At 35.8% G+C, this 144,179-nt stretch overlaps 1 protein-coding gene across 1 annotated transcript; it reads left to right on the top strand.

The window, feature by feature from the left end:
* The first annotated feature begins 42,918 nt into the window (after positions 1-42,918).
* On the top strand, positions 42,919-109,907 carry LOC145693100 (GPN-loop GTPase 1). The gene is made up of 6 exons (XM_081768797.1): positions 42,919-43,118; positions 59,579-59,802; positions 62,520-62,884; positions 88,887-89,116; positions 95,192-95,427; positions 107,019-109,907. The coding sequence occupies exons 2-6, from the start codon at positions 59,586-59,588 to the stop codon at positions 107,165-107,167; spliced, it is 1,197 nt and encodes a 398-aa protein (XP_081624923.1). The 5' UTR covers positions 42,919-43,118; positions 59,579-59,585; the 3' UTR covers positions 107,168-109,907.
* The last annotated feature ends 34,272 nt before the right edge of the window (positions 109,908-144,179 follow it).

Raw genomic sequence — 144,179 nt, 5'->3', positions numbered from 1 at the left:
ACATTAATTGACTTTGAACTAAAACTTTGTATTTTCATTAAAGCTTGTGTACTATTGTGATTGATCGTCGACTGAATATAAACGCAAGATCACATATCTTTAAGCAGCTAGGAAGTTAACCACGATGAACTCAAACATAGCTGAGATACACGTACCTTTATACAACTGATGACTGGAACTGCTATCGATGTTCTGGACGATCTTTATATTGCTGCCAATAGTCTAGAATGGTCGACTATTGTGTACCATTATCCACTATAATGGTCTGCTGAACTATTAGATCTCCTGATCTAATACTGGACTTCGAATCACAGAGAATTAACTACTGTGACATGAGTAACTATGTGAATACTCAATGTACGATGATCTCTGAGACTGAACTCCTGAGACTGATGCTCTAAGACTGGTCTCCTGAGACTGATCCCAATCTCTAAAAACTATAAGGTTTTATACGAATATTCCAGACATCTTGGAATCCATTGTCGTCGACTTTCTGTATATCTCAGCTATTGGTAAAACGTTGGTTTCACCCGAATTACATCGTGATCAAATTCTCAGACTTACAAATTTCTGCGAACTCAACGATTATATCACAGTCAAAGTGTGTCAATGTTACAATGTGACAATCTGATGACAATTCAAAAACATTACAAATACAAATTACAATATCTTACGAATTGACGACCAAGCGTCTAGCCGTAGAACATTCATTACATACACACAACATTGATGTCAACACATAAACACACACACGTGTTTACGTTACATGATAACACTTAGTTTCTTAACATTTCAATTTATTAAATATACTTCCTTCACCAAAAATAATCTCTTTCTGAATAAAATCAATGACATGCCTCAACATGCCCCTCCTTCAAAATGAGAGAACTCCGTTCTCGACTCAATTTCTTCCCTGAAATTGACCGAAAACTAATTACATATATTACATAAAATAATCATATATATTCAACCATCACCCTGTATATATCTTTATATTCATTTTTCACATTCGAAAGAAATCATCAAAACATTATTTATTTACAATCATTGTTTCCTTTTTTTTAAAAAAAAAATACTTGTCAAGAGTCCTCATAAAAATATGAGCTCCTGCCATCTATTGAGTTACATATATAACTACTTGAAGTTGTGTTGCATTTCCTGTGCTCGGAACTGCTCATATATATATTTTTCCGTTCTCGTTCTTGAAAAGTTTCCACTGAATTCAGTCGCAAAGTTCAACTCAGTGTTTATTGTCTCCGCATAGTTTCCACTAATATCAGTGTCCATATCACTGATGCTTTCCATAAATATAATGCACTTCAATATACACTAGATATGTTGATATAAACCACTAATACACTAATCAAGAACGTCTCTTGTCGTTGCATGATTTTAGAACACAAAAATAAAATTTGAAAATATTATTCACTTCACTTATGGTAAGTTTACTATCTGTACAGTTAGCAACTCTGATGCACTTCCTTCCGCAAACTGTTAAGTCAGCAACGTTTTTGACACTGATCTTGAAACCTCCACGTCTCATCCTGTTTGTCGCGTTGCTTGGATGGTTAAAGTTAACTTTAAATACGTGCTCCGCACTTTTCGTGAAAATTTCGGCAAAATGTTCACAGGACCACTACGTCGCATGGACGAATGTACAGTTTTTCGTGTTTCAAGTTTGTGACAAAATGTTTATCCGTTTTTTCTGCTTCAAAACCGGATAATTCGTGATTTGTGATACATCCCTCTTTGGTTTTGGTGCAGTGCATACCAACAATGTTCAAGTTACCTTGTGGTTCCTCTTTGTGCTTGAGATAGTGATCTGCATTTTGTTTTGTGCAAATAGTGTGCTTTTTAGTGTGGTTTTTATTTATCTCTGCATAGATTGGAAATAATCCGCAGTTTTCTACGTTACTAATATCGTCATATACCTTTTTATTCTCTACTCTTCCTTCCTGTTTTTTCTTTCTACTAAATCTACGTAATTTAATAATCAAATAAATGATAATTATAGACGTTGCTAGTACTAAGGTTGTTAACGATGTTAAAGCAATAGCTAGTACGGTAAACTTCTTTTCCATAATACCTGTAAATATAGATAATCTAAGTGTGAAATCGCGTTCTTATTTTCCTTAAAACTAATATAACTATATCGCGGTCTATGTCTCTCTTCTGAACAATATATTCATACTTTTAGCATAGGCCTAATGTTAATGTTCATTAATCGTTCATTATTCTCTATAAAATGCATAATCGATGCATATTCTAAATAATGACTAGTGTTCTAATCACTATGTAACCTATTCGGATACAAAATGCTATCCTTGTTACATTTTCATTCGTTTGACGCTGTTATTGTCTTTTTTTTAAGTCGTAAAATCCTACATTTTCGTGCATATTTCAGCTCTTAAATACACTTTATTACTAGTTTTAACGTTGTTTGTAGGTACAATTATCTTTATTAATGTTCAATCTATCTTATTTTAACATTCCAACACTCTCTGTACTTAGAAATCATTCATAAAGCATCAAAAACAATGTAAATAAGCGACACTCATCCTCAGTGGAAGTGGTTTCGTTGCCAAGACGGCGGCCATCTTCTCGTAAGTCACGCCCCCTAGCAACGCATCTTCTCTCGTCCTCACGAGCTGCGAGCAACAGGCTTCCGTCGGACCTTCCGCAAGTAGTATGTTTTAGAAAACAGAAAACTACTAAACGGACTATTGTATCCTCATGAATATCGAAAATATCCATCAACTGAATACAATAACTTATTATTATACAAATAATCTATATACCAATTGATCATTTGATAATAATAATAAATCAATAATTCCTCTCTCATTTTAAAAAAAACGTGAATTTAGAAAATGAATTTTGATAAAAATAATGTGTTTTCATACAACTTAACAATGATTATAGACATGATGCATTATGATTGTATTCTATTTCCGACTATTTCTCGTCTATTATCTATGATTTTCCTACTTTTCTATTCAAACTATTTACTTCTTTTAACGACTTTTTCATACTTTTTTCGTACTTTTAACGACTTATTATTGTAGATTTGTAAGCTTACTTGAACTAGTTTATAACACTAGCATCTACTTTATCTATGATTTGTCTATTTATCTAGCTTTACTAATAGACAACTTTTCTATTTTTCTTCTTTTCGCTTTTGTTTTCTATAGCTTGAAGCTACTGATTTCACTAATATTCTGATGTTATTTAACTTAGCTATTATCTATTTACATGCTTTTACTATGCTTATCTATGATGATCTATTATCTATGCTTATTTTCTGTTGCTTCTTTTCAACCAAAACAAAGAGTTTTGCCGTTTTAGTACTACGTAACCATTTTTTTCAACGATTTAATCGTTTTTCACCGACTCAACTAGACCAATCCTAGTTTTACCTAGGATGACATAACCAAAGGCTTTTCAACTCACGACTACTTCCTGCTGTAGGTAAGTATGTCTACATATTACCAATTGTCTTAAATATTAATCCGATATTCCTTTTCAGATTTTTATTGCAACTTAGATTTTTTTTAAAAAAAACTCCATTCTTCTTCATATCCATAAATGTAAAACTTTTTTTTTCATAACCCAAGGCACATACGATATTGATTTACATACTACGCTTACTTTATTATTACTTTTTGATGATGATGATGATGATGATTATTATTATTATTATTATTATTATTATTATTATTATTATTATTATTATTCTGGATTTTGAATTTTATACTTCCGTATTGCTCTATAAAGCCTACAATACAGTACTAGTAACAATATTGTTGTCAAAATTAATGATATTATTACTCCACAAATTACATACATGATATAGTCTGTTTTTAAATGTAGTTCTGGGATCGAAGTATCGACTTTCAATTTTAACAATTTTTCAGTTAAACTATTTAGCTCTTGCGTATGCAAGGTGAAATTTATTTGTCTCTCAGTCCAATTACCGATCAATTTAATGTGTTTATTTTGAATCTGAATTATCCGTTTAGATGGAATGACCAGCTCTCCAATTATTATGTTATCAAATTTATCATAGTTTATGAAATTTGATTTAGCTTTTGTTTGATCAAGTTTTGTTGAAGTAACTTCTTGATGTACACCCACTTTTGTCATGTACGCTTCTTCAATAGAAGAATACATCACACCAGCGTGTGTGTATCTGAATATCACATTCCCCAAAAATTTTTCCGAATTTTGCTGGCATCCTTCTAGAGATTTATTTAAAATAATATTATTCAAACATTTCGATTCATGGTCCATAGTTATGCTCTCACAAAAATATAGAAAACTTTTAAATTCGCATTTACTTTTATCCAATGAGTGAAATCTACCTTCAGCCAAATAGACTGCTTCCGGTAATTGATAAAATATTCTTGTGTTATTTATTAAGTAGCCCATTGATGTAACGTCATACATTATTGAAATGCTAGTATCATATATTATCGGAGTCTTTATTATTAAATCAACATTATTATCTTCGTAATGGTATTTTACTAGATATACGCTAGACATTTGGTAAAACATTCCAATGTCTGACCTATAAATAGTATTTTTCAAAACATCATGAAAATTAATTAACTTTTTAACATCAGCATTAGATAATATATGATATGTTAACTCATTATTTAAAATGCTATTTACTATTTTATTTACTCTCTCCTGTACAAGATGAACAAACAAGTTTGCCATTATCCTGCGTTGGGATTGATGCAAATAACAGTATAGCTCCTGAATTTTATTTTTAAAATCTTGCAACACCTGTTGTACTTTTACGACTATCCCGTGGACTACTGTTATCTCATTATTAAATGATTCTTTTAGATTTTTAATTTCATTAGTTAATACATTCTCATGTTTACTTAACTTATCAATAGACTGAGACAATTGTTTATTATGGATTAAATTATACGTCGATAAACCAATGGACGACAATCCCAGTAACCACGAAAATATAAATCTTTTATTTCTGTGATTATTATTACATCTCGTTCTACCATTTTCATAAACAAAATGGCATGGCAATAAATTTACTATATTCTGTCTAAACTCTCTCACTTTTACTGCATAATCATTTAAAATCTCGTATGCGTCAGTACATTTGTCGTGTACTGGCACTGATTCTTGAAAATTTAAATGCATTTTAACGGTCGTAAACACCATGTTCGTCGCATGAACAGCATAAGCATTCTGTGTCAATGCTAGTCCAATATCTGATAACGTAATTTGTTGATGTTCTTCTTCAGCTACCCCAATACTAATCAATAGTACTAGACAAACGACAATCTTGAACATGATGATAACTGTAACAATTAAAACTTAGAATTACTATTCTGAATTTACTTATTTATTTTAATTATTTCTATATCTCTTATTTATTTAATACTTATGTTTTCATTTATTTAGTTTACTGTGTATGTGTACCTTGGATTATTTTACCAATTTAAATATATTTACTAGATATCTCTCTAATTTAAACAAAAAAATTTCTCTAATTTCCTAGTCACTTTACGCTCTGTAAACAATATACTTTTACCAGTTAAGGGATTTTAGATGGAAATCAACATTTACTTTGATTTCGGGACACGGACTTTTGTTGATAAACAGCGGTCCACCTCGCTGTTTCACTGACAAAAACATATTGTTTACAGATACCTAAAAAAAATATTAAACTTGTCTACTAAAAACTTATTCGTGTTTTCATAGTTGCAAAAACTTTTTTTTTCTGTGATGTAGTCCTTTTGAAAAAAACTTTTTGGTTTTTCCCACGCGTTGTTTTTTTTTTCATTAGCCATCACTGTCTAAATCCGATTCTTCTTCTGGTCTATCCGAATCTTCCTCATTTGCACTTACAAATGGTTTCAAACGTCTTATGTCAACAGAATCTGTCTTCTCTTGTCCTTTCTTAGTCTCGTATCTCACTTTATATGAGTTATTATTCAACTTTTGCACTATTACTCCTCGAATGTTATATCGCTTTCCAAAACAAGCTGGAATGCCTGCTCTTGGCATTTCACGAATCCAAACTTTTTGTCCCACGTCGAAGTTTGGTTGAGAGAACTTCTTCTCAATTTGTTTCTTTTGGGATTTGAACCGCTTCTGCAAATTCTGATACGCGATCTTCCTGGCTTCCTTTACATTTCGTATTCGCTCTTCGTTTTCCACATACTCACAAGGTATGTCCAGATCCTGTTCCAAGAACGTTCTGGGTTCACGCCCTGTAAGCAAATAGTAAGGCGAGTGTTTTGTCCCGTCATGAATCTGTGTATTCATGGTAAACACAATTGAAGGTAAGATCTCGTCCCAGTTTGTAAACTCACGGTCTATATAGTGCTTCATAATTTGTTGAATTGACCCGATGGCTCTCTCCGATGTTCCAATATTATAATGGGCATCTGTATTGGCAAAATTTAACCGCATACCAAACCGTTCAGCCATCTCTTCCATCACTCGGCTCCGGTGTGTGCTATGCCGGTCCATCGCAAGAATTTCAGGAATCCCATGTTTTGTAATTATTTCTTCAAAAATTGCTTCTGCTATAATTTCAGAAGTTATAGCAGGAACTGCTCTTGCAATTACGTATCGAGTAGCGCTGTCAACAAATACAATAACATATTTATTCCTGTGATTCTTCGATCTTTTAAACGGCCCAATCTCATCCATAGTTACATGCTGGAATGGCATATAACTCGGGTATGTTTGCGGATGCAGTGGTGTCCTACCAGCTTTACGTTTCTGGATTTGGCAACTGATGCACTGGCTGACCTTCTCTTGGAAAAATCTTTTCATGTTTGGGAAATAGATGGATTTCAATGCTCGATTATAACACTTCGTGTAGGAATAATGTCCTCCTCCGTATATCGAACAATGCAAGTTTTTGAAAACTTGTTCCCGCAAAGAAAAAGGAATGCATAATAGGAATTTCTTCCCATTAGCCATCTTTTGAGTTCTAAAAAGTTTTCCGTCCTTAATTTCATACCAGCGTGCCTGTTTTTCTGCTTTTTCATCTGCTTCTTCCGGATGTTCTATAGCCTTCATTATTGAACCGAAGAAAGGGTCTTTCCGTTGCAACTCTGCCACATCCACATCTTCGTCAAACGTGATGTTGACTTCAAGGTCTTCTGTCTTGACTGGTAATGCATCTAAATCGATGTCTTCATCAGTTGGTTGGATGTTCGTGTTTCTTGATAATACATCGCTAGGATTTTTCTCTCCTGGACAATGTACTGGCGTGTACTGATACTGCGCCATCTCTAGACTATACCGTAACAGTTTCGGCGATAATTTTGGCGTTGTTTGAAGGTATTTTATACACCTGCAATCAGTGTATAGCTCAAATTCTTTATTGTACAAATAATAGTTAAATGCTTTGAAAGCACTAACCACGGCCAAAATTTCTAGTTCCACTATATGTCTTCGTGTTTCGTTTGGTCTCAATACTCTGCTATAATACGCTATAGGTGTCCACTCTCGATTCAATTGTTTCTGCATTAGTACAGCCCCTATTGATTTTGTAGATGCATCCGTATACACTCTAGTTTCCAGCTTTTCACGGAAAGGTGCCAATAAAGGTGCACTCATTAACGCTTCCTTTAGTTTTTCAAAACTAAGTTGGTGTTCTTCCGTCCACACAAATTTATGGTTTTTCCTTAATAATTGTTGGAAATTAGATGTCATTTCCGCGTAGTTTTTACAAAACTTCCTCACATAATTAGTCAACCCAAGGAATGATTTCAACTCTTTCGCGCTTGTAGGTGGCTTACAAGCTTTTATTGCTTGAATCACTTTAGGACTGATTTCGTAACCAGCTTCGCTCACGATGTGACCTAAAGCCATTACTTTCTCTTCCATGAAGTGACATTTCTCTACTGATAACTTTAAACCATATTTCCTTAACCTTTGAAAAACTGAGTGTAACACAGATACCATTTTCTCCTGATTGTTTACATATAAAAATATATCATCCATGTAAAATGACACCGCCTCCGGATGAACGTTAGCTAATGTCATTGCCATGATTTTTGTATATATAGCGGGCGATTGGATGTATCCCATCGGTAATTTCGAGTATTGATACGCTCCTACGCCTGGAATATTGAATGCTGTATACTTCCTAGAATCCTTAGAAATTGATACCGTATGATAGGCACTCTTAATGTCCAACACACTAAAGAATTTGTGACCACCCATACTTGTAAGAATTTGATGGATAGGCGGCAACGCCACGGAATGGAACCGTACGTGCCGATTCAGCAATCTACAATCCAAGCAGGCCCTAATCGATCCGTTTGGCTTCTTTACGAACAACATAGGTGAGTTATACGAGCTATTACTTTCCTCGATGATATTTTGTTCGAGTAAAATGTTTATCTGTTCTTTAACTTTGTCTTTCATAGCTATAGGTATTGGATACTGTTGACGTCGAAACGGAACTTCCGATTCCAACTCTATCTTATGTTCTACTCCCTTGACTCTTCCTAATTCATTTTCTCGCCACGCAAAAACATCTGCGTAATCGTAGCACAATTTCTCTAATTTCTTTTTGATTTCTGGTTTGGTATTATTGCCAAATTTTAACCGTGATTTATCGTAGTTTTTTCTCGCCTCTAACACTTCTTCAATTTCATCCTCTGATAATCCTTCTTTTCTTAATTCCGATTCATTCATGCATGCTTCTGCATCTCCAATTTTTAAATTTTTCGTCAACATGATCGTCTTATTTGACGGATTGATTACTTCTAAACACTTATTTTCATTCGACAATATTACTCTAGGTACAAATATGTTATATTGAGATTCTAACAATTTATCTGGCTCTAATAGAAATTCATTGTTCGCCCAAGAATTAACTAGGTTAACTTCGACAGTTGTCCTAGTTCTTGGTAACAACTTCACCCTATGACCAAGAACCCATTTTGGCTTTAAACTTGATTTTATACTAATTGCAACATTATCAGAAACTGTTCTGGTTTCCTGATCGTTTCTACAACGTTTAATTGGTTTCCCAAATCTTTGAACAATAATTTTACTAGTTCCATAATCAATTCTACAATTTTGCGTTTGCAAAAAATCATTCCCAATCAACATTTGATATGGGAAGTCTTTTATTATCCTAAAAGCCTGATGAAACGTTTGATTTAAAATTTTGAACTTAATTATGGCTAATTTGTTAATTACCAGCGTGTTCTGCGTGATCCCTTTGATCTTAGTTTGTTGTGGGATTATTTTTTGCACTCGGTGGCACTAATTTCTCGTTAATTATTGAAATTTGCGACCCACTATCGAGTAACGCTTTAATCTGTCTATCATCGATTTCTAATGGTAAATATACCATGTTGTTGTCTAAATTAACTGAGGCAATTATTTCTCTTATTCGTCCATTTCGATTGCCTGTAAATGCGCCTCTCCCATTTACAGATGTGTTCCGTTTAAATTACTCGTACCTGGTGTTTTATAGTAAGTAGTACCATTTACTTGTGCTGGTACCACTTGCACAAATCTCTGCTGATTCGGATTTTCGAAATTATAAGATTGGTGACAACACGAATTCTGACAATTTCCTTGCCAGTTTCCTTGTTGACCACGTCCTCTATTATTTCTCCAATAATTACCTCGATTACCACGCTTATTGTAATATCCATTATTTCCTCTATTGTTATTTTGACTTCTGTTACTATTACTATACCAATTCTTATTCTTATTTCCACGGTAATTATTTCGGTTACTATCTCTATTTTGCCTATTATTTCTATAATACTGATTTTTCCCTTGTTTTCTAGCGTTATTCTCTTGTTTCTCCTCGTCTTGTGTTTTTGCCGATAATGCAAGCTGTAATTTGTCTATCTTCTTTTCTAATTCCGCGATTTGTGTAATACTCTGAGGTTCTTGTTTGATCTTACTCTCTTCTTTATGTTTTCTTACAACTACGTGATCTGAATCAGATCCACTCTCGTCATCTTCTACTTGCTCCCTAATTTTCTTAACAAGATCTTTGATTGTGACTTTACCGGATTCTTTTTTCACACGCTTTGCTATTTTACACTTATTCTTTTCTATCTTTTGCAAATCCTCAACGAATTTGTCTAAGCTAGAGTATTCTCGCGTTCCGACCTTTTCCATATAGTATGGATGTAGACCTCCAACTATAATACCTATCTTCTTAATATCATTCATTTTTGAATCTAGTCGTTCACAAAGAACGAGCATGTCATATACGTAATTGATGACAGCCTCGTCTTCATGCTGTAACCGTTCCTTAATCTTATCTTCGATATCTATTGTTACATTAGATTTCGTAAACTCTTCTACTATTTCAGACTGCAACTCTTTATACTGTATTTCTGCCGTGTTTTTCCGTTTCAGGAACAATTTAATCCATTGCCTCCCTACTCCTTTGAAAATATTGGGCAGTAATTCCTTTCGTTTGCTTTCGGCGATGCCTGCCATTTGACAAGCATCGTCAAATTCATCGAAAAACGACACGATGTCATTATCGTTCTTGAGATCGAATTTAGGCAATTTATTAATATCTGCGTAAAACGTAATGTTAGACGCCATCGTAAAATTCTTATTTTCACTATTTACTAATCTCGGATCTAAAGTTATGATTGACGGAAAGTCTTCCGATACAGATTTCGTCACCGGACTACTTGGGAAATTAAAAACTGGTTCTTTACTCAAAACAATTTTAGGACTCGCGACTTTATCGTGACTACAATAAGTATTTTGTCTTTCTGGTGTCCTCACACCAAATAAATTCACATCAATATTTATTCCCTTACTCGCTTTCTGTGCTCTAGTCAACACAGTTCTTTCATTCATTTAACTTAATACTTAATTCAACTTTAATTACGAAGTGAGGGTGGGTGGTGAGGGTTAACGTATTACTTATTCTACTTGAGTCAATTGCCTTAGTTATTCGAGATCCGAACCAAATCTCATCTTTGAGTGGTGAACGATTATAATACAAACTCTTAACATACTAAATAACTTAAATATAAACCAAACTTAACCATAACCTATTAAAATATATTCTTAACACTAAAATTATTCCATTTCGGGATTCGAGTCATAGCTAATTTCACCATAAGATTGGTGCGACCTACTTTTAGCACTGTTCGGGAATCGAACCAAAATATCTCCACCATAAAACTGACCTGGAATCGCTACAAAAACCAGCATCTCTACCATAACAACCTTCCACCGTCGTGCCTATATAGCATGGGGATGAAATGTAAAATGACGGTCGAAGATCGCTGCTACTCACCATCTAGAATGAGTAGGTACAGGATGACGGAAAGAAACCACATTAATTGACTTTGAACTAAAACTTTGTATTTTCATTAAAGCTTGTGTACTATTGTGATTGATCGTCGACTGAATATAAACGCAAGATCACATATCTTTAAGCAGCTAGGAAGTTAACCACGATGAACTCAAACATAGCTGAGATACGCGTACCTTTATACAACTGATGACTGGAACTGCTATCGATGTTCTGGACGATCTTTATATTGCTGCCAATAGTCTAGAATGGTCGACTATTGTGTACCATTATCCACTATAATGGTCTGCTGAACTATTAGATCTCCTGATCTAATACTGGACTTCGAATCACAGAGAATTAACTACTGTGACATGAGTAACTATGTGAATACTCAATGTACGATGATCTCTGAGACTGAACTCCTGAGACTGATGCTCTAAGACTGGTCTCCTGAGACTGATCCCAATCTCTAAAAACTATAAGGTTTTATACGAATATTCCAGACATCTTGGAATCCATTGTCGTCGACTTTCTGTATATCTCAGCTATTGGTAAAACGTTGGTTTCACCCGAATTACATCGTGATCAAATTCTCAGACTTACAAATTTCTGCGAACTCAACGATTATATCACAGTCAAAGTGTGTCAATGTTACAATGTGACAATCTGATGACAATTCAAAAACATTACAAATACAAATTACAATATCTTACGAATTGACGACCAAGCGTCTAGCCGTAGAACATTCATTACATACACACAACATTGATGTCAACACATAAACACACACACGTGTTTACGTTACATGATAACACTTAGTTTCTTAACATTTCAATTTATTAAATATACTTCCTTCACCAAAAATAATCTCTTTCTGAATAAAATCAATGACATGCCTCAACAATATATATTTTTTGTCGAGTTTCAATTTTTATTGTACTAAATTGAAATTTATAAGTAATTAAATTATTTTTTCTTATTTTTTTTCTTTTAGAATCTTTCTGTCGGAGGAATTGTTCGGTCAATTGTTGGATTTCAGGTAAGAATTAGCTTATTTATTTGTTTTGTTTACTTTGTTATAGAGATTTTTTCGTTTTAAAGCGAACTGTGTTGGTTTAAAAAATATTTGCTGTAGTATATGGTTGGGAAATATAATCCAATATTTTGAAGACAAGTAGATTTCAGGAAAAGTTATTAAATTTTGATATCACCCTCAAGTGTAAGAATCTTGTTTCATTCTTTGACATGTAAATGAAAGAAAGTAGGAATGTTTTTAAGACTTAATTGAAAACATATATCAGGAAGATGTAAAGTGTGTATATATTTAGTTGGATATAGTAGAAACCGATACAATGAAATGAAATGAAATCTTTGAGTTTAATTTCCCTTTGAGCGGCGAGTCTATATCAGACGGGACTTAGTGATTACCGTAACATGGAATTTGAATCACTAGCTTGTGACGGGAATGAAACCCGGGTGTTCCACGCTAAAGGCACATACGCTAATCTTTGAGTTTTATGTCTTACAGGGGCGCGACTCTTTCTTTCTTGTAAACTTTACTTGAAGTTTGAAGGAAAAAAATCAATATCATTAAGAATACTAAGATCGTTGCAATGAATTTGAGCTTGATCTTTACTTAGCATCGTGAGCTATAGCTTGTGAGTCGTTAAATTTTATAGAGGTAGGATAACACAGTGCTTTGACCATATGTTTGTTATTCCAGTAAATACTTTACATTTTTAAAAATACAGGGTTCAATCAAATGATATGATAAACATTTACGGTTTTAAAAATACAGGGTTCAATCAAATGATATGATGAACAATAATCGAAAGCAAGTGAGTGATAAGTATGCCACTGAAGAATCAGTGAAGCTTTGTTACTTCAAATTATTTCGTTCTTTCTAAAAAAAAACCGTCTTTTAACGGTCGAATCTATTCATTTGAATAAATGTGGGTGTAAAGAAGAATGCGGATTTCTGAAACAAACTAGAATTTTTTAATGACAAAATTAAAAATATAGCGTATGTTGAACAATAAGTTGAGATACTATCACTACTTTTAGTGATTCCATAATTTTGACAGGTTGTGAGGGTGTATAATATTGCGCAAATGTATATTACAGATAGAACATAGTCTAGATGAGAACTAACAGTTGATATCAGTAGTAGTTAACAAGAAAATTAGATCATGTCATATAATTATAGTGACTAGGTTAACAATTCCTGGAACAAATATTTGGACCCGAGAGGAACGAAAATGAGGAATGGCGGAAACTTCGTAACGAGAAACTATATAATTTATACGGTTTATAAAACATTATTAGGGTCATCAAGTCTAGGAGGCTCCGGTGGGCAGATCATGTAGCTAGGATGGAAGAAAGTAGATGGGAAGACAAGTCTTGATGGGAAGACAACCGAAAAACGACCATTAGGAAGACCTAGGAGCAGATGGGAGGATAATATTAACCCTTAGTCGGTAATATCCGTCTCCCAGGCGGATGTACGATACTTTTTTCTTCAGAGTTGGTACTCATATTGGAGGTATGATCTGATACTTCACCTATGCTTCAGTTGTGGGTTGAGTGTGCAGTTTTCAGCATTGTTGCAAACTTCGAAGTGCAGAAATTTATTCCACCCCGTCTCGCAAGCGGATATTACTGTAAAGGAAATATATTTTATCCGTTTAAGGGACAAATATTACTTTATACTGACAACTATTAATATTTGGTTGTTTCTTTCGTTTCGAAAATCTGAATATTTTGAGATGTCAAATAGCAAAGGTATACCACAAAGAAGTAAGGCTATACTACAAATGGCTATAGAACAGTTACAGATGGCTATAGATCGGAAACTGATTATGATTACGGATCCGATGACTCGTATGTTCCTGAACAAGATAATTTATCCAAAAGTTCATAAAAGCAATCCAGAAATAGATTTTAATGATGCCAATAACATATCTGATAAGGGATACAGCAATGATCAGAATAATATGAAAGTACAACAGAAACTGATTGTGTTTATTGCAAAAATAGTTCAATCAGATTGAGTTGCAAGAAGAAAAAATTGGGTACTAAAACATCTAAGTAAAACGTGATAAAAAAAAAAATAAATTGTCATCATGGGTAGGAACCGCGAATTAGTTACAGAATTTTCCAAATCCAGAGGACATCTGACATTTATTCCTTACTGATGACACTTTGAATGAAACTGTGAACTGCATTAGTGTACAATGGAAGTGATGAGAAGAAAGTTACATAACTCCTTCTCAAGTTATAAGAATACTGATAAGACTAAAATTGAAGGGCTTATTGGTTTGATGACTTTGTGATCCATTTTCAAGTCGGGGCGTGAGAGCTTGGTGTCACCTTTATCAACTGACTGCACTGGACTTCATGCTTTTCATGCAACCATGTCTCAAAAAGGTGTGAAGTTTTGGTTTGATGATTCATCTATTCGTGAACGAAGGAATGGAAAGAATCCTCCAGCAGCAGTGGTTAATGTTTTCAATAAGTTCATTTCTAATTGCCAAACGGCATATTCTATTGGGGTGCATATACGTGTTGATAAAACTCTACAAGGTATATACAGTAGAGCGTCGATTATCCGAACGTCGGTCAACCGAACGACCGCTTAACCGAACTGTGTACTCGCTCGCACCTCGCAAGTGAAGATGAAAGTATACCAACAGCTTTTGAGGCGTTCACTTGTTTAGATACTGCCTTGCGATGGTTTGAAGCCGAAGATGAAAGTGACCACTTTCAGATATCTGTAATGAAAAAAGTACGTGACTTAGCTGCTCGTAAGCGTGTAGGCTTGCTTAGACAGACAAAAATAAAGGATTTTTTTAAAACGTTAATTTTGTGTATTGTGTGTATTGTTCATGCAAAATGCGTATGTAATATGTACATATTTTTGTTTAATAAACTGTACCACATACTATATATTCCTACTAAAGTTGCCTTTGTACGTTACTTTGTAATACTTAAAGAGATGCCTGTTTTTATGAATAAATTCACTGTACAGTACTTCTTTTTGGCAAATAAACATGTACAGTTCGATTATCCGAACAAACAAGTTTTCCGAACACCCATGTCCCCCAATTGCTTCGGATAATCGACGCTCTACTGTATTTAAAAATTACTTCTCAACGGCGAAGCATGTCGCATTGAGCTCATGGGTACATTTACAAGAGAACTACGACGTGCTTCTTATCCAGTTTATTAATTTTGTTACGTAGAATCAATTCTTTAGGTGTAACTAAATCTTATTGAAAACTTACTTACACCACTTTGGCTTCAAGCGTCTCAATTGTGCGTGTCCGTCTCTCAGGCGGATGTTACTGTTATAGCTTATTTTTTGGATGTTGCCAACTAAGGGTTAAGGTGTATCTCGCAGAGATAGGATTACAAAATAGAAACTGGATCCAGTTGGCTAAGGATAGAAGTCAGTGAAAAGCTTTTGTGAACGCGGCATTGAACCTCCGGGTTCCATAAGCAATATAGTTACTTAGTTAGTTTAATTAGGTTAGCAATTCACTGTTTAAGACAAATTATTGGTGATGAAAGATAAATAAAGTGGAAAATCCGCGGAAATATTGATTATCGATGACATTATCTATGAAATTGAAATAATTTTTTATTTTGGTCATAAAATGTTATGATTGAGAACATACCGGAGGGAATCACTCTACCACTAAGTCACCGCTGTAGAAATTAAATGAGGTACCCCAAATACAACAAGTAAGCAGTCTACCTGTGAGTGACACCGTTGCAGATTGAATTAGGTACCCCAAGCACCAGAATGAATTTTTGCGGTGGAGATTAAATAAAGTCCCAAGTAGCACAAGGGAGCACTCTATCACTGAGTCGATCTGGTGAACATTAAATGAGGGATCCCAAGTACCATAAGTAAGCACTCTGCCACTGAGTCAGTAGTTCGAAATTCAATCAGGGACCTCAACTAGCAGAAGTAACCACTCTATCACAGAGGCACCGCGCTGGAGATAGATGGACCCCTAAATAGCAGAAATAAACTCTACCACTGATTCATTGCACTCCTGCATCAAAAGATAAGCATTAATGAAATAATAATGATATAAAGATATGTGGTTGGTGATATACGCAAATAAAAGTTTTAGGTTTAATATCTTAGTGTCTCGATAGTAACGAACAGAAAAAGTAATATAAGTATTTGTAGGGAAATTATGGAGACGTTAAAGTTTACGGTTTCAAACCAACAACCTATATTAACAGAGCAAAAACAAATCCACGAAGAAATTAACTAAAAAAAGCAGAGATTTTCAGTTATTATCCGGTTGAAAATCTGTTCTCAAGGAATTTCAAGCTTAAAACGCTGCGTGTTTTTTTAAAAATATGCTCCCTTACTTTGAGGTAATATATACGCAAAGCAACAGGGAACTATATAATGTATATATATATATATATATATATATATATATATATATATATATATATATATATATATATATATATATATATGGGTTACTAATCATTCTTAGGGTCTATGCGTGTTAGGTAAGCAAGTCATGTAAGCAAAAAATAGAAGACTACTTAGTAAAACGATCACTAAGAAGACCTAGGCATAGAAGCGAGTACAATATTCACAGAAATACCGATACAAAGTAGAAAATTGTGTAGAATAGAAGTCAATCAAGAAAATTTGTGAATCTCTGGGTCCTATAAGTCAAAGACCATTCTATCGTGAACTATTAAAACCATTCTATCATGAATAGCAATTTATTTTGAATAAAATATGATGCATTCAATCAGAGATTGAATAATTCAACTGTAGTAAGCATGAAGTATAATTCTTGGGTGTTACACCAAACTGGTTGCCACCTCAAAAAATGTAGTGGGTGTTCCAACCATATTATAGTTCATTTGGGAGCCTACCGTAAAAATTTCAGGGGACAGTGGGGCCCCCTTGGATACGAACCTGTGTTACACAGAAGAGAATGCAAGCGCCATGCCTATTGAGATTATCATATTGAAGACTGTGATCGTGCTTAGCGCAAAAAAATTAGTTTATAAGATCTTCATTGTACACTAAGAGCGAAAAAAGTAACATTACAACGGAAAATAAGGAAGAGAGAAGTGAATATGTCCTCAATGCAAAGTGAGCTTTGCATTTTTATAATATTTTAGAGCAAGGGCAAGTACGTAGAAGAACTGAAAGCATAGACTTTTTTCTCGTATATTCGGGCTAACGATAGCTGAATAAATATATTCTTTGCTTGTTAAGGTAAAGCGTTAAAAGGTGACACTTAATGTTTGAAGTAAGTTTTCTAAGCGTGCTTCATCTTGTTGGTAACAGATGTTATGTTTAGAGTAGCAAACACAGAAATTTATATCGGGAGGGGTCCCAAACTTAATATCACCGTATTTAATATTAAAATTCCTCCCTAAGATTAGGGCAAATTTATACACAAGTCAAAATTTCGGGGAATCCGGATCCCATGCGTACGTCCCTATATGTTTGAACTACTTAGTTAATCAGTTGATTGATATAAAGGAAATAAGTGATACTAATAACGAATTAGTTTGAGAGACATGTGAAGGTTTATTATAAAACTTAGATAGCAAAAATGATATCCATATTATAAAATTAAAAGTGACTAAATTTATGTTTGTGACTCTAATCTCTTGAACAACGCGACAGATCTCGATCAAATTTTCAACGCAGATGCGATTCTGGCCTGGGAGTGTTTTTAGTTATTCACTTTGAAAGTAGAACTTAAGGGCAGGGGTGGAGGGGGACATAGAAAAAATTAAATAAAACTTAATAACTCTTGAACCACCAGACCGATCTTGATGATCAAATTTTCAATGTAGGTAAGGTTTACAACTGGGATGATTTTAACATTTGACTTTGACGGAGCAACGTCGGGAAGGGGTGGAGGGGGAAATATACAAAAATCAATAAATATAAAAATAGAAGTGACTATGTTTGTGAATTAATAACTCTTGAACCACACGATCGATGACAATCATATTTTCAACATATATGAAGTTGAAACCTGGAACTTTTTATCATTTCATTTTGACAGTAGATCTTAGGAGAGGGGGAGGAGAGGAGGGGAAATATGTCAAAATGAATAAAATTAACAACTCTTGAACCACTCGACCGATCTCAATCAAACTTTCAATATAGATAAGGTTCGGGTCTTGAATGTTTCCTTCACTTCACTTTTACAGTGTAACGAAGGGAAAGATATATATGTAAAAAAAAAAGTAAAAATAAAAGTGACTATCTTTGTGACGTCATCACGCTTAAACCACCCGACCGATCTTTAAAAAAATTTCAACATAGCTGAGGTTCGGACGTGAGGTGGTTTTTATCATATCACTTTAACTGTAGAACTTGGAAGAGGGGGAGGGGAAGGGATATATCTATAAAAATAAATGAAATCTAATAACTCTTGAGCCACAAGACCTATCTTGATCAAACTTTCAAAATAGATAAGGTACCGGCCTGGGATGTTTTCCTCATTTCACTTTCATGGTACAATCTACGGGAGGAAGAGAGGGGAGATATATATAAAAAGAATAAAAATAAAAGTGACTGTATTTGTGGCTTGATCACGCATTAACCACTTGACCGATCTTAATCAGATTTTCAATATGGATCATGTTCGGGCCTGGGGTGGTTTTTATCATATCACTTTAACTGTAGAACTTAGGGGAGGGGTAAATTTATAAAAATAAACGAAACTTAATAATTCTTGACCTACCAGATCTATCTTGATCAAACTTTAATCATAGATAAGGTTCGGGCCTGGGATGATTTCGTTATTTAACTTTTACGGTGCAATCTAGGGGAGGGGGAGATATATATGTAAAACAAACAAAAGTGATCGTCTTTGTGATTTCATCACGCTTAAACCACCAGACCGATCTTTGAAAAAAATCAATATGGATGAAGTTCGGACCTGGAGTGGTTCTTATCATATCACTTTGACGGTAGACCTTAGGAGAGGGGAGGACAGGGGACAGATATATAAAAATATATAAAAGCTAATAACTCTTAGATGATCCAACCGATCTCAATCAAATTTTCAACATAGATGAGGGTCCGGCTTGGGTGCTTTTTATCGTTTCACTTTGACAAGCTAACGTAGAGGAGGGGGAGGGGTGAGATATATATAAAAAATCAAAATAAAAATGACTGTCTTTGTGACTTCATGACTTCTGAACCACCAGACCGATCTCAGTCAAATTTTCAACATACATGAGTTTAGGGGCAGGGATTACTTTAGGCTATTCACTTTGACAATGCAACGTAGGGGAGAGGAGGGGGAGAGAAATTTTAAAAATTATGAAAAATGACCAATATTAGTGTTGAATCTATAGTTTTCGGGCTCGATGAGAGAAACAGTGACACTTCTGATGCTGTTTCAATCCAAGTTCGGGTCTGATAGTTTGGGAGGTAGAGGGTACAAAGTAGGGGAGGGGGATGAACATTTAAAAATGATGGAAAATGACTAAATTATTGTCTAATTCATAGTTTTAGGAGTCGCTGACATTAACAGTGACGACTCTGATGCAGTGTGACGCAGCACGGAGGTGGGGGTGGGGGACATATATAATAATGGTCCAATTAGTATCTAATATATTAGTATCTAATCCAATATTAGTATCTAATCCAATATTGGTGTCTAATCCGTAGTTTTCGGAATCATTCAGATGAACAGTGATATTTCCGATCCAGTGTAAATACATATATAAAAATGATCAAAATGGCCACTATCAGTGTCGAATTTATAGTTTTTGGGTCCCTTAGATGTACAGTGATACTTTTTACCCCATTTAAATTCAAATTCAAACCCGCAATTTGGGGGAGGAGCGGAAGAGATGTTTAAAAATAATAGAAAATGATCCTTATTAGTGCTGAATCCACATTTTTTGGTGTCGCTCGGATGTTCGCTGACATTTCCGATGCCATGAGATACAACATGGGAAGGGGGAACTATATATATATATATATATATATATATATATATATATATATATATATATATATATATATATATATATATATATATGGTCAAACTGACAGATATTAGAGTTGAATTTATAGTTCTTGCTGATGAGGAGGGGTGACATACATTAAAATGATCGAAGATTAGCAATTCCAATGTGCATTTAAATGATTTATTTCAACCCAGCGAAGCGGATAATATATGTTAGTAGTAAATATTGGAACATAACTGATATATAGTGATAATGAGTTCTACGTATATGCAATACTAATAAAAAGAGGAAAAATCAAAATGGTTAAAGATTGCAAAGTGGAAATTTTCTTTTCAGTATTAAACCAACATAACTGAAGGCAGTTCACATAAAGAAACTAATTCAGGAGAGTCGTAGAACTTACGCCTGTATATAGAAATCTTCGTTGAAAGAAATCAATAATACATTTCATATTGGTAATAGTACAGAAAATTAATCTCAGTAGAATGACGAAAAACTCGTTTGACATAATTAATAAACAAAAGTAGTAACCGTTCGTAAATGTCGGACAATATCTAAAAATAGCAATTATATAAGGTACTCTAAAAGCATTCATGTACCTAATGTGAAATCATAAGAGCTATATTCGAATACCTTCACCAAACATCTAGATTTATATTCGTAAGAGATATAACTAATATATTTGTTCTGAAAAACAAGTATGGCGACTTTTAACATGACAAACAAATGGAAATTATGAATACCGCCGCCATTTTGCCCGCCATTTTGCCCGCCATTTTTCTCACCGGCGCGGGGAGGCGAGAAATAACCGTAGGCGCGGAGTGGGCCGGGTCGCGTGGACCATCCGGCAGACAGCTATAACTACGCGCGCGCAAGATCGGGATGGTGCGGATACGCAGCAAAGCACACTAATGCTAATGCGTAGAGTGGAAAACAGATGGCGCTGATTACAAAATAAAAATGATGGATATTATTTGCTTTTCTGCATAAAAGAAATGCTCTGATGAGTACTATTACATGATGTCTTTTATATAGTATACAATACCGCGTATGGATGTATAAGGGATAGTAAACGTTTGATATGATGCACAAAGCATATATTACTGTTTTAAAATGAATGTATTAGTTACACTGAGGGTTGAAATTGACTGATATGTTGCATATAACATACATTACTGTTTTAGGATGCTTAAAGAACGACATAACATCGTCGGGAAGACATAATTTTGTATATAGTATACATTACTATTATACGATGACAGCGTCAGCTGCAAGGGATAGTAGTTTGTAGAGAGAATATAATATTGCGTATACTCAGGTAAAAGAAATGTGCTGTGGATAGTAAACGGATAGGATACGTAGTAAGCATTGGAGTGCAATCTTCAAAAATAGAATATGGCTACCTTCCACATCATGTGTATTGCCGTACAGTGGTTAGAATATATGACAGCTAGTAGTTACGATAAGGCGTGGCAAAATAGTTTACAAGGTTATAATGGCTGTACAAGAAATATGTACGGTGGACGGTGGCTAAAAGTTAGTAAACCTGAAATTTTCATCTTACATATGTGGCACATGTATTATAATTGATTACTTGATTTACGATACACAATTGATAATGCCTGTAAATGTTTTAGGGGAACTCAAAATAAAATGTTGACGGAAGTATTATTGCCGTTATCTGATAAACTAAAATGATAAGTTCACCCCACTAGTATTAAAATTTTATCGATTATTAATATTAGAACATTTTTTGTTTTTCTGGAATACCTATGTTGATTTTCAGTATAGTCTTTTAGTATTCTTATTATTGATGTCCAAATGAATGTTATACATGTGCGGTTTTCTTTTGTTTTTCTATTACTTTTCCGATTTTCTGAAATTCCAATGATGATTTTCAGTGTACTATCTTAGTATTCTTATTATTGACTTTCAGATGAATGTTGTCTATGTGCGGTTTTTCTCCCACTTATAATTTTTTACTGCAGGTGGTATAACTTTAAATTCCTCTCCCATTGAATCGGCATAACTTTGAATTCCTCTCCCACTGAAGCGGTATGACTGAATTACTGTCCTTGCGTTTTAACCTTCCTTGAATTTGTGCCGACAGGAAATTCTTTTTCTTTCACATCACCGGAAAACTTGTTTGAGGTATTCTTTTGATTACTTCAAACAGTCTTAAAATAAAGAGAATGAGTTTCTACAAGAAGCGTATCAACTAAAATTGCCATTCAATTTAAATATCATCACGACCTTTAGTGTTTTCGAAACATTTTTAAGAAGGAGTGCTATTAGAAATAACACGAAAGAATAAATAAACGGAGTTTGTGTAACAATTATTTGACTGATCGCACTCTACGAGTGTTCTGATGGGATTCCAACAGGAATCGTACGAACTAAATTTAACAAGGAGCTTATGCAAGAAGCGATCCGCCAAAGTTAAGAAACGAACCAACAAAAAGGGTCATGCAATTTAAATATCCTCACGAATTTTAGTATTTTCGGAATATTTTTAAAAGAAGTGTTATTATAAATAACACGAAAGAATAAATAAGCGTAGTTTTCTTTAAAAACAAATAAATAATTAGAGCGAGTTTCTATAGGAAACGATCCAATAAATAAACAGAGCTTGCTATGGAAGCGAAACAACTAATATTGGTATGCAATTACTTACTATATTGAATGTTTTTTCTCTCTTACGTGTAGAACAATATTATGATTCGTTCAGTGTTGCAACATATTGTATAAATTATGTAATGTTCTGCAAAATTTTTTAAATTTGTATATGATTGTGTAATTTTCATAGCATCTGGGTATGAGATTACAAACTAAAGCATCTGGGTACTAGATTACAAACTAAATAATTTTAAAGAAACAAACCAACAAAGGTAAAATACGTGTTAGCAAATAATAACAGAAAATAATTTTAAGCGAATAATATTTTATTTACAAAAATTTTTCAGATATTATATAAAATTAATCTTATCTTACGTGAATAGATAAGTTAAAAGTGATTGCTAATATCATTAATAAAAATCCTAATATAGTATATGATATGAAGAGATATACAATGTTATATTCTATTTTATTTTGAATTCACACAAATGTTATCGATTCTTTCATAAAAATTTTATGCTTGAAATTAAGATAAGCATTATACAATATACAATGTATTTTCAATTTTTAGCTTTTACTTGAGGTTTTATATTTCTTGCATTGGTTTGTAAATGTTTCACTAACAAAAACAAATTAAAAATTATAAAAGAAATCCTTTTCTGAGAATAACTCCATATTTATTTGAACGTATTCATTGTTTAATAAAATATTATATAAAGCATAAGTAAAAGTCCAATCATCTATTTCAGTATCGTGATATGACAAAAATATTTCATACAGTTCATCAAATGTTTGTATATTAACCATAGCACAGCATGCGTTATAACATAACATTTCATAATCTAAAGTAATGCATTCATGTTAATCTAAAATACTACGATTTTCAAAACAACCATAAAACAGAAGTTTATGCTCTGGATTCCATCTTGAAATACATTCCAACACGCAGTGTTCGTTCGCAGAGAAGAAGTACAGTCATACACACACTGGGTGTTTTCCATACACATTTTTATCTATCTTTAAAAACAGTTCCACTAAATCGTAAATATAGGAGTCTGAAAATGTAAGTGATTCATATGATAAATTAAATCTATTTAAAAGCGTTTTAATTTCATATAATCCTTATCCAAAGATTTAAAGTGTTTCTGTAAGTAAAGTTCAAACATTATGTCACGAGTTTTCTTCTTAATGAGAAATTCCTACCCACTTTGTTTCAAAGTATTATTATTAAATATTAACAAACATTCATGTAGATTTCCATCTGGAATTCGTAAAGCGCAAGAGTCACAAAGTAAAGGTTCACTCAGTTTATAATTCTCGAAAACTTCTTTCACATATAACTCACTTATTTTCAAAGGATTGCACTTACAATTCACATTGCCCAATTCAGGAATTTTAATATGTGTATTACGATGTACTTTTTCAAAAAGGATTTCATCATCATATCGATAACATCTTCCAAACGGTTTGACTATTTAATGCCTAGGATATAATATTTTCGCTTTATCTTGTTTTTTCCAGGAACATCTGGATCACATGGATGTTCAAAGTAACTTTTTTACGATTTTCGTGCCTTATATCCTTTTTTCTTGGTGAAATATACTGATAAGCAGAATATACACGTCTACTACACATTTTCACGGTTACTGTGCTACTTAAGTAAAGTTGCTACGAATATACAAACGACTGCGCATGCGCAGAAACTTTTAACGAATTCGCATATGTATGTTTCCTACAAAGTTAAAATTATTTACCCTTATTCATGTACACTCCATGTAAAAAATCTTTATGTAAAAATATTTGTCTTGGAAAATCATAATCGTGCAGTAGAAAATGAAATAGAATGCTTTTATAAACTTTATTAAAATTATATTTATTAAGAATATGATCTTTCTTACTATGAATATTATGTGATTCCATATAAACAATTTCGTAATTTCCCTGCATGTATATTATTTTGTTAAACTACTAAATCTCCCAAGTCCAGCGCATCTTTACTTTTCAAGATACAGCTATGAATATTGTTATTTTTAAACTGAAGTAACATGCAGGACAAAGTAAAATTCTGTTCAGTATCCATTTAATTATAGCAATTCATACTTTTACTAATGTACAAAATAAACTTAACACCGCCAAAGAACAACGTCTTCTAACAAGAAATTATTCTCAACAACTGAAACAAAGTATCAAATCAGTGTTCTTTTTCTCTACAGCTGTCGTGCTCTAGCGGTCAATTATGTATTTACGTTCTGAAACATTTACTTATACAATTCTTTATACACTCTTTACACAAAATAATGTTTGAATACAATACTTATACAGTTTTTTAACTGTTAAACTCAGTAAATGAAATATTAATGTACAAATAAAAATGTGTTTGTAAACTAAAATGTAATTTTCAATGCTTTATATGATCATTTCATTACATAAAACTCCATATTTCAAATGTAACTTTATAAAATTAAAAATGAATGTTGCAAAATTATAAAATGTGATTTCAAAATAAAAATCTAAGTTGCATACAAACATGTAATTTTCAATACTTTGTATGATCCTTTCATTGCACGAAACTCAATATTACAATCTAAGTTTATAAAATCAAGAAATGCAAGTTGTAGAAAAAAACAAAAATGTAATTTCAAAATTAGAAATGTAATTTGCAAACAAAATGTAATTATCAAAACTTTTTATGATCTTACATTACATCAAACTCCATATTTCAAAGGTAGCTTTATAAAATTAAAAAATCCGTCTTGCAAAAGAAAAATATAATTCTTAATATGTTGTAAAATTAAACAATTTTAAAGTAAAATTTTCGATCATTCATAACAAATTATTCGCTGTGAATAAATTTTATTTATACATTTCTTCAAATATGTAAATCTCATAAAGTAAAATATCAAAGTCGAAAAAGTGTTACTTATTTTACAATTGTTTTCCATGTAATTGTTTTCTTTAACTGATTTCTTAAGATGAAATAAACTGTAATGAAAATTTAATATCATACAAAGATGTGAAATAATACTATACAACAAATAATATATGAAAATCAAAGAAAATAAGTATTAAACACATATTAGTTTCCAGAATTTTTTCTTTAAATATTTGATAATATGAATACCAAATATCAAATTTTGTAAAAAAATTTCTTCTGTAATTTTAGTTTCTTGGTCTTCTGCAATATATTTACAACATTTTTTCACGAACACCAAAACTTTTTATGTACATGTAATGTTTTTATTCAACACCTGTTCTATCTTTATCAAGAAGAATATCCACAACATCGTTTAAAAACATCGCTTTTCAGTAATTTAAAGTAAGTCCTATAAAATGATTCTTTTGTAACCAGACCGGCAAAATGTGATTTTGCGTACGTGGAAAATATATTTTCTTCCACACCTGGTTTTCCATAATACCTTTTACTCGGGATTTCATGATGTTTTCATCCAAAAATAGGCATTCGTGTCCCATTTCGTTAAAATATCTTTAACTGCAAGTGAGGCATAGTAAAATATCTTCTATTTTGCACTCATGAATTATCCTCTTTATACTATTCAAGTCTACATTATTTACACCACATTTACACGATATATCCTTCTTCAATATTTGTCTATAATCCATATATGATGTTATCATCTTATAAACTCATTCACACGCTATTTCACGTATCTGTACTAAATTTTCCATACTTATTCTTAGTTTACATTACCAATAAAAGACTCCTATTCCTATATGTCTTATCTAAACAAATGTTCGTTTGAAACAGCACAAATACTATTCCATCACTAAACCAAACTAAATGATCTTTATAAAACATTGTTCGTGTATCTTCGGCAATACTTGGGAAACTTCATATAAAATTCTTAGAATTACATAGAATTCTTGGAATTATATAACATTCTTGGAATTACATAAATTCTAATTAATATAGGATCATTCACCTTTCTCAATAATTTAATATATCTTTATACAATAAACAAAATATTTAAGCGCTGTTTACGTGCATACGGTCATGTAAACATTCAATAAAATATTACGCACCTCCGCTCCCTAAACAATTTTCTTCTGCGTACATGACCTTTCAAGGACGAACGCCATTCTTGAATACAATAGAAAACAACATTGCACACCTGCATTCTACCTCTTCCCTAAACAATCATACCCTTTTCTTGAACAAAAGAAGCGGACATGTCAATTAACTTAATTTATTACACATACAATCGTCTGTTAAATTCAAAACGTTCCTACACATCCGGTCATGTAAACATCCAAACGTTATTCCTGTCAACAATGAAAGAAAAGTAACACACACCTGCGCTTCCTAAACAATTTTCTCATGTGTACGTGACCATTCAAGGTTAAACGACATTTTTGAATACAATGGAAAAAAAGCAACGCACGCCTGCATTCTACCTGTCCCCTAAACAATCATACGCTTTGCATAGAAATTCAAAACAATCTTCTGTGTACGTGACCATTCAAGGTTAAAAGACATTCTTGAACACATTAGAGCTATTGTAAACAATAACTTTACCCCGCCCATTTGTTTCAAACAGCAGACGCATGGTACAAATATCAATGTACAGCTGTGTACGTTCACAGGATGCTACACAATTGAATTTTCTCTCTTTTATTACGAAAATTCGACTTCAAAAGATACTCATTCAAGAACACATCACAAAAATTTATCAATTTGACATTTTCGTGTATTCATATCCTATTATTTTCTGTTATATAGAATGTGAAGCTGCGTACCTTGGCCGGAAGTTAGAGAATAGTCCTTTATCTTCAGTTTCCTGTTCCAATTGTGGAAAATTCGACTACAAAGCATACAGATGTTCAAAGAACAGACGCGTTTTACGAATATCTACTACTGGTCTCTTCTTAAATGTTGGTAGGGTAACAATGACACACCTCTAAAATTTGGGAACTATCATAAAATCGTAAATGTTTTCTAAGACTCGAATATATATATCTTTGTAAATTTTACTAGTCCTCCTTGTAGGATTTTATGGCTAAAAATATCAAAAATTCAAAATTTGTAGTATTGGCCTGTTGTCTTCTCTTTGATTAGACTTAATTCTATTATATGGTTGTATGCTTTAGTGGAGAGGTTTTGAATATTGACAACCCGCTCAATTCGTGCCCGAATTTGGGGATGCAAGAGTGAATTGAGCAGATCACCCTCCACTCACCATCTAGAATGAGTGGGCAAGTGTTCGTTTCATAAACGAGAAGTTTCAAATTAAGCACGTCAATACTGGGGATTAAATCGTAATGATAACACATCAATTCAATTATTAAAACAACTGTATTTCTTATTAAAAGAATGTAGCTAGTGTAAATGTTGTGACTTATGACGGATATTTAGAAACTTTGCCAGACGAGTAACACGTATCGAGCATTGAGCATTTGTACCCTGAATTGGAGTAACACATACCTTTACTGTTGTCTTCAGTTGACGTTCTCTGTTGACCTCCGGGGTTGCTACGTTGATTTCGGTATCGCCAGGTTGATACCGTTATGGACAGATGTCGCTGGTCAGTAAAAAAAATTGCATTGGATATTGGCCTCTCCAACCAATGCTCCAGATGAACTAACGTTGGCTGTTAGTCGTTATAGGATCGGGCTTCCGATGTTGCAATTGGATTCTTACATTGAATCACATTCGATCTTTATCACGATGAACTCAAAGTACTTCGACGAAAACGTAGAACTTCTCTCACTAAAAGGTTGGACTTCTCTCAAAGCCGTAGCACTTCTATCTCCTATAGCCGTAGAACTTCTCTCCCAAAGACCTCCTGTCCCCTGGTTTTGTTCGGATCTTGATTTCCGGAATTCTGCGGAGTCGTCTGCTGTCAGGCACGTGTGACATCCTTTCATTCGGAAAACAAATTCTTTCCTCGTGTCAAGAACAAAAACTGCAAAACTCGACACGCTCTGATTTCCCGATTCTAGGCAATTTCCACATATCCGTGAATGTGTTTGATGTTCACAAACATGTTACAACTGCGATTCATGATTTTTACAGAATGTTATAAATGTTATAGCTAACGCATTTCATAAATTTTCTTCCTGCTTTCGCAGACTATCAATTATGCTTTTGTTTACTTTATCTGCTGACAACAAAATAATGCAATTCTACCAACTTGCATTAACCTCAATTTTAACAGATGTTTTCCTTCACCACATAATTTTTAATATTTCACAAAACCCAATATCAAAAATAAATAAAGTTGATCATTAAAATAAAATTCTGATACATAAAATACGGGCTCTGCCACATGGCCCTCCTTAAAAATTGGGAGCTACGCTATCCAAATTAGATCTCGTTGGAGATCGTGAACTAACAAAACACCCAGTAGATATATATACAACAACATATATGAAATAAATGAAACTGAAACATAAAACTTGAAAATAAATAAATAAAGCATATATCCATATAAATAAATATCTTTAAATCAATAAATCGTTTCCGACACCCCAACATTTACTTAATATATATATTTAATAATCCTTTAATCATCTCATTAAATTACAATATAACATGGAAAATATACATTCAAAAAGTGTACACTCACTCCATCTCGTGAGTTGTACTAAAACTATAAGAAAAGCAGAATCACTCTGTCATTTGTTAATTGCAAAACTTTTAGTCTCGCAATTCAGCTTGGTATCATTACTGGAATTTTCCATTACTTCATTGTCCATACTTGCCAACTTGGACACTTGTTGACAGTATTAGCAAAGGTAATTTTTTGTCCTTTCCAGACGTTTTTACTCTTCATTTCTAAAAAAATATGAAACTTTTCACTAGTAATTATAGCATAATCACTTATTGTGATACTTTAGTAATTGAAATATATCACACCATATCATCACTTTTTATTTTTAAAAAAACTAAACACTGAATTTTCACTATAGAAGAATAAAATTCTTCTGTAGGCGATTTGCAACACTGGAAATGATTTTGAGCGGGATCTGCAAATTCAGCAGTTTCCAATCAAGGTTAATCTGCTTACGCGTTGGCACTCCCATTCTGCGCGTCACCTTGGTTCAATGTTAACTCGTTGTCGAAAACGCACTTCAAAATTTTCACTAAATTCACTAAAATTCCGTGTTTTTACAGTATTACGACGTCACAGGGGTAGAAATATTCCCTGTTGATGTCTGTCGGGCATTCGGTTTTTCCGTGTTTTCCGGAATTGATCACGAAAACATTAGATTCCGTGGTTTTAATATGTCCCTTCTGCGTTTTGTGACATGCATCTTCTTCTTTAGTGGTATATTACTCAATAGTGTTACCCAAATTTCAGTGTTAATGCTATTGTCTGAGTACGTACTGCTCAATCTGGCTTTTATTATTTATTTAGTGAAGTGTAACTGTGATGTTTTAATGACAATAATCAAACTAATGGACGTAAACAATGGGATAAAAATATCTACTCTGGTGAGTACATTTATTTAAATTATAAATACGTATATATATATGTGTATTAAAATGACTATAACTACCTAACTTATTCAAACTTATCCTACAATAAACTATATTATATCTACTGCTAAATAACTGAAGACAAAACTCGGTTAAGATTCAGGGAAAATTGATGGAATCTCACATTTTCCTTAAGATCCGGAAGAGCCTTGGTTGTTAAACGGCTGCTCGACTAGCCGTCCATCCTAATCGAGAATTGGTTCCAGCTATCACATTTACAAAAATGAAAATGCTTACAAAATTATAAAAATCGGACTAATTAATATTAATTTCGAAAATTCAATTCTTCTCTATACTCTCTTTTTTTCAATAAAATGACTCGTTACGCACCTATTCTAAATTTATAAACGTAATCAATAATTTATTATTCCAATGAACATAGACGTATCATAATAACCTGTGTATTGCTTATTTACCTAACTTCATTGTTCCGGTTGGCCATTCCCAAAAACAATTTCATTAGTTAACAATATTTATATTAATTATACTTTTATCATGCGCATTCATTATCTATTATTTTTATATTATTACTATTATTATATTACTATTTATTCGTTCTTATTCACTATTATTATTATTTATATAATTATTATTATTTAAATAATATATTATATTATTATTATTATTTATATTACTATATACCGACAGGGCCTAGCTTGTGAGAAGGATCCTCATAATTAGTCGTCTGACTCTGTTATACTTGTCCCACTCTAAAAGTTCTAGCTTGTTCAGGGCTACTTCTTGCAGAATATCTACGTCTGCTTGTCTCCAAATCTGTTTTCTTATTTCTTCGTTTGCGCTCATTTATTAACATATTCTATGTTCTTCATATACTTATAGTATCTCTTAGTATCGTAACGCTCGTAATACTTATACATATATCTATATCTCTCGACGTTGCATGCACTTATTTTCTATAATTCTTATTACTACTAATATTCTTCTTCTATTATTCTTTAATAACTATTTATCTATTTATCCATTTATTTATCTTTTATTATTACATAACTCTATTCTTCTCCACATTCACATTTTTCTTACATTTATGTCTATGTCATACTTCTATTTATTTATTAATTTTCATTACGTCTATCATCCTGTTTTTATCTACTAATGCACTATGTCTTCTATAATCTATTTATACTAATATTTCCTTCTTCTTACTACTCACATTCCTTCCAACACTTCTCTATTTCTCTCTTCCTTCAACCCAATACAAATGTTTTTAAAATTAAACTAGACTATTTTCTCAAGTTAAGTAACAGCACTTAAAATAATAAACTATTCTATTGTCTACTATTCTCGTTGCACTAAATGCTTCTTAAAATTTTGTAATCACATTCACTATCCTACTCTTACTTACTAGGATACGGGATTACTTAATTACTATTCTAATTCTAACTTAATTTAGTTATCACTAAGATCTAATCTAAAAACGAAGGATATCTCCACCAAAAAAAATTCACTGCTTTACGCGTGATGTACGAGTCAACCTTTGTGTCTCTTTTCAACTATCACGGAAGACTAATGTGATTCAATAAATAAAATATTCTCATCGAAGTTTGGTAAACGCCCAATTCAACTCGAAGAGAATGGGATTTCCTTCCTGATTAGAGTTTCCCCTAATGAAAGGTTCGCCTAATTGCCTGTTTCCTAATTTTGAACTTACTTGTCTAACTTAATTCTATGTCATTTGCATCATTCATTGTCTTCTGTTTTTTTTTCATTCTTGCCTCTCTTAAATCTACGTTTCCCTAATTCGTTTTCTAATTTCAAAAATCATTCAAATTTTGTTAATTCTTCTCCATAGTCATTTTCCTCAAATTAATCTTATCTTAAAATTAGTTACGTCACTAAATTCTAATTACTAAAATATATGCCATAAAGACATAGTTAAATTACTAAAACATACGTCAGATTTTTATTTGCTTATCCTTAACACCATAATTATATCTCTATATACGCGTATAATGCTTACTTCTAAAATTAAATTACTAATTTAACTAATTACTACACTGAAAGAAACTGAATATTCATAAATACTAAAATTCTTATCCTATATCTCTATATATCCTATATCTATAAATACTAATAATAATACTATATACAAGACTTTTCTACTTTCTTGGTCATCTCTAACCTGACAACCAGGGTGTCCGTTTCTTAAATAATGACGCGAAGGCCACTAAGTCTAATAACGACTTATCGCTAGCTACTATTATTCCCGCTTGTTTCTCAAACTGAGCTAGAGTTGTAATAAAGTCGGAAATTCTGACTGCCTGAGTACAGATAAATCTATTTCGGAACCTTTCTAGCCATTGATTAACCACTTCCTGGCTAGCACCACTAGAAAATAATGCGCAAACCTTATATCTTAATTTTATCATCCTTAACTGCGAAAAATACAGCGTTACGTATTAGAGTATTTGTTTCAGCTATCCCTGTTAGTATAGACAAATAGTGTCTTCTAAAGCCTAACTCCACAAGATCTTCTACACTGAAATTCCTTTCAGAGAATTCGATCAAGTAATAGTTCTTATATTTACGTCCCAGAACGTTACATCTGAAGGTCTGTTCTTTCGTGTCATTATATGTCGGGTTATATTCACTGAAATGTTTTAATACACCAAGGTCCAAGCAATAATATCTCGACTTGCTAAATATAGTCGCCGGCTTGCCGTTATCTTTTAAAACTGGGTAATGCACCCTATGATTATTTTTAAGGGATAACATGCTGTGATTCTTAAAATTACTGTACTTAATCACTATGAGCTAAAAACTTTACTACTTTTTAATTATAACTTCTACGTTCTCATTCCACTAGAACTACTCATATGACTCTCTGCTGTTTACTGTTGTATGCACGACCTTGAGTACCAGAGATAAATTCCCCTCATACAGAGAGCTTCGTCTACCGTCGTGAATGATCGGTAAAGTTCGTTCCAGTCGCTTTGGCATGTAGCTTGCGCGACTCTCATGCGTTCACTACAAATCTTGCTTGTTATACTCATGAATTTAATTTCTTAAAAACTATTTCTCTTTAATTAATATTACGTTTATTACTATAATAAATGACTCCCAACATTAACTAAATGTCCTACTACTATAAATATTATAATCCACTCCATAAATTAGTTACTTAAAACACTGGAAGATTAAAAATATTGCTATAATAAAAATATTATCGCTACCACTCAACACTATGTTACCGCCGAGAATCGAACTCGGGACTGTACTCGCACTTCTTTAAACTGTTTTCCCATAACACTCGTTAGGGTGGGTGGGTGAGATTTTACTTATTATCACAGTTATTATCAAAGTTACTATTATGCACACCACAGTTAATTATTCTTTAAACATAATATTAGCATGAGTGGGTGGGTGGGAATTAGTTTTACTGAATTTAATTATCCACATGCTTTTCTCGCGTTAAACTGAGATCTCTACAAAGGCGTAAGCCAACCAGCATCTTCAACATGCCAAGGTGGTAGTTAATGGTGACACCATAATTGTATTTCTTATTAAATATGTTGATACTGTGGTAATACCAATCTTAGGCTTTATTTTCAAGTTAAATGTGATTCTCATTTTCAGTTTATGAAATAAGAAAATACGGAAATAATTTCACTTGTAAACAATTGTATCTGAGGAATTAGATCACTACGTAAACTCTATTATACAATCATGTGTGTGAATTTGTTTTATGCGCTAATGACATCTATACTTACATAAATGAACTCATTACGAAAAGCTAGCACGGACATACTTCTTTCTTTTTAAATTCCGAAATTTGTTCAAGAACTTCTGGAACCCGGACTCGGAATACTTTTGTTACTGCACGTGTATTTACGTCACGTCCACAAGCTTTCAGATTATCAACCTCAGCAGAGATCCTGATATAAAATATTCGGTAATTTCAAGAAAGAGGAGTTCCGACAGATCTGGGAGTTCATGGAGTTTGTTCAGCATCTCTGTCTATCGTCATCATGGTCATAACGAAAAGTTCTACTCCTTTTATGTTTAACACCGCCGAAACAGTGGGTGTTAGTCATAACCACTATATGACTAGTAAAGGACTACTAGTCATCAATACTCTGTCTCCGAGGTAATAATTCACCACCAACAAAACCTATATCAGGGTCGGAGCTGAGCAGTAATTAAAAGCATGGAATTGGAAGTTTCATCCTTACCAGAACTTATCAGGTATGTGTCAGAGAAATATGTTTATGCTAGGCTTCCAAGTGCATAAAACAATCCATTATCAGATACATACATACATCGGAGGTTGTTCAGTCTACATTTGGCCAATTTCTACTTACCTAAAAATTTAGAAGAATCCATGGTGTCAGGTCTGTAAGTGTACGATGTGTTTCCCTTGGTTCCTAACAATACAGCGTAATTTCTACTGTAATAGGCTTTTCTGAAGAACTGGGAGGGGAATCTTGTCCCATTCCCTTTGCACATCTTTCCAAAGTCCTTCCACAGTTGTCTCACGCCGTTTTCCCAAAGCCCGCTTCAGCAATCCAAGTCCACAATAGTCCATAGAACTTGCATCTGGAGATTTAACAGGTACCTCATTGAAAGGTATCACCTGTATACCACTTGCCTCCTCCATCTCCCTGTAGAATGCAAGGGACGATCGTGAGGTATGTGATGAGACCTTGTCCATGTGAATGCGCACCACATTGGCGTCATTTCCGTACATTGTTGGAATCTCATGCTCGTTGATCGGACGTATGATCTGCTCCTGAAAATACTGCGAATTTATTTTGCAGTTCTTCGACACTCTACGAATCTTCAGTTTACCTCGGTAACAGTAGCCAGTAACGACCATGAACCCTTTTGGGAAGGATTCTTTATAGACACGTACCCACCTTCTGAAGTTCTTGGCGCCCTTCTTGGTATATGATGGCTCTTGGTTTGCCGCATTCGGAAAGGTAAATCCATGCTTTATCGAGCGTTACGACGTACATCCACCTTTGTTTTGCCAGATGCCGTTCGTACAGCTTCCGGGCGTTACACTTTCATTCCTTTGGGTGGGCACCCGTGAGAAGATGGCCGCGAGCTTTCATGACTTTTTCCAGCTTGAATTAATGGTGTAACATCCGGCTCACAGTCCCCAAAGACACGTCAAGACGATTAGCCATACACCATTGTGTTGGCTGATTTTCTTGCATTGTCGTTTTGCGAAGTTTCCTCTGCATGGTGGAGGTGGCCTTGGTGCATTCTCGCTACCTAGGCAACTTCGTTGGTGATCCAAATGGTGGAGCTTCGTTGCCCTTGTACTTTTTAATAACATTTTTTATTCCACTTAAACTGATGTTGCAACCATTCTTGTTGCACTGTTTTCTAATGACAGAAACACTAATGTGGGCGTCATAAAGAGCCGCAACATAGTTTTCCCAAAATCGGCTTAGTTTGTGCAGCATTTTGGTCATAGAGCGGAAACCCACATACTTGGAAACAAATTTAACACAACACTCACAACAATGGTCCTGTTTTGTGCTTTATTGTCGTCCGCACGGAAAAACAACTCCGTTCCCAGGAAGCCACTGCACAGCACTGCAGGACACCACGAGCCAGGTCGGGTGAGTCCATTTTGCCCAGGAGGGGAAAGGAACGAAATCGGCCAAACGTAGGCTGAACAACCTCTGTACATGTCTCTTGAATTGCGGATTGTGTACATTGGCGCACCCCTTTAATTTGGGAATTATCAGAAAAATTGGTAAATGTTCTTTAATATTTGGGTATGTTCTCTTATACACATACAGAAATTTATTTGTTCTTGCTTGTCTCCTTCTGTGGGTAAAAATATCAAATATATACATATTTTATGTATTATTACGTGATGGGGTATTGGCCTAAATTATGCTTTTTGATTAGGCTTTATTGCATAATATCCTTATATGAATGAGTACAGGAGGAGTTCATTCTCTTGAATGAAACTCAGGTATCATGGTGTAAATCTCCTGAACTTTGGAAGAGTGCTTAGGATCATCCGTTAAATTTTGGAATTACCAAAAAGTTATCTTCAAATAAAACTTTAAAACAACAACTCAACACCATTATACTTAGGATTTGTAGACGTAATTCATGTTTTAAACTCGTTAATAGCTATCTGATTGTTTGATCGTCTAACCATGAAATGTTTTACTTGCTACTACAAATTTCCTTTCCGAAATTTTAGTTTGAAACTTTTTGAAATTTTTTAGTGTGAAAATCTTTCAAAAAATTTTAGATTGAAATTTTAAACTTACTTTTCTTCAGTTTGAAAATTTTTACACTCATTGAATGTTTTACGTAAGATAAAGTATATTTAAAATAAAATGTTCCGCGGGCCCCCATTTCAATATTTCACAGCAGGTCTGTAGGCAGCCGAAAAATGTAGGGGGGAAAAAGGGTTGAAGTTAGGGGGCCCGATGCAACCATATTATAGTTCGTCACCATATTAATGTTATACTTCATTTGCCAGTCTACCGTGAAAATTTTAGGGGGGCAGCCAAAATTTAGGGGGGCCGAGACCCCCCGGGATACGGACCTGTCTCACAGCTTCCCGGGTATCACGGAATACAGACTACGATATACTGGTACTGGTTTAGAGTACAAATATTACGAAATAGAGTAATATTCAAAACCTGATTAAGACTTGAACCTTATGCACTCGGACCTAGAACGATAAACTATTATTTATGTATTTTGATGGTTAGAAGCACTTTCAACTTAATCTTAGTAACGCCACGCATTTACGTAATTGTGCTTGCTATTAAACATGAGTTCATCAGGAAGCTGAAAATGGAATGAAATTTTTGAGTTTTACGTCCCACGTTTATGCCTGCTAGGCTGAAGGAGACAATGATGATGAGAAATGAATGAAATAGTGAATTGAAGAAAGTAGGGGAGAAACGGGAAACCACGAGGAAACCCACACACACGGTGTTTGTGTGTGGTGTTTCTCCACCACAAAGTTCACTTGACACCAGCTGGGATTGAACAAGGGACCCCACGCATCAGAGGTGAACGCTCCACCACTGGGCCACCGCGGTCTCTCATCAAAAAGTGGAATTAAATATACTAGACAAATCTGCAAATCACTAAGATGTGTCAAACCGAATCACAACTTACTTGTCAGGTGGCTTCTCAAAGTCTGTTCAACAGAAATGTGAATCACAATTAATGTATGTTTAATATGATTTGTTTTTAATAATAGTCTTAAGTGGAATACATAATAGAAATATATTCTATAATGCTTAACTGAATTTCTAAGGAGGGACGCAATATTTTGATTAGACCCATGGGCACAGAAACTGGAAATTCGGCGTTCTGATATGAATTTAGGACACAGTACTTTCATTTGAGAAATATGGAATGATAATGTTAAGACATAAATTTATCATGTTATACTTCGCACCTAAAAACAATATATCAAAACACTTACTATTCCATTTCTTAGTCTTCCTTGTTTTAGATTGCAATGTTCTATAACGCTTAATAGTGCCTTTCGCGTGTCTTACATTTACAGTAGAGCGTCGATTATCCGAACGTCGGTCAACCGAACTACCGCTTAACCGAACTGTGTACTCGCTCGCACCTTTTACTCTCCCACCCTACCGTCCATCATGCCCCTCACTCCCAAACCAAGTTTCCCACAGTAGTCGCCGCACTGAGCCACCGCTGGCGGAACATTGCTTCTAATGGGGCCTTCATAAGGCGCTGCTGACCGGCCAAGCCGCCAGTCACTGTGTTTCAACAATCAGCACACTTCTTTTTATGAATAAATTTACTGTACAGTACTTCTTTTTGGCAAATAAACATGTACAGTTCGATTATCCGAACAAACCAGTTTTCCGAACACCCATGTTCCCCAATTACTTCGGATAATCGACGCTCTACTGTATTTAGAAAATTATAGAACGAGGTCAATTCTACGCCGAATGGTTTAAAAAGAGCATTGGTAATCTCATTAGAATTTTCATGTTTTCATGTTTCCTTGGTGTTTGTTAGAGGTAGGAAGTGTTGACGACGCTGTGGACTTATTTACATCTGTTGTCCACTCAGCCATAAAGGACTTTGTGCCGGTGAAAGCATCAAAATCGAACAGGTTTCCGGTCTGGTACGACAATGAACTTCGTGAACTTCTTAAAAACAAAAAGCTTGCCTGGACTCTATGGAAATCACATCCGAGTGACTACACATACAAAAACTTTGCTAGAATTAGAAGTCTTGCCAAGAAGGTACAGCGGCGTAAATATTTTGAATATATGGACTCAATTGGTGATTTTACTGTTAGTAACCCTAAAGTCTTTTGGTCTGTAATTAAATCTAGAACAAAATCTCCGGGCATACCGGCAACAGTTCAAGATGAAAATACTGAAGCGAGTGATGATCAAAGACCAGACCTCTTCAATAACTACTTCTGCAAAACATTTACTTCCCTTCCCTCTACGACCCATCTCCCCCCTCTCCACCCCATCTGTTCGGACACCTTATCCATTCTCTCTACCACCCCGGGCGAAGTTCTGGCTCTCTTACTATCGTTATCTCCACATAGATCACTTGGACCTGATAAAATTAGTCCTCTCTTTCTCAACAAAACTGCTTCAGTTATTGTGGTTCCTCTATCTATCTTATTCAATAGATGCTTCAAGGAAGGGTATTATCCCACCAGTTGGAAACTAGCTCACGTGACCCCAATATATAAATCAGGACTTAAAGATCATGTATCCTCCTATAGGCCAATATCTCTTCTTTCTGTAATATCAATTATCTGTGAAAAAATAATCAAAGACAGGCTACTTAAATTCACCTCACCTTACATCCATAGTTCTCAGCACGGCTTTCTACCGAAAAGCTCAAGTCTCTCAAACTTAAGTACTCTTCTTTCCTGTGCAGTCAAATGTATGAATAACAATACTCAATTAGATGTTATCTACTTTGATCTCTCGAAGGCCTTTGATTCTGTCAGTCACATTCATCTTCTTCATAAACTCTCCAATAGATTTAATGTACATGGCAAATTTCTCTCTCTAATCACAAGCTACTTGAAGGACCGTAAACAGAGAGTTGTTATTTCAGGGGCGACTTCTAACCCCCAACCCGTGATCTCAGGGGTGCCTCAGGGGAGTGTACTTGGGCCTCTGCTGTTTGTCCTGTATATGGATGATCTCTACACGCACTTATCAGCTCAACCTAGTGGCCTTCTCCTTTTTGCTGACGATTGTAAGTTATACAGAGAAATATCGTGTCTCCATGACACAATTGCTCTACAGGAAGACATAAATTACCTTACAGGCTGGTGTGAAATGTGGCACTTGAAACTCAACAGTAAGAAATGTGACAGTATTACTATTACTTTGAAAAAGTCTCCTGTTCCCTCCACATACCACATCAACGATTCCCCTATCACACATTCTGCTAGTCATAACGATCTTGGTGTCATCTTTGATTCAAAACTCACCTTCTCTGACCACATCTCCTCAATACTAAAGAATTCAATGCGCATGTTGGGACTTCTTTATCGATTCACCGAACTACGCACTGTTTCTTCATTAGCAACTTTTTATAAGACTTTAATAGCGCCCAAGATCGAATACTGCTCTCCCATATGGGCCATGGCAGCACCTACACATCTCTCCAGACTTGATTCTGTTCTCAATTTCTTCATCGCTATAGTCCGTTTTCGTGTTCCTGCACTTCGAATATTATCTAAGAAGGAGCTCTTGCGACATCTTAATATTCAGACTCCTGAAGTACGCAGAATTATCTCTGACCTGAAATATCTACAGAAAATAGTTAATGGAAGCTTAAGATCGGAAATATTACTTCAGGAACTATCCTTACGTGTCCCTTCCCGCATCACCCGGAATACCCACCTATTCCATCTTTCCCGTCCTAGGTTGGCTGTTATACAGAGGTCTCTTTTTTATAGAATACCAAACTGTTATAATCAAGTAACAACTGATGTGGACATTTTTTCGAGCTACCCAGTGTTTGAAAGAGCAATTAAACGAGCTTTGACGGAATAGTTTTACTTTTACACTCTTTTTTTTTTCTATGTTGTTGTTATTGTTGTCTTGTTTTTTTTTCTTTCTTTTGTTAGCATGTCCCTGTGTAAAATGGCAAAGTTATGCTGTATCTGGGAATTTGTTTAATAAATAAAAATAAATAAATAAATAATGAAAAACCTTCTTCTTGTTAACCTCAACCATAGATTGATGGTTGACATGGAAATTTTAAAACTTTTCTCTCGCTTGGGAGAGCTGTTTTATACTTTGATAAGGTCTCTGCTTCATAACTGCATCTAGATATTTTATCCTTGGTCTTCCTCTTCCTGGTTTTCTTTCTGCCTAGGTATTATGGAACTTGTTTCAAGGTACGAGATAGTTGTGAGTTCCTCACAGTTACAGCTTCCAATGTGTTTCAAATTATGACGAGAGAAGTGAATATAATGATAGTATTAACGTTTCTTTCAGGTGCAAGGTCTTAAAGCACTCAAGCAAACTTATTTACATCCAGTTTTGTATATAACCGGATTTTTCTTTGAAAGATTAACAAGCAAAATAAAATTTGGAAGAAAGTTCATCAGGGAAATGTCATTTTGAAATTATATATTGAAAGCACCATTTTTTTTTATTAATCTGATAGGAGTGACAAAATGAGATGGCCTAATCAAGATGTACGGACTTGGGATTTGAACCAAAGATCTCATAATTGCAAATAGTAGCGCAAACTATTTACATCACAATCTTTTAAGCTTGTATTTTCTTCTTCTTAATTAAGAAAGATGGAAGTATTTGATAGATCTACTAGTAACACATGTGTGAACTATATAAATTAATAACAGAACATTTGACCAACGAACTAAACTTTGAATTAAAATGGAACATTTCTTTCAAAAGCAATAGTCAGTGGCGTATTTACGATTTTGTTTCGGGAGGGGCTTTGCTAACTTTCGGGGCGGCCTTGCCTGGAAATGTGAAAATTCTGCAAGATATTTCATTTACTTTACTATACTAAGTAAGATTTCGGGGGGGGGGCTTAAGCCCGGAAGCCACCTCCCAAAATACGCCACTGGCAATAGTAATATATATCGAACTTATTCAATATTTATATATTTCAGAAACAGTTCCAACAAAATCAACGGAAACTCGACAATTGATCAATGTAACTTCTCGTTGTCCGTGTAACTTGTCCCACCTCGCAATACTTCACTCAGCACTATTAGGTTTTAAGGGTTTATGTATCAGTGTAGTATTTCTGCCCTGGGATTTTTTCTAAAGAACAGTTCAGTGAACTGGTGGCAAACCACACATTTCATACTATGCAGCCATAGCTTAATTCATTTTGAGGTGGATTAATGGAAAACATGCAATGTTATTTATAATTTTATTCAATAAAGTACAATTGTATTTGAAACCGTGCAACCAGGGGCGTAAATAAGGGCCCGGCAGACCCCGCATTGCGGGTGTGCTCGAAGCCATCACGGGGCCCCAAATCGTGATGTAGGACGTAGAGAAGGGGCCTCATTCCACGTTGTCTGCGGGGTGGCCACCAAGCCCTTAGTTACGTCACGGCGTGCAACTCAAATGGCATGCAACGAGGCATCACATCTCTTCTTTCTTGTATTAGTTAAGAATTTCAGCAGTTGTTTTTCTTGTTTTTGTTAATGATCATCAGATTAAGAAGAAAAATACGTACAGTTGGAAACGATCCTATTTTGAACATTTGTTGAAATAACCCTATTTCAAATTTGGTCACTTCCCAACCACTGCGCGCTTGGAGGTATCCGAACCACATGAGCTTCAACTGGGAATCGAACTCAGGTGTCCCGCATCGAAGACGCGTACGCTAACCATATAGCCACAATAGAACTTACTATTCAGTAACATATGAATTAAGTTGTAAAACTGAATTTTTATAATAAAAATCAGTTCTTTCTACTAATATAATTTTCGTCATATAGAGCCTTATGCAGAGCCATATTGACGAGTGATTAGTGCAATAGTAAAGCGTTCGGCTAACACATGTTGCCTGCAGTAGTCAGGCATTTAGTATGACGCTAATTATACGTAAAAATGACTGCATAAAGCCCATAAAGTCTGAGCTGGGTGCCCGATATTATTGAAAAAGAGAATTCCCCTTTCAAAGGAAAATGCTATAGTTTAGTCCCGAGTTCGATTGTTGGATTCATTCATTTTTTTTATCCTACTTCTTAACTTCAGTGTTTGATAACAATATAAACTACAAAGGGACAAACGGAAATTTAAGTCAAATCCGAATGTATTTAAATTGCAATTGAATAGACATAATGTGCTCTATATCAATTTACTTCATTATTATTCGTGACAGATTCATGTTAAGTCTTTAGTACATTAATATAATTAGATAATGAATACAGCATTAAAATAATTAAGATAGGTGGGGGCTGGTCATTAAAATTAGTGTGGAAAAATAATTTGAAAGTAAAGCACAATTCAGACGCGCGTTTGGCATAATCTCGAATCTCTAGTATGGCAACTCTGTTGTTTACGAACAATGAAAGGTGCACATGGCGTAGATTAAAGTATTCGAGTCGGGCTCTGGAAACTCGAGTGTTGTGAAGTTGTGTAGTGTATAAAGAAAATAATTGGAAACCTGCGAAGACAACGTAGTAATTTTATTAATATATGAGAAAGAAATCCGATGACGTGTTGAAAATACGTATTAAACTCATATAAAAGTGTAAGTATTGTGTGTGTGTGTGTGTGTGTGTGTAAAGCGCAAAAGGATTGGAATAGATTAAGAATACGAGGACATTTATATAATAGCGAAAATCATATTTCTTTGTGGGTATAGGATCGTAATGTCTTGTGCACTTTTTGTTGGTACATGCCAGGGAGTATGTTTAGTACAAGGGGCCAGAAGCACGTAAAAAACACAAAATTTACAGGAGAAATGAATGATGCGAGTACATAAACGTAACATAACGTAACCAAATCTAACCTAACCTAAGCTTACCTGAACTAACGCAAACTTAACTAATATTATAGAAATAACCGAAATTCTATCATTTTTTGGAAAATTATGCGGGACCCCTACATTAATTTAACATAATCTAACCTAACCTAAACTAAAACTAAACTAACCTAACCTACTTTAAACTAACCGAATGTGAACAGAAATTAACAAAATTGTTACGGTTTTTAGAGAAAAGAGTTGGACCCCATCTGCTAAACATAGGCCCATGCCAGTATGTCGTTTGAAACAGAGTTGAAGCGCGCCATAAAAAATTGTTTAACAATCACTATTTCATTCGTTTAGGTAAAGTTTAGATACATCACTCGAAATAACTGTTGAAAGTGAAGTTAAAGGGGGGCTACTAGAATTAATTGTCAAAAAATTTGAATATTTATACAACGTCGAGACGAAATTATAATTATAGTACAGAAAAACATAAATAAAACAGAATTAGAGTAGGTCGAAGATCATATGCCAGTGCGGTGGTGCGTCCAAAAGGACCAGGACCGTCACCAATGGTAAGTATACACGTGTGAGGGTAGTGGAAACGTGAGTTTTCGCGTGGGGGGAGCGCGGTGACTCAGTGGTAGGGCGTTCACCTATGGTGCTTGGGGTCCCGGGTTCGATCCCAGCCCCCGCCAAGTGAACTTTGTGGTGGACAAACACCGTGCTCATGGGTTTTCTCGGGGTACTCCCGTTTCCTCCCACTTTCTTCATTCCACCATTTCACTCATCCCTCATCATCACCGTCTCCTTTAGCCTAACCGGCATAACCGTGGGACGTAAAACTCAGAGATTTCATTTTTTCATTTTCAGATGTGAGTTCTCGCAGTGATATTATTTCCTGTAGCACTTGTAGTGGTTTAACAATACTAACGCAACACTTGTAAATATAAAATGCATCTTTGTTCACTGTGCAGAAATACTCCGCCGGAAGAAAATAGTAAATAATACAGTCATCTTTCATATTTTAACCGTCATATAGCACTTGTAATGATTTTGCACTAGTGTTGAACGGGGTGAAAGGACAGACCTTATTATAATTTAAGAAGAAAAACAATTGTTTAATAATTCGGTACGTTTCGAGCTCATCTATGGAGGTTTTTTTTTTTTTTTTTTTTCTCAAGTTACCAAGGCAAACTAAGCTTTTAAGTGAGTCTAATTATTGAATAGCAGAAAATCGAAATTAATACATAAATTCAGAAACTTAGTCAACAATTTAGTTACTGAGACCTTTTTATTGTAACATAGGAACCTTGCTTAAACCGTGATGCTGGTAGAATTTCCAAGGAACTTGTTCAGACCATTAAAAAGTATGTCACAAAATCTGTAAAATGAGGTTGTTAACAGTTGAATAGGGAAATAATACGTATTCCAAATTGAGTTGAACATGGAATTGTATTAAAAAAAAAGTTATAATATTTGGACTAGGTAATCTGTGTAAATATAGTATTCAATGTGTTATTTATTATGAGATTGTGTTGATAGGTTAAAAAAGAGCTCCATGGATGAGCTCGAAACGTACTGATTTCCACTGAGTGGTGTAAAATCACACCAATGTTCATAGATTGGAACTCACAAACAACCGTCGATTTGTTACTAGTTCAAAAATTTGAATACATGGAAAGCATCAGGTTACCAGCCACCAGGACAGATGTTGTTCTTGAAACACTAAAAAATATCGTAGCAACTTGCTTCTGAATGCTGGCAATCATTTGTGCTTGTTCACTGTGATCTAGCGATAGTAAAACTGGCTCTTTAAATACAAACCGATGAGAGTCCTCGTTTCGATGACATCTTCATGTGCTTTGATTGGCTCATATTGAATTAGCGTTCTTTGGTGCGCTCGACTATTTCCTTGACGAATAGTACATATTTTGATTGAAAGTGGAGTTCTGATCTGGCTCACTCCAAGGGTTCATGAAGGGAAAGCATTACACATGATGCAAACGCCTTCACATATTACTATCATTAGCTATGCAATGAAGTCACTTCAGCAAGTTCTTACAAACAAGTGATGAAGGCATGCTTTTGAATTTAGAAGAGATAAAAGAGCAAGTAATAATTTGTAACGAAAATTTGACAGAGGATACCTTAAAAACAATTTTGAGTGATCACGATGTAACGCAACTGTATGACGAATACAAAACTTTCGCAGACAAGACAAGAAAAGGTTTGCATGGTAAAACTGCACAATTATTTCAAAAGTGCATAGATTTCGTGGAAATTTACAAATGTTTCTGTAGATCATACATACCCTGCAATGTACGGTTATATGAACAAAACTGAGAAGACCAAACTAATGCATGAAATAGAGAAATATCAAAAATCAAACGACGAAAATCCCCATCAAGTGCATACTGTCATGTATGATGCAATGTTTGTCATTCATTGTTTGAAATTTCCTAACACTTACGGTGAACTTGCACATAAACTATGAGAAACAATTTGTCATAGATGCACAAATGAGGTTCATGTAATTTGTGATGTTTACAAGACGCCAAGCATCATGGATCCTGAGGATGACCATCAATATGGAACACCGTTTTGTGGTGACACAATAGTGATAGGACCAGAACAGAAAACTGCAAAGAAGTCACATGAGTCCGTAAGAAGCAGTTCATTTAAGACATCTCTTCTTGCCTTCATTTGTAATGAATGGAAGAAGGATAAATACTTGTGCATCTTTGGTGAAAAGGTATTGTATGCACTGAAAGCACATGCTACAGTAGAGTAAGTAAAATAATGTTATAAATTGCAAACAGCTTCTTGAACTGAAATGTAACCATGAAGAAGCAAATAAACGCATAATTTGGCACATTCAATACCTAATGCAGAACCCAAACAACAATATTATTGTTCAAGCTAATGACACGGATATATTTGAGTTGAGTTGATTTTGAGTTTAACGTCCCGTTCAGCAGCGAGGCTATATGAGACGTGGACCTACTGATTAACGTGGAATCCGAACCACATGAGCTCCCGCCGGGAATCGAACCCGGGCCTCCCACGCCAAAGGCGCGTACGCTAACCGCTTAGCCACGGAGGAGCTCGCGGATATATTTATTTTGCTGGTCTATCATCAAGGACACTTCCAGAATTGCAAAGTATGGATGGATATAGGATTAGCCTCCAATAATACTAGACGGTTAATTGACGTTACTAATATTGCGGAAGAACTAGGTGATGATTTAGCTCTAACATTACCCGGATTTCACGCATTTACTGGACCAGACTTTGCAGCAACATTTGCTAGACAAGGAAAAGTTAAGCCGTTCAAGACGATGTTGAACGGTGTAATATACAAGAATTTTTTCACAAGTTTGATAGAATCAGTACATCTCGAAAATAGCTTGTTTACTAACGCCCAGCAATATGTGTGTTCCCTATACTGACTGACTCTTTACACATCAGTCACACAAGCAAGGTACACCTTTTAAAAACCAAATGTGCTCCTAAATCGGCATAACAACCTTTGAAGAATATACAAAGTATTGATCGCACTCTTCTTCCTCCATCTAGAGCTGCTATTCGTGAAAAGTTAAAAAGAAGTAATGCTGTTGCATTAATATGGAAAAAAGCCAATCAACAGAATCCTCACAAAGATATTGACCCTTTACAACAAGGATGGTATTTGCATAATGCGAAGTACAAGATTCAATGGTTTGAAGGACCTGTGTGCCCAGAAAAGCTAGAATTAAAAATGATGAATATTCAGAAAATGAAGAGGATGAATACAGTGATGACAGTGATGAAAGCGATAACTGAAATAAAGAGAAGACTTCTATTCTTCTTCATATTCAACGATTTCAATTATTATCGAGAGCATTTATTAATGTTAACAGTCCATAGTATAAGTATTTAAATACATACAATTATTATGCTGTTAAGTGATGTGTTATTATTATTATAAGTAGTAGTAAATTATTTATCAACTATAAATCCACAGATTTAAAAGATGTTGGTGTATCTCGAATACTTCATTTCTACGAATTATTATAATTCAGTATTTACAATTATTTCTGAAATGGAACCAAATACAGTGGTTTGCGTTGTATGTTATTGAAGGTCGAGAACTGCACTATGACCAACGTAAAACTAAATATCTCAGTCAATTTTTAAGATACAATAATGATATTGGTACCGTTGGTTGGAAAGGTCAGATTCTGCTCCATCTCGTTTATTTCAGGCTGTTTTCTCCTATGTCTAGCGGTTTCATAGATATTTGCCATGAAAGGAATACAGTGAAGCAAGAGAAACTAAATTCTAAACAAATTATGCGCCATATTTAAAAAATGCGCCAATATATGTAAACAGCAATGACTTGTAATACTTAGCACATCCATTACTATTAGTTTAGCACAAGAACGAAATTTCTAGTTTCATTGATTGGAAAGTTACCCTCATTTAAAGATTGTGCTGTGAATTCTGACGGCGACCATATTGATGACGTCATATTTCGTGCCCCCACCACTGATTTTTAGTAAGACTTCCATATTTTGATTGTGTATGTGGAAGGCTTTCAGAAGAACACTGTGGCGCCTTTGGGTTTACTAAGGTAAATAAATCGGTCCTAGCTCTTGGACTAGTAGCCATTGAAAGCCAGATTTCCATGTTCTATCTATTCAGGTTAGGGCAGAGGAAAGTTGGTAGGCCTGCGCGGGGCAGGTACGAAATGAAGATGAATATACGCATAGAAGACAAGTGAACGAAACAATCACTAACTTGTGCTAAGTGGACATACAAGCCTCAGTTGCTTCTTAAGGAACGACATTACTGTAGTGTCTCATTATAGTTTATTACAGATTTAGTTGCTGTTTATTATTTTTTCATGTTATTTATTAGTTAGATTTTGTTACTAATTATGTTCTGAGACTAATTCCGTAACTACCTTACGGAATTTCATGGGTTTAGTATGTTGACGGTTTTGACGGTTGCATATTTATGTGATGCTCTGAAACACTGAATAACATATTCGATGTCTGCACGATAGGTTACATTTGAATTGTAGGCGTTGTGAACTTGTGATCGCACCACATAATTATATATATAATATAAAGTATAATATCCATTGATATGAAAATTTCACGATATACTTTCAGTTTTTCTGGAGATAAATACTTTGTTTTCAATTTTTGTTTTAATGAGATTAGATTTATTAATCATTCTCTGGACCATGTTACATGTACATTTGTACAAAATGGTATAGAACTCGTACATAATTTCGATACAATATTTAAAACAAATACAATGCTCTTGTGTTCAACAACTTGTGAAAATATGGTATATAGGCTAAACCAATTCTACAATCTATATAATATATATATATATATATATATATATATATATATATATATATATATATATATGGACTTAATTACTATTTTAATTACTGTATATTTGTATTTACCATCTTAACTATATATAAAACTACATGAACTGCCATAAATCTAATATATACAATTGGAATTTAATTACTTTTGGAAGTTTAAAAATTTTCTGCTAAGATATTCATTTACAGTACAAAATGTGTTTTCTAATAGTAGTTTGCGCACTGAGTTCACAAAGAAACTCTTTCCGGTAATAGTATACATGAGAACCCCCTGTCTTCCGTGCGCGAGGATACTTCATATTATATATTTATACGTTACCAAATTAAATCACTGCGTTGTCTTCATTATATGTGCTTAACATTCTATTTTTACTTTCTAGAATAAATTTTGTTGATTTCGATTCGAAAAATGTTAAATATTTTTAAATTTATATCATGATGCAGACCAAAATCCTTGTTGCATATAATGTAATGCGCTATAGCATATAAAGTACAAGGGCAAATAGGTACGCTCTTTTTTATTTTCGTATCAGTGGATAAGTAAATGAAAGTGGGTTTGTTACCCCCTTTCTAAGTTCGTAGATACTCAATGAATAATCCCTAAAAGTATGAGCGTCCAGCTTCTTCTGGAACTCAGACGGTTTTACGTATACTATATCCCTCTTTCCATAACTATTTTATATGTACCCAGGTAGTTTATTATACAACTTTACACCCATATAGATATGTGATTTTCCGTAAGCAGATGTTCTGTGTGATACACAGTGGATAAGTTATCTTTTCCACGTGTAAGGTAGTTGTGAGTATCACTATGTCTTTTAATATTATCTATATGGTCCCAGGTAATTTTCAGAAATTCAAATATGTATAAAGAAGGAACTGTCATCATATTCAATGATTCAAATAGTTTCTTACAGCTGGTGCGTTTCGGTGATTAGTAATGATTCTTAAAGACACATTTTTGTTGTTTAAATATATTCTGAAGCTTCGGCGAAGACCCCCAGAACGCAATTTCGTATTTAATATGAGAAAAGAATATGGCATAGTACACGGACAAAATTGATTGCAGATTAAGTATTGGGACCTGAGTTCGTATTATGTACATAGCTTGGGCTTATTCTTTGCTTAGTTTATCTACGTGTTCTTGCCATGAAAAATTATCCAGAAACATACCTAAAAATTTTACTGTTCGAAGTGAAATGGAAATTAACATGACGCAGAATTAAGGTAATTGTGTTTCGAGAAGCTTCTACTTTCCTTAGTTAACATCATGCCACCTAACAGCAATATGCTTTTACAGGTTGTCTATCGGTCACGAAAGTCCGAAAAAGTCACGTAATCAGAAAAGGGTCGTGAAAGTCAAGAAAAAGTTTCAAAATTTAGGGCTCAAGTTTAGAGTTACCCCTCCAGTATATATATATATATATATATATATATATATATATATATATATATATATATATATATAAACTTAAAACATTGAACATTGTTAGGTTAGGATAGGTCAGTTTAGGTTAGGTTCGGTTAATTTAGGTTAGGTTACCCGGCAAGACTTTAGTTAGACTAGAACAGTGACTGAAACCGGTTCTCTTAAAAGCTTCAATTATCACTTAAATTCAGTAATTCGCGGTTCTCATAAAAATTTAGTAGATTCTCTTCATTATTCTTATATAGTTCTGTAAAACTCAATGCGGAAATATCATATTCAACGCACCGATTCGCCATCCTGTACGATTACCATGCTGCTGAATCAGCGAAATAGTACCCACTTCTACCTATCTTTTCCCGTATTAAATATAACTTTACTACCAAACTTGCACACCTAAACATCACATAAGAACCCCGAACCATTTCTCCTGTAAATTTTCCTAATTTTTTATAAAAAACGGAGGAGCAACTTTAAACTTAACCCAAATTTAGCTTTGGAGTCGCGATTTTTTTGTCTGTACAAATATAAGTACAAACTGGAAAATTTTGTTCTATCAAACGTCAAAATTATCCACCAAAAATATCTATGGTCACCTTTAAACGCTGCCAAATCGCATGCATGCAAATTCGGCCTAATTTGCTCTTCAGAATGTTAGGAAATTTTATGGTTTGGGAAAGGAAAGGTCACGAAATTTCATTTTGGAATTTTTGTAGATACTCTGCTTTATAATGAAGTATTACATATTTCGAGTTCCAAATTCCTTGTATTCCTTTTAGTCGAAAAACTTGTTGATCATGGGATCTAGCACTGTTTGTACCAACTTCATACTTATCGTAATGAACTATGATTTTTAAGTACTCTAAGTTAAAGAAACTAACCAAATTACATTCCTGTAGCAACAATACATACAAAATGGTTGATTATTTTTAAGTAATTGTAACGCATAATTATGACGTACATAGTAAACTATCCATCAGTTTCTTTGCGACGGCATTCTGGATTCACCGGCAAAGAAAAGTGATAAGAGTTATTTGAGTTACATATACATAAAATATTCTACCAAGATATAGTAGTGCTATAATTCAATATACTGTAATAATGGTAAATGACAGTATTAACATTAAGAAATGTTTGAAGAGAATACAAGTAATGATAATAAATACACGAATATTAATTAAATATACTTATTGCATAATGCAAGTTAGTTGCTTTTCTTTACGGTATTTGCCAAAATATATATTATGCACATTATATAAAGGCGTATGTAAGTTAACTCGTTATATGTAGCAAATGCACACTTTCTAACTTGTTCGATTTGGACTAAAGCTAACCTAAACAGCAGTTATATAAAAGGTAATGATACTACTTTTTAAGTGTATCTTTTAAATTCTAAATACACACCAAAGCTAATGTTCTGGACTACTGTTGAATCTATAATTCTTCTAAGCTCAGCTTCTTTCTACTACTACTACTTAGCAAGGGTCTAGAACGCAGATCCACGACCCAGAGGCCAAGTTAGCTGTATTATGACAAAGTAAACTATTTAAAACTTTTAACTAACCAAAATACCACTTACATTCAAGGAATTCTTCCAATAATATGCATTATAAAATAACAGTGGGGGCAGAGCCCCCCACACCCCGTAAGCCTATATTGTTTTAGAATATATGTTATTAGAAAAAAACTTTCAATTGCAAGTGTAATTTTGATTAATTAACAATTTCAAATAATTTTTGTCATAATTTACCCAACTTACCCTAAAAATCAAAACTAACCAGGAACATTAATAACATCAGACAATGGTAAACAATATACCCATTGCGAACAAATGAATTTCAAAGAACATACACTTGTACGCCAGAAGAAACATTTTATAAACCCATAAAACCCAAACACATATGAAAAAAAGCTAAAATGTACACAGAACACACGAGGTGTAAAGCAATATATTGCCATACTTTGACATATTCACACAATACAATCGGATACTATGTCTACCACCAAAGAACAAGACTCCGAATACGAAAACGAAGCTGAATGGAATTTCGAATAAAATAAAAAGCAAACTAAAATAAAATTTATGCACATAAAATCAAAGAAATTACAAAAATCTTCATTCATCTAAAATTATAATTAATTAAAACATTATTATTGCTTTATGTAAAAAAAAAAAAAAAAAAGACCTACATATGACTAATGTGATTAAGTAAAGAAACATGGTAATGTCTATTCAAAAATTGAAGTTCAGTGTTCTTAGTTTTGGTAATAATATATTTGAACGATAAATAAAAAGTCCAAAAACTGGAAGAAAAGAACACAGAATAGAATAAGGAACGAAAAGGAACCAAAACAAGGTAGTAAAGTACAGGGTGTCCGAGAAGTCCTTCCCTGATTACAGCAAAAACTGGAAGAAAAGAACACAGAATAGAATAAGGAACGAAAAGGAACCAAAACAAGGTAGTAAAGTACAGGGTGTCCGAGAAGTCCTTCCCTGATTACAGAAATTGATAACTCAGGCTAGAAATATGAAACTTGTGTTGAATTGTTTACAAACTATAAAAGTTTTGGTCACATCAGTACATTTCCACATGAGCACCCTTGGTAGCACGTAGCACATGTAGGTGATATTCAATTTCCATCCACACATTAGCCAACATCACTGGAGGGATCGATGCAATGACTGTGGTTATTCGTTGCTGCAGGGTTTCAAGATCTGGTACACGTGTTCGGTAGACCTCATCCTTGACATAACCCCATAAAAAGAAGTCTAATGGGGTTATGTCAGGAGAGCATTTCGACGTGATAGCATTTCGACCGCAAAGTCATATCGACGTGTACCGTCGTCGGGCAACAAGGCCTGAACGAGTTGCACTTTGTAAGCACGAAACAATAAACGTTTGTGTAAAATGTCATGGATAGAGCTTTTTGGCATCTGTAATTCACGTGAGGCCCTGCGCACCGATTTCTTAGGACTTCTCAGAAAAGACTGCCGCACAGCCTCCACCGTGTCTGCTGAGGTTCTTGGTCGAACAGACCTCGGAAGGTCAGCAACCGACCATGTGTTCTTGAACTTCTCATACCAGGCTTTAATGCTCTTGACATCAGGTGGAGTCCTCCCAAATGTTGTCTGGAACTGTCTCTGCACCGTGGTTGGTGATCGTGTCTCATGGTACCACAGGACACACTGTGCCTTCTCCTGGTTGGTTGGCATGGCTTCTTGGGCTTCTTACTTACGTACTACAAACCTAAAAAAAAAAAAAAAAAAAAAAAAAAAAAAAAAAAAAAAAAAAAAAAAAAAAAGAGAGACTTGGTAAAACAGAACAAACCTAACACAGACAAAAACTTTTATATTTTGTAAACAATTCAACGCCAGTTTCATATTTCTATCTTATTTCTAGCCTGAGTTATCAATTTCTGTAATCAGGGAAGGACTTCTCGGACACCCTGTATATTTCATTAATTTTATAAAGGGGAACCTTGTTCTAGAACCTTCCCCTACTGGTTCAAACATCTATAGGATTTTTTCTTTTCCACATCAAAAATTAGATACTTAGCCTCTTTAAAACAATTTAATATTACTGGAATATACCTTGAATCTTGCCTCGTTTTAAACACTTATCTACTTCATGGAATACTTGGAATATCATATTAACGAAGTAGGCCTATACGTTCTGACACACCTAGCATGAAGACTTACCTGTTGTATTTCACCGCTTGCCATGTTTTTGGCGTACTTATTTGTAATTTGAATCGTTGAATTTTAATGTTATATAAATGCGTTCTTTGAAATTAGTGCTGAATCTCATTTTCTTCTTCGTTATATTAATTATATGGATATTCGAGAGCATCTCAGAAAGGCTTACCAAATGACATATCTTTTGTATATTTGTTCACAAAGTCAGACACTGTGTCAATATCTTCCCCGTGCGATGTGAGCCTTGTACTTCTCGTGTATACCTTCTTATGTATCACCAAATCGGACTGCGTTATTGGATTTTCTACGTTTTCCATGTGTGAAGGGTGACTCGTTTTGAAGTTCCCCCGCCAAGTGAACTTTGTGGTGGACAAACACCGTGTGCGTGGGTTTTCTCGAGGTTCTCCCGTTTCCTCTCACTTTCTTCATTCAACCATTTCATTCATTACTCATCATCACCGCCTCCTTTAGCCTAACCGGCATAACCGTGGGACGTAAAACCCAAAGATTATTTTCGTTTTGAAGTTCACCTCGGCCGACGAATGGATGGCTGCGCCGAGAATTTTATTACTGTTGCGTTCAATTTTTCCACCGACTCTATCTTCCTTGGAAATAAATTCGCCACAGTAACATTTTAGATGTCGAAATCAGTAGACCTTCCGGTAGACTCCAGAGATAGCGGAGGGATAACGGCCGATTTCGTCCAACCCGAGCCAAGATTTGTATTGTTAACATCGATTGTTTTTATCCATGATAACGGTCTTCAAACGTTGAAGTTGTCGGACCAGAAGACAAAATTTGTATGGTTTCAAGTATTCTGTTATAAAATGATGGAATAAATTTTGGGAAGTTATTTAGTAAAAGCTATTGCAAATAACAATAAATATTATGAAACGTCAACAACCACAAAGAAATACTTCATATTTGGATTTGATTTTGATAGCAAGTTGTATAGCAGAGAATATACACCAATGAAGGTGAAAGAAATATTTGTTGAAAGATAGTACTAGTTTCGCATGAAAAGTGTTGTTAAAGTGTTACTCTATGAACAAGTAAAATGTCAGGCGAAAGGTGCTATTGTCTTTATTTGACCAACGTGGAAATATTGTATATATTATCTTTGTATTATAAAATATAGTTGAATCACAGGAGCTCGGGAAGTTTCTCGGATTACATTTAAGTTGAAAGAGAAATGGTTAAAGGCAATATAGACACTGAAACCATGACGAAAACACTGATGTTTATAAATGTTGTGGGAAGACTGTTGTAATCACACAACAGGGTAGAAAGAAAAATACTGTTGTGCCAGACACATATATTCCATGGAATATCTGCAATCAGGGTTCCATACAAGTTGCATAGGAATTGCTGATAAACTTCATGAATCCCTAAGTAATAAAGAAGTCAGTCACTTATGTGACTCATGTACAAGGGCATTAAGTATTAACTCCGAAAAGGGACACGCAGGTGACAAATCGCTACAAAATGACGATGGAAAAGAAGAAAATAGAGCAACAAGAATGAAGCAGCTGGAAGTTCAGAAGAAGAAGAATCTCTGCTGAAAGAAGACGACGTAAAAGGAAGGGTATTAAACTTAAGAGCTGACAACCCCCTCAAAAATAAGAATAGAAAAAACTGGAGATATGCGACCAAAGTTAAAGGTATATGTATATTGATGGAGTCAATAAACGTATCAGACCAAAAGAAACTACAACCAAACACTTCCAAGAACATGACCAATCAGGAATTGTTTAGTATGATGCAACAACTAACGTTGTTCCCCATGGATATAAACTCGAATATCACTCAGGAAGTAATATGAAAACTTTAAAAAAAGACACGACAGGAAACATGACAGTTGCGGATATCAAGAAAGAGGAAGGAAGAGAAAAATGACGTGTTAATTGTAAAACTGGGAAATTTGTTGACAAGCATCTTAAAACGACAGTATAGTGAGAGGACAGAGACACTTCTAATTTAAATTGTAATGAGGGAGTTGAAAAGTGAAAGTCCCATAAAGGGTGGTAACCAAAGGAATTCCGTGAAAGACTAAGTAAATAACCCGTCAAAAGAAGTAAAGAAAATTGTAAGAGAAAAGGAAGAAATGGAACAAGTCCTGAAGTTAGACGAAAAGATATGTAAACGGTGTTATTGTAGAGTTTGCCACCAGAAAAGAAGATATAAATGTTCTCGGCAGTGTGAACGAACAAAGAAATCTAATCGAGAAAGAAGAAGACAGAAAAGTTACCTTTCGGTAAATAAATGGAGCAGCAGAAACAAGGCTGATAGGTTGAAAAGAACAGGAAACTTATGACATTTGGGATCACGAACTCTAACCTTGAGACATCGAGAGGAAAATGTAAAATAATAATAAACTGGGATAGAAGCTAATTGATTTTCGAGTAGAGGACTCAGAAGAAATGGACGAGAAAATCATTACGAAATAAGAGACTCGAAAGGATGAACACAAGAAATGAAGCTCAGAGAAGAAAAGTTAGAAAGAAAACGAAGTGGAAAATCAACGATGTATTCTATGAAGAAAAAGAAAGAAAGTGACAAGACGAAACCCTAACTGGAAAGACGTATGTTGGAAGGAAACAAAAGAGCAAACCGATCAATTTACAAACAAGAAATTTCATGGAAAAAGAAAAAAAAAGTGTGTGTGTGTGGGGGGGGGGGGGGGGAGTTTACTCGGAAGATTATCCGAAACTAAGAATTCTTGCCATTTTTTTCGTTCAGTATTCGTATTTGGTATAAGTGGAAGATTAGCACAGAAATTTGAATCGCCCAAATATTTAAATTATTTTGTCGGACCGTATTATCATCAAAGTATTGCGAAACAATGTTGTATTGAATACTTTAACAACAAACAGAATGTACGGAATCTAAACTATTGTAGATGTTCACCTGCGGAAAGAAACACAGTTACTGAAAAAGTATGAACAACTGACATCAATCCACTGAGAATGGAGAAATTACTGATAATGACAATATGTAACTATAAGAAATGAAATTTTTATGGGAGGCGGTAAAAATAATAATGCCCATTACGGTGGATTACACTGTATCTGCTTTTATACTCATGGGTAACTTGCATATTCTCCGCCTAAGTAAAATCCTTCGTGCTTTTTAAGTTGACAGATTAATGTGTAAACTTTCAAAATTAACCCTGTATTTTCAATCTGTATCAAAATAAATATGTAATAATCGAAGATGATGATAAGAAATATGGGGCTACACCTCAAGTATTTATGGAAGGTATATATTAATTCGCAAACAAATAATATAGGCTTATGTAAACAGCGTACTTATCCAAGCGAGTTATAATAATAAACATACACAGGAAGTAATTTCTCTTTAGTTGCGTGATAGTGACTGCAAATAGCTCACTACCTGAATTATTCACTGTTGTTCTCGCATTTCATAGGAGTTACAGGACAAATCTCCCAGTATGGGTGTTTATATGTTTGTAAAGTCGCTAATAGAATGAATCTTTACGGCATGCAAATAGAGAATATGCAGACCTTGCAGATTGACGAGCTATCGACCACAAGAAAATATGAATGCACAGTACGTGTTTTCTTGGCAGATCACACAAATGTAGAATGTGTATGTGTATAATTGTATCAAAATTACTTTTGAGCTATTATAGTTTATAGCAAATACGATTCAATGTATCATTATTATTGATTTGAATATGTAAAGTGTTAGCATAAACAGCTTACATTAATCAGAGAAGTGAACCGGAACATCGAAAAGAAATAACTTCATCTGTTTATGTACTATCTATCCATGAGCAGAAATCTATTTTAATCTAATCTAACTTATTCTAATTTACCCTACTCTGCTTGTGTAAATATTTGGATACCACATACGAACTAGACCATAATAGAAGCAAATTAATAAAGATGAAAGAAACACATAAATCAAATAAACAAAGTCAGTTATTTCCGTTACTTACACAGTACTAACCTTTATGTATTCCTATAGAAATGATAAATTTATTCAAATTTTCATCAATATTTCCGGCGTAATGCACGAGTATCCTTCACCAAGATGTGTGTAAACTACATTGTGAAGATGTTAGGTTTTCCACATTCTGGGGTGTGGCACTTCAGAGACAATAACCAATATGTGAGTCGATGTATTTTAGTATTTCACCAAATGACGAAAGTAAGTAACCGACCGTTATGTATCCGTTACAGTTGTATATAATTTTCGTTATTTTTGTACATAATTTGTAATTTTGGTGCCTTCATTCTTAATCTGTGCGTAATTTTTGTCTTAACATTACTTGTTTGTATTATAGTTAATTACTTATTGAATTTGTGATTGTTTAGAGTTTAGGAAATTTTAAATGTGGTAACTTGTTACTAATCTGAACATAAAATAATAAGTTGGAAATATTGACTTTACTCATAGTGACATTTCTTTTTCTTATATACACAAACTTGTTTGTTTAATAGCATTGAACCCTGTTTTTTCCCTTAGAATATGCATTTCCATAAAAGTGGAATCATAAAATCCCATGAGATATCTGATTGTAAGCACATATTTTGAATCGCCTTCCCTCTTAGGATACGCCTTCAATCAGAGTGACATGTTAAAAACCTAGTTTAATTTAGGTACCATGTTCCAAAAGTAATTTCAAGTGGGTTAGCCGTTTTCTCGACACCGAAAACTGGAGGTTCGACACGCTTCTCGATTATTTTCAACATCTAGTTTTTCACCCATTCTCGCCCATAGGGCTAACTTGGAGTGTTACTATTCATCTCAGCGACCCCAAAAACTATAGATTTTACACTAATATCGATCTTTTTTTTTTTTTTGTTTGTTGCTGTTGTTGTTATTTTTATTTTATTTTTATTTTTTAATTTTTTTGACTACTTTTACACGTTTTCCCTCACCTTTTAGGGCTGCTAAAAGTGTCTTACCTCATAGATTTTTTTTCTTTTCTTCCAGATAGAAGTTTGGTTGAAATTACTCTGTGCGTTCCGGACTTATGGTGGAATATACACAGAAAGATACACACGTACATGTTTTCTTATATACATTTCCTCTTGTCCTCCCCCCTTTAAAACGGTAATTTTCAAAAACGCTGGTACAGGAGCCCTCTTATTTTAAATGAACATTATACTCGTATATACCAAATATCTTCCTCCTAAGTTGACAAGATCGTGAGATAATTCAATTTTTCCCATGAATTTTGAGCTCCAATCCTACCATAGGATTCGCATTTTAATCAACGTAACATGATAAGAACCAAAATTAGGCCAGGGCCCACTCGTTTGAAAAAAAAAAAAAAAGAAAGAAAAAAAAGAAAAAAAGAAAAAAAAGGAAAAAGAAGTGCATTGGTCTAGGAAGTGTTTGCGGACAAAGATCGTTACGTTCATTTTTATATGATTAAAGTGACACATTTCTAATTATAGTCATGGTGTTGAAAGGTAAAGATACTAAGAAATTACGATTATATCATTCACTAATAAAATAATCTAAGCGTAAACGCTTTCATGTTTACTTATGAACATTATAGGATACACGTTAAACAATTGAATAGAAGTGTACTAACCTCAGTACTTGTTTGAAAGTACTTTAAATCATTTCGGCACTTACTGCTATCTTCTTCGGTAACACATCGCGTAATGCTGAGTTTCGAACGGATACTGAGGTTAGTACATTTCTAAACAATTATTTTGATGTCTTGTTTACTTTCATTTTCATGTTTTTAGACATTGAATGAATATGGCGTGCAGTCTGCCTGAAAGTAACGCAGAAGCGAAGATGGAGATAAAGGACAAGAAACCTGTGTGTTTAATAGTTCTTGGTATGGCTGGTTCCGGGAAAACTACTTTTGTTCAGATGTTAACAGCACAATTGTATACCAAGAAAATGACACCCTATGTCATAAATTTGGATCCTGCTTGTCATGAAGTACCATATCCGGCTAATGTAGGTAAGCAGATAATTGAAAGAACTGAAATTTTTTACTGATGATACAAAAAATAGCATTTCGTCTTTCTTTATAAGTGTGTTCTTTTTATTACTTCAGTGTCGTTGATACTAGATTAAAAATACTAACTTGTGGAGAGATTGTATTTTGTAAGGAAATGTTACTGAAGTAATTCAAAACAAATGCGAAATAGGCCAAACAAAACTATTTCGAGTTAATATATAAAAACCTGATACGTAAGTATTGAACTTCTGCTATAATTTCGACAAGTAATGTCATTGTTTTAAAACCCGGAGCATTTGAAGGAAGGGTAGTATCAAATCACCCACCATTTTCAGGCTTTAAACTTTTTATGTGGATCATCCTTGTATTTGGTCTATTATGAATTAATAATGAATCATTCATTTCTTTTTACAAGGGAGTCACGCCCCTTATTATCACTTTCAATTACAGTATTTTGGAAATTTATTAGGGTGTTTTTCAGGGTTGGCAGGTTTAACCCAAGGTGATTTAAACCATGGTTTTATTTAAAAAAAGCTTTAAATTGTGTGAATTCATGTAACGCTTCTACATATAGTCCTCTGAATTAGTTCTGTCTCCTTTTCCGCTTTTAATCAAGGCGTACCATGTTCAATTCTTGGTCGAACCACAACCTTTTTTTTCAAGTATAAACCAAATAGCGGTTTGGATGTCACTTTAAGCGAATCCTCTTGATAATCTTGGTATTATATAAGGATGTGAAGCCTAAACATACGAAACGAAACCAATTAGTATATTTCTGCTTGACTGAATGCCCGTTGTTTTATAAAGAAGCCAAGGTTGCATAAATATATTGATAGAAATTGGCTAAATTTGTCGACTGCCTACGTAGCTTCCAAAATTAGCTTGGATTGGACTTTCAGTTATAATTTTATTGAATGATATCTACATATTAAATTTGTAATTTAATACCTCAGTTTTAGCGTACTGATTATGATAGTTAACCTTAAAATTTTACATGCAAAGCAATAACGGGAAACGGTTTACATTTGAAGCAATAACAGAATTTTCCCGGTGGCTAAGGTGGGAGTTTCCCGATTTATATATAATTCTGTATAATGGTTTCATAACTCACGTTTATCTATTCATAATAACATGCAACTTACGTTAAATGAAAGTTTTTTTTTTCTTTTCTTTTAATACGTACATGTTATGTTCCAAGTCAAAGATATTAAATATGAGAGCCTTTTGTAATTCGGCAGACATCAGCCTGATAGTATAATTTTTTTCACACACTTTCCAACATTTCAGAGTTAATAGATACAACTACTTCTTGAATGCGTACTCGGAAGTTCAGTTAAATTGTTATGTGGGGTGGCTGATACACTTGGTTTTCAACGTAACTATATACGGTATATCAATCACTTACTCTCTCTCTCACACACACACATACACTCTTTCTCTCGCTCTCAAGGTAATATCTGGCGACGGGAGAGAGGGAACAAAGAAACAAAACCTGATCCTTGTGATTAATATGAACTATACATTGACGTGGTAACCTTCTGCTGAGTTCCTTCCTGACATTCGGTTTCAATGTGGGTTCCTTCGTCTGCTGGAAAATAAAATTTTTCATGTCCTCTCTCCAGGTGCGAGAAAGCCACGTCTGCAGCATGTGAAGGTAGGAAAGTCTTTCACAGTGTCTTCGTTGAAAAACATAAGGCCATACACTTTTTTTTACGGATAACTGCACAAAGCATGTTTACCTCGGAGAAGTCATGGATATGTTCTTCATAACCATGGAAATTTTCCAAAGCCCAGATCCTTACTCTTCCCCGAGAGGTAGAAAGTAACCTCATCAGTAAACACAACTGACTCAATGAAACCATCTCTTTCCATAAAGTTTTTCTTCGCAACGCAGAACTCAAGTCTCTTATCCTTGTCTGTAGATTTTTAAGCGCTTGCAGTGATTTCCATCGGTATGAGTGAAATTTCAAACGTTTTCGTAGAATCTTCTACACTGTTGTTTGATTCAAGTTCAATTCTTTGTTTGCCTGAACCATTGATTTTTGTGGACTTCTGGTGAGTCACACGCACAGTCAACTGTTTCCTTATCAACTCTTTGCCAATTCATCCACTTTTGAATTGTCTGTACCACTTCCGAATTGAGTGCCTGCTTTATGTATCTAACCTGGACTTTGTTCTGAAACATCATTGAACACTAACTATAGCTGTTTCACATGCAATTCGAGCGCACAAATTGCTCTTCTATCTGTGTTTCGTGGCACCTTGATTTACTATCGCCCTAACGGTGGAATGCTTAACTAAACATCAGCTTTGCGAGCCTCTAAAACTTCAGAGTTTTCCTTTCATTCAACGTAAGTTGCATATCATTGTGAATTATTAAACTTTGAAATCGGGAAAATCATCGTCAATATAGTATTTCTTAATGACCGAGATCATTTTGTGCAGTTCTATCTAGAGATGTTAATTTATGGTATATGGCTGTTAGATCAGAATTATAATATATGGTGTTCGGTTATGTATATGAACTATCGAAATCAATACTGCTGTAGTTTAACGACCTTATTTTCAAATTTTTTCTGCTTGATCATTGCATATTGTTCTTTGAGCGAATTGTATCAATTCTTTGAGCAAAGTGTATCGTTGTAATTAATTTTTGATTATTATTGAAAAATATGAAACTCTACAAACTGCAACTCTCTTATTTTCTTTATTTACAGACATTCGTGATACAGTAAAATACAAAGAAGTGATGAAACAATATGGTCTTGGTCCAAACGGAGGAATCGTGACATCGTTGAATCTGTTTTCTACAAGGTTTGACCAAGTAATTGAGTTAATGTCGAAAAGAACTTCAGAGTGCGAATACTTTATATTCGATACCCCAGGACAGATTGAAGTGTTTACGTGGTCTGCTTCAGGGAATATTATTACCGAGACATTAGCGTCCCAGTTTCCAACGATTGTTGTGTATGTGATGGACACTGTGAGAAGTGTGAATCCTGTCACGTTTATGTCCAACATGCTCTACGCGTGTTCAATTCTTTATAAGACGAAATTGCCATTTATTGTTGTTATGAATAAGGTAATTCAGTTTCAAGTTACATAGTCGGTAAACGGAAATGGATATGTATAAATACTTCTCATAAAAAGTTTGGAATATTGTTACATCAGTCAAATTATACGGTGTCACCTCCATGAAATCACGGGAAGGCCCAGCAGACAGGCAGATATAATATGTTCAGGGCTATAGATGTTGCTGCTTGCGATGTTGTTATTGACTTAATAGCTAACGATGTGTCTCTAGAGCAGTGCAAGTGTTAAATTACGAACGACCGTTCACAGTGTCTTTCGCATTTTGATCGAAGTGGAATAATAGAATTGCTGAAAGGTACAGGCGGAGGTCGCGCACCTTGTTGGGATTACGCAAGGGCCTGTCTCTGAAACGCTAAAAATTCTGAGATCTATAGTGTACAGGGTTTTCATAAAGTATGGACGGATTTAATTCGTTTATAATTTACATAAAAATGCTCATATTGAAATCAAATAAAGTGCAAACGGTAGCGGAAGGATTAAATTTTTACCTGTAATCTGCACCAGCTCAGTTCATTCACCGCCACACCTCCAACTGGGCGCCATTTACGTCCACACGTTCGCGTGAATTTACGTCCACACACACACACACCCTGCTCACTGTTGCAAGCGATGTTGGCGGCCTCCCACTTCAAGGACGGTCCAGGACGCTTCCTGTCTCCAAGAACTTAGCATGCCACTTTCGGATTGCACTCAGTCGGTGCCGGCTTATTGAACTCTTTGATGAACTTTCGACACACCAGAATTGGTGATTTTAGCTCTGCGTACCACACAACACATTGCGCTTTCTCTTTCACCGACGCCATCTTTGATACGGTAAAAAAAAATAGTTTTCTCAGAGGAGTTTTTCATTTATTTATTTCTTTAAAAGACACACACACCAATACAGCTTACAACTTACTTTTAACAGTCAACATTGAAACAACAATGAAAACAACAATGGATGGAATTTGGTAAGAAACTGACCCTTGCCCTCCCTCTCCCTCTCTCAACGTGTTCAGAGTTGCCGCTTATGTAACAGTGTTGCCAACTAAAAATTTAATCCTTCCGCTACCGTTTGCACTTTATTTGATTTCATTATGAGCATTTTTATGAAAATTATAAGCAAATTAAATCCGTCCAGACTTTATGAAAACCCTGTATGTTACGACGAAGAAATAGTCTCCACTACGATGACCAATATATCCACTGAATGGTACGTAGATGACTCACGACTACCGCCCGCGATTTACGAATGAATTGATGCAAGGTTGGTGATGAAAATTACTAGCTGTTTAATGAGGACGTCAGCAGAGAGGCTATGTCTCCGTCACGATAAGGTCAATGATCAAAACATTCTGTGCACTGACACAAAATAAAACAAAAAAGCGATGTTCAGGTATAAATATGTCAATAATAAGACACTAAAATGAAACTTGACGGAACGGTTAAAAAGGTTAAAAAAAATAAATAACAAAATACACCTAGAAGTAAGTAAAAAAAATAGCAATAATATTAACACATAATAGGAAAAATAATAAAAAAAATATAAAAAGAAAAACCTCAGAGTATGTTAACTATTCTAGTCTCACAATTAAAAGTGAGAACACTGTCATTAGATACCGTGTTACCTTTAACACTTGATTAAGCTTTTAGGTATCCCCAAACATTCTCTGAGGTCTGAATATTCTGGACATTCTACAAGAATATGCCGAATACTTAGTAGAACGATTTATTCTTCACAACACGGATGGTTAGCGCCACGCACTAAATACGAATGAGTGAGATGAGAATGTCCGATTAAGATTTAGAGGTCACCTCATCTTGGCAACTAGTACGCGACGATGTCTGCCAATTGCCCGAAATAAGTTTTACTAAATGAAGTTTATTTTCGTTGGCTGTCAGTGAAAGCGCATCTGCTGGACGAAATAGCTTTGGAGATCCGAGCATGCGAAAGAGTGCCCCAGTGCAACACCTATCAATGCAGCATTCTTGGCAGCTGTGTCGTCACGCACGTTGTCCCAAATGCCGATGTGTGTCGGCACCAAACAGACAACAACACACAGTTTCGATGCTGTAGCTGATATCGTATCTCAAAAATTTCTTACACTAGAGTGTATTTAGTAAAGACATACGCAAGCTTATAATAACGCTTTGTTAATCAGTGGAGACAAACACACAACAAAGCGAAAGCTGAAGTGCGTAATGGAGAGCAAAGCGTAACTGCTGTTATTTCAGCAGTAAACATTGAACACAGGTGATGCGGTCTAAATTCCGAACTGTCGTCTGTGACGAAAGCACAGCCTACAGAGTTCTCGCTTTTTGAAGCAACCGTAATTAAAAAAAAAAAAAAAAAAAAAAAAAAAAAAAAAAAAAAAATGGAAGTACTATTCCAGCAACCTGAACTCTTGCTGGTCTACTCCTGTGAACACTTGTGTGCTGTTTGGTATTTGATGATAATCGAAGGTCGAGTCAGTGGAGTCAACAATCATGGTGAAGAGTATATGTATGCAAGAAACAAAGAGATGGCCACGAAAACAATTCTTTTGCGATAAAACTTGTAAGTACAAATGTACCAAGGACGAGTAACCTGGGGACGTCTTACGTGTCGGTCGTAAATGTGGTCACCACAGAGCGGAAAGCTGCAAGGGTGGTCAGAAATACAACGCACGTGGGCTGTATAATTTCTGAAAAATCTCGTGACGATAGGGTAACGGTGGATCATTTGCTTCTGCATAAGGGCTAACAACAAAAATAATATGAAATGCTTCAGTAGATGGCCGAATGCCCAAGTGATGAATAGTGTCAAGTCAACTGATGCAGTAATCTGGCGTCAGTGCACCGACCAAAGCAGTTCTTGATCGGATCCATAGTGAAAAGTCACGAAATCAGAAAACGGCCATGAAAGTCAAGAAAAAGTCACGAAATATAGCTTTTTTGTCACGATTTTTTTATTTGTTAAATATAAGTAGAGACTGGAAAATTTTCTTCTATAAAACGTCAAAATTCACCACCAGAAATATCTATTGTCGGCTTTCGACGCTACCAAATCGCAAGCGAAGCACCTTCTATAACTGTATGTTTTCCGATGAAACACGGATAGCACTTCTCTCCGATATACAACAATAAGGTGTGGTGACAAAAACAATGTGGCGGAAGAAGTCCACCAAATAGATACGAACTGCATTGAATATATGTTGAAGATGTTGAAAATTGCTGTGTTTAGTCGTTCCAGAAACACTACGGATCTCACTTACACCGCTTAGACGAATTGGAACAACCTTTCCCAGAATGTTTCAATGTATCAGAGAACTGCCTAATTGCATAATTTTCCAGGGTTTAATATGCGTGGTATAATAAAGGTTGCAGTGCTATATTTCCTTGTCTTATCCACAATATTCCAAACTTTCTGTGAGGAGTATATAAATATACTCAAATAGTTATTGATAGTACGCAAGGAGTAAGTCATAATAGCATAGAATTCCTTTCTAGAGCTTTTTAGTATTGAATTTCGGTAGTTAATTTTCTGCTAGGTCAGTTACCGGAATATGGTTGATTTCAATACTATAAAACAACAGTAAATTCTCTGTGCTTTCTTTTCGTATTATCAGCTACTCTTTTCCGATAACTGACCAGGTAGAATGCGACAAGTGGACAATGTATAGTACATACTAAAAACCATACAAAGGAGTTAGAATATTTGCATTCTACTACTGTTCTGTACTATACTGTAACATAATAGTACATGCATACTATTATGTTGAATACTTCTGTTAATTTCGAACTTAATAACAGAAAGGGATTTTATAATTGATTATCCTCTTTGTTGGCGTTGTCCTTATAACATTGTATCTAACTCGAGCAGAAATTTGAATCTTGGACTTGCGCGCATAGTAGGGCGGCCGGAAGTTGAAATTTCTCTACCATTTTTCCCGGTCGCTTTAAGTTTTGGTGATGTTCACTACTTAGAGTTTACTTAATAGTTAGGGTTTCGTAGTATATTCATCGGTAAATATTTCAGCATTAATTGTTCTATTCGACTATTTTGAGAAAACTAAAACATTAAACGTTTTTCTTCTCGTGGATTACGGAGATAAGAGCTCCGAAATTCAACGTTCACAGGATAAAACTTGCTACATTTTCAGGATTTCAGGTGAAATAAGGAAACAATAATTTTTTACACTTTTTGTTTTCTGTTTCAGTACAAATAAACATTTAATTATTTTTTGTATCTGAAGGAAAAAGGCGAAAGACCGAGAATGTAAGAGAATTGATCGTCTCTAAATAAAATTAAAGAAAAGAGAAAAGTTGGGATCGTGGACGCGATGAATTCTTCAGCTTGAATTAATGCTAATATAGGTTTGTAATTTGCAAAACTATCAATCGTTTAATCGAATAAATAATAGTGTTAATAATCAAAAGATGAATAACACCAATAATGTTTTTTTTTTTTTTTTTTTTTTTTTTTAAGTAATATATTGTTCCACAGAATTATAATTGACAATTTTAGTAGGGCTTCCTCGTAGCTATGTGGATAACATAGGCGGCTTTGGCGTGGGAGACCCGGATCCGATTCCCCGCGGATCCCACGTTAAGCTGTAGGTCCACGTCTCATATACCCTCACTGCTCAGTGACGCTAAACTCAAAAAGTAAAACCACTTAGTTACATGAATCAGTGCTTATAAATGTTTTTGAAATTCGAGAAGAAAGAAATTATTTTCGTTATCATGAATATTTTTGTTTCAAATATATTGATAGTTATGCGAATATAAAGCCTTTCTATTTCAAGTGTGCCCTCGGAAAATATGTGAAACACACTTCTGCCCCACCGCTGCCCTCCTCTTACGGAGGAACCATCCCTTTGCTTTGAGGAAAGAAGTGAATGACCTCGGCTGTGTTGCCAACTTGTTATTCAGTCGTTTGGTCTTGGCGAGTGAAGATCGTAGGCTAATTAGAATGGCTAACAAGATAGTACACAGCGAATCCCATCAATGTGGACATTCCATCGAAAGCAGCGCCAACAGAAGCATACTTGAAATAGAAAGAATCTTTTTAACTTTTACTCAATGTAGCAGTTCACTCCCTATTTTGCAAACAAAACCCACATTACGCTTTTCAAATCAAATGTTTGAAAGCGCGTAGAAAACTGTGCTTGAACTGAAATATGATGTGAGTTCATTTTAATAGGGAAAAAATTAAAGAAAGAACAAAGAAGAAAAGGAAAAACAGTGAGTCTGATATTGTTATGTCTATTCCTTCGTCTACTTTTCTTGCATACAATTTGAAGGTAGATAAGTCTAGAAAACCAAGTGTGTATGTAACTTTAGGATTGATAACTTTAGGCTAGGTAAACATTATAAATGGCAAGTTGAATTGAATAACTATCGTTACGAGAGGGAGAAAGAAAAAGGCGATGAAGCAATGGCTTTTTGAAAACAAATCAATATAACTGTTGCGGATCGAGTCCTACCAGGCAAATGCCGGGTTGGCACCTACTAAAAAGGCCCTGGCCAATACCTTCCCAAATCCTTTCCATTGTTAATGTTGTTGGATATCCAATGTAAAATGGCCTCTAAGCTGTATCTGGTGATGGTTAAATAAATAAATAAATATCGGTCATTTTCTACTACTTTTACATGTCCCGGTAAACGTCCCCCTGAGACCCCCCTGATTCGAATTTCGACAAAAACGTTTAACTCTGGTCTGGAGCCTGGACCAAGGTATTCGTGACTAAAATTTGATAACTCTCGGTCAATTTGTCTGGTTCCCAAGCCGGTTCCGATAAACGCCCCCTCCCCCCTCCTTGAGATCCCACTGTTTCGAAATTTGAAAAAAACGCTTCGTCTTGATCTGGGGCCTGGGCTAAGGTACCCCCGACCAAAATTTGGTAACTCTCGGTCCACTCGTCTGGTCCCCAGGCCGCACACAGACAGACAGACAAACACACAAACAAACTCTATATTTTATTTATATTAGAAGGTAGTTTACAAGACAGTTTTCATTATGTACTTTTTATAATAATTGAGGTCATAACGAAAGGGAAATTGTTATATTTGAATAAACAGGAGAAGGACGTAAATATTGCAGAATCTTTTTCAATACTTTTTTTAAAATTATTTTGCTCGAAATTTCTTCATAGTTTGTTATTAAAATACTTGCCAACATATCCTCATTTTGTACTATCAAACCAATATATGTTGATAGTAAGGTAGTTTAGATTAATCGAGCTCCTGGGCCTTCAGAATTTCATGTCACTCCCCCCCCCCTCCCTACGAAATCCTGGCTAAACGAACAAATATATATTCCAATAAAATAGTTTAGAGTGATCGAGCCCCTTTTGTGGTGACCACAGTATTTCATGTCACGGACCCCCCCCCCTCTTCACGAAATCCTGGCTACGTGCCTGCACAATATTAATAATGCAAAACACTAACCAAAGCACCAAACATATTTTAGTAACATTTTTGTAACATCGTCTTCATCAGACACATCATGAAAGATCAGTCCAAGAATAACAACTTCAATATACACAGAAAATGAGAGAAGGACATGCCCACACTTCCAGAGACAATTAATTATTCCCTTCTTCAATTTTTACATCCATCTGTACAAATCGTAAATTTTTGATTAGGTACAAAATGTAAATGTTTAATTAGATGCTTGTCACATACTTTTCCCAACAATTCGTACACTTGTTCTCACATGTGGAACTGTGGACGTGTTCTTCTGTCACTTTCTATGTCCGAAACTATTACACAAGTATTATTAAAATATACAAGATGCATGTTGAATTATCTGTTTAAAAGCAAAAGAAAAATGAAGAAATTATTCGAAGCTAGAAAATTGAAAGTTTCCGTTATTTTTCCCGAAAGCTTGCGTTTGATGGAGAGAAAAACTACTATCCTCAAAAAATTTGATCTTTTACAACTCTAATAGAATATCGTGACATTAGAACAACGAAACCTGTATAAAAAGAGAAAAGAAGAGCTAAGGAATGAAGGAGAAAAAAGTGTTGATATCTCTAATCAATTATACACAAATCTAGTTCTTATATCGGAAAAAAATAGAAGAAAGTGAAAACTCCAGTCGTACTTAAAATCTGTACAATCCACCGACAAGAAATCTGCGTAGGCATTACCATTTCAGCCAACAGTTATCCCAAGAAACACTCAAAAGAGCCCGTTAGTTGAGGCGGTCATTATCAAATTTGAGATTAGCTAATTACAGTCGGTGTACCGGAGCTGTATTAGATCTTTTCTGCAGAAAATAGTCAATGAAGTCATAGATAAAAATAAAATCCGACGAGAAGTAAAGAAGGTGGTAGATTGTGTTCGAAGCGATTGTGTTCGTATTCATAAAATATCAAGCAAGAGCTCTTGAGATAACGAGCAACATAATTGCATCATTTAAGTGTTGATGTATTTCTGTCTTTAAATTTGCGTCTGGAGAATCTCCGTGATGAACTTCTGGTGACATATTTGATGGAATTTGTTGATACTCAAACATATCAAAGTAGATCAAATTCGCGATTTTGCCTCTTTGGTAAACAATTAGAACTGAGTGAAAGGCTTCCCGTTGTTTCTCTGCAATAATTTCTCGTAGAATATTAACTGGGTGTCTGTTGGTCAGAAAGTCATGAAAAAATCACGAAATCAGAAAACGGTCATGAAAGTCAAGAAAAAGTCACGTAATTTAGCTTTTGGGTCACGAATTTTTTTATCTGTACAAATATAATTGCAAACCGGAAAATTTTGTTCTATAAAACGTCAAAATTCACCACGAAAAATGTCTATGGTCGGCTTTAGACGCTACCAAATCGCAACCAAAGTATGCTTCTGTCGCATGTATGAAAATTCGGCTTACTTCGCATCCAAATTCGTACTTGAGAATGTTACGAAATTTTATGGTTTGGTAAAGAAAAGGTCACGAAAAAGTCACGAAATTTCATTTTGAAAGTTTAATAGACACCCTGATTAAGTATCAGTGAAGACATAACTATTTACCTAAAGTATTCCTTAATATTCCTGGAGTTGTTTCGAAGTCATTGTCTCTAAGTCTTTAAGAAATAGAGAGAGAGAGAGAAAGAAAGGAAGAACTCAGATTCAGTTTCGATAATAATGGCAACATTGGTAAGTTGAATTGTTTGCGTCTGGAATTATTTGGAGTTAATGTTTTAGCTATATTCGTCATGAAGGTATATGCAGACAAATACTCTTAATTACGGAAGTAGGTTTTCTGGTGTCTTATCCAATTGTCACGGCATAGACTACAATCGTCGAAGTTATTCAGACCAATTATTTCTTAAAGAACAGGAAAATACTTTATTTTATTATCCGTAGTGCATGGTCTCATAGAATACAAAGAGAAAGCATTTCATAATAGGAAAAGAAATAAAACTGATATTTTCAAAACAAATTGATTGTATTAGTTCTGGCTCTGAATACTTAATGATATGTGAAATGAATTTGAGCTCAGCAAACAGCCACTGACTACGAGCAGGTGGAAGAAAGGTGCATCAATTAACGCAACAGGAAGACAGTTTCTACTTTGAGACTAATGGTGTTTCACATTCAAATGAAACTAATGCGATAGGTAAATTATGTAGTAGCGAGGAGAGATGGATATCTGATGCCAAAAGGCCTTCCAATTTCTTTCGAAGTAGAGCAAATAACGGTATATATTTTTCGAGAAACTTAAGAAGCACTGAGCAATTAAATTGAATTACTCTTGATTCTAGAGACAGGCGGATAAGATAAAACTCGAAATTGAGCAATGTCTATGTGGTAACTTCTATGTTAATTAGATAATACTAGGGAGCTTCTTTCATCTGTTATATATAGAAGTGTTAGTTTTCAAAATTAAACTGTCTACCAACAATGAATTAAACAGTTGCATTTAATAACTTCATGCAATTTTCCACAAACTATGATAATGTTCAGATGAAGATGAGGGTGCTTCGGCTACAACATTTTCCATTGAAATGCCTTAAAATAGGTCTCTCACACAGTGACAAGTTTTTACCACTGGAGACTGGAAAAAAAAAAAAAAAAAAAAAAAAACAGATCCTTTCAAATCTTGATACCCGTTTTCGACCCACTGTAATCTATTGTTGTTGGCAAAAGTGCGTACCTCTATGTGTCAGTAACTTAAGTAAGAAAAAAATAAAATAAAATAAAATAAAAACTGTCGACTGTACGTGTTAAAAATATGAACATATTTCCGTTTTTTTGTAAGCGTTCAGAAATTCAAGGAAATTTTGGACAATTTCCACGAATTTTTGTACGTGCGCTTTTGATACATGGGGTTCTGGATTGGATTTCCAGTAGAAGAACCGCAAAGTTTGAACATATTACAATGGTTCGGATTTCGCCGTATACTGTAGGTCCATGTCTTTTATAGACTCGGTGTTGAAAAGAACACTGAACTCCAATCCAGTCCGACTTACCAATTGCGCATAACATATCAAATGTAATACACTATGATTAAAATTGCGTGGATCCGGGTTCGATTCCCGATCAGAGTACTTGGCGTTGATACAAACTTGGGTAATGGTTCGGATCCTACTTTATAAAGTAGGTCCTGACTCATGTATTCCCAATCCTAAAACAGAACGTTAAATCAATCCAATTCAATCCAGTTTTATTTTTAAACCCAAAGAAAACCAGGAGAATCCTATACAAGTCATTTCCAACTTGAATCTGTAACATTATACTTTGCTGCACCCATTCTCTATAAACTATATGAACAGATAGACAAGACAGGGAACAGAGAAAAATCTATCTCGAGGCGTTGGTAATAGCCAAACAAAAACATAATAAGGCCAATTCAATGATCTCGCAGATATAACACTTGTGGATATATGACTATTCGTACAACACAAACCCGTCTTTGGTGCATTGTCCTTTTTATTTATTTATTTATTTATTTATTTACTGAGAAGATCAAGGGGACTTTTACACCGAATGCGTAGTTAAATTTTTATGCGACATAGCATGTGAACCTACAGTTTAACGTGGGATGTGTAGCATGTGAAGTCTCAACGGGACATACGTTTTTCTCGGTGGGAGCTCTTGTGGTTCGAATCCAACGCTAAACTATATGTCCATCTTCTCATGTAGCCTCGGTACTAAAAGAGACATTAAACTTTAAACCCACCGAAAACGTTTGCATATATATATTTGTCTATTATGTAATTTATTTAGAGAAATATTATTCAGTAATGAAAAGATGTTGACAATATTTTGTATTTTACAGTATTAATAAAACAAAAGTGACCAAAGCACCAAATATATATTAATAATACTTGTGTAACAATTTCGGCTATATAATATCGTCTTCATCATACACGTTATGAAAGATTAGTACAAGAATAACAACTTAAATATACACATAAAGTTGTTATTGTTGGATTAATCTTTTTTGTAACGTGTCTGATGAAGATTATATTATACTGCCGAAACCATTACACAAGTATTAATAATATCTATTCGGTGCTTTGGTTAGTTTTGTTTTATTAATACTGTGGAATACTTCCAAGGCTATAATGAACAAGATACAAGTTGGTATTTTAGAGCATAACATTTTGTATGTGTGCCAAATTACAGAACTCACTCATGTCTATATGGTAAGCATATTATTCTCGGCGTGAGAGACTATGGGTTCGACTCCCGGTGGTAGCTCGTGTGGTGCGAATCCCTCGTTAAACTGTAAGTCCACATCTGATATGGGTTTTATGTTCAAAAGGAGGCTTTGCAAAACGTCCAACCAAATCAATAAAACACGTTCCAAGATTTTAGTATTATAGTTCAATTTTCGCGATATTTTTCACAATTTTGAGAATATAGAAAAAATAAATAAAAATAACACTACAATTTTACCAACAGAGTTCTAAAGTCATATTTTTATAAACGCATTTCCACAACAATATATAGAATAAAATGTTTACTGAATTACTGCAACAACAATACGTAGATAACGATTTACCAATATAAATCTCTAAGCAACAGATGAGCGCCGGAAGCTTTTAAGGTGAACGTAAAAAATTTTTTGAGCGCGATCCGAATGGCTTCATGCACATCTAACTTTTTCACACACGTGAAAATAAGATCACCGAAGACCATGGTGGTCTCTTCTTCATCTGCTACTACGTGTTTGCCACGAAATCCGCCTGCAACACGGTTAAAATACGTTGAAACTGTCGCCTCTACTTACCCGCTGAATACGACCAGAACTGAGCATACAGCACGACTTTTATCTTGTCGTCGCTGGGTACCACGGTGCATAGCATGGATGCGAAGAATGACTTCTCGCCTACGAATGAGAAATACTATTGAACCTGCTATTGTGATAGTAAGAGATGAGCATGAAAAGGTGGTAGCTAATTCATCATCACAGTGCCATCTTTCACTGAAGAACAGCTCCAGGAGAAGAAAAAGGGTTGTCCTGTATTTAAGTTATTCATTTGTCCGAAGATCTCTAGCAACAACCAATCATTTGATGACTATTCGTGGTGGAACGTTGTTACATGGAATGGGAAGGCTTTCTGTTTTGCCTACATTCACACCACATCAATTTGAAGACCAAGGCCTTCCATGTATATTTTGTGATGAGCTGCAGGTTTTTTACGACGCGAGCAGACATTATGTTACAGTAATTGGTAGTGACTGGCGTGGAACTGTGTCCTTTTTTTCTGTTCAAGATTTTAAAGTTACTGTTGGATGCTGCATCATCGACTACGGACCAGTAGCATTGTGTACTTTCGTCGAATGGTCTATAAGGAATCATGTGCTGGGAATCAAAATCCACCCAATAACGAGAGATAATGAAGATATTTGTCACTGGGCTGCTGCTGTTATTATTCTCGATTTAAGAACCAGAAGACTGCTGCGATGTGGTATAGTAAAGAAACCGACATTATTTAGGAATTGGGTGAGCTTGTTGTCTGAGGGTGAATCATCGAAAGCACGTGAAGAAAAAACACCAAAAACTGAAGAACAAAACAGTTCTGTGTGTTCAGTTAGAAAATCTGTGAACTGGCATCAGAATAGATTGTTTGTAAGAATATTGCGTCCTCGATGCAGCAAATGGATAACCAGATGGCGAAAACTGTTTTCGGCACGAATTGAAAGAAACCTTCAGGAAGACGGAACATTGAAACTGAACGATATCTCGAAAGACTTTTCTGTGGACAGAAGGAAGAGGATACTGTTCCGAAAGATTATCAATAACATGCGCTGGACATTTCCGTATAGGTTTGTTTCTTCGATCTATACGCTCTTCACTATAAGAGGAGAAACATTGTTAAATGGCATGGGTCAGCTTTCCGTCTTGCCTTCTTTTTCAGAAGAGCAATTCGACGATCAGGGACTGCCTTATGTCTTCTCTGACCAAATACATATTTTGTTAGACTTATCCAACAACGATGTCATTGTTGTTGGAAGCGATTGGAGAGGAGTAATATGTCTTCCCACAGCTGTTGATTACAGAGTAATTGTTGGTTCGACTATTCTTAACTATGGCCCAGTTGAATTGTTTTCCTTTGTTCAGTGGAGTGTACAGAATCACTTACTTGGACTTAAAATTCACCCGATAACCAGGGAGTCAAATGACATTTGTCACTGGAGTGCTGTACTTATTTTATTCGATCTGAGAACCAACAGATTGTTAAAATGTGGGTTATCAAAAAAGCCGAAATTATTTAAACATTGGGCAACTTCGTTGTTTGAAAACGAAGCGTTGAAGACATCTACAGAGAAGACGACTGTAGCTGACGAACAAGAAGAAAAAGATTCCAAGGATTTGAAAAGCAGTTCTGATTTAAGTGCAAGAGAGCATCGACATAGATTTTCAGTGACAAAATATATTCCTCGCTGCAGAGGATGGATTAGTAAAAGATGTCGGAGACTTTTCCGCCGTCGCGTCAGATGCTGTTGAAGTATAAGAATCAAGAGCCAACTAGGTACATCGAACGCTCTGTTCATGTTTGAAATAATCTTCAGCGGGTACCAAAGAGAAAAAGAGCAGTTTGTCCGAATGTTGTAATACATCTAGAATCCATGGTGTATTTGAAGCGTAATCTGCATTTATACGAGCAGGAATTCTAAAGATGAAAAGTAAAAGTTGTATCGCAGTTTTTTAAAGTCAAATTACAACTTGAAGATCTGTAGGATATTGAGAAGCAAACACGTACGACAATAAATGTGTACAAGCTGATGTTCTTAGCCTCACTACAAGGATTTGCTGCAATGGACTATCTTAGGCACTGACTCTGTGGTGAGAGCACTTTTATCTGGTAATACTCAGTGCCAACTTATATTACGTCCCTGTTTATTAGCAGCATGATGGTTTCCATCTTTTACCATAAAGGGATATGTTTTCTTTTTCCTATTCTTAATTTGTTGAGTTGATATGATTTCTTGATTACTTTCTGACATTTCCACCATGTATTTCACCAAGTGAAAATTATTTTGGATCATCTCTAAAGATTAAAATTTTACAATGTTCATGTAGCATCAAGTAGAAGAAAAATAATATTAATATTAGTAGTGATAGCAGTAATAGACAGATGGTAAATAAGTATTAATTACACCACATGAATCAATCTAAATTCAACTGAAAATTAAGTGTGTTAATTGCTAACTGTTGTATGTACTGTAGTTGTATTGGTACTATTGCATGTTAATAAATTAAAGAGTACATAATCTTGCTTTGTGTTTATTACTATTGTTAATAAAGGTAATTTCAGGTTTGTAACGAGAATTATAGCAAACTTAATAAATAAATAAATAAATAAATAAATAAAAACTGATGCAACAGCCCTTAGGGAGCCAGGGCCTACTTGCAGAGCTATTGCACGCATGCTTTTGGGTGGATATGTGGTCTTGTTGGCTTTCAAGACAGTAATTCGCTGCTTGTTTCTTTAATATAGCTCCTTAATTGTTCTGACGACTCTGGGTGGATGCTGAAATGCCAACACCATCTAATGTGTATGAACGCTCATTTCTTCTCTTTGGCCAGACCCAGCGAAACTTCGCGTTTTCACGAGAAACAGTATTTCAGTATGGTTAGGGCATTGCCAGCCATTGTTATTATAAACTAAGTATCTATATTACGCTACTTTTTTACCCTCATATTTTCTGAGAATGTGATCCTTATACCACTGACTGCACAATACGATTTTGCTCCTAATTGCCATACGGTAAGATCCACCCAGTTTGCTGTTAATCTATTTGTAAAAGTATTTTTCTATTTCACAAACACATTTTATAGTTTTTTTCTTCTTCTTTTTCAAACGGAATGTCTGTCTGAAGAATTTTGTTTGTCAGAACTCAACACGTTTTGTATATCAGGAGAGAAACACATATCCTAACCCACACAGTCACTGTATGAGGACACCACATCAATCGCTATCAGTACCATTCCAATATAAATAGAAATTAAATAACTATTTTTCGTTAATTCGTTTTCATTTAATTTCCAGTCGCAAGAAAAGAATGGATACGTTTGACTTAGATACTTCAGAAAAGAGGCTTCTTGAATCATTAATATATTTGTTGTGTTTCTTTCGTAAATAAGAGCTTAATTTCTTTTCTTTTTTTTTTTTGTTTTTTTTTTTTAAATATTTTAGTTATTTACAAGCAGAATCACCGTTTTTCGCTGTGGAAGAATAAGATTTATTGAAAATATTTGAAAGATATCCAATTATTTTTTCTAGTTTTAAAGTATTTGTTGTTGCAAGTTCTGTTTCACTGTAAATGAATAAATGCTCACCCTTGTTTCAACAATTCGTAAAGCTACATTTTATTGTCAGCTTTAAGTATATGGAGAATATTTTATACAAAATTTTAAGGTTTCTGTTTCGGAGATCTATTGAAAACCTTTCAAGCATCTTTCCGTAGGAATTGTATTTCACAAAATCCCGTCTTCTATACTGTCTAAAGTATAAGGATATTATTTATGGAAAATAATTTTAATGCTATACGTCTAATAATTATTTTCTGAGATCTAGCGAATGGAAGAGATTCAAGCGACCTCTCATCCCTTCGCGCGCTCTTAGGATTCGCATTGTTGGCGTCTTATTTAAAGCTTAGGGTGCAAGGATAATACAGGTTCTACGCGTAATAATTTCGTAGATCGGGTGATGAATGGATCGTGAGCGAGTCGGTGGATGTTCCTCTTTTTAATGAGGATGAGCGTTCCTCTTTTGTAATGAGGAACAAACTTCATTATAGATGCTTCTCCTGTAACAGCGTGTAAGGGTCTGTCTTTGATGCATGTAATCCAGAGAATATAGAATTTTCTTAGTATTGACTTTGTATTGTAATAAAGATATTTCAATTAAGAAGATCAAGAATCGATGTCCCTACCCGCACATCATCCACCTAAAAGTCATGTTATCGGTCATAGCCCTTCGTGAACTGTGAATCCGGTGAAGTTTCAAATAAATACTAAGTGGCGAAATAGTGAGAATGTGGCCATTTACTCCAGTGGAAGCAAAAGCTTTACAGTTGCGCCACATGATGTCGCTGCTGTCGACTAAACTTAAATAATCTAAAGGTACAATTCCCATTTTATTCCATTTCGTAGAGCCGCTATTGTATGTCCTAATAACATTAAATAGTGACGTACACAGATCATACGAAAGTTAACATGAATTTGAGAAGTATATTTGAAACTGAAGGATTTGCAACTTGAGCTTCATTGAAGGATTGGATTCTTTATAGATTCGTGGCTTTACTCTTAAGATCTAAAGTACATGGCTCACACTAACCTTGAAAGTCAGGGAAATTAAAATGAGTTAGAAAGTCCGGGAAATGCTTTAAAATATGACAAGAGTCAGGAAAATTGCTATATATTCCCATAAGAGTAAGAGCGGTTAATTTTACGAAAGTATTCAGAATGTTCGTTTCACTGAAGCGATGTTAACAAGCATTATTATTCCAGAGGTGTAACCAAGTGGGGCACGTGGGGGCCTGCCCACCCTAACGGAGTTGGACTATTAGCTGTTTATTGTTTATTACAGCAAATAACGAATGCTTGTAATAGAACAAATATAAATGCCCATTCGTTACACAGAAAAAAATAAGATTTAACGACATAAAATCGAAATTCTGAATTAAAAATTGCCTCTCTTTTCTCTTTTAGAATCAGAATTTTCATCATCAAACACTGCATTACATGTTCATTTATTTGTAGTTTTATTTCATAAATCGAATTTCACGCCTCCAAGTAAGCGAATACCCATACTAAACATCATGTGAATAATTAAAGAATAGAATATTTCAATGCTAGAAATTTTCCCCTTTGGGAGCCGAATTTTTGAGAAGGCTTAAACACGTTTTCGGTTAATTTCAGGTAGGAGTTCATGTACCAGATTTCAACTAAACGAATACTCACATTGAGTTCTTCTGTTTAAAGAATCGGAAATCTAAATGTTGTAGATATCCATATTCTGCATTAGAAGCGGAATCATAGAAAAAGTATCATCTTATTTTTTAAGTGAAAGAGTTAAAATACCGAATTCCACACCTCTAAATTGAGTGAATTCTCAACATTTGGCAGTTTCACGATAAAGAATGGAAATTTGTAAGATAAAAATTTCCCCCTTTTCTCCATTTCAGAGCGGAATTTTCGAAAAATATTTGGTCTAGGAATTAATTCGTGCGGGTGGACAAGAGATGGCGCAACGAACGGAGCGTCCCACAGTTCCGTGTATCCACACATGTGTTGCAAACCCCTGTCATCGCGTATCGTTCGTAGTATAGGGCAGTGGATTAAAGCGTCAACAACACCAGTTTGTAGTTAAGTGAACATGGCGCAATTTGTGCCTGATAAAGTGTTTTTGCGGGGTGTCCTGCTGCATTACTTTAACATGCAGAAAAGTGCGACTGAAAGTCATCGTATTTTGGTGGAAGTGTATAGTGACCATGCTCTAGCTGAGCGAACGTGTCAGAAGTGGTTTGCACGGTTTAGAAGTGGTGATTTCGGCTTGGCAGACCAAGAGCGAGCTGGACAGCCAAAAAATTTTCAAGACGAAGAATTGACAGCATTGCTCGAGCAGGATTCGTGTCAAACGCAGGAACAACTTGCAGCAGCATTAGGCGTTGATCAAACAACAGTCTCCAAACGCTTGAAAGCCATGGGAATGATTCAAAAGATGTCACATTGGGTTCCACATGAATTGAAAGACAGAGACGTTGAAAGACGAAAAACCATTTGCGAATTGCTGCTTCAACGACAGAGCAGAAAGGGGTTTCTGCATCGAATTATTACGGGTGATGAGAAGTGGATCCATTACGAGAACCCTAAACGAAAAAAGGCCTGGGTGAAACCAGGTGAACCAGGTCCATCACAACCAAAACGAGATATTCACTGTGCAAAGGTTATGCTGTGCATATGGTGGGATATGAAAGGTGTGGTGTACTATGAGCTGCTGCAACCGGGCGAAACTATGAATGGAGAACGTTATCGACGACAATTAATGCGTTTGAAGCAAGCTCTGGCCAGAACACGACCAGAATGGGAGAACAGACATGATAAACTTATTGTTCAACATGATAACGCTCGCCCACATGTCGCAAAACCGGTCAAAACCTATTTAGAAAATGTCGGATGGGAAGTTTTACCCCACCCGCCGTATTCACCAGACGTTGCTCCTTCGGACTACTACTTGTTCGATTGTATGAACAACGATTTGATTGGACAGCGGTTTACTTCTTCAGAAGATATCGAAACATGGGTCTCTGACTGGATCGCTTCCAAGGATGAGGACTTCTTTCGCCACGGAATCCGTACATTGCCTGACAGATGGGCGAAAGTGGTGGCTAGCGATGGACAATATTTTTCTTAAGGTATTTATGTATTTTGTGTTTGTACTACAGCTTCAATGTGTGCGTACCAACCGCACGAATTAATTCCTAGACCAAATACTAAATCATGCGTACAGTTATTTTTAATGGGGACCTTATATGTCAAGCTTTAACTTTCTAATGCGACATACTTCATTCTTGGAAAGAGTATTTGAGCGTTTCTTTAACCTCTCTTAGGATATATATAAAACTTTATCCCTTGTTTTCATGGCAAAATGATTACTCTGTCCAAATTTTGTTTGTATCTACAGTAGTATGTCCATTATGTTGATGAGTGGGTTACTTTTATTCTTTTATATAATAGTATAGGTATGAAAGGAAGAAAATCTAATCACATTATAATAATTACGAACTTCCCAAAGGCAAATAATCAGTGTAATACTGATCAGTAGCATAGCCAGAAACATATCATGGAGGACATTATTAATTGCCGTAACGAAGTGCGAAGCACTATGTGACGTCAGCGTCTAAAATGTGGGTTGTATGCTCGGCCAGAGTACTTCATGGGCTCTTGCGACATGAAGTTTACTATTTTCTATCAGTATACAGAGGCGAGGCGAATTGCAGGAGAAGCTGATAAGAAAGAAGTTACATTGAGTTTCCTTTAGTTATAAGTGTTGAATTGATGCCTTACCTTCAATTCTGTGATGAGTAGCTAGTACACCTGTTCCCAGTTGCCATTATTTCTGACTTTCTGGATCTGAGTTCGATACCTCGTAATTCAGGGTGACTTCTCAGTTACGTGATGATGCTGAGTCAATACGAGAAAAAAATGTAGTGCTTTCAGCGAGAATAGAACCAGAACCATAACTTTTTAATGCTTTCTATTTGCACCCGCAGATGGTAAATTTTGATGCATGTGGTAACGAAAAAGGGTTGAAAAAGATGAAGAATACAGTATGTAACTGATCTGCTGAAATCTTTAGTAACGTTAATCATAGAGCTTATGGGAAGTAAATTTTTCTTCAAACATGCTTTTGTAATGCTTACTTTTCATGAGAAGTTTTATATATCGCTTAGCTACAAAAAAGCTCATATACATAAAAGAGTCGTGACATGAGAGTCACAAATGGAACATAAGTACATGAAAGCAAAATCTATTTTAGTATCACTGTACAAAAGGGGGAAAATCTAGAGCCGAGTCCAGACTTTGCCTACGCGATTGTTACTAATCATTATCAGTTGTATTACTCTCATTTATCTAATTGGATGCAATTAGTTGCTATTTTATTAGCCTACTATATTATTCCATAACAATGTCTGAGAGTGATCTTATTTTTTCTTCGATTTTTCTCCATTTTTATAATTTTTATCATGTAAAGGTGATGTCAAACAAATAGTTCCTAAAACCATTTTTCCTATGAATAGTTTATTGGCACAACTTGTGATTTCTGTGATTCTGTAACCTGTGATCCTAATTTTGCACAGTGTGAAAACCCATGTTTCAACTGCAAACAATAATAATACATGTAATATATGTGTAGTCTACGCATGGTGAGTTATTAATACTTTGAAATTCTAAAACAAGAGTTTCAATTCCCTTTTAGCATGTAAAAGTCCACCACTCCCTCCTGAAAAAAGTCATAAGCCTCTTCAAGAAATAACTTGTTAGTTACACCCCGTAATTACTTACGGAAGATACGAACAACATCTCAAAGACTACATGCCAGTGCAGGATGATATATATATATATATATATATATATATATATATATATATATATATATATATATATATATATATATATATATATATATATATATATATATATATATATATATATATATATATATATATATATAAGATATTTGTTTATGAGTGTATTCAGAATGGCGAGATATTCAATCATTGTATAATTGGATGGTTCCATGCGAAAACGGACTAACTACATTTTTGATAAAATTTATATAGAGTGGTATTTGTGCTTAGAACTAAAAAGTTCATCACTCGCTGTAGAAGTTCACCACAGTCATCACAACAGCTTACTTCCTCTCTTGGCAAACTAAAGAAGCTACAGACGTGGTTCGCTTGGTTCGTTCTGGTATGATAAAACTCTCAATTCACAAAATGTCATTCTATTTTGATTTCAGCAAAAATGTAGTTAGTCCGTTTTGGCATGGGACCACCCAATTATTGTTTGGTACTAATGTTGTATTGTGTTCCAAATACAGAAAGTTTTACTCAGAATAAGTATTTACAATAAAAAAATAAGCTTATGCTATAGTTAAAAAATAAAAGGGAGGGCGTTGTATGGTTTGAGAATTGTGGAGGCTGTTGATTTTTTCCCCTAAACTTCTCCATAAATTATAGTATCCTGTGTCTTTTTTTTTTTTTTTTTTTTTTAACTTAATCGTGGAAATTTGAGGAAAGTAAGAGAAATCTATATTAAAATTTCAATGTGAACCATGAAAGAGCAAGTTTCTTATCATTGAATTTGCTTATATATCAAGTAACAATGAAAAATTTCTCAGTACGATTGTAAATTTGTAGTGCTCTTTGGTTCTAAATGTCATTGTTCATTCATGTGTACAGGTTTATAAAATAAAATTAAAAAAAAAAAAAGTTGTAAAATTCATGCATAATCGTTAAGTGCAGTATGAAAATTTCAGTCTAAAGGGTGATCTTCGCTTTTTGGTTTCAAGTTTTCATATAATAATATTCAAATAAAACTTATTGTATCTCTCAGCTTAGAACAAGATATTCTGCATTGAAACCACATTTTTCTATTTTCTAAAAATAATACGAAGGTCAAAAAATAATACTGAAATGTGCCTGCCTACTTTAATTGATTGTTTAGTTTAACGTTCCTTTTAGTAGCGAGGCTATATGAGACGTGGACCTACAGTTTTAACATGAAATCCGAACCACATGAGCTCCCGCCAGGAATCATACCCGGATTTCCCCCGCCAAAGGCACGTACACTAACCACTTAACCACGAAGATCCTGCGTAGTTTAAAAATTACTAGTTAGTTAATTCGTTTTGCTAATACATTTCTTATTGGCAAAGAATATATTTCCAAATCGTTTAATGGTGAGAAAGGAGAAACGAAGAGTGATGAACATTGACCAGTTTATTCAAGTAGTATGAAATTTCTTCAATAGTTCTTTAAAAAAGGGAAAACTTTTCAAAATCTCAGTATCGTGTGGAAATGTAAAGCTAATTCACCAAGCGATAATAATTTTATTTTATTTCTTTGGATTTTTATTTAGGTATGCAATCTTAAGTATAGTAAGATACATAGTTTACATATTTCTACATGTTTCTAATAACTTAAAATTTATTTTTACTAATATATAACTTCAACTTATATCTGCTCCTTTATTTTTATATACTTCGGAAACTATAAAATGCATAGGAGTTAAATGCATCTGCTTTCACGTTATAAAAAACTTACGTCAGCATTCTACAAAACCAGTGTCACTAGAAATAAGAAAATTATCTTGGCTATATCTGCTTCGGCTGCGCTGACTTCTCGACGTCTATGAGTCTCGATTATAATTTTTTGACTAGCTAATAAATGTATCTGCCAGGAATCAAACTGACAGGTTCTAGCCTCTACAGAGAACTCTCAAATGGCTTCTCAGCTCGATAGTAGACGAGGATATTTAAAAGATCCGTTTTGGCTCGATGGACAGGTCGGGAAATGGCCAAGGTGTGAGCATAAAGTGGGTGAGGAAGGTGGAGTTATGGCTGGTCTCTCAGTTTATTCATGATTATGATGCTATGTTACATAGAAGCAAGAAAAGAAAGAAAAATGAAAATGAAATCGTTGAGTTTTACGTCCCACGGTTATGCCGGTTAGGCTAAAGGAGACGGTGATGATGAGTAATGAATGAAATGGTGGAATGAAGAAAGTGGGAGGAAACGGAAGAACCCCGAGAAAACCCACGCACACGGTGTTTGTACACCACAAAGTTCACTTGGCGGGGGCTGGAATCGAACCCGGGACCCCAAGCACCAGAGGTGAACGCTCTACCACTGAGCCACCGCGGCCCCAAGAAAAGAAAGAAAAATGGATGAATTTGCATAAAAAACATATGTTGATTCTAGCTCTCAAATGAAGAAAGTTCGTTGTTTACTTCAATGTTCGTGTACGCAAGAATTAACACAAAGAGAAAAATAATGAGAGTTGTTTGAGTTCTGCGTCCCACTTTCATTTCTAGGTCAAGTAAGTTCGTTTTGGGAGAATATCATGCAAGTGTTTCTCGCACTTCGTCATTGCGCTAATTCTTTTAAAATCATTAATTATCATAAATACATTTTTCCTTTAGCACAGGATATGAGCGTGAGACATTAGGGTGAAGATTAATTGATTTCAATTTATCAATTGCAGTAGTTCCCTTCTGTAATTAAGCAACCACGCACTATATACCAGAAACCTTCGCCGTGTTAATTCTGATCAAGATATCGATAATGTTCTGTAAAGGAATTTCTGTTACTTGCTGGGACGTCGTTCCATGTGTCGTGTATAAGACTTCTCTCTCCTAACGGAACATTCGGTAATTCCTCAGTTTCTGTGGGGGTATTAGAGCAGGGCACAAGTCTAAGACGATAACATGCCGTCTCAGCCCGTTGGCTAGTACTTTTGGAGATATTCACCTTCAAAGTTCATTTTCTCACGTTTTCGGCAGTCTGTAACGCTGAAACTAAGCGATTGCGAGAAAATGTATACTGACCAATGCCTGATGTATAAACCGCAAGATCCCGCGGTGCGGGGGGCCCAAGGGCTTTTAAAGGCCCCCCTGCACCTTGCCTGTAAATATTAATTTTTAAAACACTTGATAAAGAATGTTTTCACAGTAGTTTAACTAGAACCAAGTAATGAGCTACCAGGACTAACAACGACGCACGAGATGTCTCTTACTTTCTAGGGGTTTAAAAATAAACTTATTCATATATTGTGTCTCTTGCAAGAGTTGCAACGCTGCTGAAGTGTTTTTAGGGTTTTTACATCCAACTGCATCCAGACTTGCAACTCTGGTGTTAAGTCATTTAGAGAAATTGGGATTGTCTTTGAAAAATTGCAGAGGGCAGGGATATAAAGGTGCTGCTGTGATGAGTCTGCTTACTCAGATGTTCAGAAGAGACTTCAAGAAATTGAAGAACGAACTATATATAAACCTATTCACTGCGAGGTACATCATTTAAACTTTGTCATTAATGTTACCGTCAAAGATGTAAAAGAAGTTGCCAGTTACTTCACAACACTCCAAGATTTGTGTATATTTTTTGGCCAAAATATAAATATGTGGGATATTCTGTCATCATTGACAGGAGAATCAGATGTCACTTTGATAAAGCTCAATGCAATCAGATAGGCTCTGCGGTATCAGTCCATTGTAGCTATCAGGTTGAGGTATGCTGATGTAATGAAGACACTTCGAAAACTTTCACTGACAAGTAAGAAGGCTAACGAGGTATCAGAAGCAGAGCATTTGGCGAAAATCATGTTCCTTCGAATTTGTGTTTCTGACTGTGGTGCTGTCAAAAATATTTTCACAACTGAACATCGCATCGCAACTTCTCCAAACTTAAAAAAAAAAAAGATCTGAAAAACCTTTATGCACTCTTGAAGACAGCGAAGAGAAATTGAAGAATATCATCAAATAAAACAAGAGGCCACATCTGTTGCTACAAAGTGGAGTCAACCCTGAGTTCGTAACAAAAAGGCAGACGATAGAATTTACCCGTAACTGTGCCTTGTGAAAGGTCATTCTCAAATCTTAAAAAGGATTAAGAGCTATTTAAGGTGTTCCATAACACAGGAGAGAATGGCGACTTGGGAATGTTGACAATCAACCATGAGAGGGCTTCGACCATTGAAGAGAGAGATCTTATACGGGAGTTTGCGGAGATGAAGTCGAGGAGGAAGGATTTCTTCTAAAACCTACGTATTTGAATCTCTATTGCATAGCAAATAGAACACCAGGAATGTACTATTTAAAAAAAGTATTGAATTTAGAGGGAGCCTTTTCCAATTTTCTTGCGGGGGGAGGGAGAGGCGAAATTTCTAGATTGGTACTGGTACTGGCCTTTTTTTTGCTTGTGTCTATGATTAGATCCACCTCTCAAGCGTTGTCAACCATGCACATTAACACCCGATATATATATATATATATATATATATATATATACGGAAAGATAGGTTTATGTAAAAGTTTCAGCCCCTTCCCCTTAGGCTACACATTCCAATGAAAGTGTATTGACAAAAATCCGCATTGTCTCCAAATCCTCACTCCCTATGCCCCATGAGGCTGAACTTGCACTCAAGTGACATCGGAAGTGCCACCATTCATCTCAGCAACCCCGAAAATTATGGATTAAACATTAATATCGGTAGTTATCAATTATTTCCCAACCCCTGACCTTCCTGGTGAAAATTGTCACTGTAATATAATAAGATCCTTGTGAGGCCTAAGGTTGATAATCATGCAAAGAAACATTTTAATTGGTTCAGTAGTTATTGCGTGATATATATATATAATATAGTTTCTGAATATTTTACTGTTTTTAGAATATGACGTGAGAAAATACGTTCGAACTTAGTCCAAATTACTACTTTGTAACTTCTGTCCTAATTTCTAGTGGGTGTGGCATATGCTTTTCAATATCAATAAAACAAATTCGTACGTAACATTCAAATATAATTACTATAAAGTGTGTATATCCAAATTGGAAACAAAAAATAGAATGGAATACTTACAAAAAAATTATCTCTCACACAAAGATAAATATTTCTTATGAAATCCCTTATTCTTTATTAAGTTTTTTATCCTTTGTGGCATCCTATGTACGAGTTTAGCACATTTTGCCTTCAATTCAGTATCGTGATACCACAAATTGTGGATCTTCTTGATCAATTGAAGTTTGGTTCTAATGTGCTTCTTCTCTAGCTTTTCTTTCATGAAGTTCCAAAAGTTTTCAATCGGGCTCATATCAGGACTAGTGCCTGGCCACGGAAAAACACTAATTTCGTTGTCTCCCGGTGGCATGGGGCTCCATCACGCATAAAGATGAATTGTACGTCATCAAACCAGAGTGCAGTCTGGGAGAGCAGTTCTTCTTGAAGAACTTGTAGGTATTGGTCGTGCTTGTAGCTGTCTACTATATACAGTCTTCCAGGCACGAAGACAGAGATCACACCCTAGATCATGAGTGAAGTAGGATGCTTCACGGTTTATTAAAGACATTCCAACTTGAATTCCTCCCAGGTCAACGTCGCACATATTGTGAACATTCATCAGACACAAAGATACATGATTCATCACTGAAACAACTATGCTCCAATCGTCAGCAGTCCAATATTCTAGGCCTCGTGCCCATTCGAGGCGCTTCTTTGCCATAATTAGAGTAGACTCTAATTTTTGTTTTCTTTCTTGACCGTGTGCTTTTATTCTCTCGGCACAAAGAATCCTTCGAACACTTTCAGGCCAAACGTCTGCGCCATACTCAGCCATTTTTATGCTTAAATCTATTAGAAGTTGCACTTCTGTTTCTTAGAGCCAATCTTTTTAGTTTTCTGATACCTCTTAGCGATAGCTTTGGTTTTCGCCCACACTTCCCAATCCTATTTTGGCTCTTGCTCATTTCAACAGAGATTCTACTCACAGGTTTTTGTTCTATCCCTACTCTACTAGCAATGTATTGCCGTGTAAATCTTATTTCCACCAGAAGTATTTTGTTAACTTCCATTTTACGCGGAGAATGTCTTTTGCCTTTCCCATTATGCTGCAATTACAGGACTACACAGAATAAAAGATTGATACACGAAACACGTGACGATCATTTTAAACTGGCCCATTCGAACTGTTGAATGCTTTGAATGTCGTTAACTTCTTACGACAGCAACCACAACACTTCATACTGCAACTAGTTGATAGGAACCACAATAGCTATCTACAACTGAAACACCACTTTCAGAATTACCCCCCCCCCTCTCACTAATACCATCTGCTGTTCAACGGTGATATCACCCCTTCAACTGTACAGTAAACAAATGAAGGATCCTATATTGATGGTTTAACCAGTAAATTAAATGTTCTAGAACTCTGAAATTAGGACTCCTACATCAATTTTGCATTTTTCGAGCGTGAGTCTAATATCTGGCCATTTTTCTAAATCCTAACATTTCAATTTTTGTTGTAGATTGATGTGGTTGATAACGCTTATGCTGTTGAATGGATGAAAGATTTTGAGGCTTTCCAAGAAGCGCTTGAAGCAGAAACGTCCTACATTTCTAACCTGACACGATCCATGTCACTGGCGCTGGACGAGTTTTACAGTACACTAAAGAGCGTTGGTGTTTCGGCGGTGACCGGAGCAGGCTTCGGGGAGTTTATGACACTTGTTAAGGAAGCAGTGGAAGAATATGAAAGGTAGACATTTGCATATTTTCACAAGCATTACTTTTACTGTTTTCATATGAAAAAATTTTAGAATTCTGGTCGAAACAAATTTAATGAAAAGTGGATATTTGTTTGACAAATTCGTGATACATGAGTATAATGCTTTAACATAAGTCATGTATTTGAAAATCTATTGTAATATACACAGTTCTTAGTCTGTGGGTAATGCTAATTTCTAATAGTTAATTGCCGCTCCGCTATGTTCGCTAGGACAGAGCAATATTTAACAAGCTTTACGGGCAACCCATATGAAGCGTACTTCCATTAATACTTTTTATTAAATCCATAAAAGGTCATAATTACATATATAAAATCTATAAGTATTTTCCATATCAAACAGAATATAGTTTATTAACTAACAATATGAACAGAGTACGTAAACCGCAGGCAGTTGTTACCGTTTACCTTTAGGACAGTGCAATATTTTACAAATTTTAACGTTAACCCACATGGATCACTACCATTAAACGAATTTAGATTTGAACAATAATATTTATGTAATCACAGGTTAGTTGGTGGGCAAACTTACGGTATAAAAACAAGAAGAAAAAGAAAACAAAAGAATAGAAAGAAAGAAAGAAGTTAAATAAAAGCAATTAGAAGTAAGAACAATTTTATCATATAGTAGCAGGAACAGCTGGGATGTCAAAACATATGTAAGATATAATTTTCTCAGTAGAAAGCAGATAACATTGCGATGTGGCTACATCAGTTTCGGGTGAAAAGTTGTTTGATACGTACATATTTTAAACATGATTTATTACAGAGAGAAATAAGAATTATTATTCGCCTTTTATTCAACACAGCTCACTTCTAAGCCCACTTAATCTACAATTAATTGTATTCTAGGGCGCTGATTTACTGTACGGACCCACATATTAGTAAACTTTACAGAACAGATTCGTAACAATATTTTAATAGACCAGTGTGTAGATAATCGAAATATATTGTGTTCTTACCTGTGAGATCCGTATCTACGTAGAAATACATTAATGAAAGTCTAATTTGTTGAGCACGGATTCGCCCATAAAGTAGCCATTAACCACAGTATACAAATTGAAATGAAGTGTCTGAAGTCAGTGACTAATTCATGACGCTCAACTATAGAAATGTCCACGAGTCAAAAGGATCCACATATTTGTGCAATTTACGTTAGTAATGTATTACCTTAATTTGGAGCACAAGTATGCAAGCAATGAAAACTTATCGACATATTACTTATAACGTTCATTGTAACTTACAGATACATAATCCAAGACGTAAGGTAAATGTTTTTATGTCATACAGTCTTTTAGCGCTATTCTCATTTATGTACATACCCACCATCACTGATGCGCCTGTTTGTGCGGACAGCTCCTGCCTGGACTCGGCTTGATAGTATTAGCACTTTTTAGTGTCCACCTAGCACTGGTTGGTGGTGTTTTTGTACAAGCCCTCCTAAAATGAATCTGCACCGAGAAATGTAAGTACGCACCCCAGAAATGATTGTTTAAGGTACACACAGTTGATTCAATGAAAAAAAGATACATTCCTTGATTTTATGTTTGGATCTGTACATATGCACCATGTATGGATCTGCACCGTATTCTAGAATCAAAAGTGATTATACTCTCGAAACATTATACAATTATCTTCAACTAGATACCTGTACAAGGTAGATTAAGAATGGGTCTGTTGATAAAAATAATTACATATATCCCGCCTTTTGGAAAAAATAGACTCTTAGTATAAGTGACGTAGTTATATAGCTCGGTGCAGGTTTACTGTATGGGGGCCTTAAGGTATAACTATAAATTTCAGATGGCTGTAAACACAACATTTTCTGGGCAGTAATGAGGAAATTCAGGTGCTTGTGATCAATACTTCAGGAACATGCAGGAATAGAAGATGTAAGCAGCAGAATTAGCAGCGATTGGACAAAATGGAGAGAAGATGTAGGAGTATTGTGTGACTGAAGGGTACCAATACGCCTTAAAGGAAAAGTTTACAAAACAGTACGGAGGGAATGTTGGACGTCGAAAGAGAGAGAAACAAAAGTTGCATGGTGCGGAGATGAAAATACGTGCTGCGGATGTATTGAGTGACGCAGAAGGACAAAATTAAGAATGAAGTGATCCGGAGCAATAAAGATGAGACCAGTAGTAGAAAAACTGCAAAAAAGTAGATTGAGATGGTTTTGGACATGTAAGAAGAACTTTGGAATACGTAACTCACCGAGTGGATGCTATAGAACTGAATGGGAAACGAGCCCGAGGCTGACCAAAGAAGAAGTGGGGAGATTGTTTTAAGAACAATATGATACAGTGTGGTGTCACAGCGGATAGACACAAGATAGAAACAGGTGGAGGACGGCAATCCGAAAATTACAAATTTAAAATTATAACAATAAGCTATAATAATTTTAAATGGTTTGTCTTATTGTTGTAATTTGCATATTTCAATGCTAAATAATTAAGTATTGTTATAAATTACAACTTGATTCATTTTTCTTATAATCTCCCTGTCTCTGTCTTGTTTCAAACAAAAATTGTGTTCACAGCTATTACGTGTAAGAAAATAACTGCATCAATTGCTTTTGTCGATACACGCGATAAACGTCGTCTGTAACTTTTGTGATACATTAACATAATTTCAAGTAGGCAATATGCAGCTAACCAGAATAATTTGTGTTCGCCTGCGCGGAGAGTTGAAGTGGATCAGTGGCTGTGGGTCACGTAAGACACGTTTGAGTAGAGATCGGTGGGTTGTGAGTCATTTCGATGACCCACGAAAACATAAGCCCTTCTATGGCCCACGAATTACAACGGACTAACACTAACCAGAGAAATGACGCAACCCACAATGACCCATGGTCCACTACGACAACTGACCCACTCGTACAATATTAAATTCGTGAATCAGACTGGGTCAGTCGATTTATATGACATGGTGGGTCATAGCGGATCGTGGGTCATGATGTGTGGTGGGTCACGTTTTTGTTGACCCACTCCATCTCTGTGAGGTACATTTACTGCCGTCCTGCTACGGCTTTCTTTCACACTCCTACCCTATAATTATTATACTGTCGCATGTACTAGTAGTAGTTCCTCACCTCAGATTCCTTCTTTTGTGATTGACCACCCTCCTCTCCATCTTTCTCACGTGCACAGTCACCATCACGTACGTATTTCTTTCACGGCATACTACTGTGTGCAGCTCATAATTAAGCTAGTGGCATCATGACTATCCGAAACATCTGTAATGAACACAGTTACCAATTTCTCGTCTCATTTTTGTTGCAGATGTTCGAAATATCCTATATTTCCGTGGGCCCTTGCGCCGCTCCTGCTTTCAATCCATTCCAACATTAATAAAATCTGCAGGTAAAAATAATCACACTGCCTTTGACCGGACCTTAATCCGACATTTCCTTCTCGAGTTATGGCCATTTTTGTACCATTGCGACAAATTGTCAGCAGCCTGTATCTCCAAAACGACCCATTTCCGGACTCTTGTTCCCATCCTTAAATTGCTTCTTTTGGCATCATCTTTCATCCCTCTGAGTCTTGTACAGCATCACGGAAACACCCTATATATATATATATATATATATATATATATATATATATATATATATATATATATTACCCCAGACAGAAAATACAGGCGGTTTACAGGCGCCTGTGAAACATTCATAAACAGGAATATTTTTACAGGCGTCTGTACATGCGCCTGAAACTGGAACACTTTTAAACGCATGAGACAGGCATCGATTTTTTTCACGATCATTGCATGTTCATTTCATGGAAACAGGTAGTTTTCATGTTGATAGGGTTGCGACCTTGCAACGTGAAATGCGTGTAAACAACATGTAGAGAGTGGAAAGACATGTACGTAACCGGCATATTCCATGTAGTTGACATATACGTTACCTCATGAGGATCTGACGACAGCTGCTTTTCATTTGATAAGAATGTAATTGACATGTTAAATATATGTGAAATACAGGTGTTAGCGAATTAATAGGCGTGTTAGCGGAATATACATGTAAAGTACATCGCATTAAGTACTATACATGTGTCAGGACCTTGCATATGTAAATGACAAACTGGAGACTTGTTGTCTGAATATTGCATGTCTCCTATGCCTATAACGTGAATGTTTAGCTCCAATCCACCTTGTTCACCACACGTATCTGTTTAATTCATTTATTAGCAATCATAATCATTTCATGTACATTGCCTTTACACTGCACGTACGGGAGTTACACACTTCGCATGTACACGAAAATGATAAATGTAAAATAACATATTCTACATCATGCGTTTCCCATGCTATACGCTAATACATAATATTTACATGTAATGCGAACGTCACATATGTATATTACATGTTGATAAACAGGCACCTTCTTTGTACTTTTCATTTTTACTGTATTGCGAATGTTATCAACAATACATTCAAGGTACTTTACGTGCACATATTCCCTCCATTTACTTGCATGTGAGTGACTATGTGTACATTGCATGTTCTCATTTTAATGTACAGGCTCTGTACAACGCGTGTTTCCGTGCAAAATTTCCAACAGAAGTTTAATACTTTTTCGACATGGATATCACCTGAAGACAATGTGCCTGTAATATTTTCTTTACATGTGTTTTCGCCGAAACAGGCGCCTGTATTATGCCTGTCAAAATCTGACAGGCTTTTACAGGCAGTTCTATGTACAGAACATTGCATGTTTTCTCAAAAATTTTCATAATATACATTATATGGATGTTTAAGATATTCTCATCTTTCATATACAAGTCTATTAGGTGATAAATTGACTCTCCACAATTAGTTATAAAAGAAAAACCTCTTCTAGTAATTTGCTAGAAGGTACTGTACTTAAAATGGAAGCAATATTACTTCGCTGAACTGTTATTCTGATACGTTGTTTAAGAAAATCAGTAGCTCCAGTGTCACCAGTAACCTGTGCAATACATTGGCTTATTTCTTTGTTGAAATTGAGACCTTCAGGGCTCCAGGTGCCACTCGATTCAATGGGTATGGTCACGAACATGTATCTATCCAGTAGATTATAATATTTTCTTCTTTTCTCTTATTCTGTGCAGGCTGCAATAGCTCTTTCTCGTGATGAAGAAAGAGTAAGGTTAGATGATGCGAAAATTATTCAAATTATATTAACCGTTTTCTTAATTATTATTGCTTTCGTTGTACTCTTTTCAAAATTAAACTATAATTTGTAACAATATTTAATAGTTAAGTATTGAAATATAAAATTAAAACAATGTAACAATTAAAATTGTTTCACAATAATTGAAGGGGTGTATTCCAAAAGAACCTAAGTCAATTTTTGTCAATTTTGAGATACTGGTTCTATTAAGTGCCATTTCAGCATCCTCGTGTATTGAACAGGATTTGATACCCAAACACTACAAATCAAATTAATGGCAGGCAAAAGAAAACAGCATTGTTTTCCAAAATGTCCTTAGGAAATAGTATTATCTGAAGCTATTTTCTGACTCGTGCCTAAAAACACTTATAAAGCTCTTGCTGTAGATGATAATTTCACCGTAATGTTACGAAAAGTAGGCAATTAAAATTTTCTTTTATGTAGATTGCTTTTCTTTCACAGAAATAGAATGATGGAAACACACAAAAAATATTTTCCTGAAAAACTTATTTTAGGGTCTTTTGGAATTGAGCTCTTCAATTGTACAATAATTCCCTGGCTTAAACAATTCTAGTTATAAACAGTGTGTTTGAAACATTGTGTTTGACACATCAGTCAAATAAAATGAACTCAGATGGAATATCAGAAGTCCTGTTTATTGAATTACAAACATCTTTTTGAAAGTTATGTGAAATATACTCCTCTTTTCTGTTTTACTTCTTTATTTCTTTAACGTATGACATTAGATTTATTCTAACACTTTTTCAGCTCGATACTATATGAAAGAAATCGCTTGAGATAAAACTTGAACTTACAACTCTATGCTGTAGAAGTGATGTTTATTTCCATACATAAAAGCATTATTAAGATATTCTTTGTTTTTTTAGAGACTATAAACCTGAATATGAGCGTTTGAAAGTGGAGAAAGAAGAGGCAGAAAAAAAGAAGAAAAAGGAGGAGCTGAAGAGATTGGAGAAGGATTTAGGAGAAGGAGAAGATGTTCCCTTAATCACTTCGATGGGAAAAGGAGCAGAATTAGCTGATGTTTACTTGAAACATCCAGGCAACGAGAGCAGCGATGATGATGAAGGCGAAGAGTACAAGAATGAGATCAAAGAAGAAGGTAAAGATAAACCATTTAATTTACCATTCATTAAGTGCTTTCTTCTTATTTATTTATAGTGTACACTGCTTCAGTGACTTACTAGATTATTTTTTTTTCCCACAGGCAGTAAGTTATAGAGTATAAACTAGCAAAAACCCACGTGTTCCTGCTGGCAATATTTTATGTTCTTCTTCCTGCTTCTTTCATATAGATCGCTAACGCTCTCGCCTTTGGTGCGAGCGGTCCCAGGTTCGATTCCCTATGGGGACACTTGGTCGAAAAAGTGTAACAGCTTTAAAGGCCAGCCATCTTGAATGAAGTTTTCCCTGGGATTCCCTCATTCACACCAGGCAAATTCCGGGATGGTACCTAACATAATGTCCTAAACCGCTTCCTTCCTTCCTCAATCCGTTCTTCCTTCTCTTTCATCGGATAGTGTGCTCGCCGAAAAACGCCATCTGTCATCTACGTGACGAGCTAAAAATGGCCTTAGATGCCGACTCTAAACTTTCGTATAGAGTTCATGTGAACTCACGTCTAGTACAAATTCGAATGCCTCTTATTGGTATAATTAATCACTCCACCCTTTTTTCTTCCTTTCTTCTAGATCACGTTAAAAAAAAAAAAAAAAAAAAAAAAAACGAAACAATTGTTTAATTATTTTAAATGAAAAGTCGAATTTCATATCTCTAGCCTTACGGAATCCCGAAATATGGACATCTGAATATAATCAGTTCAACTTCCACTTTTTTTTCACCTGTTGTCTTTTCTTCTCGATTAAATGTCAAAAAACACTGAAACGCGTGTTTAATTATTTTAAATTAAAAAAAAAATCAAACTACCAAATTTTGTGTGTCTAATCTTAAGGGATCCGAAATATGGACATCTTATTTCAGCCTTCATCTCTTAGGGCCGCGGTGGCTCACTGGTAGAGCGTTCACCTCTGGTGCATGGGGTCCCGGGTTCAAACCCTGCTCCCGCCAAGTGAACGTTGTGGTGGACAAATACCGTGTGCGTGGGTTTTCTCGGGGTTCTCCCGTTTCCTCCCACTTTCTTCATTCCACCATTTCATTCATTTCTCATAATCACCGTCTCCTTTAGCCTAACCGGCATAACCGTGGGACATAAAACTCAAAGATTTCATTTTTTTTCAACCTTCATCTCCTCGCTCTTGCTCCCCTACTTTGAATTTCCAAAATTCCTTCTTTAGTGGCACGAAACCTTAAGTACTGTCCATATTTCACGCTCATAGCTTAAGCAGTTTGCTCTAGATATTCATCAGTCAGTCAAGATTTCTTTTTCATACATAGATTGATTGATTGTAACATTAGTGGAGACGTCAGCATCATGACCATGTGTACCTGGCACGATAAAGATTGTGTATGTAGAGATTTATACCTATTTGTATATTTTACTATATCCATACAGCCTCTACTAATATGTTAAAACTTATGGCTTTCATTCCTGACTCCAGCATTACTCGTGTTGTCTTCCGCAATATTTCAGTGAAAAAGCGATTCCCACCTTCGGACAGCACTGATTGCGATTTATATGCGAATCTACAATGTAAGAAAATATATTAATATGTAAATTTACCATCAGGGCTGGTCTAAAATAGGGATCTCTTCTTCCCTGAAATACCGAGTATATTAATATTATGGGGTCATAGGGCAACTCCGTTATAAGTAGAGATACGAAAAAGTGAAAACAGAGAAAAGTTGCTGGCAAAAGGTCTAAAATGATGAAATTATTCCAATCGCATCAACCATTTTAAGCTCCATACTGGTGAGGCACCCTATGTTAAGGGGATGTCTACCCACCATGAGAGGCTGCAGAATTTATAACATGTATAATTTAATTCATAAATATCTTACAAAGTATTGCACTTAGGAACTTGCAATTTTGTACACGAATATCAAAGAGTAGTACAATTCAGATAATTGTTTCAGCTTTGCACGTGATAACTTAGATTAATTGTAAAGTTTACTTGCGTAATGATGTAGTCACTACTGCATGTAAAGAGTCGAAAGACCACTTGCAGACCTCATAAATTACTATGAATGGCATTCTTTGAAGAATATATGCTGAGGAGGGATGCTTTGTGGCAATTTACGAAACGAAACGCATGTGTACCGCTTCCATTTTCATAATCATGTACTTCTTGAGCAATCTCCCTTCCCTTCCCTCTCCCGCCCCCTCTTCCCTACTAAGTTTCTACAACTTTACGACGACAACTATCTGAATTTACTTTTTCGCCGGAAGCTGGCATGACTCACGTGTCAACAAAATTCTTTGTAACAACTTTACGAAGGCAGCTATCTGAATTTGCTTTTCCGGCGGAAGTCGGTGTGACTCACATGTCAACAAAATACTTCGTAGAACTAAGATAATGATATTTGAAACCTCGATATCGAACATACGTTTCCGATTGCTTTTCTGCATCTTTCTTTGCGTGATAGGAATACTTTGTACTAATCTTGCATCTACTTGTGAATATAATAAGAGTCACTTCACAAGGGAAAAAAAGGGGGAGGGGAAACGTAAATGCACAAGTGAAATCACTGCAAAGTACAGAAGATATAATTCATTCTTCCAAATTAGTTTACTGAGTCAGAAATACAGCAATCTAATTAAATTTGCATATAAATATGAGAAGTGAATAAAGATATGAATCATTTGAATTCACTCTGGTTCTGAACCATTTATATTATGTTATTGGTTTAAATCAATTGTTTGTTAAAAAAAAATAAAAAAAATAAAATAAAATAAAATAACCAATCGTCATTGTATGTATTTACTTGAACTTCAATGAGGAAAATTTTGGTTCGCACACAGTGGAATAGGTATGATGTTCGTGACCCGAGGTTTCACTGTGTGTATATACAGGGTATACTGAAACATAATCAAATAACTTAAAGAAATTAATCCTTACACGAAAAAAAAAATAATAATAATAAATAAATAAAACAAAATAAAATGTACGGGCCACCGAAAAAAAAAAGCTTAGATTTCGTAAACAAATCATATTATGCTACAGTAAAATACAACAAAACTATAAGGCGTTGTCGGAAAACTCCGAAATACCAGTCCCGAAAATAAACTACCTTTTGTGGAATCTTTCGTGAGAAATGACATGCCATATATTAGGGTTATTAATGACATATTATTTTGTTGATATTCATAAACAGATATGAGTCGTATTTTAAGAAATATATATATATATATATATATATTTAAAAAAAAAAGGGAGAGAGAAACAACACCCCAAGAGTAAAGTACTCCTTGGGAATTTTTCGGGGTAGGTAATGTACACTCATATCCAAAATGATTGTCGCATATCTATAAGTCTCTTCTTGTAAGAATATACAATATACATTTGATAATGATGTTCCAGAGCACTTTTAATACTGATACTATGTATATAATCGAGAGATGTATATTTGTGGTAAATTTCATATCGAAAGAATTATAAATACAAAAATTAGAACGAGTAAAACAAAATCTTGCTAAATGGAGGAGAAAGTTTTATTTTCGTTTTATTGTCCTTATTTACTGCTCTTTTGACACGAAATTTGATACATACATGTCTTTGCCGATTATACATATACTAACATGATAAGAAATACCGGGCGAATTCGTTATCAAATTAAATAACTAGAGCAACATATTTATAGACATGCGACAATAATTTTGGATATGATTGTACATTATGCCATTATGTCAAATTATTAATGAAATGAGTAGTTTTTGAGAAAATCGTCCGAATAGAACTCACCCTCAAGAATAAACTACCCCTAGTTGAATGTTCAGAACGAGTGATCGATGCCATATTGTCAGATTATTAATAAAATATATTATTTATTGAATATCAACAAAATCGTCTAGGTCATTTTTTAGAAAACCGTCGGTAAACTATCCGTGGATTCTTTGTAGGACAAGTGAGTTTCACTGATAACCTGACAATATAGCGTAACATTTGTTTATGAAATATAAACAGAATAGCTTGAGTCGTTTTAAAAAAACATTGTCCAAAAGAACTCACCTCAAGATCAAAAATACCCCTTCATTTTTTATAACATTATAGGACTGTTAATAAAATACTGATGTATGAAATATAAACAAAATCCTTTAGAAACGTTCCCGATAAAAACGTATTTTTTTTTCTAATTTCCACCCTTCAGGAGACTACTCTTATTTCTAGAGATGGAAGAAAATACATCCTCTTTCCTGGATAATCCTGGAAAACTTACACACTTCCTATACCCACTAATGGAATCTAGGCAAAAAATAAGCAGTATGTTCTTTTATCCAACGTTTTGCTCTCGAGTTATTGCTTTCTTGTACCGTCACGACCCATTTTCTGCGGACTATATCTTTGAAATAACGCATTTGTGTACCAAGGTTGGTCTATAGGCTTTTCCACGTTTTCGTGTAAGAATGCACTTCCCAAAGTTGTTTCGTAACACTTTGTTTATATATATTATATTCACTTATTTTCGAGTAACAAGAACAAGGCCATAGTTCCACTTACATTTATGACCATAGTCTGAGAACATTAAAAAATCGTCCACGTAGTCTAAATTATTGAGACATTACTGCGTCTGTCCTTGATCAGGTTGGTTGGTTTGATGGGTTTAGAGTTTATCGTTCCTTTCTGCACCGATGTTATAAGAGATGTGAGCCTTCAGTGGAATCCAAATCCTTAGTAATGCGTTGAAATTTCAAGGCTCTTCTATCGGGTATCGAACCCGGGATCCGTGCTCCAAAGATGCCAGAGCTATCTATTAGACCAGAGATACTTATGTTTGGAATGTCACTTACATATGTTTATTTATAGGAAAGTTGGTTCATGGGGTTCAGTCCATCGTTTCTGTTGAATGGATCTTGAAGTGAAGTTGATTTTTTTTTATTACTTCCAGAAAATTGTTTGAATATGTTATCAGAAAGTGGAAGGACTATCCGCCACGAATTTCAAATCCCAGTTACTAGAGGGAATTGGGTAGTTTGTATCCATGTAAATGTCTCATACAAACTTAGTGCTGCAAAGGAACGCTAAATTTCAACCATGATATGTATCAAACTCTTGATTCTGCTCTCCTAAGTATATATATATATATTTTTTACCATTGAAGCTCTTCCAGTAACATTGAAGCAGTGTTATTACAAAGAGTTGTAACTTACTAACATAAAATTACTGGCAAGCAATAATTATCAAACTAGAGTTATTAGTAATGAACAAATTGATGTTCTCTACCTGATCTTTGCTTCCGCATTATATATTTTACAGCAGGAAATCGTAAGAAGCAATTCGTTCAAATTGTCGTGTTCTTGCTTTTTGGAGTTTACAGAAAATCTTCTATCTGCTCTGTAGAAACGAAGGAAACATGGAATGGGGTGACACGTCTCGACGTTCTACCACATGCACTGGAAAAGGACTTGAGAGGGAAGGGGGATCCTTGACTGTCAGCATCATACCTGTTCGCGAAGACCAAATTGGAGCAGACAGTCTTCAACCGCTGTGTAATATATAGTTCATTACAATGTTACAAAGAAAAATTCATTACTCTTGATGTACGTCATTAAGCGTGAAGTTGAAACAATCATCCAGTTTCTATTGCTTTTTTTGTATTCGTATGGAGAATTTTAAGTTGTTGAGTACCACATTTTGTTATATGTATAAGTAAAATTTACATGTTATCTTACGGGGACTGAGAAACCAGTGGTAATAGGTATAAGATCCCCTTAAATGAAAAAATGAACGTAGTAACTTGAACACGCTGTTTCCTTGTGCCCTCACTATACCAACAGTACAGTATTGCTGGGAAAGGGATTCAAGCTGTTCTAGGTTCCCTCATACAACAACGTGCACGTTCACCGTGTCATTAGTGCGTGCTCTTTCGTTCTGTTCAATTAGTCTACTGAACTGAAAACGTTAACATAGGGCTTCTTAACAGAATGAAGCTCAAAGGGCTGGCGCGATTGTAAAAATTCCACCATTTTAGACTGAAAACTACCTTTTCGCAACAACTTACCTCCCTTTTCGTTTTTTTCATATCTTTACTCATAATAAGAGTTGGTCTGTGACCCCAGACTTTTGATACACCCGGTGTGGCAGAAGATAATACGCATAATTCTGGAACAAAAAGCAAGGTTTTACCATATAAATATGTGTTACTTAGCACACTCACTAATATTAACTAATTATCGTATTGCCTCGAATATAATACAATGTTTTTCATGGTAAAAAAAAAAAAGTTTCGTGTAAAACACACTCGTCCCATTATCAGCTTAGCCCTTTAAACTTGATGAAAGAAGTTCATTTCATACCACACAAGACTGGGATTTAAATCTTAAAAAGAGCTTTAAATTGTGTGTATTGTTTTGTGCTGGATATTTTTATTTGTCCTTAAAATCATCTCAAAAACTTCGGCTCGTATTGTGTTTAAGCTAACTAATTATTATCAGTTCTATAATGGTTTTTCTGAGCAGATTGTTTAGAGACATAAGGTATGTGTGTGAAATGGACTGCTTTAAGCGCCATTACAAAGTTATACAAGAAAACCAAATTTTGTTCATATGATTTATTAAGCAGCTTTATTTATTACAGTTTATGTTTAATTCGTAAATACGACGTTGAATTGTTCGTTAATATTTTACGTTAATTTTATTTGCGAGTCATAATATGTGTGTTCATTACAAGTGAGCAGTTTCAAGAACTAGAAGTTACAAGAAAGAACAGCATCTATAGGCCGCAGAATTTTGAACTGAAAAAGAAGAGAAATAATTTAATTTACAGTAGAATTGTTCGAAATTCAAATGTCAGCTGAATATAGCGAAAAGTAAACAAACTTTATGCGGTTTAGTCGTTTGTAGAGTTGAGAATCAATAAGTTATTACATCAAATGAAAATGCATCAGGAGAAATAATAAATGAAGTAAACTTGTGGTCAGAGTTACTTACTGCAAAAGGTAATCATGATTATAAGTAGTTGTTGTATCGTTCTCTGCTATGGGAAATAATAACACTGCGTAGCGTAGTCGCTAACGCTCTCGTCTTCGGTGCGAACGGTCCCGGGCTCGATTCCCGGTGGGGGCACTCGGTCGAAAAAATGTAAAAAGCTTTATCAGGCCAGCCATCCTGAATGAGGTTTTCCTGGGTTTTCCTCATACACATCAGGCAAATGCTGGGATATTACCTAACTTATAGGTCCAGGCCGCTTCCTTCCTCCCCTTTTCCCGGATAGCGTGCTCGCTGAGGAACGTCATTCCTCATATGTGACGGGCTAAATAGCCATAGATACCGAAAGCCCAGAAAGCTAAAATCCTAAATCCTGCTATGGGAAAGAATAAGGTTATGGATAACTAAATCCAGAACCGACAGTGCTCTTGAATCTATCCTATATCACTCATAATGAGATAAATTAAGGAGTACTTTGCTATTTAGCAACATTCCAATGTATATGTTGATGTCTTTGGAAGTTAAGTTTACAGATATGACACTAAAATGAGTGATAATATCGGAGTAACATTTACGGTGAAACTTAAAATAGTATAAAAGTACAAATGATAATAAAGATAATTAAGCTAATGATAATAAAGATAATTAAGCTACAAAATTACAAAATATATTATAAATAATAAAAATAAAGAAATATAAATATGATAAGGAAGAAAGTTATTAAGAAAAATTAGAGTTATTAAGGAAGAAAATAAAAGTAAATACAAAACAAAATATACATATATATACTACGATCAAAACACTACCAAGCTTTATCCCAAACCAATTCTATTCATCCTGTCCCTTAAACTACGAGAAGCAAGCAACTACTTTAAGGAATAATAATGCGATGAACTTCTACTTTATCTTCTAAGAAATCAACCTCTGCACCCAAGATTATATATCAGCGTTCTACTCCAGCTACTGTATTAGCATGTACTTACTATCTAATACCTACACTACCTATCTTAGGAAACACATAGAATAATTACCTATGCTATTGGGTATCCTATTCTGCATATCCTGGATACATGTGAACTGTAATATAAAAGAGAAATGTAGAATTTCTATTAATGTTGTTATAATCAGAAATTGTTAAAATCGGAATGGTGTAAACAACTTTGTGTGTAATTTCAATTTCCTTTTATAATTATGTTCTCTTATCTCAAATAGTGTCAAATAGCATTTCATCTAGTTGTAAGTAAATTTAGGCACATCTTAGTGAACTTCGGAGCTTATTTTATTGATTATTGAGTATTTTATTTCCATATCCTGATGATTTGATGGCAGATTTTCTGGTTTCCGGATATGGTATCCATCAATGCATATTTTCTAGAGAGTTTTTCTAGATGGTGACCCTTATTTTATATTAATTCCTCGCAGAGAGAAGAGCGCACTTGCTTCACACAAGAATGGAAAGTATGGGATAGTGCAGGTTACACGAAAAGAAAAAGTGAAACGAGAATGAAACTTGGAATCTATATTTAGTTTATTCGTGCTGAATTCTACAACAAAGTTAAATAATGTCAAAGCTGATCAATATTTTCTTGTTAAATGCTCAGAGATCCAATTTATGGGATAATATATAATAATAGAGTAATTCATTCTGTGCCTTTGCTCAATGTTCTAGCATATTTATCTAGAATAAGGTCAGTAAGCTAGTAGGGAGAGGTAGGATGACCGGAAGTAGATTGGTAATTAGGAGAGCATACAAGGGCTTAATTATGTAGATAATCACGTGCATATTTTAAGTAGTATTCTCTGACTTGAGGGACTCTTACTTCTTATAGTGTGAGAAAGATAACATACTGCATATTGTGCTCTACTTGTTTCGTTTTCTGTATTTTAGCCTTCAGCTCTCAATTGGCAAAGTGTTGCAAATTCATGCTAAAACTTAAAATATTGAGCATCTGCTTCCCTCTGTGAAGGAGTTCTTGCTCATGATTCGCTAAGTTACCGAGCAGCTGCTTTTGTGAGTGATTCTTGTTTTGTCTTCCAGTGAATAACTTGAACAGTAGATTTAGTCATTATTAGTTGAATGAAGTGCTTACATTTGTTCACAGCAGACAATCGCACAGATAAATAAACGGCTGTAGAGAGAAAATAATATAACGATGTTAGAGATACTTCAATAATTTAAACTTGGAGATATCATTTCAGTTCAACAAATAATAACTGAGAATAAGAAGGGTTATAAAATGAGAGTTTGTGCTTGTTGCTTAATAAATATTTAAGATATTTCAGAAATATTTCACCACATCTTGTACTTTTCAAAAGTTTATAATATTTCAAACCCCTTCTAAAGAATAAAAGTCAGATTAAAACAGGTTACATGGAAAAAAATCAGAAATTAAATGAAAGAATCATTACTGTATATGATATCGATTGACTCGATTGACTTTGTTAAATACATACTAAAAATTCTTCTATTGAATGAAATATTTTATATATATAATATACTCTATATATACTCTACCAGCTTTCACAAAAATTTTAAACCGCTTGTTCAGTTTCCTGCGTTAAGATTTACTTGAGAATATTTAATTATAGAGTCAATCCATTCTAAGTGATCAAGCATGTGCCGCTCGACCATCTCCAAAAATTCGAATTTTTTCATGAATGTTTATCCTATATCAGGGTACTTCAAAACCACAAATAATTATTTGTTATAACATCCCATGGCGACGAAGCGGCTGCCGCCATTTTGCGTTTTTTCGATTTTAGGCGTTTACGTTGTTTTGAATATCTGAGCATGTATTTGTCCTACCAAATTGAAAATTGCTGGAAGTCTCCAGTTCGTGCGGAGATAAAACTTTGATCTCTCAACATTTTTGCCTAAAACCACTTGAAGGGGGTGAAATCAGGGCCTGGCCTACAGTAGCAACATTTTTGGACATTGAAGACATGTTTGGAAAGAGAAAACAACTGACGTAGAGATCTGAATTTGTGTGTGCATGTAGTCCTGGGTCACAAGTTAATACACAAAAATTTACAGACTTGTAGCTGCTCCCAAAGGCCTGAAAAAAATCGTAAAGTTGGGGAATTATGCCAATTTGGCATGTGTCACTGTCCAATATCTCCAATGGGCCTGGATAAAAAAAAATATAAAATTTTGGGAATAGTTAGTCCTTTAGTATACCATAACACACAACAAAGCGCGTTTTGTGTTTTTGAGAAGAAGGGGGTCAAAATATTAAGGAATGACGTCATACTCTAGGAGGTGTTTTTTTTTTCCCACAATTTCAAGTGGAAATTCATTGTTGTGAAGTAAAATAAAGTAGGATGAATGGTTAGTCCAATCAAGGCTCTAAAGCTCGTTTCCTAGCACTGTAGGTGTGATAAGATAGCGTTACAACTAGAGGAAATAAACGAGCTTTAGAGCCTTGATTGGACTAACTATTCACCCTACTTCATTTTACTTCACAACAATGAATTTCCACTCGAATTTGTAAAAATAACACCTCCTAGAGTATGACGTCATTCCTTAATATTTTGACCCCCTTCTGCTCAAAAACACAAAACGCGCTTTGTTGTGTTACGGTATACTAAAGGACTAACTATTCCCAAAATTTCAGATTTTTTTTATCCAGGCCCATTGGAGATATTGGACAGTGACACATGCCAAATTGGCATAATTCCCCACCTTTACGATTTTTTTCAGGCCTTTGGGAGCAGCTACAGGTCTGTAAATTTTTGTGTATTAACTTATGACGCCGGACTACATGCACACACAAATTCAGACCTTTACGTCAGTTGTTTCCTCTTCCCAAACATGTCTTCAATGTCCAAAAATGTTGCTACTGTAGGCCCTGATTTCACCCCCATTAAGTGGTTTTAGGCAAAAATGTTGAGAGATCAAAGTTTTATCTCCGCACGAACTGGAGACATCCAGCAATTTTCAATTAGGTAGGACAAGTACATGCTGAGATATTCACAACAATGTAAACGCCTAAAATCGAAAAAAACGCGAAATGGTGGCAGCCGCTGCGTCGCCATGGGATGTTGTAAAAAATAATTAATTGTGGTTTTGAAGTACCCTGATATAGGAAAAAACATTCATGAAAAAATTAGATTTTTTTGAAAAGGTGAAGCGGCAATTTTTCTTTTTTCACGATCACTTTTCATGGATTGACTCTATAGTGCATCTGCTTAGTGATCTGTTTACTCTAATTACCAATATTTTCCGTCTTATCCAGAACTTTGACTTCTTTAATATCGTGTATATTATTATGAAAGTGTTTGGAAAGTCTGGAAACATTCTGTCACTTTTTCGCGTCTCTGTTTTTTCTTTTCTTTTTCTTTCTTTCTTTTTTTTTTCCAATTTGACATTGGTGTTTACATTTACATTTCGGAGGAGTATTAGGAGGAATAAAATTGACATAGTTACATCATGATGTCACTTGAAGTAGGCACATCCCATTTTAAAAGATCTGTTTCACCCAGAATAATGCTTTTGTAATTTTTTTTAAATAACTTTTATGAGTATCATAAGATATTTTATTCGTTTTTGTTCATTTTAGTCTTGCAGTTTTGTGTAGTTCTTGACATACAGAAATATAGTTCATTTTGCATTGTATATTAACTCATTTTCCTTTTTTTTTTTTTTTTTTTAGACATAGAAGAACAAAAGGAATATGAGTCATTCAGAAATTATTTGGAACAGCAAAAGCAGCTACAGCAGAAGCGAGTTGCAACTGCTGCATCATCATCATCATCATCGTCATTCCAAAGTCCAACTCCAGGAGGAAGTGGAAGTACGTGACAATAATAGTATCGTTGAAACATAAGACTTAACAATTTTGTTTGTATTTCATGCAGTTTACTCAGGAAAGTTTTCTCTTTTCTCTTTCGCCCATAGCATATATATCAAGTAACATTCATAAGGCTTGTTCTGTGCGGCCCAGTTTTCTTTGCAGGTGAAATAAAATTTACCTTCAGGATATAGTGACAAATTATAATTAGGTTAAAATTCATCGACACATCATATCCAATGTTAGACCTTTAAAACAAGTTTTAATCGACATTTCTAATTGCACTAAGAAATTCTTAAATTTTGATACTAATTTTAAAATCAGCAATTATTAACTCCAGGAATGCGATGGTGTGTTTTGCTGTAGAATACAAAATGTACAAGGTATCCTAGAATTCCTTCCCTGATTATGAACATGCATGAGGCATAAAATATGACACAGACAAATACTTCTTATCATGAATTACATGTAACATATTCATGTTTTTGTGTACACAATTAATAAATCAGATCTCAGAGAACGTTACGGACTGCCTTGTCTCCTTACCCGTGCTTTGGGGGATGATCATGGTGTTGTTAGACGGGTACTTAAGTTCGTTTCTGATTGTGGAGTTGCTCACGTTCTCTGAGCTGTTTTAGTCTGTTGTGCTTGTTTTATTGCCGCTAAATTTTTATATTATCTCTCATCTGTTATATTTTTTTCTGTATAATGTTATCGTTATATATTTTAATTTATTTATTCTTTTATCTTCTAATTTTGCTTCTGTTTCCTTTTTCCTTTTCATTTAGCAGCGCTTTCGTTTATATGAACTGTATTCGTTTTAGCTTGTTTTCCTTTTTATCTTGCAGTCCTGAGCAACGTTGTTAGTCGAGACGGGGACATATAGCCTCGTTGCTCACGTCCCCATTAATCCCCCCTACTCATACTCATAAAATTAATAAATTTCTGCCTTTTGTTGCCCGAAGGATATCGAGGCGATATTCCAGTTCCACCCATGTGTTGGTCAACATTACGTGAGGGATGGATGTTATGAATTCAGTAATTCTGCACCGTAATGCCGGGATGTCGTTCATTGGTGGTTCGTAAACCTGGTCCTTGACATAACCCCAAAAGAAGAAATCCAGTGGTGGTATGTCCGGTGATGGCGGAGGCCAGTTTATGAGCCATCACGTCCAATCCATCTTCCCGGAAGTCTTGTATCGAAATAGACACGGACATCTAATCCCAATGAGGTGGTGCACCATCTTGTTAGAAAATTAATTCCGGAATGTTCTGAATATGTGGCACAACAAATAATTGCAACATATGAAGATAGGTATTGGCTGTGATCGTCTTTTTTCTGAAGGGAAAAATATCCTTGATGTTCTTGTGCATAATACAACACCACACGTTCAGTTTAGAGCTGTCTCTGACGGTCTCAAAGACAGCGAGTGGATTCTCGGAGCCCCAGATCCTAACATTGTGTCGGTTGACAACACTGTTCAAATGAAATGTGGCCTCATTTGAGAAAAGGACACGTTTCAGATAGTCAACATCTTCCTCAATCTCAGACAGCATGGCAACAGCAAAGTCATAACGAGCACTGCAATCCGTTGGTTGTAGGGACTGCATGATCTGGACTTTGTACACACGGAAAAGACTATGTTTATGTAGGATGCGGTGCACTGGTGTCTTAGGACGGAAGAGATGATGTTACAGGAACTGCAATTCACATGAGGCTCTGTGGACTAACTTCTTGGGACTGCTCACGAAGGCGTCTGTCACTACCTGAATTGTCTGCGCACTAGGTCCAGGTCTGCCTGTTCTAGGTAGATTACTGACGCTGCCTGCTTCCTTAAACTTAGCATACCACATCTTGATGCTTTTAATATGCGGTGGCTGTCTACGATATGCCATCTGGAATTGTCTGTAGACTGTTTTTGGTGACTGTGTATCGTGATACCAGAGGACACATTGGGCTTTATCCTAGTTTGAGTACATGTTTCTGCAAATGGTATCCGATTCCGCTGTTGTTACGTCGCTGGGACCTGTAACGAACAAAATAACAGGAAGTATGTACACAAAAACTTGAATATGTTGCATGCAATTCAAGATAAAAAGTATTTGTCTATATGTCATATTTTATGCCTTGTGAATGTTTGTAATCAGAGAAGCAATTCTGGGACACCGGTATTACTAAAATTGTTCACATGTTTACATGAGTGATAAATTTAGTGAAATCTGGATTTATATATGAGTTGGAATGAAGGAAAATTCCGAACAGTAGAAAATAAATTCTTACAAAATATATTAAAATCATAATTACAGCACTAGAGAAGTACACTATAATCTATTTTGCTAAATGCTTCATCAGATAGGAAGGGGAAGAAGTAGAGAGAAAAGAAAAAATAAAGAACAGCAAAATAGTTGCGAAGCATTCAGATGGGCGCCGTATATAAAAGTTCCAAACCACTGCTTTGGCAAATAGTGCTCAATTGGCCACTTCACAGCCATTTCCCTGTTATTTAATTTGTCTTTTCCTCCTTATCAGATGAAGTGTTTAACGAAATGGCTAATAATGTAAAATCTACAACGTTGCGTGATACTTTTTTTCACTTTGCTGTCATATAAAGTATGTGTATGCTTTTCTCCTAGCAGTAAAATGCATGATTCACACATTGTCTTGCAGTTGGTAATAGTCATCATATGTTACTGTTAAACTTTGATGTATTTTTGTTAACAAATAAACAGCTGAGCTGTCGAGTTGTATAATCCTTTTTTCTTTTCTTTTTCCTCTATTATGTCATTGCTGCTATTGTGAGTTATGCAAAGTTTAAAAACAGGGTATTACTACTTAATAACAAGAATATGTTCACTATAATTGCTCTATTAATGTTCTTACATAATGAAGAATTGAGAGATGTATGCAAGGAATACGCGGTGAAGATAAGAATTGACATATGTAGACTGACTATAAAATTCATGCTGTGCCAAAATGAAAATATTGAGTGAAAAGCCCAGATTTTACTTCAGAGCTGATGGCACATAGGCCCACGACATTCTTCTGACGATTATTTAAATTATTTCCAGAGTGAATATTAGATAGCCCGATTTTAACTGAGCAGTGTTAGGCACATAGCCCATATTTTAACATTAAACCAAACTTTTCTATTTTTGGCACGTAGCACGGATTTCATTTTCAGTCTACATATATAATCGTATTATTGAAGTGATAATAAACCGGATATGTTGCGAGAAGAAACGATAATTGGTTTACGAAAGCAGTCTTTAAGATGATACCAAGAGATAAGAAGCGACTCTGGAAATGCCGTTATAAAAAGTACACGGGAGCTCCTCCGTGGCTAAGCGGTTAGCGTACGCGTCTTTGGCGTGGGAGGCCCGGGTTCGATTCCCGGCGGGAGCTCATGTGGTTCGGATTCCACGTTAATCAGTAGGTCCACGTCTCATATAGCCCCACTGCTGAACGGGACGTTAAACTCAAAATCAACTCAACTCAACTCAAAAAGTACACGGGTTTTCAAAATGATTATCCGGTTACAAACAAGTACTGTATTTTATATAATAAAGATACATACATAAAAATATATTGCAAAACATTAGAAAACTAACCAAGTTTTGTTGTGAACTATTACAAATGTCATTGTCTCGGCAGATACCTAGGCGGTAGTCGTATTTCCTGTCATATACGCCTAGCATGTCCCGCGGATGGCATTGATTATGGATGTCTTTAGTTCAATTGTATGCGATAATGCTGGTCAGTAAATTGTATCTTTAACGTAGTCCCCTGGATTCAACAGGAATTGATTTCTCCGGATTTCGTAAGTATGTTGCACGAACTCGCTCCACAACATATTCAGACACTGTACTTCTACTATTGCTTTTGCCCTTACAAATGCAAACTTGTCCTTGAACTGTGCGTACCACCTTCTAATGAAATTGTCAGACGATGAATCTTTCCCATAATGCACACAAAAATGTCGTTGCAACTGCAGCGGACCTTGTTGTGTAGCGCAAGAATCTGGAAACATAAATATCGAAACAAATTACGAACAAAAGCTTATTCAGTTATAGTACGCTTTTATGCGTTTCCGTTAACTGCGTCAATCACCCAGATCTAATGCAACAATGACGAAACCCCACAAATCATTTTAAAAAAACCTGTATTGTGATGAAATCAAGAAACTGAGGAGTAATGTAAAAAAGAACTATCCAAATGAAATTGCCTGCGTTCAGCAGTGCAGTGACAACAGTTGGTTATGATTAATATAATACTGGCCAAAAGTATCCAGACACTCCTCCGAAGAAGTGGATCAGGCCAATGACGTGAAGCGGCGCGTGACTGAATGCGAGAATAGTATCGGGAGTAGTGTGAGAGGTCACAATGATATGATACACAATAAGTAAGTCTAAGAGTCAAGGAGCTCAGTGACCTTGATCGTAGCGTGATAGTGAGATACCACCGTAGTAGGAAATCTGTTCGTCAAATTGCGGACAGGCTACAGAGGCCAAAATCCACTGTGTGGGATGTAATTATGAAGTGGAAACGTCGAGGCAATGAAACGACCGACAAACGAAGTGGCAAGCCGAAAATACACTCAAACGTGTAGTGAAACAAAGTCGCAAGTCCTCGTTAGTAGAAATCACACAGGAGTTTCAAAGTGCATCGGGCGGTAGTACTAGCAGCAGGACTGTTCGTAGCGAGTTATATATTAAAAAAAAAAAAAAAAAAAAAAAAAAAAAAACCCTGGGATTCTATGGTCGTGCAGCCGGTCACAAGCCGAACATCAGTCCCCAAAATGTGAAGCGTCGATTGCAATGGTACAAAGCTCACCAACATTGGACGTTGGATATGTGGAAACGTGTTCTGTGGAGTGATGAATTCCGATAAACAATCTGGCAGTCCGATGGACGGGTCTCAGTGTGGCGGATGCCCGGCGAGCGCTTCTGCAATGACTGCATTGTGCCGATTGTGAAGTTTGGTGGTCAGCGTCATGGTGTGGGGGTGTTTTTCATGGTTTGGACTGGGTCCCTTAGTTCGTGTTGGGGGAAATATGGACTCTACCTATGTAAGAAGTATGTGGACATTTTGGACAATGCTTCTCTTCCAACTCTATGGCAATATTTCGGGGAGGGCCCATTTCTCTTCCAGCAGGATAATTGACTCAGTCATACATCGCGACTTATACAGCCATGGTTTGACGAAATGGGCATTCAAAAACTGAACTAGCCCTCTCAGAGCCCCGATATCAATCCCATTGAGGCCCTTCCCGCGCCAGCCAAGACGACCATTTTCCCTGCAAGAACTTACTTCAGCTCTGATGGACGCCTGGACGTATATCGAAAACTGGTGGGAAGTCTTCCTAGACGTGTGCGGGCTGTCATAGTTGCAAAAGGAGGACCAACATCCTATTAATATTTCCCTCAGGATTCTCCGACTTCGTATTACTGGGTGTCCGGATACTTTTGGCCAGATAGGGTAATTTCACACAACAAATCAAAAATTATACAAGTTCGTTTGTCTCCATAATTAACTCAGTACTATCTACCATAAGAAGAATTGTAATCTGCAAAGGTATAGCTGTTTTACTGCGCGGATGCAGACACGTACGATGTTGAAAGAGAAACTCGGGACGTAGAGATCATGTAATATAGAATATAAGAATATGGATACCCATATGTGGGTTTTAGAGGACATTTTTTTTATTGAAAATTGCACAATCGAACTTAAATTATACCATAATAATAATTTTAAGAACTCTAAATATGAAAGAGAACTTAGCGTGAATAACATCGTAAATAACTAATTGGCATAGCAAAAAAAAAGCATTCTCTTTGTATTAAGGTGGATCACCACCCGGAAGTCAGTACGTATTTTAGCTCATTCCCTTAACTGCTGCGCAATGAAACATTACATATTATAAATATTGTACTGTAAAATAGAATTATGTTTCAACTACAACACAAGCCACTGATTCATTTGGATGTGTCTTCTGATATCGAAAAAGATAACAAAGAAATGAAAATAATTGATTCGTTTTATAATAAGCACACAAGATGGCATTTGCTGATAGATGTTACTAGAAGTGCTCACATTTTATTTGAATATGGGACGTTCCATGTCAAATCAACAAGTCATCAGACTTGACCATATCAGATTTTGGTAAAAATTGGTGCACAGCTTTATTACAGTGGGAGATGAAAAAAATCCCAAATATTACCTCTCCCCCCTGAAAGTATCTCCATACAGGGTGTTCAAAAATGTCAAAAATTGCATTTTTTCAGTTACAGTGATTATTAAAAATAGTCATAAAATGGTTAATATGTGCACTAGAGACGTGAAACAAACACCATTGGAAAGCTTAAAGATTGCTTTACAAGTTGTACTATATTTTAAAAACCTGTAAAATAAAAAATAACACTTCAAAAGTTCAAATTAAGATTTTAATTTTGAATTTGGCATAGAAATGTCCCTCTGAATTTGTTCAAAATTGTTCAGACTGTAGTCTCATATGTGTACTAAAACACCACAAAGTTGCATTTTGGGCACTAAATGGAATCCGATTCAAAATTCAACATAGGGGGCGCGGTGGCTCAGTGGTAGAGCGTTCACCTCTGGTGCTTGGGGTCCCGGGTTCGATCCCAGCCCCCGCCAAGTGAACTTTGTGGTGGACAAACACCGTGCTCGTGGGTTTTCTCGGGGTTCTCCCGTTTCCTCCCACTTTCTTCATTCCGCCATTTCACTCATCTCTCATAATCACCGTCTCCTTTAGCCTAACCGGCATAACCGTGGGACGTAAAACTCAAAGATTTCATTTCATTTCATTTCAAAATTCAACATAAACCAACCATTGCACGATATTGACCATGTGAATATCTGGGTTCAGAGCGATAACCATTTGCCGGGAGGTATTTACCTGCAGCATCAAAAGAATTTATATTCAGTTTCATTTGTTTCTTGATGTATTCATTTGAATTCACACAATTATCCACCTTTCGAGTTATTTAGAGAAGTATTACGTTTCCGAACAGTACTCAATACAAGTCATTATTCTCGTTAGTCAGTATGGATGTTTCTAAATTTATATTGGCTACATTGATACATGTTATTTCCATTTCTTTGTTTCAGGATTGCTGTCACAGATATGTGGAAGTGGATAATTGAAATAGGAAAAAGAATTTATTGACTTATAGTTTTAATTTTGTCTTGAAAGTGTGTGAAGTGATTGTGAGCAGTGTCACTGTGTTTCATAACACCTTTGATACAAAAGGGAGGAAAATATATCCCTCCCTTTCATTATATGTTCTGTAATAGCAATCCTGAAACAAAGAAATGAAAATAACATGTATCAATGTAGCCAACATAAATTTAGAAACATCCATACTGACTAACAAGAATAATGACCTGTATTAAGTACTATTGGAAACGTAATACCTCTCTAAATAACTCAAAAGGTGGATACTTGTGTAAATTCAAATGAATACATCAAGAAACAAATGAAATTGAATATAAATTCCTTCGATGCTGCAGGTAAATATCTACAGGCAAATGGTTATCGATCTGAACCCAGATATTCACATGGTCAATATCGTGCAATGGTTGGTTTATGTTGAATTTTGAATCGGATTCCATTGAGTGCTCAAAATGCAACTTTGTGATGTTTTAGTACACATATGGGACTACATTCGGACAATTTTGAACAAATTCAGAGGGACATTTCTATGTCAAATTCAAAATTCAAATCTTAATTTGAATTTTTAAAGTGTTGTTTTTTATTTTACAGGTTTTTTCACTATAGTACAACTTTTAGAGCAATCTTTAAGCTTTCCAATGGTGTTTGTTCCACGTCTCTAGTGCACATATTAAACATTTTACGACAATTTTTAATAACCACTGTAACTGAAAAAATGCCGTTTTTTGGCATTTTTGAACACCCTGTATGGGGGACACTTTCAGGAGGAGAGAGGTAATATTTGGGATTTTTTTCATCTCCCACTGTAATAAAGCTGTGCACCAATTTTTTACAAAAATCTTAAGATCGTCAGGTCAGATTTTGCCATTTCATTGGTTGATTTCACATGGAATGTCCCATTAATCTATATTTAAGGAAATAGATTTTGAGAAGAAACTTGCGCAGAACGCCATAATGCATTGTTGCCAAATTTGTATGTTTACTGTGGTAGTCACAATAAAAAAATACTGCATTCTTGTGTTATAGTTCAAGAAGCGGAACTTAGCTGTGAATTGCGATAAGGGTCGACAACTAATTTCTCCAGGAAGCATAATTTCACTATTACTTCCTTTATTATCTGGCATCAGTAAACACTCGACACTATCCGGCAACGCCGCACTATTCAAGCAGCATTTAGCATAGCACCGAGAACACCTAATGATCCACCTTAAAAGAGAGAAATTATGGCGGAAGCGGATATAAATTGATATTAAAAAGGGCCACAGGCTACAAAGTGAAGTAGCGTATGAATTTTCGGAAAGGGGGCAGGAGAGAATGGCTAATTTTGGGGAATTGCGCACAAGCACTTTGGGGGATGTGAACACTGTGTAAGAGAATGGGATGGGCGAACGACTCAGATGGCGGATGACGATTCAAGGTAGTTTTGTGGGAAATTAAAAAATAATTGGCCAAATGGAGTTGTACCTAGTTATAAATATTGCCACAAAGTTTGAAGTGGCGCTGTAGGCATCCGGAGTGGCACAGTGCTACCATCTGTGTATAAAGCGGAAGATGCATGTAGTGTGTGTGTGTTCATGACATACGTTGATATTGTACTGAGTTCTGATGGAGTGGGGTGATTACGAAAATCTGGTGGCAGTAATTGCACTACACAAGGTCGGGAAGACAGCAGGTGAGAGTTTCAACTCTTGAAACCCCTACAAATCAGCAAGAGATTCGTGTATCGCGCCATACAGCGATACATCGAGACTGGAACGGCAGCTGACCGCGCAAAGAGTGGCAGACCACGAACGGTACAAACCTTAACCCCGCAGGTCCAGAAAGCAGTCGCAGCAAGAATTCGTAGAAATCCTGTTCGAACACAAAGTGTGATGGCTGCTGAGATGAACATCAGCAGAAATTCCATGTCTCGTGTGCTCAGGAGTGACCTACATCTACGGGCGTATAACGGGCGGAATGGTCATTTTCTGACCCAAACATTAATGTCGCAGAGGGTCTTTAATCAAAGAGACTGTTGCGGCGTTACGCCAACAATCTGCACAGAAAGATTCTGTTCACTGACGAAAAGGTGTTCACAATCAAGCAGGCCTACAACGCCCAAAATGTCCGTGTGTATGTCACGTCATTTACTTCAGATGCTGAGGCATCTCCAAGGGTTCAGAGGGCACATCATCCTGCCTCAGTGATGGTTTGGTGGGGAGTGAGTTACTCAGGCACAACCCAGCTGCATTTTTGCGAACAAGGTGTTAAAACATCTGCCAGGGTGTACCAGGACACAGTGCTAACACTTATAGTGAAACCACTGTCTGCTACCATGTACTCTGGAGAAATGTGAACCTTCCAGCAGGATTCCGCTCCAGGCCACAAAGCGAAAACATCCCAAGCATGGAACGTCCAAGACTTCATTTCTACCGCTAATTGGCCTTCTAGCAGCCCGGACCTTATTCCGTTGGACTACAAACTTTGGACAGTCCTTCAGGCAAAGGTCTGCCATAAACGGCATCCATCTGTCGACAGTCTGAAACAATCCTTGACCCGAGCAGTGAACAATTTTCCCGTGGACGTGGTGCGTAATGCCATTGATCAGTGACCGGACAGACTTCGTGCTAGCATCAAGGCCAAGGGGGGACATTTCGAAAAATGATTCGTGCGTCAGGTGTACAACATATCAATGTATAACATGACTAAAATACATTGCCTTGGTGTTAATACTTTCTGTTATTCACATTCAAACTCGTGACGGTATTTATGATATAACTAGGTATAATGCGAAATGTATTTTTTAAAGTTAATCCTTGTATCGACAATTTAAGGATTGCAATTTGTAAGACGGCAAGTGAAGTGTGACTAACTTCGAGGACTTTGGTTTCAACATGATACATATTCGCTGTTTTAGGCACAAGGGATTTATCAATAATGGAAATTGTTGAAACAGTGTCTACTATAATATGCTGAGGGCATCCAGATATAGATGCAGAAACACGAATGTCATCATCGTGGATAGTGAACGGTTATTTGAAAGTGTTCCGTTCTATTCTGGGAAAGAACGGAGAAGGGGAGTGTAACATCTTAAATGAAGAATGAAGTCATTCGGAGTAGTAGGAAGGATGACAGAGTCATTATGTGTGCACCTCACATATGACTGATATATAGGCAATAGTTGGTTGATCGTGGTTTTGCTTGGAAAAGGCGTTATGGTTGGATGCGGTTCAAGCTGTGTGTTTTCCGATTTGGATATCTATATCGATGAAATATCTTATCTAATATCGAAACATAGAAAAGTGCTGACATATCGAAATATTAAATGTAAAAAAAAAAAAACATCGAATGTCGAAATATCGAAAATATTGAAATTATGTAACTCTTATCCTAAAATGATATACCAGAAGCCTATCGCAATCTCCTCACCATATTACAGCTCCATCTGGGGAACGCAGTTTTCAAAGCGAATAATAATAATAAATAAATAAATAAAATACACAAGGCAAACAACGCTTAAATGGATTTAAAGTGAAATAGAAAAGAAATCCCTAAATATTGATTGGTATAGGATTTATTTTGAAAGAAGATGACTACGACTAGAAATTACTTTCTTTTGAGTTAGGCCCTCTTGGGTTAAATAAACAATACAATATGATTATAAAAGCAATACCAGTGATAATGGAAATAATCGATTTTGTTTTTAGAAATTGTTATACCTGTAAAATTAAATATATATCCACTCCCAAAATACTCATCTGAGATTGTTCAGGGTAAGATGATGGCTAGTACTTTACGGAACTTTGAGGATATTCTTATGATAGACTATCCACCAAACGGTGATACGTGACTGGAGTATACTATTGAGAACTATTAAGCTGTTTAAGTGGAAAAATGTGAAATCGCCGTGGAAACTTGTTTAAAATTGTACTGATGCATCAAGACAACATGAAGTTTATAGGTGTAACAACAAACTGCGAAGAAGTAAAATGCCTTTCCAAATTCAGTACACTCAATTTTTTTCCTGCTTCCTAAATAATAATAATAATAATAATAATAATAATAATAATAATAATAATAATAATAATAATAATAATAATAATAAAAACTACGTTTTAGTAGTGATGAAGGACTAATTACAACTGATTTCCTGAACGTTAGAACTTCGGATTTATTTTCAGGTTTACAAAAATCTTATGGATCGATTTAGAAAGTGATTTGCACTAAGAGGGAATCACATTGGGATATATTGAAAAGATTTTATAACTGTGAGACGTCTTACTTTGGATAGGTTAGAAATATGTCAATCACCCTAATACGGCAAGAATACTGAAAAGTTATAAAATAAAAATAAAGTCATCCAGTGGGATTTGAACTAGGTTCAAAAGTATTAAATATCCTCAAAGAGAAACAACTTAACAAGCATGGCTATCAAAACAACTAGAAAGTTTTCCCCCAGTTATATGAATAGATCCTCAACATACAAATTCTTAACAACTCCCCTGGTTTTAAAACGAATTTTAAAGTGTGTGTGTTTTATCTACAACCAAGTTTTCTGTATTTGCCTAGGTACTATTTTGTTCTGAAAGCATCATTACATTAAGTAACAATAGAGAAGCTGAATATTTCAAAGAGCGAATTATAAGCTGTGTTTGGAATTCTCATTATTTTTTCTACGACTTCCCCTCCTATTACTTCGAATGCGTTGATGCCAAGTCCCTACAATTCCAAGGGACTTAGAAAATTTTATTCCCGCAATTATATTTTGCAGAAGCACATATCCAAAATATAATTACGTGCCTGAATTTTTCTAACAAAGTAAGCCTCTTAAAATTGTAGGTTTGGCAACAACGCATTCGAAGTAATAGACGAGGAAGTCATTGGAAAAAATAACGAGACTTTCGAACACAGCTTACAATTCCCTGTGATATTTGATATTGTTCGTAGTGATATTGTTTTATAACTGAATTTGAAAAGAAAGGAGTTACAAATGGTTGTTCAGAGAAATGTTCTCAGTCTCTGAGTTAGGTTAGGCGCACACAAAAATGAAAAGGCCAAAACTTTATGCACTCCAGGAGTGGGAACACATGATTAATAAACTACTCTCCCAAAGCGCGCCCCTATTTCTTACGCTAAATCAAATAGGCTTTGTGCAGGTTCGTAAATAAGGGCCCCGCAGACCTTACATTGCGGGGGCCTCAAGCCATCAGGGGCGCCCAAATCGTAAAGATGGACGTAGAGAAGGAGCTCCACTCCACGCTGTCTCCAGGCAGGTCCCCAAACCTTTAGTTCACCCACTGGCTTTGTGTACCATTTATGTAGACGTTTCTTTTCCACATCACAGCGCAGTTAACGCAAGCTGGCCTCTGACAGATAGCTTCTGACATGTGTTATAAACAAATCGAAAGGGAAGGTATATATATATATATATATAAACAATAGTTTGTTAATCGCTGCATTGCACTCACTGCATTCTTTCACGCTGGTTCTAGGCAACCAAGGTCACTCACTGTAATGTTGCCGGTAGTTGAGGATTGAATCCTCTTCCAATAGTTATTTCTGTTATGACATAGTAGTGTCTGTTTAATAGTTGTTTTAGTATATGCTGTTGTAAGTGTTCTTTCTGAATTACTGATGATTGTTGATTGTGAATAGTTGGTATGTGCTGTGTTTACAAAGGAAAGATAAATATCGACTGACAATACTAAAAAAAACAATGAATAAGACAATAACATACAAAAGTGAATCACATAAAATGCGATATAACACGGTGGTATTTCGAAGACGAGAAAGGAAATGCCCTCTCATTTTTCCTCGTAGAATAGGTGCTCAAGTACACTTCGAATGCGTCATTGCAGAAAAATTCGAAGACACTAACGATATTTTTTTGGTATCACTTAAAACACATGGTAAAAAATATACGAGCAACAGTAGCGTAGCTAGAATATTTTTCAGGGGGGGGGGGGCAATAAAGGTCCAAAGAAAATTTCGAGGGGGCCATCTCCAATGAATGAAAACTGTTAGTATATATATATATATAATATATATATATATATATATATATATATATATATATATATATATATATATATATATATATATATATATATATGTGTGTGTGTGTGTGTGTGTGTGTGTGTTCAAGGTGAATGTTTTCATCTTTGTTGTTTATGATTTTACCCTTGACTTGACTTGATTTTGAGTTTAGCGTCCTGTTTAGCAGCGAGGCCATATGAGACGTGGACTTTTGATTTGATTTATTTGCGTTCATTTGACCATACAGAGTACACAAATTTGTACATATGGTATAGAACATGTCATTTCACAATAATACATTGGTTAAATACAGAGTTAATAAACACATACAAATAAACTATAAGCATACGAATATAAAACTATTTTTTTTACAATAAAAGAAGGAAAAAATAAAGATTTGTTATTTAATCTAATGGTTAAAATATATCTACGTACTAAGTTTTATTGCCTTCAGAAATAATAAAGAATTATTCACCTATATACTCATCTACAGAATAATAAGATTTACAAATTAGCATATTTTTAACCTGTCTCAAACTGATTAACGTGGAATCCGAACCACATGAGCTCCTGCCGGGAATCGAACCCGGGTCTCCCACGCCAAAGGCGCGTACGCTAACCGCTTAGCCACGGAGGTGCTCATGATTTTACCTTTTACAGTGAAAATGTAAGAATTTACTACCTCAAACAACTAGGATAACAGTTGATTTCTAATATAATTAAGTAGTTATTTAATTACGGCGTTTACAATATGTGTGGCTGGTTGATTTAAGTGAAAGTAGAGAAATACACTTATACAGGTAAAGAAAAAAACTTATAGGTTCATGCCTCACTTAAAAGAGAATCTTTCTATTCTTGTAGGCAGCAGCAAACTTATGAACAACTTCTTCAAGATCTAACGATTTAGCAATTTTCTTCTCCATATAAAGTAAACCTAAGTTTTTCAACCTATCATCAGTCATTGAATTGCGTATATATCTTTAATCTTTTCAAACATGGGAATGACCTTTCACATGTAGCACTAGAAACTTGTATAGTCACAGAGATGATACCTAGCTTGTAGGTTTCTGTGAGGAAATGTGTATTTCTTTTCCTAATATGAAACAGTGTTAGAACAGACATTTCAATCGGGACTTCTTACAGCAAAAGAAGTATACGTGGCCTTTTTTTATTTCTTTCGTTTGTTTACCTTCACTAGTTTTTAAAATTTGACGTGAATTCAAACACACAAACACTTCATACCAACACCGAACGGCCAAAGATCAGCGGTAGAACATCAACTTAAGATTAGGAAGATGGAGTGATGGATCCCTCGTGGGTAAATATTTCGACTGAGGAGTTTACCAAGATTCTTCCTCGGTATCACTAGGGAAATTTTTATTGCCCTATTGACTCATGTTCCTCATTTCTATCCTCTGAGCCTCAGATGTTTCAAAGCCTTCAAATAAATGCAAATGTAGTTGAAGTAACTTAACACTACTATCCTGTAGTCAATTCTAAATTAATATTGTTAGTTTTGAGATTATATTTGAGGAAATGTGTGTTAATTAGTAATCCTGTTGAAAATTCATGTCACCACTGATTTATTGTTTGCATAATTAATAAAATATAATTTTCTCAGAAATGCTTGATACTTAGTTTTCTCGGAAATGCATATTTTGGCGAAGAACAAATATAAATCTGCGATAAAATTGGGTATTCACTGACTGAACTTCCTGATGGAATATATGTGGCCCAGTCCCACAAACTCCTGATATCTCTCTGATTACTAAACATCAGATAACGGGATGATACAACCTGATCACATGAGTAACTACCACTTTTACGCAAAATTTCATTACTGCCGCGACCAAGTTGTATCATCTCGGTTGTATCATCTTACCTGATGGTTATTAATCAGGAGATTGTAACACTGGCTCTGTGATAAACTTAAGAATTTCTCTATGTAGCAGTAATTTAGGGGTTCAGCTATAGTTGAAATCTTTAAAGAATAATACTTTTGAAAGATTTATTAACAAAGAATCACCAATTTTTACTACATTTTCCCAGGATTTAGTTAGTAGTATAGGTTCACCAAGCTTGAGCTCCGTTTTCCTGGAGACCGCTAGTATTGCTTCTTAACATCATAGCAGAAGGTTTCTACAGAGTTGCCAACGGCCAAGAGCGGCAACTAGACCTAAACTAGACGTACTAAAGACAAGACCAGAATATAATCGAGAGGAAGAACCAGTATCAGTAGCAAATAGTAGGTGTTGGTAGTATTCAGTATTTTAATTTTCTCGAACGATTGGCATACGAAAAACAGAGAGAATGACAGAAATAATACAAACTTTTGCTCTCTTCTTTTACTGTATGTTAAACAAGACGTCTCGATATTATTTGACAATAATAATAATAATAATAATAATAATAATAATAATAATAATAATAATAATAATAATAATAATAATAATAATAATAATAATAATAAAGTTTCTTATCCACTCAACAGTTTGGTTTCGGGGTACGAAATGTAGATTTCTGTTACCTCTTTCGTCAGCTTTTAGCCATTCTCTGCAAATGACCTGAGTTTACTATCGGGGTCATCTTCAATATAATGCGACTGCACAAAGACTAAAAGCACAAGAAGAATTTTTTTTGTTTCTTCATATTTGGACTATATTTGAGCCAAAACAGATACTTTAGTACAACATTTTACTTCAATTCTTTATTCATTTCTTTGAACTATTGTTTTTAAAATAAAATGAAAAGTTTGGCCTTCTTATTGATCATTCGGCCAACTCGTCTTACGCATAGCAAGCTTTTCTCCCATTGAAAGCAGGGACGGCAGGTACTACTGTATATGTTGCATAGTTGTGCAACCGGATACTTTTTAATACTATAGAATAACAGCTGAACCTGCGCTCTTTACACAGCGCATTATTCATATATGAGCATGAATCTCCTTGTTATTCCTCACATCTGTACATGTCCCTTTGCAGACACAAGTGAAAGAAGTCTTGGTAAAAATCGGTAAGAGATACCGTAAAGGGGAGATTTTTTTTTCGATTACTTTTTCAATATCTCGTACCGTTTGCAAGATTTGAGCCTACTTCCGGTTGCAGTTTTTGATTCATGTATGATCTGTGTTTTCTTTCTTCTTGCGTGTAGTATGTAATAAGCAAATACATAAACTAAGTAACTCTATGGCCTATGGAACCCGAAGGTTTAATGCCGCGTTCACAAAAGCTCTCCACTGACTTCTATCCTTAGCCAATTGGATCCAGTTTCTACTTTGTATTCCTTTTTCTGCGAGATCCATCTTAATATTGTCCTCCCATCTGCGCCTACGTCTTCCTAATGGTCGTTTTCCGGCTGGTCTTCCAGTTAAGATTTTGAAAGCGTTCGTTCTTTCTTCCATCTTGACTACATGACCTGCCCACCTGCGCCTCCTACATTTGATGACCCTAACAATGTTGGATAAACTGATAAATTATGTAGTTCCTCGTTATGAAGATTCCGCCATTCCCTATACCCGTTTCTCTTGGGTCAAAATATTCGTCTCAGGATCTTGTTCTCAAATACTTCCAATCTATGTTCTTCGTTCCGAGCAAGAGACCATACTTCGCAACTATACAGAACAACAGGCATGATTATCATTTTATACATTTTAAAATAAGCTACATTACACATACAATCAATCATAATGTCAGTAATATATGGTGTTCATTGGGCAAAACACTCCAAACAGTAAAGATTCAACTTAGACTGGAGAAATGGTTATCCTTCGTTTTTCATTATAATTTGGCCATGAAACAAACACCTGAGAGATATGCAGCCCCTATATACAATTATATGGTATTGGAATGTATAATAGGTAGGATATGATGCTTTAGTTTTTTTTTTTTTTTTTTTTAATTTCAACACTTCCAGTGTACCAGTAAAAATGTAATAAATAAATAATGGCCATGTTTTTTTTTTTAAATATTGAGTTAGAACTGAACAATCTACGCAAAATTTGCAATCGATCAGTGAAAACGTCATCTTTCTAGAGCCTGTAGTTTCCGAGATCTCACTGTCGAAAGGATTTGCCACAAACATATAACGTCCACAAACGTATAGTTTAAAAAACTCCAGAGATGGCAGCATAATTCATTTACATTTATTTCGGAAAAGGCTTATTATAAGATCTCTTTAAGCAATTTATTTAAAGTACACCTTTTTAAATTATTTGTCTTTGTTATAACGCGAAATCACAAATAACCGTAAACCAAAGGTTTGAAAGCTAAAGTTATAGGGTGGAGCTCAGTCGCTCCTAGTCCCATTAACGATTCTGAATCTGAAATTCAGATAGATCTAGGAGACGACCGGTAATTTCCCCCATTACAAACACCGCAACGTCCACCGGTATACAGCTTTCTACTTCAACAGTTTGATCCTAAATTCGCCAATCTCAAAATTCTGCTCCAGCAATTCTGTAAGTACGTAACCTGTAAGTCAATTTCTGAGCTAATGCTTACTCGCAATGGTATCATCATCAAATCAACAGATGAGAAACTGGCCTATAAAATTCTGAACCACTGTAGCTATGAAGTCTTTGGCAAAACAGCCACTATGACACGATTAACCGAAAAAAGAGCCAAGCAGCCACCACCACCACGGAAATCGCCTACCTTGTCTGTAGTTATATGTGGTGTAGACCCTTCGATCACAAACGAAGAGGTTGCAGAAGAGCTCAAACAGGAAGGCCATATCATTACGAAATGCATCCGCATTAAGAACAATATGGGCCCGACTTACATGATGCGTGTTCTTCGCATCAAGAAATCATCGATGAACTTCTAACTTCAGGGGCACTCCACAACATCTCCCGCTTCGATGCGAAAAGTGTCAAAAATATAATTCGCATCCAACATCAAAATGTCCAAATCAACCAACATGTGGGTCTCACTTCACTAAGGTCTGTCCAAATACACACCAACCGCCTAAACATCCTACGTTCTGCCTAAACATGTCCTGAACAACATCCTACGTTCAGTTATAAATGCAAAGCCAGGCCACCAGTGGACGATACTAAACCTGAACGTGTGGTTCCTATCAGAACGCCCCAAACTAAATCTGAATCTCCGCCTATCACCTCAGTATATCAACATATCACGATCGAACAACTTCTTGCATTTTTCACCGTAGCTCTGCAAAACATTCATCCATTTCAAAGACAATATGCACTCCAACAAATCCAACTTGCAGCTCAGGTAACTCTTAACATCACATTCAATGCTACATATTGAGATCCGTATGCTTATTCCATGCTACTGCGGTTCCACCTAGCTCTTAAAAACCTCACTTACTGTATACCAATCATTATGACTTTAATATTTCTGTTTCTTAACATCCGGTCTCTTCAATCACATAAACCACTGTTTGAACTACTACTAGAAGAAGAAGTCAATGCATTTCTCCTTAACGAAACTCATCTGAAGCCTAAACAAAGCTGCAAATTTTCACGATACACATTGCTCAGACATGACACAACCATACCCATGTGCCGTGCAAATGGCGGAGTCGCCCTTGGGTTTTCTCCATCAATCGCCTATCGCCTTGTGTCAATACCAAACATCCCGGAATACATCATTACCACTGTATACTACAAATATATATATATATATATATATATATATATATATATATATATATATATATATATATATATATATATATATATATATATATATGTCACTTTGGCTACCATTTACATCCGCCCTGGCCATGCCATACCTCTCAAATTCTTTAAGCATATCTCAGACAAGTTCCGCACCTACATCATTATGGCAGACATACATTTTCACAGTCGAATGGCCCGCCAAAAGGAACAATTTCTAGATTTCATTGCAACCGAAACATCCAGCAGGTTCCATACCCTGCCTCATTCTAATTAGTATCAAGTTGACCCCACCACTTTTGGACGGAGAAAAATAAATAATGCTATTCGTTTGTGCTACGTTAGTGCTGGTTAGTGCCCAAATTTCAACGTTTGTGCAATCAAAATAACAAAGTTATGAACAATTTAAATTTCGGGGCCAACTTGACGTCAAGTTGGCCCCGCTTTTTTTCCTAATTCAGATAGAATGGATTTTATAACGTCAAACGTTTGTGCTACGTTAGTGCTGGTTAGTGCCCAAATTTCAACGTTAGTGCTCTTCAAATAACGCCGTTATAACAAAATTAATTAGCGTCAAGTTGGCCCCGCCCTTTTCCCCTAATTGAGATAGAATGAATTTTTGAACGCCAAACGTTAGTGCTACCTTAGTGCTGGTTAGTGCCCAAATTTCAACGTTAGTGCTGTTCAAATAACGCCGTTATAACGAATTAATTAGCGTCAAGTTGGCCCCGCCTTTTTTCCCTAATTGAGATAGAATGGATTTTTAACGTCAAACATTAGTGCTACGTTAGTGCTGGTTAGTGCGCAAATTTGGCCGTTAGTGCTCTTCAAATAACGCCGTTATAACAAATTAATTAGCGTCAAGTTGACCCCGCCTTTTTTCTCTAATTGAGATAGAATGGCTTTTCTAACGTCAAACGTTAGTGCTACGTTAGTGCTGGTTAGTGCCCAAATTTCATCGTTAGTGCTGTTCAAATAACGCCGTTATAACGAATTAATTAGCGTCAAGTTGGCCCCGCCTTTTTTCACTAATTGAGATAGAATGGATTTTTTAACGTATAACATTAGTCCTACGTTAGTGCTGGTTAGTTCCCAAATTTCACCGTTAGTGCTGTTCAAATAGCGCCGTTATAACGAATTAATTAGCGTCAAGTTGGCCCCGCCTTTTTTCCCTAATTGAGATAGAATGGATTTTATAACGTCAAACGTTAGTGCTCCGTTAGTGCCCAACTTTCAGCGTTAGTGCCCAACTTTCAGCGTTAGTGCTGTTCAAATAGCGCCGTTATAACGAATTAATTAGCGTCAAGTTGGCCCCGCCTTTTTTCCCTAATTGAGATAGAATGGATTTTATAACGTCAAACGTTAGTGCTCCGTTAGTGCCCAAATTTCAGCGTTAGTGCTGTTCAAATAATGCCGTTATAACGAATTAATTAGCGTCAAGTTGGCCCCGCCTTTTTTCCCTAATTGAGATAGAATGGATTTTTTAACGTCAAACGTTAGTGCTACGACAGTGCTGGTTAGTGCCCAAATTTCAACGTTAGTGCTCTTCAAATAACGCCGTTATAACGAATTAATTAGCGTCAAGTTGGCCCTGCCTTTTTTTCCTAATTGAGACAGAATGGATTTTCTAACGTGAAACAATAGCGCTACGTTAGTGCTGGTTAGTGTCCAAATTTCACCCTTAGTGCTGTTCAAAGATCACCGTTATAACGAATTAATTAGTGTCAAGTTGGCCCCGCCTTTTTCCCCTAATTGAGACAGAATGCATTTTCTAACGTCAAACACTAGTGCTACGTTAGTGGTGGTTAGTGCCCAAATTTCACCGTTTGTGCTGTTCAAATAACGCCGTTATAACGAATTAATTAGCGTCAAGTTGGCCCAGCCTTTTTCGCTAATTGAGATGGAATGGACTTTCTAACGTCAAACGTTAGTGCTACGTTAGTGCTGGTTAGTGCCCAAATTTCAACGTTAGTGCTCTTCAAATAATGCCGTTATAAAAAAAATAATTAGCGTCAACCTCTCCCCGCTTTTTTCCCTGATTCAGATAGAATGGATTTTCTAATGGGAAACGTTAGTGCTATGTTAGTGCTGGTTAGTGCCCAAATTCGAGCGTTAGTGCTATTCAAGTAACGCCGGTATAACGAATTAATTAGCGTCAAGTTGGCCTCGCCTTTTTTCCATAATTGAGATAGAAAGGATTTTCTAACGTCAAACGTTAGTGCTACGTTAGTGCTGGTTTGTGCCCAAATTTCAACGTTAGTGCTGTTCAAATAACGCCGTTATAACGAATTAATTAGCGTCAAGTTGGCCCCGCCTTTTTCCCTAATTGAGATAGAATGGACTTTTTAACGTCAAACATTAGTGCTACGTTAGTGCTGGTTAGTACCCAAATTTCACCGTTAGTGCTGTTCAAATAACACCGTTATAACGAATTAATTAGCGTCAAGTTGGCCCCGTCTTTTTTCCCTAATTGAGGTAGAATGGATTTTCTAACGCCAAACGTTATTGCTACGTTAGTGCTGGTTAGTTCCCAAATTTCACCGTTAGTGCTGTTCAAATAACGCCGTTATAAAGAATTAATTAGCTTCAAGTTGGCCCCGCCTTTTTTCCCTAATTCAGATAGAATGGATTTTCTAATGGGAAACGTTAGTGCTATGTTAGTGCTGGTTAGTGCCCAAATTCGAGCGTTAGTGCTATTCAAGTAACGCCGGTATAACGAATTAATTAGCGCCAGGTTGGCCCCGCCTTTTTTTCATAATTGAGATAGAATGGACTTTTTAACGTCAAACATTAGTGCTACGTTAGTGCTGGTTAGTACCCAAATTTCACCGTTAGTGCTGTTCAAATAACACCGTTATAACGTATTAATTAGCGTCAAGTTGGCCCCGCCTTTTTTCCCTAATTGAGGTAGAATGGATTTTCTAACGTCAAACGTTAGTGCTGGTTAGTGCCCAAATTTCAACGTTAGTGCTGTTCAAATAACGCCGTTATAACAAATTAATTAGGGTCAAGTTGGTCCCGCCTTTTTTTCCTAATTGAGATTGAATGGATTTTTTAACGTATAACATTAGTCCTACGTTAGTGCTGGTTAGTTCCCAAATTTCACTGTTAGTGCTGTTCAAATAGCGCCGTTATAACGAATTAATTAGCGTCAAGTTCGCCCCGCCTTTTTTCCCTAATTGAGAGAGAATGGATTTTATAACGTCAAACGTTAGTGCCCAAATTTCAGCGTTAGTTCTGTTCAAATAACGCCATTATAACGAATTAATTAGTGTCAAATTGGCCCCGCCTTTTTTCCCTAATTGAGATAGAATGGATTTTTTAACGTCAAACATTAGTGCTGGTTAGTTCCCAAATTTCAACGTTAGTGCTGTTCAAATAACGCCGTTATAACGAATTAATTAGCGTCAAGTTGGCCATGCCTTTTTTCCCTAATTGAGATAGAATGGATTTTCTAACGCCAAACGTTAGTGCTACGATAGTGCTGGTTAGTGCCCAAATTTCAAGGTTAGTGCTGTTCAAATAACGCCGTTATAACGAATTAATTAGCGTCAAGTTGGCCCCGCCTTTTCCCTAATTGAGATAGAATGGTCTTTTAACGTCAAACATTAGTGCTATGTTAGTGCTGGTTAGTGCCCAAATTTCGCCGTTGTGCTCTTTAAATAACGCCTTTATAACAAAATTAATTAGCGTCATGTTGGCCCCGCCTTTTTTTCATAATTGAGATAGAATGGATTTTCTTACGTCAAACGTTAGTGCTGGTTAGTGCCCAAATTTCTCAGTCAGTGCTGTTCAAATAATGCCGTTATAACGAATTAATTAGCGTCAAGTTGGCCCCGCCTTTTTCCGCTAATTGAGATAGAATTGATTTTCTAATGCCAAACGTTAGTGCTACGTTAGTGCTGGTTAGTGCCCAAATTTCAAGGTTAGTGCTGTTCAAATAACGCCGTTATAACGAATTAATTAGCGTCAAGTTGGCCCCGCCTTTTCCCTAATTGAGATAGAATGGTCTTTTAACGTCAAACATTAGTGCTATGTTAGTGCTGGTTAGTGCCCAAATTTCGCCGTTGTGCTCTTTAAATAACGCCCTTATAACAAAATTAATTAGCGTCATGTTGGCCCGGCCTTTTTTTTCATAATTGAGATAGAATGGATTTTCTTACGTCAAACGTTAGTGCTGGTTAGTGCCCATATTTCTCAGTCAGTGCTGTTCAAATAATGCCGTTATAACGAATTAATTAGCGTCAAGTTCGCCCCGCCTTTTTTCCCTAATTGAGAGAGAATGGATTTTATAACGTCAAACGTTAGTGCCCAAATTTCAGCGTTAGTTCTGTTCAAATAACGCCGTTATAACGAATTAATTAGTGTCAAATTGGCCCCGCCTTTTTTCCCTAATTGAGATAGAATGGATTTTTTAACGTCAAACATTAGTGCTGGTTAGTTCCCAAATTTCAACGTTAGTGCTGTTCAAATAACGCCGTTATAACGAATTAATTAGCGTCAAGTTGGCCCTGCTTTTTTTCCCTAATTGAGATAGAATGGATTTTCTAACGCCAAACGTTAGTGCTACGATAGTGCTGGTTAGTGCCCAAATTTCAAGGTTAGTGCTGCTCAAATAACGCCGTTATAACGAATTATTTAGCGTCAAATTGGCCCCGCCTTTTTCCCTTATTGAGATATAAATGGATTTTCTAATGCCAAACGCTAGTTTTACGTTAGTGCTGGTTAGTGCCCAAATTTCACCGTTAATGCTGTTCAAATAACGCCGTTATAACGAATTAATTTGCGTCAAGTTGGCCCCGCCTTTTTTCCCTAATTGAGATAAAATGGATTTTCTAACGTCAAACGTTAGTGCTGGTTAGTGCCCAAATTTCGCCGTTAGTGCTATTCAAATAACGCCGTTATAACGAATTAATTAGCGTCAAGTTGGCCCCATCTTTTTCTCTAATTGAGATAGAATGGATTTTTTAATGCCAAACGTCAGTGCTACTTTAGAGCTGGTTAATGTTCAAATTTAATTGTTAGTGCTGTTGAAATAACGCCGTTATAACGAAATTAATTAACGTTAAGTTGGTCCGGTTTTGTTCCTTATTTGAGGTAGAATTTTTATAATGCCAAGCGTTTGTGCTATGTTAGAACTTGGTCGTGCTTCCATATGTTCTATAGTTGTGATGAAATTTCACGTCAGTGAACTTGGCCTCCACCTGAGGCATTAACAATAAAATTAGTGTCAATCGTTGGTTCATCTTAGTGTACAACCCCTAACGTTAGTTCTTCATTAGTGTACATGCTACAAGTAAAAGAAAACCTTCATGGCTCCAACTTCACGTTGGCCTCCACTTCAAGCACTAGCTGAATAATTAGTCATTCGTTAATGCACCGTCAGTGCGTGTAGAAAATACTAATCGTTTCGTTAATGTTTCAATATTAGTGTAGTTACGGGAATCACATTTTAGGAAACTTCCCTAAAGAAATACATGAGTAATTTTTCATTGCGTCAAATTCCCGGTAAATTCAAAAGCACTTATGATCTATTTTAGTCCAATCGTTAGTGCTTCTTAGTGTACGAACCCCTAATGTTAGTTCTTCATTAGTGTAGGTTGTACAAGTAAAGCACCTCTGGAGGGCTAGCGTAAACTTGGCCCCCATTTTAGAAACTAACGAAGAAATTAATGACATTCGTTAGTGCATCGTTAATGCTTCTAGAAAACGGTGATATTTTCGTTAGTGCTCACTATTAGTGAGGTTATGGCTAATTACATGTCACGAAACTTCCATAAGAAATACATGGGTAGTTTCTGATTGCGTCAAACTCCCGCCAAATTCGAGAGCACTAATGCTCTGTTCTAATGCGATCATTAGTACATCATTGGTGCGTTTTGGTGCATCAACACCTAACATTAGTTGTTCATTAGTGTAGGTGCTACAAGTAAAACATATTTGGAGGGCCAGTGTGAACTTAGCCTCCCATTTAAGCACTAACGAATAAATTATTGTCATTCGTTAGTGCATCGTTAGTGTTTCTTGAAATCTCTGATAGTTTCGTTAGTACTGCATTATTAGTGTAGTTATTGATAATTTCTGATTGCGACAAATTCCCGCCAAATTCATGAGCGCTAATGATCTCCTTTTGTGTAATCGTCAGTGCATCGTTAGTGCTTCTTTGTACAGCAACCCCTAACGTTAGTGCTCATTGGTGTATGTAGGTGCTACAAGTAAAAACCCTTTGGGATCAAGTTGACATTGCCCCCACTTCAAGCACAAACGAAAAAATACTGCCGTTTGTAGTGCATCGTTAGTGCTTATTAATGCACCAAACACTAACGTAAGTGCTTATGAGTGTAAGCTCTAGAACCAAAATAATTGTAGGGATTAGTGGGGCCAAAACCTTCTGCCCCACTTCTAGCACTAACAAAAAGGTAGTGCCATTCGTTAGTGGATTGTTCCTGTTTTTAGTGCACAAACTCTTAACGTTAGTGCTTCATTAGTGGAGGCTCTAAAGCCAAAACATGATAGTATGTAATTACACTCTGGTCGCCATTTCAAACAGTAACGAAAAAATTAGCGCCATTCGTTATTGCATCGTTGGTGCTTCTAGGAAACACTAATAGTTTCGCTAGTACTTCACTATTAGAGTAGATATGGCCAATTGCATGTCACGAAACTCCCATAAGAAATACATTGGGAATTTTTCATTGGCTCAAATTTTGGTCAAATTCAAAAGCAGATGATCTCTTTTAGTGCAATTGTTATTGCTTCGTTAGTGCTTCTTAGAGCACCAACTCCCAACATTAATGCTTCAATAGGTTGGACGCTAGAAGCGAAAAGCGTTAGCCCTTAAGAAAGCACTAACGATGAAACTTAGTGAAAGCGATAGTGCATCGTTAGTATTTCTAGAAAACTCTAATAGTTTCATTAGTGCTGCGCTATTACTGTAGATATGGCCAATTTTATGTCTCGAAGCACCCATAAGAAATACATGGGCAAATTTTTATTGTCTCAAACTTCCACCAAATTCAAATGCAATAATAATCTCTTCTAGTAAAATCGTTAATGCTTCGTTAGTGCTTCTTGGAGCATTAACTCCCAACATTAATTGTTCAATAGTTTGAATGCCAGAAGGAAAAGCTTTGGGAGGTCTAAATACATGTTAGTTTCCCGAGAAAGCACTAACAATGAAACGCAGTGCATCGGTCGTGCTTCTAGAAAACATTAATAGTTTCGTTAGTGCTTCACTAGTAGCTAGTGTAGAATGGCAAATTATATCATGAAACTCCCATAAAAAATGCGTCGGGAATTTTTCATTGAGTCAAATTATCACCAAATTCAAAAGTAGTAATGATTTCTTCTAGTGTAATCGTTTGTGTTTGCTAGTGCACCAATTCCGAAAACTAGTGGTTCTTGTCGTGAATGCTTTTGTGCGGAGGGGCTAGTCCTAGCGTGTAGTTAGCTTCCCCCAAGTTTCACCTTTTAGCATCCATACAATTGGAGCACTAATATTAGGAGTTCTGCAATAAAACCTCCTAATGTAATAGTTACCATTACACTATATATGTTCATTAGTGCTTTTAAATTTGGCGGGAATTTTACAAACTGGAAAATGCCACTTGTCTAAATTTAGATTCGCACGCATCTGAATTACTACCAAAACAGTTCACATGGTTAGTGCTTCGTTCACTAAACACTAACATTAGTGCTATGTGAGTTTAGGAGTTATTAGTGAATACCTCTCGTGGGACTAAATTGAAATTTATTGAACTCTACAATAATTGTCCTACAAAGGTGGAATAAACATCAAAAGTTAGTGCATGGTTATTGCCTGCCGAAACATCAAGCACTAACGTTAGTGCTCTCATAGTTTAGGAATTATAAGTGAATAACTCGCTCGGGACTAATTTAGTTTTATCGAATTTTACAATAATCGTCCCATACAGGTGCAGTAAACGTCAAAGGTTAGTGCATCGTTAGTGCTCCAAAAGATACTAAACATTACCGTTACTGCTATCGTAGTTTACAAGTTATTAATGAACAACTCGGGCGGGGCTAACTTTAAATCTTTCAATTTTTATACAATTTTACGCTAATTGTCAGACAGAAATGAGACAAAACCAGAGGTTAGTGCTCCATAAACTCAGCACTAACGTTAGTGCTATCTCAATTTAGAAGTTATTAATGAATAACTCGCGCGAGGCTAAATTTAAATTTATCGAATTTTACAATAATTGTCAATCAAAAGGTAGTGTAATCGCTAAATATTAGTGTTTTATTAGTGCTCTAAACATAGTAAGCACTGACGATAACGATATAGTTTAAGAGTTATTAGTGAATAACTCGGACGAAATTAAATTAAAATTTATTGAATTTTACACTGATTGTGTAAAAGTTGAGAAACCTGATTTTATCCCTGTCGAGTTATTTATTAATAACTCCTAAACTGTGATGGCACTGACGTTAGTGATTAGTGTGTTATGGAGCACCAACAGTGCACTAAGCTTTGGTGGTCATCCACCTTTGTGGAACAATTAGAGTAAAATTCGATTAATTTAAATTCAGTCCTGCCTGAAGTATTCATGAAATTACAACGACAGTGCTTAGTGTTTTATAGAGCTCTAGAAATGCACTAAGCCCTGGTATTAGTCCCACTTTTGTGGGATAATTGAGAAAGTGAAAAATCTAATGTGAATCTAAATTAGTGTAAAATGAATAGCCTCGCTTGAGTTCTTCATTAACAACCACTAAAATGAGATAGTACAACGTTAGTACCTAGTTTTTTTGTTTTTCTTTTTTGACTGCTAAAGATGCGCTAACCTTCAGTTTTTGTCCTACCTTTGTGAAACAGAGTAAAATTCGATAATTTTAAATTCTGTTATTCATTGGTAACTCCTAAACTATGATAGCACTAACGTTAGTGTTTTGAGTTTTATGTAGCACTAACAATGTACTCATCTTTATTGTTTGTCCTGTCTTTATGGGGAAATTAGTGTAAAATTCAGTAAGTTTCAATACTGTACCATCCGTGTAATTCAATAATAACTCCTAAATTATGACAACATTAACAATAGTGCTTACTGTTTAATGGAGGTCCAAGAATACACTGACTAATGTTGTTGATCTTGTTTCTATCTGACAATAAATGTAAAATTCTACAAAAACTGAAAGATCTCAAGTTAGCCCCGCACGAGTTATTCATCAATAACTCCCAAACTATGATAGCACTAACTTTAGAGATTAAATATCACTACCGTTAGAACTTTTTGGAGTACTAACGATGTACAAAAATTCGACGTTTATTCTACCTTTGCGAGACAATTATTGTAAAGTTCGATAAACTTAAATTTAGTGCTGAGTGAGTTATGCACTTATAACTCCTAAATTATGCTAGCACTAACTTTAGGGCCTACTGTGTCATAGAGCTCTAACAATGCACTAACCGCTGGTGTTAGTTCCACTTTTGTGGCACATTTACTATAAAACTGTGCGAAAGTTGAAAAATCTAAACTTAGAACTGCCCTAGTTATTCATTAATAACTTTTAAAGTACTATGGTACTAAGGTAAGTGGTTAGTGCACTAATGTGCACTAAAGAAGCTGTAAATATGTAAAAAAAAAGTAGCATTTGAGAACCGTGCGGGGTTAATTTTACGAACATAGCATTTTTCATTTTGTAAAATTAAGGCCAAATTTAAAAGCACTAATGACGACGTGTATTGTAATGGTTACTACTTCGTTAATAGGTCTTATTGCAGAACTCCCAACATTAGTGCTTCAACAGTATGGACGCTATAAAATAAAACTTAGGGGATGCTAACTACACGCTAGCTCTTCCCTACAAAAACATTCACAATGAGAGGCTCTAATGTTCGGACTTGGTGCACTAGCAACCACTAGCGATGCACTAACAATTGCACTAGAAGAGATCATTACCGGTACTGCTTTTGAACTTGGCGAGAATTTAAGTAGTAAAAAAATTAACGTTTTTCTTTTGGGAGTTTCGTGACATAAATGGCTATATCTACAACAATAACGAAGTACTAACGAAACTATTAGCGTTTTTAGAAGCACTAACGATGCACTAAGAAATTCCACTATTTTCTCCGTTAGTGCTTAAAGTGGGGCTTATAGGGTAATTACTCCCTATCATTGATTTGGTTCTAGAGAATACACTAATGAAGCACTAACGTCATTGGTTGGCGAACTAAGAAGCAATATCGATGCACTAATGAAGGCACTGATTTTTCGTTACTACTTCAAGTGAAAGCAGCGTGAACTTAGCTCCCCAAAGTTTTTTACTTGTAGCATCTACACTGAAAAAGCACTAACGTTATTGCTTGATTCACTAAGAAGCACTAACGATGCACTAACGAGTACAATAAAAGATGTCATTAGTGCTTTTGAATTTGGCGGGAATTTCACGCAATTAGAAAATTGTCCATGCATTTTATATGGGAGTTTTGGAACTTATAATTTGCTACATCTACACTAATAGTGAAGCATTCACAAAACAATCAGTGTTTTCCAGAAGCCTAACGATGCACTGACGAAAAGCACTGATTTCTTCGATAGTGCTTAAAGTAGAGATCAAGATCACGCTGACCACATAGGTTTTCCACTTGTTGCAGCGACACTGATGAAGAACAAACGTTAGGGGATGGTGCACTAAGAAGCACTAACGATTGCACTAGAAGAAGTCATTAGTGCTTTTGAATTTGCCGGGAATTTCATGCAATGAAAAATTCCCCATGTATTTCTTAAGGGAGTTTCGTGACATATAATTGGCTAAATCTACACGAGTAGTAAAGCATTTACGAGACTATTAGTGTTTCCTAAAAGCACTAACGATGCACAAACGAATTGCACGATTTTTTCATTAATGCATAGTGTGGAGAGATCAGCGAGGACCATTGCTTTGGCTCTAAAACCTACACTAATGAAACACTAACGTTAGTGGTTAGTGCAGTAAGAAGCACTGAGGTTGCACTAACGAATGGCACTAATTATTTCGATAGTCCTTAAAGTAAGCCCAGAACCAATTTGAAACCCTAAAGTTGTTTTACTTGTAGCATGTACACTAACGAAGCACTAACGTTAGAGGTTGCTGCACTAAGTAGCACTAACGATGCAATAATGATTGGCACTAATTTTATCGTTAATGCGTTAAGTGGAGACGCAAAGTTCATGGACAGGCAATTTCAACACCACCAACGGACAAAATGAAGCACGACCAAGCACCAACGATCAAGCACAAACTGTTTGCATTAAATATAAAATTCTACCTCAATTAGTGAAAAATAGCGAGGCCAGCTTGACGCTAATTAATTTCGTTATAACCGTGTTATTTGAAGAGCACTAATGGTGAAATCTGGCCACTAACTAGCATTAATGTAGCACAAACGTTTGGCATTAGAAAATCCATTCTATCTCAATTAGGGAAAAAAAGCGGGGCCAGCTTGACGCTAATTAATTTTCTTATAACGTCATTATATGAAGAGCACTAACAGCGAAATTTGGGCACTAACCAGCACTAACGTAGCACTTACGTTTGACGTTAGAAAATCAATTCTATCTCAATTAGGGAAAAAAGGCGGGGCCAACTTGACGCTAATTAATTCGTTATAACGGCGTTATTTGAACAGCACTAACGGTGAAATTTGGACACTAACCAGCACTAACGTAGCACTAGTGTTTGACGTTAGAAAATTCATTCTGTCTCAATTAGGGAAAAAGGCGGGGCCAACTTGACGCTAATTAATTCGTTATAACGGCGTTATTTGAACAGCACTAACGGTGAAATTTGGGAACTAACCAGCACTAACGTAGCACTAATGTTTGACGTTAAAAATCCGTTCTATCTCAATTAGGGAAAAAAGGCGGGGCCAACTTGACGCTAAATAATTCGTTATAACGGCGTTATTTGAACAGCACTAACGGTGAAATTTGGGCACTAACCAGCACTAACGTAGCACTAATGTTTGACGTTAAAAAATTCATTCTATCTCAATTATGGAAAAAAGGCGGGGCCAACTTGACGCTAATTAATTCGTTATAACGGCGTTATTTGAACAGCAATAACGTTGAAATTTGGACACTAACCAGCACTAACGTAGCACTAATGTTTGACGTTAAAAAAATCCATACTCTCTCAATTAGGGAAAAAAGGCGGGGCCAACTTGACGCTAATTAATTCGTTATAACGGCGTTATTTGAAGAGCACTAACGTTGAAATTTGGGCACTAACCAGCACTAACGTAGCACTAATGTTTGACGTTAGAAAAGCCATTCTATCTCAATTAGTGAAAAAAGGCGGGGCCAACTTGACGCTAATTAATTCGTTATAACGGCGTTATTTGAACAGCACTAACGTTGAAATTTGGGCACTAACCAGCACTAACGTAGCACTAACGTTTGGCGTTAGAAAATCCATTTATCTCAATTATGGAAAAAAGGCGGGGCCAACTTGACGCTAATTAATTCGTTATAACGGCGTTTTTTGAACAGCACTAACGTTGAAATTTGGGCACTAACCAGCACTAACGTAGCACTAACGTTTGACGTTAGAAAATCCATTCTATCTCAATTAGGGAAAAAAAGCGGGGCCAACTTGACGCTAATTAATTTTGTTATAACGGCCTTATTTGAAGAGCACTAACGGCGAAATTTGGGCACTAACCAGCACTAACGTAGCACAAACGTTTGACGTTATAAAATCCATTCTATCTGAATTAGGGAAAAAAGCGGGGCCAACTTGACATCAAGTTGGCCCCGAAATTTAAATTGTTCATAACTTTGTTCTTTTGATTGCACAAACGCTGAAATTTGGGCACTAACCAGCACTAACGTAGCACAAACGAATAGCATTATTTATTTTTCTCTGTCCAAAAGTGGTGGGGCCAACTTGATACTAATCTCATTCTACCCGACCGATCTCGGATACCACTCCAGACGTTGTCATTACTTCAGCCAGTCTCTCTGCACGTTGTACTCTCACAGTACTCGATCCTCTTGGTAGTGATCATGTTCCCGTTAAATTATCACTCTGCATACCGTCCAGCACCACACTTACCTCCTGTCACTCGTACTACGTTGAGCTTCGACAAAGCCGACTGGCCAGGATATCGAAATTACCTTAGTAGCATTTTTGCAAACTCAACTCTATCAGAAACGGAGGAAGATCTTCATAATTCTTTGGATAGAATACTATAATACAGCACTCCATAACGCTACCAGCCGTTTTATACTGACTAGTACATCCCATAGTTATCACCCAACGCTCCTACCCCATTATTTACCACTTATCAGGCGTTCACGAGCACTCTACAGAGATTACAAACGTACAGGAAATCTAGAGTCATGGCACTTACATCGTCAATTTCTATGCACAGTTGACAATTATGTTAAAGCATATAAACTCCGCCAATGGATAAAAGTTTGCAATAGTTTGGCAGACAATGCACACCCATCCAGATACTGGAATCGTTTCAACATGCTTACTGGTCGCAAGACCCACACTACCTATCCTCTCATAGAAAATGAAAATCCTCTTCAGACAGACAAAGAAAAAGCATACGCCTTCGCAAACTATCTACAAACTGTTTTCATACAATCTGAAGCTGCCATTCCCCCAGGCATCGCACACATACCTTTAACATAAATTCACCAGAACTTCAACCCAGCACGTCTCATGTTTTACCCGACCATCCTCTTGCTACGCCTATCACTGTAACAGATATCAACTCCGTCACGGCTCGCAAACGCAATACTGCCCTTGGTCTGGACTCAATCACTTATCGTCATGTCAAAGAAGCGCCTCTCTCCTTACTACACCTTTTAGCAACTATATTTACGTTTATTCTCCGCACAGGTTATCTTCCCCCTCAGCGGAAGACTCCCAAAACACTCACGTTTGCTAAGCCACACAAAGTACTAAATTCCGTATCATCTTACAGGCCCATACAATTAACTCCGACTTTCAGCAAAATATTGGAAAGCATCCTTGTCAAAAGGCTTCATACTCACTTAACAGCGAAAAATTTGCTACCTTTACATCAAGCTGGTTTCCGACCAGGATATAGTATTAACGATCAGTTACTTCGCCTCACCAACATGGTCACTAATCATTACAATTTTTCCAAGCCTGAATGTTTAGTCTTATTCGATCTCGAAAAGGCATTTGATAAAGTATGGCACCTGGGACTTCTATTCAAGTTTCTGTCTTTCCTCACATGTCCTATCACATACATCCGCTTCACATATAATTTCCTTTCAAACTGCCTGGCTTTCATCTACATCAATGACAGTGTCTCTTATCCTGGTTTTCTTCACAGCGGCGTTCCGCAAGGCTCTGCCTTGTCCCCATTGCCGTATCTGCTTTATGTCGCTGACATGGTGTCCTTGCCTAAAAACATTCATACTTTTCAGTACGCCGATGACACGGCTTTCCTGGCGTTAACAAAAACTATCTCTCAAATAAACACTGCGATGAATGAAGCTATCCGTCGCTTTAGCGATTGGTGTCGGATGTGGCGCTTAATAATAAACGCTACCAAAACTCAGGCCATAGTCTTTATTCTGCCAAAACGTCGATTACGAGTTCATGGAAACCCGACTCGTCTTACCCTTACCATCAATGATGCTGACATACAGCACTCAAAGACAGTGAGCTACTTGGGTATAACATTTGATCATCATTTTACATGGCATCCACACCTCGATACCGTTATAAGTAAAGCCAAAAATAGATTAAATTTACTTAAATGTCTCGTGGGGTCTCCATTCTTCTACGCTCATCAACACTTACAAGGTTTTCCTCCGTCCGTTCTTACGTATGGTTTTACCTCATGGATATCAGCAAGTGCAAAACATTACGAAAAGCTGTTAATAATGGAACGACATGCTCTCCACCTAGCCTACCGCATTAAATTACCGAGTCCAACCCGTGAATTATACAACCGCATCACATTTCCTCACCTTCTTTATCATATCGAAGCTCTTCGTATTAAATATATCACTCAACGCTGACAGCGAACACGCTTTATTTTTTGAAACCGTTTACAGCGACGCTCCCTACACTCAAAGCCATCCCCACACGTCTACACCTCTCTCACTGCTTTTCGCATTATATAAATATACCGTACCTACTAATCATCCGGACTATAACATCATCAGTATCCTCAGTACGTCACACGTACCGGCTCATATCTCACCTTCATATCATGCACAAAAACATAACATGCAACAAAAAGCTTATGGATGTTCAATAAAGTTAATAAATGTCTCTTTGCCCAACAGTAATTCCTTTTTTCGCCATGATAATGATCAATCTCTTTCCCAAATAGGTGTAGCCCCCGCAATGGGTGCTAGCTACACCATAGCTAGCTAACTTAACAATTAAAAAGCGCTCCTAATGATACTTTCCCAGAGCTTTGCATTGCTCTGCTCTGAAGCGCCACTATAGCATAGCGACGAGTTTTGTAATCTCCTACCCCACTATTCTGGTCACTAAAGCTTGATTTCTGTATGTATCGGTTGAGAGAATTATCTAGCCCACCTCATCAGATAGCTACGCAGGTTGATAGCCTCTTTGGCCCATCTAGACCACTATCCAAACGGGTGTCTTCAAACTTGTAACCTACCTTAATAGACGATCTTCGCTATGGCTTCTGGACAAGGCCCCGGTCATACTGGACTACCTCTTGTTGTTGCACAAGGTCCTTCTCTGACGGCGGCAAAGATCGATAAATGAAAACCCCGCCAAGAGTCAGAACCAAGTAGTCCAACGGCTCGGTCTACAACAGCTACTACCTTTTCTGCTGCGCTCCAGATGACACTTCCAACCAAACGTCATCATACACTAAGTGAGTCTCGTCAGCATCTAGTAACATGGATATCGAGATCGCTTCAAAAGCATAATCTAAACCTGTCGTTCCTTCTTTTTTCCTCACAAACTACGACGCCAAATATCATGACCCGAAGCAGATCTATTTGCGTCTACTTAAGTGCGTGTCAAGATCGGATGTCAAGCAGCTGATACCCACCAAGAATGAAATTATCATCCGATCCACAGATCCCAACATGGCAACCACCCTTCGCAATATCTACTCTTTTGAGATCTTTGGCAAATCAGCAAACATTCAAAAGCTTACCTCGCAACAAGCGAAGCAGCCTCCACCTCCTCGCAAGCCTCCGGCTCTCTCTGTAGTTATCCGAGGAGTTGATCCACAATACACTGATGCTGAGATTCCTGAGGAACTTAACATGGAAGGTCATTCAATCATTAAATGCATTCGCATTAAGAACACATCCGGACCGACCTATATTGTCCGTGTTCTAACCAATAGTCAAGAGACCGTGGATGATCTCCTCAGTAACGGTGCGTTCATTTACATAAAACGGCATCGAGTGGAACCTTCTCGCTCACCTACTCCACTTCCAGTGCGTTGTGAGCGCTGTCAATCCTGTAACTCGCATCATACCAACGACTTCAGGAACCCTTTCAAATGTGGGTGCTGTGCAGGCCCACATTCGACTATCAAGGAGAAGGCAGACTTTGGTTAGTGAACGTCGGGGTCACTTTTTGCGAGGTGGTAGTGCACATTTAAACAGTTAATATTACAAACTGAGAGAGCGAAATGGCCAAAAATAACCGAAATAAAAAACGTCTTAAAGTTTTCTACTCGCCGCATGTATCGTAAGGCGCGCAAACTTACCAAGTGACGGCGTGACAGAGTGAGAAGAACCTGAGACTCAAGTGCAAAGGGTCCCGGCTTCGATTCCCATTCGAGTCAAACTTTAATTTTCGTTTTTAGCCTCATTCAATAAAGTAGCCATTTGCAACTATAAGTAAAATATTAATTCATCAAATGTTTATAATGTATTAAAATAATATAAATTTTCAATCACTTGTAAAATCTTTCAATGTTCCATGTTAACTAGGAACAAAATTTAATCTCTTCCGTAAATATTATTGTTACCTCAGTCGTTGTGTAAAAATGTTCTTGAAGCTTTGTGTCTACATCTGTTGACAGTGTGCGATTTACAAGGGGAATGAGGGGGAAATCTCCTTTGGTTATAGCAACATCCAGTATTAGCAAAGGGGATTTCCCCCTCAACTCCTTTGTAATTCGCACACTGTCAACAGATGTAGACACGAAGCGTCAATAATATTTATTACACGACTGTCGTAACCATAATATAATTCGTGATATTTAAAGATTAGATTAAATTTTCTTGCTAGTTAACATGGAGCATTGAAAGATTTTACAAATGATTGAAAATTTATATTGTTTTAATACATTATAAACATATGGTGAATTATTTTACTTATAGTTACAAATGCTACTTTATTGCTTGAAGCAAAAAACGAAAATAGAAGATTGACTCGAACGGGAATCGAACCCGGGACTCTTCGCACTTGAGTCTCAAGTTGTTCTCACTCTGTCACGCCGTCACTTGATAATTTTGCGCTTCTTACGATTAGTGCTCTCAACGGGTCGGGTCGGGTCGGGTTGAAGACTGACCCGACCCGACCCGTGACCCGAATTGACTGACCCGACCCGATGACCCGACCCGACCCGACTGACCCGAACCGTGATCCGACCTGATTGACCCGACCCGACAACCCGACCCGAGCTGACCCGACTGACCCGACCCGATAACCCGACCCGATTGACCCGACCCGATAACCCGACCCGAGCTGACCCGATTGACCCGACCCGAATAACCCGACCCGACAACCCGACCCGATAACCCGATTGACCCGACCCGATAACCCGACCCGAATAACCCGACCCGACAACCCGACCCGAGCTGACCCGACTGACCCGACCCGACAACCCGACCCGAGTGACCCGACCCGATAACCCGACCCGAGCTGACCCGACTGACCCGACCCGACAACCCGACCCGAGTTGACCTGACCCGACCCGACCCGTAACCCGACCCGAGCTGACCCGATCCGAGTCGGGTCGGGTCGGGTCAACCCGATCCGTTTGAGAGCACTATGGTCACAACACTGGGTGAACACCAAAATGCACTCCCATTGGGAATTGAACCCGGACCACGTGTACCGAAGTCTTACACGTTAACCACTAGCTAGATCAAGCGGGGATTTGTATATGCATCTTAATGAATATTTGGCACTTTTGAGGTTTGGTTATTTCTTTTTATAACTGATACCAATGTC

The sequence above is a fragment of the Thermobia domestica genome, chromosome 8 (genome assembly GCF_964235325.1).
Source record: "Thermobia domestica chromosome 8, izTheDome1.hap1.1, whole genome shotgun sequence".
Taxonomy (NCBI): Eukaryota; Metazoa; Arthropoda; class Insecta; order Zygentoma; family Lepismatidae; genus Thermobia; species Thermobia domestica.
Note: the sequence above shows the minus strand (reverse complement) of the source record. Positions and strands in the feature narration are given on the sequence as shown.

Bases quoted from the DNA above. Each gene is read 5' to 3' on its own strand.
- LOC145693100 (XM_081768797.1), top strand. From the start codon at position 59,586: ATGAATATGGCGTGCAGTCTGCCTGAAAGTAACGCAGAAGCGAAGATG. The intron at 59,803-62,519 runs GTAAGCAGATAA...CTTTATTTACAG, and splicing joins ACCATATCCGGCTAATGTAG to ACATTCGTGATACAGTAAAA. The intron at 89,117-95,191 runs GTAGACATTTGC...TTGTTTTTTTAG, and splicing joins GCAGTGGAAGAATATGAAAG to AGACTATAAACCTGAATATG.